Raw genomic sequence first — 144179 nt, 5'->3', positions numbered from 1 at the left:
TGCTCAAGGCCCTCCACATGTACAGATATAATGGCTTGACTCAACCATAACAGGATTTTCTCTCCTGACCCTGAGTAACTCTAAGCCCTAAACCTAAACGAGGAGTTGATTGATTGCCGAGTATTTATATAGGTTTCACGCTCCTGTTGTTCAAAAAGCTCCATGGTGAAAGATACAACAATTACAGAAAGCTGCATTTTCTCAGTTAAAACATTTCAAAGGGGCAGATGGTGAATGCTGATATGATAAACAAGCAGTTTTGGCTGAAAACCTCACTCATGCTGGGTGAGTGGCCTTCACTCTTCACATTAGTAGTAATGAGTACCTCTAAAGAGGCTAAAATACTCTTCTTTACAGAGTAGGCCTACCTACATAATTGTGTGAATTGTAATATTTTCATGCAAGTTTGAAAAATGAATGATCTTCCGATTGTACTAACATGTTAGCACATTGTGCGATTCAAGCTAACAAACACCAGCACTCTGGCCTTCCTAACCTACCTGATAAACACACAGCAGTCAGGGTGAGGCACTAGGACATAATGGCACTGTAGGGCTTTCATAAGTGTTATGTCACAGCTGACAGCAGAGGCCTGTGGTTGCGCAATCTGCTTGCAGAGTCAGGCTTAACAGAGAAAGTGAGCTCTTGGGATAATTTTTATTAACAGGCCTTTGCACATAGAAAATTCCTCATCACATTACTGTAAATGTGTTTTAATCTTCCTTCCTTCAAGTAAGGAAACAGCCTGAGATGAGACAGCATTTATGCCGTATTGCAGGCTGTGTGCACTCAACCGGACAACATCCGGAGCATTTCTACAGAGAACACACACATTCATTAAAAATCAATGGCACTTACCCACGCACTCCTGGCTGGCCCTGAAGTGTTTCCCTATATAGATTGCTGGGCCAAGGCCTCCCACAGCAGATCCCCATAAGGGCTCCGCCCGCACTGATAATGCATGATGAGACTGGCCTACTTCAGAACAGCCTGGAATTTAAAGTTGCCCTCTCCTCGCCAATGGATTTTTTATATCTAAATGTCCACAGACAGGGAAAAGAAAATGCATCCTGTTCCTCTTGCGGTTCGTCCACTTTGTCCTTCCCTGCCTCTACCATGTCCCCTGGGCAGCGGGCGTCACTCTCAGCAGGGACCTGTGGATCTTAGCCGGAGGGAGGATCGAAAGGGATTTTGAGGTAATCTTTAGCGCACCGGTTTATCCACAGATCATCCTGGAGTTGGTGTGTCTCTCTGCAAACACGACAAAGTTGTCTGCCGTTATACTTCAGTGAATAAATCTGCACTATCGTTCTGCTGCACTAATCAGGATCTCATTTTAATAGTCTAAAAGCTGCTGCTTCTATGCCCTGATGAGGTGCTCGCTAAGGGTTGTTTCACTAAATATTTTGCAAGATAACTGCAATATGAAAATGTAAGATATGAAAATCTGTCTGTAAAGCAAATAAAAACATATTGTTAATCTGATATGAGGCAGTCTGTGTAACATACATAAACCACAGGTTCATGAACAGTGAAATAAAGTAAGTACATACTTTATAAGAACACACATATGAATTCCATTGGCAGTACTAATCATGGATTCTTCAAGAGTGTACACCTTTAATTAAAAAAAAAACAAAAAAAAAAAAACACTCCAAATAAAATCACTTTAAACCCTTGCTTGAGCATGGCCTGTAGTAGTGTTTTGTATTTTTTATTAAAAAAGGGTGTTTAGAGTTTGGTGGGATTTGAATACCCCTTACCCGCCATATCATGTGTTAATCCCCTGTAATCCTCCATTAAAGGAATTATACATTAAACTGCTTATTAAAAATATCATGGGATAATGTGGATTCCATATCGAACTAAGTGGCCCTTAGACAGCCTCGGGACTTCAGTCATTCAACAGAAAAGCAGCTTACAAACCGCTGTGTTAGAACTTAATTCCTGTTCCCCACCGCTCCGCCACTACAGTACCAGGCTTGATTAAAACAGACAGAGAAGACTGTAAAAAGAAAAATGCACATCAAAGATCTATTTGTTCTTCCATGTGTTGAAGAGGAGGTGGGGATAGACAACACTTTAAGGTCTTATCTATCAAAAGCAACTCCCAGCTGAGATATTACTAATATTATTTCTATTTAAAATGGATTTCTATGCAAAATAAGATCCAAAACAGCTTGTAAAAAAAGCTTGTTAGAAAAAATAAAAGAAACCTTGCAGCGAGTAGCCTTACTTATCACATTAATTTATTACATTTATTACATTACACGTTACAATTCACTCACTCCACAACATGGCATTGTGAATTATATTTGTTGCATTGGCTTGAATGAATACAAAATAACATGTATGGTGTATTCTATCATTGAGGTTTCTGTGGATAGACTGAGGGGTATTGGTATCATACAAGACTTTATACCAGTGTGGCCTGGTTACTTAGGCTGATGTAGCTGTAATAATAATATTGTACTGTAGTTCCCTCTAGTGGTCACTAGTATACACTGCTGAAATTCATAACCAGGACAGAAACCTAGGTCTCAGACTTTCAAAAAAAAAATAAATAAAAAAAACAAATTTACCAATTTATCAGTCCTCAGTGAATGAGGGGAGAAAAATTTGTAAAAAATGGCTCTTTGGAATGTAGGAAAAAATACAGCACAAGAGACCTGACTTAAGCTGTGTATACACAGCAAGGAAAAGTCAGGCTTTTAGGATTAGTTAATTCCTTGTGACATTATAATGAAGTAGTATTCATTCTTTGTATAGACCTACTACAATGCAAATGCAGAAATAAGATGAATCCAGGCTGAAGTAGAAAATGAATTTTAATAAAATGCTTGACTGACGCTCATATTTAGCCCTCAGGGGTGCTGACTTCCTCAGTAGCCATTGCTCCAGTCTGCACCGCAGGGTGCTGCTGGTACTTGCTCTGCCTTGGCCACATAAAAGGGTAGCCTGGTTTCTTCTGGTCCATCAAGACCAGTGTGGGTGCTTTCGGAGCAGGCTGGATCTCCTTCTGATCTTGGAGCTCCGCACGTGGAGACCGCAGCTGGGGCTGGCTGTCTGTCAGCATCTGTCTCTGGAAGTCCTGCTCACCTCGTAGCCTGCAGTGAACATGATTCTGTATGAATATTCAACCAAGAAGGAAGTAAAAATGTCCTAAACTACTGTGATTGTGACACCAGCACCACGGGCAACTTAATACTACGTTGGAACAAAATACACTATGTTGGATAAACTTAGCATTGCGAATTGAGATGAATTATCATATCATTAAGGTTACACAGGGCTTACCTTTTTATCTCAGTTTGGTTCTGGGAAAAGAAGTATTTCAGGCGCCTGTTCTCTTCCACAGTGCTGCTGTAGAGGGCCTGTAGACGGCTGTTCTCCTCCCGTAGTGCAATGTAGTTCCCACTCAGCTCCTTAAACGCAGACAGGAGACACAGATGACAGCCAAGCCATTTTATGAGTCATAGAAAAAAAACGACAATGTGAGCTAAACTCCAAAGCTAATCGAGCAGCTTCTTTTACTTCGATGAGCTCGTCTTTGGTGCGGATGGAGGCCCGGAGATCCTCCACAGCGGATTGGTTGTTAGACATCAGTATGGACTTGTATTCATGAGCCTCAGCTAGCATGTCCTCCATCTCCTGGCCTCGCATTTTCTGCTCCTGCAGCTCACGGGCAAAGGCACGGTTCTGCTGCACCAGATACTCTATCATCCCCTAAAAAGTAACAGCACAAATATGACCATTGCACATGGTAGGTTTATGAAATCTGAGGACCGACTGAACTCCTTCCATTATTAACACTACCCCTGGCAGACTGTGAGCCTGTGAGCCCAAACTCTGATCCGGGATTAACCGACCTGAACTAACCCCTGTCCTGTGCCCTGTTACTTTGTACGGAACCATGCAAACTAATCCAAGGTCTAACAATCCTACAAGGTCATGTCTGGTTGATTCACCACCATAGTTCTATTTATTTATTTATTTTTTGACTGAAACAAGAGGAGTCAGTGGCCTTAGAAAAAACAATACCATACTAACTATGTGGAAATGGAATTCACATGTTTACATATGTACACTTGCATTCCAGCAAAATCCACCCCAGCTCACCCTGTTCACTGAGTCTGCCTCTTGTCGAACTTGAAAGCAATCTTGGACGTACTGGTCCATCTCTTTGGTCAGGATCTGCGCCTCAGAGAGATGGCTCTGGAGGGCGCTGTATTCCTTACTCGGGTTCAGGAGACGGGCAGAGTTTTTCTCAGGCGATGGCTGGCCGTCACTGAAGATTGTGCCCTCCGAGTAGAGAGGGTAGCTGAAAGTTTGGGGGGGCAGAGACCCTTCTAGGCGGTCAGGTCCGCTGGGCAGCTTCCCCGGTTTGTGTTGCAGCGTGTCATCAGCGCGGTGTTGCTTGCCTTGCTGTCGTCTGGGAAACGGAAGGTCAGACTCCTTTGGGTTCACCATGACCCAGTTGGAAGCTTCTGGAGCAGGCTGGTTCTCAGGATCTCTGAGATCTTGACGCTGGGGCTGCAGCTGAGGGTGGCTGCCTACGCGTATCTGTCTGCCGAGGCCTAGCTGACCCTGCAGCCTGCAATGAAAAGCAGCCCGCATTAATATTTACCCGGGAAGCCATTAAAGCTGTTCTTTACTATGATCATAGCACTGGGACTATGGTCAACTTCATACCACCTTCAATAAGAAGACACTAGTGTGGATGAAGTCGTGTTTGTTGAGATGACTTTATAACTGAGTTATGTTAAATATGGCACACCTGTTTATCTCAGTCTGAATCTGTGTAAATGAGTCTTTCAGGAAAGCGTTGTCATCCACAGTGCTGGTGTAGAGGGTCAGCAGACGACTGTTTTCCTCCTTTAGCATCCTTAACTCGTTTCTCAGGGATTCCACCTCTGCATTTTTCCTCTGCTCATCTGTCCATAACAGCATGAATTAGAACCAGATGTTGATCCTTAGACACTATGCATATTATTTGGAATTTCAGAGAGAAAAGTAACCCAGAAATGAGTATCACCTCAAAGTAACCCATTTAACACATGATCGAAAAAGTTGAATGCAGATTACAATTAAGAAACTCTTAAGCCTAAGAGTTTTGTTTTATGCAACCGGATTAAAACATTGTGAGTCCAAATTCGCTCATTTAACGCTAAACCATCTCGACGACTCAGTGATTGGCCTCTGTGGGTAGGGCATTAGCCTGTAGAGTACAGGACGAAGCCCAGCCAACAGAGACGGAGGACACCTACCGCCCTTAACCTCAAGCTGCTTCAATGACTCCTGCAGAGTTTGTTTGAGCTCCTCCACCTGAGAGCGGAGAGCCAGCAGGCCTCTGAACTTCTCCTGCGCGCTCGCCTCAAATTTCTGAATAAAAGAAGATTTAACAATCTGTGATGAGGCATGCTGATTAGATCTAGATTGGAATGAAAGATGGAATGGAAATGTGTTTGCATTACATCACATTATTGGCATTTAGCAGATGCTCTTATCCAGAGCAACTTACATAGGTTACAATTTTTTACATTATCCATTTATACAGCTGGATATATACTGATGCTCTTTACCACTATTCTGTTCTGGTTGCTTGCATTTTTATTGTTATTTTTGACTAATTAAGGAAGCTTAGCCTTGGCAAAACGATTACACACGTAAGACTATTCTGATGGCGCATAGCTGGAACATGATCACCTGTACCAATAACAGTGTTGTAAAACCTGGAGAAGAAGGAGGACTTTCAGATACATTTGGACCCGTTCTGTCTAGGTATCAGTAGATGCTGACTCTGCAGTACCCTATCAAACGCACGTCATAAATATCAGCAGCCAAAGGTCTGAAAGCTCACTATTTAGCTAGCCAGCTAACACAAGATAGCTGGCTGAAAGAAAAATCCTTGATGTAAAATTGTTGGAACAACAACCTGAAAGCAGAACAGTGCAAAACACCAAAAAAACAATAGACACTTGCTGTAGCTGAATGATTTTCTGCTGACATAGGGACTTTATTCTGTTTATATAGCTAGACTAGCTTCTTTGTGATGTTCAAATGATTGTAACTGCAAGGTTTCAAACGCTGATGCCTATTTGCTGTAGAGATAATGAATGCAGTAATAATACAGATTTGTTTTACATATGCTATATCACTTTAGTGTCTGTACATCAGAAACATTGCTGTGGGAAAATTGGTAGTAGGTAATTGGATTTGGCCTTTACAACTCACCAAGCCATTCCAATATTGGTGATACACTCTGTCCTTTCATGCCTTTTTGCTACAGTACATCAGATCTGTGCATAGCCCTAGCCCTATCTGCACTGGTAAAAACGTTTCTTGGCAAAACAGCCCTGGGATTTCTCAACTGGGCGATGAAGGGAGAAGCTCACATTGAAAACCATTGCCATCTGTTGTTCTGTCATTTGAAGGGTATCCTCTTTCTCGCAGAGCTGCTCCTTCAGGTCCCTGATCTTCCGGGCTTGTTCAGCCATGTCTTCACGAGCCTTAGCCAGCATCTCCTCCATCACCTGGCTTCGAGTGATTTGATCCTCCAGCTCTTGGGCAAAAGTCCGATTCTGCTGCATTACACTATCTATCATATCCTAGAATGGGACAGTATTAGTATCACCATACAACTGACTTTTACATTCATTTAGCAGATGCTCTTACCCAGAACGACTTCCAGTACAAGACAACGTAAGTCTATCTATATACTGATCCAAACTGGATTCATCCCTCAAGCCAAACCCAGAAGCAACTCTATGTCATTTCTGGTTTTCTGCTGGTATGTATATCGAACAGTGCTTTGGATTCTAAGAAATATGTTATTCCTTTCTTGAGACAGATAATGGAAATGAATAATCTTATTGAGGACTCTACAACAGAGCAAATTATTCAAAACATGAAGCTGGTCTGTATGCAACTAGTTTTCAATCATGGATTTTATTTCTTAATTATATTTAACACTTGATTTCAACACAACTGGAGGATTTAAAAAAGTGCCACCTCCTCCTGGTCACATGTAAACATGCTTGGAGCTGCATTATTAGTCCAAACACTGTTTCGAAAATCTGCAGTTTCTTACCATTTCATCATCTGACCTCATTAACATGTGGCCTTGCAAACAGCAGAAACACAAAAATCTCTCACAATTTTACCAGTAGAAGTAACATAGACTGCAGGGGGAAAGGAACGTTGAAAAAAGTCCAAAGTTCTATGAGGTCATAAAGGTATTTGTGATGTTCCTTTTCCATGCCACATAATGCCTTATCGATTGTTGCTAACTGGAACCAAACAAGGCTTCTATGATGTCAGCACCTGAGCAAATGAAGTGTGTTGTTTGCTGTGGGCCCTAACATTATGTTTCAACTGAATACAATTCCATTATTTTCGGTGCTCTTGAAGAGGGGCTTACTCTGAGCCCGCAGTTAGTCTTACAAATATGCTGCAAATGTGTCATCACTCAAAAAATACATGAGTACAGACACCCATAGCGTTTCACTCTCAGCAAACTACTGAGCCATCCCCCATAGCTTCCTCACATAATTAAATGTCAACATAAATAGAAACACCTGAAGGTGCCTACGCATAATAACATGCGAACTCAAAAGTCCAGCAAACACATCTACATTAGCCATCTCTCTCTCTCATGCACTCGCACACAAACACAAAAGAGCCATTGAAGAAGGGATTTGGAATATCGTTTATATATACAAACTTCATGTTTCGGTACATCACAGTTTTGAGAAGGCAGCACAGAAAAAATGTCGTCTGTAAGGTTTGTGCTTCAGAGGCAGATTTTGACCAGGCAAACTGTCATCTCCAGATGCCCCCGTCCAATGCCCAGCGAGCATACAAGTCTAACAGGTTAACTACAATAAGCATCAGCTTTGGCAGAACTACGTTTTTGCTCTGAAGTAACAGAGACAGACATAACTTGCTTCAGGATACTCTTAGAAAATTAAATTACTTACTACATTTTGAAAAAAATATATATATAAAATAAAATGACCTGATAAGAGTTGTACCTTTGCACTAACTCCCTGTTTGAAGGCTGAAACCAAGTAGAACCCACAAAGATGCAGAACTTCACAAGTTCAGATAACAAGGATGGCAACAGAAGTTGAGGATATGTCTTCGCTCAGGAGAAACATATAATTTTAGCAACCTCTTCTTTCAGAACTACTTCAGCTCATTTAATATTTTTGAATAAGATTTCAGAATTTTATAATACTTTGTTTTTGTTTGCTTTCAAATCAACATACTTGCGTATTGTCGAAGGTCCACAGGTTGCACGTTATTATTTCCTCTCCAATCGTGATAGAGTTTTTTGTTTTGACGAATTTGAATATTGAGATGTTAGTACATCTTGTATTTTCAGGACTAAAAGGCAACATATATATTTCCAGGATCGTACATGGACAGAAGGCGTACCGATTTGAGAGGCTGGGTGGAGTTTCCCTCAGTGCTACATGATCCTGCTGCCATCAGGGCCCCACCCCGACACCTGCAACTGTGTCTTTGGCCTCCCCAGGTTTGCAAAGTCTGCACAGCTGGCTGCGCTCCTGACACCGCTGCAGCCCTGGCCCGTTCATTCGGGGCTCAGTCCGCTCTGCGCAGACCCCCCTGTCTGCAGCAGTCTGTGACTCTCCGTTGATGCGTTGAAGGGGCCATCCTGCCTTTGAGGGTGGGGGTCTGCCTCAGCTGCTATATTAACCTCCTCACCCTCACTTTTCCCCACCGTTACAGGTTTAGGAGCTTTCCCCACAGGAAGCCTGTCCTGGCCCACTTCCCATGGGTCAGCCCCATTTTCCCACGCGTCGTACCCGTCCATACAGGTGGGCGTGTCCTCATTGCCCATCACATTGCTGTCTGCAGGAGGTTTCCTCCGTCTCAACTCTGAACGAATCCGCTCTTCGTCTAACTCCGTTTCTCCGCAGACGCCGTCTTCTTTGGCTCCGGGATCCGGCGTGGTGCAAGGCGTGCCGTGTTTGCTGTGTAGACCTGAGCCGTTCCTGCCTTCCAGGTGCTCCTCCTCCAGGGCCCTCACCAGCTGCTCCACTCCCAGCCCCTCGGGGCTGCAGAGCGGCACAGGGCTGGCCAGGCCCACAAAGTCCCCGCTAGCATTGAATCGGAGGCCCTGTACAGGCGTCCTGTTGAGGCCGCGGGGCGTGTCCGCGTTACCTGAGCCGTTAGCGGCTTCCGTCATTACCACCCCATCCACCTGCTGCTGGCCTGAAGCGCTCTGTGGTGTCTGTTCTGAATTTGGGCCGGAGCCTGGACCTTGATTTTCCGTCTCCCCAGCTGGGGAGGCCCCGTTCTCCCTTTCAGCTGGGGTGGCCTGGTCCTCCCCACCAGCCTGGAACTGGGGAGGTGCAGTGGGCTTGACTGGCTGGTGACACATGGGGCAGGTCTCCTGAACGTACAGCCATTTGCGCAGGCAGTTCCCATGGAAGAAGTGGCCACAGTGGGTCACCACAGCAGAGTTCATCTCCTGTAGAAAAGAGAGGCACAGTGCGTCATTAACATAAAAGAATCTTCATCTGAGCTTTCACGGCCTTGGGTGTAGCAGATGTACCACAAAGGTCATACGGTGCCAGTCAAATTATCTGGATAAAGCCCGCCGTTAACCAGTATTACTCTGGATTAATTTCCTCTTTAATTCTGAATCCTTAATTTCCTCTTTAATTCCTCCTTAAAACTTCCAAGACCTGCTGGACAGAGAACGCTAAGCTGAAGTCATTCTGGAAAGGTAAACATGGAGCTACTTCAACGCTGGCTGAAAACCCACGGGTCCCCGTGACCCCCAGCTGACCTGGAAGCAGATGGCGCAGACGTCGTTGTGCTGCTGCAGCTGCTCGGCTGTGGCGCGGAGCAGGGAGTTGATCTTCTTGGCTGCCTCCTGCCGCAGCAGGAAGCTCCTCCAGCCGGACTGGGCGCGCAGCCAGACGTTGAAGTAGGAGTGGATGATGATGACGGAAGCGCCCATCCAGCTCCACTCGCCGAAGAGTGACTCCCAGGTGCCGTACGCCACTACGCACAGTGCCACCAGGAACTCCAGCACGCGGCTCACCGCGTTCACGTAGTAGATGATCTCGTCCAGGCTCTCGATGGGGTCCCGCCTCACCAGCTCCACCATGAACAGCGAGTAGATCAGCAGGGTACCCGTCACCTGGGCAACCACAGGACAAAACGTTTTTTCTTTTACTTGCCAAATTTTGCACTGGTGCACCTCTGCACTGAATCATTGTCAGCTAAAGCTGTTTTTGCAAAAGAAACAATGCTATGCAGGTCAATCTGAAATGAACAAATATGTATGGCAGCTCACACTTGATCTCAGATTTACATACACCGAGCAAACGAGAGACACCCTGCTAAAAATCATTAAAAGACATGCTGATGACTCTTCGATTAATATGTCCAAGATTTAATCTACCTTATGAAATCCATTCATGGTGGAAGTTATTCTTCAATAAAGCACCTATTTTACCACCTGTGAGAGCATATTGTGAAATGGTACACATATTGTGAAACAGGCGGCAGTGTGGAGTAGCGGTGAGTAGCAGCGCTTGTAACTGAAAGGTGACCGGTTTAATTCCTTGCTCGGCCACTGCTGCTGTACCCTTTGGCAAGGTACTTAACCCACAACTGCCTCAGTAAATATCCAGCTGTATACATGGGTAAAGTTGTAACCTATGTAAGTCACTCTGGATAAGGGTGTCTGCTAAATGACAATAATGTAATGTAATGTAATAAAGTACAAATCTCCTAGAGCAGGGGGACGCAGGAGGCATTTAGTCAGCTCCTGACCAACTCATTAGGAAGGTTAATGGAGGCCAGTGGGGAATGCAGTGTTCTAAAGTACCATGACTGTTCCAACCCGTGTTTCAGAGGACTCCTGACCTCTTACCTGCAGTGAGGTGAGCATGCAGCTGGACACCAGGATGAGCAGCCAGAAGTCCATGTGGAAGAACTGGGAGATCTTATACGCCATGAACCCCGGGAAGATCAGAAGGAGCAGGCACATGCTGAGTCCCCGGCAGTGCCTCCACAGGCTCCTGAGGACAGGCCCCAGATCAGGTACCAGCTCTTAAGCTGCCCCCCCACGCCTCCGCTGTCTAAGGCTTACACAGGGACAAGTCCCATACGAGTTCCCCCAGCTCCCACACCTCTGCCTCTCTATGCCGTGCGTAGGGACTGGTCCCAGATCAGTTCCCCGGCCCACACTTCCACTCTCTATGCAGTGCACTGCAGTGTAGGCTGCTCTGGGACTACTGCAGGAAGTGTGCGCCTGCGCTAAGCGGCAGAGAACACGGCCACCGACACACAGAAACGCGTTTAGAGAGGAAACACACCCCGCGCGAAAGATAAGAACATGAAAAGCATTCGCTGCTAAATCAACCCTGCATCTACCAAAAAGTTTTTTTTTTTATCATGAGAAAACATAAGCCTTTATCTGAGTTATTCGCACATGTTGTTAATAAATGTTTCAGTTAAATTCTTGTGTGCTGGACCATGACCTATTATACATTGTGCTGTACTGTACCACACTTGTGTTGCACTCTGCCTCACTTGTAAGTTGTAAGTTACAGTATACTGTAAAATTCTGTCTGCTCTGTGAGCGAGCCGCGCCCTCCGACTGGCTTACCTGTTGCGGGAGGCTCCCAGAGCGAGGATGATGGGGTCGGTGATCTCGATCATGGACTGCAGGGTGGAGGTGACCACGATGAAGAGGATGATGCTGAGGAGGAAGGTGCGCTGCAGCACCTGCATGTCCAGCAGGCCGGTCTGCAGGGCCAGCAGCAGCAGGGTCACGCCCTCCGTCACCCCTCTGAGCGCAGGGGAAGGGACAAAGAGGGTCAGCGGGTGCAATCTGCACGCACATGTGCATGCACGCACACATGCACACAAGCTTGCATGCGCACACAGACACAGACACGCAGACGAATGCAGGAATTAAACACACACCAACTTCACACCGCAGTGAGAAACATGCACACACAAATACACCTTTGCCACCCCATAAAACAAGCACACTAGCAAAAACTAAACAGAGACAGATTAGGGGTGCAAAAATCCACAAACCAAAGGCTGCCAGACTGCAAGTGGGGAAACTTCTGCTGGTAAACCGAAACTAACTGAATTAATATCAAACTGTGTCAATGGACCATACTGTGTTTACAAAATATACACAATGAAACTACCCCTGGATAGGAATGTCTGCTAAGCAAACAAATAACAGGCATGGCAATCACACCTAAAAACCACACACAGACACACGCAGGCACACACACCGCAGGAACAGAACCTACGGTAGTATCCTTACCTGTGCATGACATTCTCGTTCTGCACAGCGGCATAGCCACCCAGGTAGAACTTGCAGAGATTGAGCAGCCCCAGGGCCAGGTAAGACACCACAAAGGTCAGGCCCAGCAGGGAGTAGGGCGTGGCACAGCACTCTGAGACACTACACGGAAACACACACAGGCAGTGAGATGCCGAGTACACCGCCCCACAGACATGCTCAGTGTACCTTTTCCCGTAAACTGGTTGAACCTGAAATAGCCATTACATTCATTTGGAGCATCCTCGCTGGTGAAATGTGAAAGAGCTTTACTGCGCTGGTATTGAAACCAAACAAATTCTTCCAAGTCCAAGCTTCATTACAGGGCAGTATTCACTGAGAACATTTTCAAACGTGGCACACTACACAGGGAGAATCCACCTGGTACTTAAACAGTTCAAAGGGAGTGAGCGGCAAGCTTACCTGGTCAGGAACACAAAGAGCACCCCCTGGTGGTTGACGAAGTTACTGCTGGCTGTGGCATGAGAGTAAATTTGTACCATGAACAGCACAAACCAAAAGACACTGAAGAGGACAGGGACAGCAAATTGATTCCACAGAGAGACCCCCAACGCAAGCAATCTGTACAGTTCCATCACCTGGGAGACACACAGGGAAAAACAGACAGATTCACAAATGGAGCACGAGATTACAGCAGAGATTACTCAGTCTTTATAAAATTAGTATACTTCAAACATACACACAATATAAAATCCAAGCCTTCTCTCTGGACAGCAGTATAGATTTACCTTTATCACGTATTATCTCAAGGAACACAATTTTTGATTAAACACCATTTAAATACCTAGCCCTGTCTGAGATGCAATGCACAACGTAATTGTCCAGTCAGATCCAGGAGGTCATTGCCACCTTTTCCTGCTTGGCTACACCTGTTGGTTGTAAATTCCTAGTGGTGTGCTCCAACAGCTTCCCTGCCCAGAGAAACGTCCTCACCTCCACCTGCAGGACCTCCCTGTACGCCGCCCTGGCCAGCTGGTAGGGCACAAAGAGGTTGTAGAGCAGGAAGAGGGCCACCTCGATACCCGTGAGCACCATGGCGAAGGAGCTCACGGTGACCAGCATGGCGTGGGAGACAGCGCAGAGGCGAGCCAGCAGGGGGAGCAGGTGAGCCGAGAAGAGCCACACCTGCCTGGTCTTCATGAGGAAGGCACACAGTGTGCTGAGGATGATCTGACCTGTAGTGTACACACATGCAAGCGCAAAGGGAAGCACAGGGAAGAACCAACAGACTGAAACGTTTACACAGACATGCAAAAGGAATATATTCAAAACAGACGCAAGACGTTAACTGAATTAAAGCCATACAAAAGTTGACCTGGTTTGCCTTTACACATTTTTTAATCACTGAGAATGATTCACTGAGGAAAAAGCAAAGTGCTTCATATCGAATGTGCAAAGAAGCAGAACAGAATGTAATTTAAAAAGGTGTTTTCCTGACAAGGGGAATGCTTGGACAATGTTATTAAGAAGAGCCAGCCAGAATCTTGTAACACACTCCAGGAAGCATCCTGTCAAGGCAATGTACACCAGAAGATGATTTACAAAATACTAATTGCAGGCATGTGCATAGTGAACCTTGTGTTTTCTGGCTTAAAATATTAGTGATCAATATGCCTTTCTTATGCAAAATACTATTCAAATTAGTGTTTACCAGAATGGCCAACCTCTTACAGCATGCTTTTGGTATTTAGTCAGGGGGTTACTTAAAAATATGGACGGTACCATACGTGTAGAAACTTAAATAACAGGAAGACAAGATGAAAGAGACAGGCAAAAGAAGCAAAGATAGGATCAGCAGTCATTTGCTTCCTTGAACAAGTAGAATAAGAAATACATGTGTGAAGTGGGAGGTGTCATGTGTGTTATAACTACCTACTTACTTGTCAGTGCAGCAACAAAACGGCTGAAAGCCAATGAATCCAGATATACAGCTCCCTCATACCCATAATGCACCTCTCCACGCACATAGTCTCTGTGAAAGATTGAAATAGGCTCACATGCAGATAGACCGTCAGCGTACATTACAGGTTTCAGACCAGATCAAGTTCAACTGAACAAGGCAAAACACATTCATTACGGTTTAGAGAAGGACTGAACAGAATGATGACATGTATATAAACTGTGGTCACAACAGCCTCTGGCTTGAGGCCTACGGCCATAGCTCCAGCTGCAGGCTTCAACTCTGCCCTGCAGCCAGATCCTTCAGGCTAAGGCAGTGTTATAGAGCTGTTTAGTGACACTGCAGCAATCAGCTCTCAGAGCAAACTCATGGGAGGCTTTCACCAGTAATCACAGAGGTGTACCTAGATGTTGAACAATCGGGAGACTGCATGTCCAATTCAAAACTTCATTCTTGTCTTCTGTAATACAGTGTACATTACTGTAGGTGTAGCCATTCTAAGTCGATATTTATCATAGAAACCATAGGAGATTGGATACACATAAACTAAACCACTCTAAATTACATTAAATTACATTATATTCACTTAGCAGATGCTCTCATCCAGTGTGAATTCCAGCACAAAAGAACAGAAGTATACTCATTCAAGTTAAATGACCAACAGTGTCAGACCAGGCTATCAACACTCCCTGACCAGTGAGTGCGAGCATAACACTATTCAAGCCCTATCACAAGTTAAATAAGATTAACCACAAGATACAGATAACTTTTGCTATGTTTCCAGGCAAGCTGGCTAAGTAGCTCTCACAACACTCCTCTTTATTTTCTACCAAGGCTTATCTCTCGGCTAGGATGAATTGCATGATTACCACAGTCCACACGCTGCAACAGATAACAGACAGCTTGTCAGCCAGGTTTGGACAGGCCTGGCATATCATGGCATGGCACAGCTCAAAATGGTTCCCATGGTGGAAAAGATGCATCTGTGTGGCTGGGAGTGGCACCTGCACACACCTGGAGACTTGGTGTCCCACATAGAGAAGCAGCGCTGTCAGGACATAGAGGTACAGCTTCACTATGTGTCTCAGTGGCAGGACCAGCACCACCACACTGACCAGGTGACCTGAAAGAGACACAGCAGCTCCAGTCCTTAGAGGCAATAACCAACATTTACCACATCATGCCGATTTTTTAAAATGTGCTTCTATTCAATCATTAATGTCTCAGCTCTGCAAGATCCTCAGAATGTTTCACTCGATGTTGTACTGAAGAAAAAAGGTATGTTGTGTAAATTATATACAATACTGTCACAACTCTAAAAGACATTTAACACAGATGAATCTCCCTTTCTCAATTATGAATTAACCTACATCTGTAACCCTATGTTGATTGCTCTAACGTAGTAGCAAGATAACAACAAAAACGGTGTATTTTGTGGCCAGGCATGACTGAGATGACGCTGTGTTGATACTGATTGTTGGCTAGCAAGCAATGACTCATCTGACGATGGGTATCGTCAGCCTTTTTTCTCGCATAGCTCGGGTACTTACCAACATAATATAGGTTCCAAATAACATATTTGTATTTGAAAAGCATGTCTTCATTTTTTGCCTTCAGGTGCTCCGTGAAGCTATCGATGTCACACTTGTATAACAAGTCCAACATGAGTATGCTAGGCACTCTCAGAGCGATATTTGCGATTTCGTCCAAACGAGGCATTTTTAATCGCAAATCTATCGTTAGCTAACTTTGCGAGTCTGTAAATATTCTCTCTCCTACGTGATCAGTCCCATACAATCATGTTGTCCGTCAGTACCGGCATTAAAATCAAGATGGGCGTTCCCCAGCTCCACATTCAGTATTTTTTGCGATTTCTCTTGCCCATTTTTCAGCTCGACGCCGTGCTAGTTTTTCACCTGTTGCTAAAACGACCGGGGATTCCCGACTGTCAGAGGACGAGGCACTGGGTCTTTCGTTTGCTGGGGATGGCATAATACATTAGCTACAGTCTTTCGTGCGCCCACACACAAAAGCAAAAAGGAACGAAACCACTTGACGAGATCCAGGTTCTCTTTCCTTGGACATTCCACACCTCCATGTTGTCGCCCGTGTTAGCAATCCGTGTATGGACACGTAGACAACTGCAGCAACTCGACGTTGACTAAAACGCGAGAGAGCTGCGGGGATGGCCGACTTGCCTCTTCCTTAAATATGCAAAAGGTTAAATGTTCAGCGTTGCAACGGCAGCTGTTAAATACTCATGTATTCCTCGGTGGGCGACCCACACACTCTTCCTTAAGATGAACAGCCATTATTGTGAACTTTGACCTCACGGTTTCGTCACTGCGGCGACGAGTCTGAGATCTTTCTGCCTGTTACATGGTGCAGTTCAAAGCGGTCTGCACGAATGCACCTGCCTTCTGCCTGCTCAGTGTAGATGGGCAGATAGTGCATGCAGATGATGAAACTAACAAACATATTTAGATCAGTGGATCTGCGCCATCTGTGCCCTACATTGGGGTTTGTGAACAGAGCCGGGGTAAACAGAGGAACTTTCTATCATCTGGACGGCTCGTCGCTTTCTTCCAGCATGCTGAACTACACGATCCACACTATATACGGATCCATGGATCGAGAAAGACGCTACATATATACGTTACAGCAGCAGTGTAAAAAAATATATAATATCATCTTATGAGTCCTCATTTACTCTTTTTCCTACATCTGGGTGGGTTTTTGTTTGAAGAAAGCCAAATGATCCCTTCAAAACACACTACCTGTTCCCAACTGTTAAGCATGGTGGTGATCTGTTATGGTATGAGAAACCATAGTTGTTAGAGTCGTTGCGTCCGATTATTACTCTGCCTAGAAGTACAGCCAAGGAATATGAAGCCTGGTGACCAGGTGTGCCCTAAAATTGTTTACTCAAAATGTCACCATATTCCAAAAATAATAATGCCCCCATACAATTTTTACATCTAGCTTTTACCTCTGCACATTATATCCAATAATTAAACCCTTGGACTTATTCTGCTTCATTCTGAAATTGAGACATCCAACTTTTAATGTACGCCAGAAATTCAACAAAGAAATGAACAGTAATTCACACTTAATTAGTTCATTAATTAATTAATTCATTTAGTGGATGCTTTCATACAGAGTGACTGGTAAGGCTAGTAAGGCATCACACTTTAAATGCATATCACAGCAGCAACAACAGCAACAAAAACACAGGTACAGAGTAGTACATGACTGAGGCAGAAAACAGCACCAAAATTAAAACACAACAAAACAGTGCCCTACTTGTTCTTAATAGCAACATAATTATTTACTAAAGTGACCACAGAGACTATCAAAGATCTTCTAAATAATGCAGGAGTCCAGGGTTTGGTTTCCAGGTCTGGCCTTTAAACTCTTCCCCTCCTTGAAAATCCCCGCTCACCACTCACAGGCCAATGGCTTTACAATCCACTACCAGGGGGATTTCTTTCGGAGATATAAGCTTTGTTTGCTTGGCTCCAGCTAGCAACAATCACCAAGGCAAAATGTCATAGCTGCAATTATTTTATGACGTAATAGATGTTTAGAATTCTAAATCCTTCCAAAGATCCTTTGCCTGCACATGCTTCACATAATTCCTGCTTGCTGTAATCAAGTGTTTTTTTTGTGATTGAATTCAACACCACCCCCCCAGGACAGAACATGCCTGTAATCTCAGAAATCAAAATGGTAAGAAGCTGTAGACGCAGAACAGACTGTGTATTTGTGGACTAAAAATGCTACTTTAAACATGTTTACGTACTGTCAGTGACAGATGGCACTGATTTCAGTCCCTCAAGTGTGATAGCGGGTGGCTCCACTTGATTCAGCTAGCGGCCATATTAGATTGAAGCGAGGCTGGAACTGCAACAGTTTACACTGACATTAAGGATAAGTGGTTGGAGCAGACACATACAGAGTGTTCCCCCTCCAAAGCAAGGCATAACTGATTATTTGGCAGAAAATATTGAGAGGGTACTGAAATGGATCTCAGATGTGTGTCAATAAAAGCATTATTTTTGCCAAAAATATCAAACAACAGCCATTTGGCTAGGTAGGTAGGAAGCGCTAGCAGTGTCTCACTTTCTGTCAGATATAGCTATGAAAATGACTCTAAAAGACATCTTAATTTCATGAGTAACCTTATACTTTATCTTACATTACGCCCACTTTTCCTCTCTCCCATTGTTCAGTTACTATGTCTTCAAAAGTGCCACACTGCCTGAATTCCATTCACTTCAGTGGCTGCCATCAGTGTATGGAGTTTAGCATAGGCTATAGCCAGTGTGTATAAAGTGACCTTTCTGTGTTTAATACATACAAATACAATCCTTGAGACAAAAAAAAAAAAAAATACTTTCATAAAATTTAGTTTTACAGATTCTATTGAACACAGCTTTCAAAGAATAGTTTGCTATCCTTTGTTTAATATACAGTTTTGTAACATTGAATTTCAAAGCTGCAGTGTGGAAGGATTCTCTTTTTTAGATTGATTATCTTATGACAGGAGAAAATCAATTTCTTACAGATGTACATACTGAGTACTGTGTAACACATGCCATAGCTCAACCAAAAGCAACAGGCACATAAGGTGGTGAAACATTCAGTTTCACTTGGTCAGTTTCCATTGTTCTGTGGGAAATGACAGGAAGTCTTTGTATGCCTCGTCCTGTGTCTGATCCTGCTGTCTGCCTGAAGCAATGCTTGTGGGGCAGAGATTTCAACAAGTTTTTAGATTTCAAAACTGTTTTTTTTTCTTTGTTTTTTTTTTTTGTTGTCATTTTTCAGGAGATCATGGATTCTCTGCATCAGAATTGGGCTCTGGCCTGTGAGCTGAAGATATGAATGCTGCAAGATGGTATGCAAGAACACCTGCTTGCTGAGCCTTATGAACACAGTGTGGCTCTGCTATCTGACAGCCAGACCATCATACAGGAAATTCAAGATCTCGTCAACGCCAAGCTGCTCAAAGTAAATGGAGCTATTCCCTGTTCTGGGGAGTAGTTTACATTATCTTTCTTTTCCCTTGATGTAAAAAAAAATCCCTTGTTGGCATTTGTGTCTTCTTCATGCATTGAAGGACTGATCTGAGATCTTTGACCACGCTGTGTCTACGCATGCTCTGGAAATCCATGAGCTGAAGCAACAGTTGCTTGAGAAAGAGGAGGCTCTCCAGCATTCAGAAAAGGGGATTTTTGATGTGGTGAGAGTGAGTTTATTCCATGTTCTATTTATAAGAAGCGTAAGGGGTCTCGTATCACAGAGGCTAAATGGAGGTGTTTCTCTTGCCAAAAAAGACTTTAGCTTCAAATCATTGGAAATATTTGGGGATACACTGTGGCAAACAGTTTACTTTAATAGTGCCAGAGGTCTGGTACCAATTGCCAAAAGTCTACATGTTAGCTACTACTGACACAAAGTGTTTTCCACCAATGACAAAGTATGAGCTATATCTGACAAATTATTTTCCGCTAGTGATAAACTTCCAATTAATCACTCGACACCAGTGCCAATGTTACAAGTATTTGCTGGGCATGTGAAAAAGCGTTCTGGTATATGTCTTAATAATAGTGACTCTGGTGTTTGCCAGAGATGCTGGTGACATGTATATTACATATATAAACAGGAATGTATAAAAGTATAAATTTTGGGGGGTAAATCTAACATTATAATGTGCCACAGTTCTTAATTCCTGTTACATCAAAGCATTCACTTTATTGTAAATCTATCACCGACTTAATTAAATGTTAAAAATCTTCAATGTTGTTTCATTGACTTTAATGTTAAATGAGTATATGAAAAAATGTCAAAATTATCTTGCCAAATGCCAGAACCATATGGATAATAAATATCATACTACATATGGAAGTATTACCATCCTAATAAGTTATTTTTCTACTTTCTCTGCTATATGGTAATTTTAGGCATGTTTATGAGCAGAGGTACATTCCATGTTTAAATACTGTAGGGGGTAAACAAGCACCAGAAAAAAAAGCATTCCTTTTTCATTGACACATAATTTTATAATAATATGATGGTAGTAATAATATAATTTGATCAAGAACATCAAACTTATGATTTAAAATGTTAGCTGCCATGCTCACAACGTGTTGCCTTTTCTAGCAGGATGACAGAAATTAGGTGAGGCTGGGCTTGATTAGCACTTAGATGGGATACCTGACTGCTGCTGGAAGTGGTGTTGGCAGGGCAGTAGAGGATGCTCTTTCATCTGAGCCAAGCAGAAATCCAATACCTCAGTGCAATGACAGCGACACTGTGTTGTAGGGGTTGGTGCCTTTCAGAGGTTAATTTCTGATCTTAATGCTGGTGAGTTGGCAACAACATTACCATTACACTAAATTATTGTTATTTAGCAAAGGCTCTTAACCAGAGCAACATACACAGGTTACCGTTTTTACATGTTACGCATTTATAAAGCTGGATGTTTACTGAGGCAATTCCGGGTTAACCACCTTGCCCAAGGCAACAACAGTGCCCCAGTAAGGAATTGAACCAGCAACCTTTTGGTTACGAGCCCTGCTCCTTACCATTATGCTACATTGCTGCCCTTTGTGTCCAGAGGTTTGTTGACACTGTTTAGCTGTGGTTTGTTACAATGTTGCCACAACTGTCAAGACTCTTCAACAAGTTTGCCTCCAGTATTAATATGATTTGTTTCCACAGCAACTGCACAAGTTTTTCCACTTTTGTTTGCCATGATGTCACCACAACTGTTTGCCAGATGTTAGTTTGCATATGAAATTGTTAAACTGTGACAAGACTATAGCCCTAATCGCCACAGGATTATGATAGGTTTTCAGCTCTGCCAGAAAAGTTTGCATTATGGTATGAGTTATCAATAATGTACTGTGTTTCATTTGTATTGCTTTAGAAACTGGAAGAAAGTGAGAGTTCTCAGGTTGAAGACCTTGGACAAACTGTGCTGTAATCACTACAGCGCCTAAAGTTCAAGGATGGTAGGTGTTTTCTGTCAGCGTTGGCTGGGTTTCATGTGTGGTGTACAGGCTAATACCCTATCAACAGGGACCAAGGTGTCACTGATGTGGTTGATGTTAAGTGACATAATGTGAAATTGTCAAAACCATCGACCTTAGGATAATTTATGCGAATTTACTTGTAGGTCTTTTGATGATTTTATTAAAAATATAGTTTGAACGTAATTGTGTCAGACATTGCTTCTAGGATATATCTCAGCTAACTGGAGCAGAAACTACTGAGGAAGCCAGCACACCTGAGGGCTGGATACATGTGTAAAACCTTTAAAGTAAAACTGCTCCATCATTGCTGATTATCTGCTAAGCTTAAACATGTTATTAAAGGTCTGGCTTAATTTTTAAACTAATTTTTAAATCTGTTTTGAGACTCAATAGTCTTCTTGTTTAATAATGTTATGGGTTTTTTTTCTTTCCAAACCCATATGTTTTGTTTCACTCTTTATAACACAGTTGGGATTGGTAGTTATTGGCTGCATATGCAATTAGACATGACCATCTCTCAGTGTGAGGTTAGTATAAAATCAATTAACCCCACTTCAGTTGGATTTCATAAAGATCAACCTCATCATAACCAACTTTATTTGTCCGAGAAGGAAAATCTGGGTCCTTTTTACCAAATCCACGAATTACCATGAATATCCAGCAGATGGCACTGTGGGCCATGCAGTGAAAATCGGCTTCACTTAAGGTAACACAAGAAGATGCCAAATCTTATCAGTAAATGTATGTGTCTCAGCGCTTTGAATATGAATTTCTTGCTTAGACCTGTTATTTCAAATACCGTTAATGTTTTGGATATTTAAATAATCTACTGGGGCTGAGCAACATAAAGGTGTAACCATCAATAGACATTCTTCTGACTAATACTCAAGCTGCTGTGTGTAGTATTTACCTACCTACGTACCTATTTTTTTCCTAACAATTACAATTCAAGCAATTTTTAATTACAACGGCATTCAAAATGACTTTTTGTACATATTTATTTTCCAAATTTATCTTTGATGATACTCATAAAAATAGCCAACATAATACTGGACTGATAGCTATCACTTGGCAGCAACATTTAATGGTTTCACATAGTATACTCCACAAAAAACACACTGACAGTCTGACATTATATGTGTATATTATTAACAAACAAAAAACACAGGAGATTAAATAGTGACAAGTCCATCATTGTTTAAAACCTGTATATAAACAAGCCCATTCTGATCCATGGACTGAAATGTACATTTTTCAAAGCCATCTTTCAGCCTAAGGCCTTGGTCTGTGGGCCAGGACTTTTGTGATCTCTCAGATCATTTTGCATTCACCTTTATACTGCAGCCAGTAATATTATGCCATGCTAGTCTGTGGTATGTTCCTTTTATGAATGTGAAGCCAGTTTAGTGTGTGGTGCTCCCCAATACTCAGAAGGCTGTCCTTGAGGATACTGTTGTGAGATGCTGTTGTGAAATTCAAAGTTTGAATGCAAGAGGGAAAACAAAGATCTCAACACTTTATTTTCCAGACCTGATTATTCCTGTAAATTCATGTCATTGTTTCAGAATCAATAAAACAGCACAGCTAATGTATATTAGCTTTGTTTCAGTTGATGATTGTGACTGTTTTAACAATTACTGATTTTATTCTCCTTAATTTGATGTGCTATCTGTACTATAAAGGACAGGCATGAATGTCCAAAATGTCATTACTAAAGATAGCACATATGATTGAGTGAAAGATTAATTTAACAGAGCTTCCATAAGTATACATTAAGGACACAACTCTGGGGACTTTGTCAGGAGGTTGGCAAATCACACATATCTGTTGTGTGATTTTCTGTGTTGGCAGTATCTGATTACTGTGGTCTCTGGTTAACAGTTCAAAACATATTACAGCTTCAAAATAGATGCTGACTGAAAGCAGACCAGTCAGAGTGGCTGATAACCTAGGATTGAGGAAGAAGGAAATCTGTTCCAACGGACAGCGGGGTCCATCAGATCCAATGGAAAAATGTATCAGTGCAGTGGAGACCTTCACCTCAAGCACCTAGAACACCCATGAGGGCACATTGGAGTCGCCTAATCCAGCTCACGCGTTTGTCCCAGCCAGAGGGTTTGAAAGAGCCCCATGAGTCATTACATTAGAGAAGCGGTTATTTAGCCTCCTTACATTAGTTACCTCCCAGTCCCGAGACCCGAAAAATGCCCATTGAAAGCGAAATTCTGGAACTCTGCCCAACAGCATCCGCGCAGTGTTAGTTTGCAGGGAAGCCTAGCGAGCGCACAGTGGCAGGACTTGCTGAGACCTTCCACCTGAAGGGGATGGGGCTGAGATTAGCGCACCAACATTATGCTGCTCATCGAAACGTATGCACCTCAGGGTGATTTCTGTGGTCTGGCGTGAAATGCTCTCTTGTCTGTACTATTGCAGTGCAAGTCAACAATCTACATGTGGTGCCTTTGTGTGGCTCAGTTAGTGCTCAGTTGTTGCATTAGCAGATATATCCGTTGAAGGGCTATTTGGCATGTGTGGTCGTGCCAGTGTAAATCCAGCTAAATTTCTCAAGTCAGTCACATGCAGATAGAGATCGGCAGATTAATTAGATACTGCACTGGTGGCCGCCGGGAGCACTTGGGTGCACTCATTCTGTAACAAAAAGCGGCAAAGAACTGGACAGTCCAGTTAATTTAAAGTGACTTTCAATGCCGGGGGTATAATAATAACAATAATAGCAATAATAATAATAACAATAATAATAATGAACGGCATAAGTGATTTGTTCCCCGACTGACTATAAATGCACTCACACACACACACGGGTTACACAAAAGATGAAGCAAATAATAATAAATACATACGGAATAAATACATCATGTGTTAACAGAGTAAAGTTAAGGTTTGGTGTCAGAGAGAGGAGAAATATGCAAGTATTGCTTACAGATGAACCGTATGTCTACTGAGATCACGGAAGGTAATAAGAGGTAAAAGAGATTATGTTCTTTTAGATGAGGACCTCAGCAGAAGAGAGGGAATAGAGGAGATTACTATTGATCGAAGTTAAAGAGGAGCACAGCGGTTAACACAGTTGTAAGCAAGAACAAGGGTTTTGAGGCCAATATAGGCAGCAACAGGACGCCAATGAATGGAGGCTTGGGCGAGACGTCGCGTGCACAGCATTTCGACGTACTAAAATGGGTGAAAATAATTTCAACACCCTCATAAACAAGAAGTGCGTGCAATGGAAAACATTAATACAATGTGACAAAGTGGACTTCATCGTGCCCTTCTACGTTTGGCGGAAGGGATCCAAGAAGAGAGCTGTTGTCTCAAAGAGTTATTTGCTTGCAAAACTATTGGTGAAACCTCTATGGTTATTAATGAGTAGGACTCTCGGCTTTAGTTAGGATTATTTTACACCAATGTCTGAGGTCGTTGGTTGTATCGAAGAAGCAATCAGTATTGTGTACAAAATTGACATTTTTACACCCACTACTCTTGCAAACTCCTATCTTTGTGTACTGGAAATATAAGTCCTAACTGAGAACGAATTGTCTTAGTGACAATTCATTGACCATATTTCGTTTTGCCAGTGGCAATTTAGTTTATGCAGTAGGCATAAAGATCATTTTTTTGATTTAGGCATTTTTACGCAATGAGATGTAACAAATCTGTGCGCTTGGTATAATATTAAACCGTTTTCTCCGGTAGGTTTTCACTGTAACCCCAAGGGACCGTAGCCTACGAACCGATTTAGCGTGCGAAGCGTGTAGTATTTTCACTAGTATGTTATTTACGGTTATCTTTCTTAGATAATAATAGAACAAAATTTTGTTGTTAATTTGAAACATCCGTGAAATGAACTATTATTTCCCTCGAATAGTATTTTTGGAACTCACATTACCTCGAACTGTATTTACAAATTTTAAAATTACTTTACTGTAAAAACGACAGACTGCTTTGTCTGTTACTTGATTGAGGAGAAAATTATCGGCTTGTCAGACTTTTTTTTTCCAAACCTTCGTCTGTTGCGAATAAATTGATGCTATCTATGTATATCAACAATAGAAATGGTGCAGTTACTACAACAGTTGTAGGAAATGTAATTGTAATCGCGGAGACAGCATTATTTTTCAGTGGAAATAAAGCTCCCTTTAACTGGACAATTAGGTTAAAAATGCGATTGACTGCAGGTATAATAGGCTATTATGACACACCATTCCTGTTGATTTTGTAGGACCTGTTGCCTAATTGCCAAGGGTAAAATGAGACCTCACAGTTTTATCATTTAATCCACATGACAGAGTCCACAGTCTACCGCCTATCTAATTGAGGATGTGTACAGATGAGAACACCTCACAATTAAATTCAGTCAGTTTAAAATAAGAGAACACCACAGGCATTTGTACATCTGTACATTTTGTACACAGATTGTACAGTTCCTACTAAAGCATTCCTCAATAAACAGAGTGAAACCTATACGGACGAGCGCAATAGAGGTGAGCATTACAAGCACTAATATATATATATATATATATATATATATATATATATATATATATATATATATATATATATATATATATATATATATCTCCACCTTGTGCGCCCCCGCCACGTGTAATCAAGGATCAAATTAAATGATATTGACAAAAAAGCAAAAAATTAGAATTCGAGCCTGACGCGGCTGCAAGTCAGGTCGTAATACTATTTAGACTTCTCTGTGTGCATAAATTATCGAGCATTATTTCTGCCTGTTATGAATATTTTGTCTTTATTTTATAGCACAATCTAATATTACAATATGTAATGTATAGTCGGGGTAAATCAAAAAATATATAGTAATTGTGTGCCCTAAATTCAACACGTGTTTTTTCAACGTGTGTTTCCATAGCTGAAACTATGCCTTACAATGACGAAACGAATGTAACAACCTTTAGTCCACGCTGTAGCGAAACATGGATGTGTTTCCATGCACACGCGAGGAACGCTATTTCTTTCTCTGACGTTTCCCTCTAGGAGTCTATGTGAATTTAGTGCGGTGAATTTTAAAAATGACGCACTGCGTGACTCGCTCCAATAGGAAACGAGAGGCGCCATTAATATCTAAAATGTTTATCCCTTTTAAGGACGAATCTCCGCCCTTGCCAAGTCCAAGCGTGTCTCCCCCGAGAGCCGAGAGCTCGAGAACCCGAGAGAAGGTGCGCTCCACGGGGACTGAGGAGGCATAAAGAGACGGGGAGGAGGGGATGAGATTTCTTGCTACCCAATCCCCCTTTCCCCCAGGGAGAACTAGCCTTCCCTGGTCCATCCCTGCCTCTTGTTTGGTAATCATTTCATTTTACTCCTTTTTGAAGCGGTCGCTTGTTTTACCCCACTTTTCATTTCTCAATCCCGTGCGCGTATGTTCGCTCTCTTCTTCTGAACCAGTTCAGTCACTCCCTTTTTCCCTGAACCGAAAAGGTGTCCAAGATCCTGGCTGATCAGCCTCCTCTGAGATGCTTTACGGTTCTAACGCTCGCCTTTCACTCCCCCTCTTTTAACTTGAGACCATTTAATCTTGAGAGCACTGAACTTGGTTTTGGATCTAACTTAAGGGGAAAACTCAAAGGGATACAGAGCCCGTCTTTGGATAAGAACCTCTTTCGCTTCCCTTGCTGTGTTTTGGAAGGAGATTTTCCCCCCGTTTCAGCTGGTTTTGCTCGTTAATCCAGGTGCCCTTGTTTTGTGCGCGAAGGAGGATTATTTTAGATTGAACTGGTGTTAAGGAAAAGACACAAAAGGCTATTTTCATGTTCTCCATTCAAGACAGTCTCCCGCGGGGAGCTTTGACCATGAAAGAAGAGCCGCTCACCAGTGGCATGACACCGGTCCGTTCGTGGATGCAGAGCGCGGGGATTCTGGATGCGAACACCGCAGCGCAAAGGTAATAACGAACTTGCGAACCGCGGCGCGTCGTAGTGTTCTGAAATGTTTCGCTAATGGCTCGGAATATGTAGCAACTGTGTTGTACTTAACATACAAACTATGGTGCACGTGGATTTCTGTGGGAAAAAAATGTTAGCTATCCATTACGAGACAGCGTTAAAACAAACTGGCAATTCCAACTAGCGCAATGTTGATGAAAATACCAACACGCCGTGCACTTTCGAATGTGATCGGTCGAAATCGTCCGTCTGAGTTTGTAGCAGTTTGGTTGCTGTACTTTAGGCAGAGCTATGGGGAGCATTTGCGGTTGGGATTTGCATTGATGCTTTCTGCCTTTATTGCTCAGAGATCGCACAGTATGCACGAGCCAATAGTGCCCTTCCTAGTTGGGAGGTTACCCTCCTTTAGACGGCAGATGTCAATTGCACCGTTGCGCATTGGTTATTGACAGAAAGGGAAGTTGCACTGCTCGTAGATTGCAGTACATTTTGTTTGACGGACGAAATGTCCGGCTGTACTCAAGAGTGTGGTCGTGGTATAACATGACAATATTATCAATGATTTGGGGAACATCGTAAACCGGACAAGACAACCTTGCATTTATGAAGGAGAGATAATTAGGAAGAATTCAAACATTGCTTTCCACGTCAAATTAGTTTCGGGCTTTTTAACCTTGGATTAAAATTGCTTTAAAAATAATTTGAGGGGAAGGAGCATTTATAACTGACCATATTTAAAAGATATCTAGGTGATACTGTCATGCATTGGTGTACTATGTGCGCACATATTAAAGTAACACGTCGACACGATTGATGATTTATACGAAAGAATCTCAGTATTCAGATTCAGTAAACTTGACACATAATAGATCAGTTTTCAATGAAGAGCAAAATATGTACATTGATTGTATTCAACACTAGAAAGCAGCAGCTTTCTGCTGTAAATTACTTTTTTTTTTTTTTTTTTTTTTTATATAGGCGGATATCATAGTCAGAATCTAACTTGCCCATCCTCAGAAGCCCATCACACGTTTGCGAATACAAAGTTTGCAAAGCATCGAATAAGATTTTTTAATTTAATCGGATAGTCTAAAAGCACGTTCATTTAATTCCAGTTTCTTGTGGAATTAGTTTTATCAAGTACAGTGTCTTTGATCCATTGCTGGCAGCGTTTATTGAAGAGATCATATGGGCAAAAATTACGAAAACATCAAAACATCTGCTCATAGAAGCCTGTTTTTTGTGTGTTTACGTGTTATCTTTTGTAATTTATCTTTTTAAATGTTATTAAATTACTGTGTGATACCTTTGTATACATATACATATGTATGTATATTTTCGTGATCCTGTTTTTTAAAAAAGAAGTGGGCCTATTAGGCTATATACACAACCAAATATTACTCTAACATATTTTTAAACAAGATAAAATACAAAATTAACATTTTAAATTAAAATGAACAACTAAACAAAACTGTTCTAAAATAACTAAGCACCATTTAACGTTATATTACGACTAAGTACTAGGACCGTTTTGTATAAGTTAAGGAAGGATTTATCGTGATGAGCTCATGGAAGCGGCATGCTGTTGTTGTGATAAGTGGCATGTATTTCACAAAAAAGGTGTCATGAAATGTGCCTAAAAATAACACTCACACAAAGGGGATGTCACTTTTCAATCTAGTTTCTTGGCAGCGAGAGTCCTTGAAGCACACTTAGACATTTGAGTACTTTGAGAGAACCACTCACTTAATTTTCATTAATCTTTGACAGACTTGTCTTTTCAAGTTGATCAAACGGTCGTAGAAGTTTAGACGCAGCCTCTAGTTAGTGCTTTCGGGCGCGCAGCTTGCCGTACGCACGCCGAAGTTATAGAAAGAGGATCTCATTTCGCCTCTAGTAATCAGATAAAGTTCGTAAGAAATAATTCGTGTCATGAATGTCATAGTCCCGAATAAAGCGATTTTTTAAATATGTAGTTTTAGAAATAGCGTTCAGACGGTGCGAAACATGAATGAAAGGTATCTCACCATTTGCCAGCAGTATGGCTATTGGAAGGGCTTAGGGTTGGCATATTTGTAAATGATAACGACGAGTCAGTGTCTTAATGTCTTGTGACATGTTTGCCTTGCCTGAGTGTTCAGAGTGGAATATAGTAGTGAAATTCCTTCTGCCTTGTTTCTGTATTGTTAACTCAACACCTTAAAAGCTATCGACCTGGGACTATTAGGTGGCTGATGTCGGGCTGTAAGCACGATCCGGCAGAGGTGTGACGTTCAATAGCTAGGATCTTCAAATACACCGTATCAGTAATCTGCACTTAACTGCTTTGCCAGATAACCGTTTTCTGAATTCAGAAATGTTTTCTGAGGACTGAATTCAAATGGTTATAATTAAGGGAACAATTACATAATAATTGTTCATTTAAAACTCATTGACTTGTGTTACAAATGGTTTCTTTTTCTGTTCCCATGTGAAGGAAGGGCTCTCTTGTACTGCTGTATTTGTTGTGATTTTTTTTGTCATGCTTTTTAAACTTGTCACACCACATACTGATTAGTTAATGATAATAATAAATAATAATAATAATAAAAAAAAAACAGTGGCCACTTTAATAAATTATTACTTAAGTTTGCTTTCTTAATTATGTTACAGATAACGGTAGCCTGCACATTGTGGAGTTTTTGAAAGCGTAGATCACAGCTGTAACATACTGACTTTTGCTCTTTCAGAACAAGCTTGTTTGATTATGTCTCAAATGTGCAGTGTGTCTGTGAACGCGCGACTGGACCATCTGGTGCGTCACTTGCGCAGTCGGTTTATCCATATTTGTGGCTTTGTAGAAATATGTGTGTAAACAAGAGGACTATAATTCAAGTTCAGTAATTCAGATGAAGCGGATTTCATTTTTCTTGCTCTTGAAGCACTTATCAGTGGGGGTGTTTATTTATATTATTCCCCTTGTGGCAGGTGTATTCTGATTAGATTCTGTTGGCATGCTGCAAAGAAAACTATGTACACCTCACCTGATTCATAGAATTTTGCAAACAATGAAACTGATAGGGTCAATGAATCACTTTTCTGTGGCGTGCCTTTAATTTACATCGAGTTGTAACATGTGAAGGTTCCACTTGAAACCTCTGATGTTAAACATAATAGTGCCACATTCAAAGTTTTAATACACATCGATCAAATTTGTACACTGTTACTGTGACATTCCTGCAACATAATAATATGCCTTAGATCACAGCAAGATTTTTAGAATTTTTACTTTGTGGTACCAGAAGCCTCTAAAAAAAGCCCATGCCCTCAGCACCAAGACTGTGTTGCCTCTGCTGTGGAGAGAGTGTACATTTCTTCTCATCCAAAAATTTCATGGAAAATAAAACAGACACTGCAAATGTCAAATCAATAAGTTCGTGTTTAAAGCAGCCCCTGCTCTAAAACACACCTTTCAGAGCAAGTGCATCGTGGGAAATCTTAAATGTGTGTCCTGGAAAGCTCAACAGGCTGCTGAAAGCTCTTTGATGCTTTGAGATGCAGTATGCCATCGTCTCTGTGTATCACATGCCTGGTGTGTCTTAGCAATGTAACCGTGTGGGAAATGTGGAGGCAGGGGATATGTGGATATTTCTTCATTAGACGCCCAACTAACATGAAACAGGGATGCAGTAACCTGCTGTATGGTGCAACATTTGTAGCCTTTTTTCAGTCCTTGCCTGCAGTGGTTTGGCCTTACCTTCGAATGGGGGCTTTAAGGCAGTGTTCTTTTATCATTGTGGCTTTGTCACTACAATCTGAAGCCGGGTCTCTTTGGAGGGAATTATTCCAGAGACTGTCCATGCGTTGTGTTGTGGTGTAAATATCACAGTGCTCAGCTCATGCCGTCAGCTTTACCACTTTGTAGTCGTGATCTGCCCACCAACACTGCGCTCTGTTTGCTGAGCTCCTGTCAAACTCATATTCAGTGAGGTACACAGTTAGTGTGGAGGTGTCATGTGCGCCCTGCTATTGTGACAGTGTAAACCTGGTAGCGGTAGAGGTGGTGGTGTGTGTTTGTGTGGGCAGGATAGGGTGCTGATGCAGATGAATTATGTCACCGTTGTTTATGTCAGTGAAATTATTCTGACCAGCAGACCCCCAAAGTTTAGAAGGGGTTCATGTGGTATTTCAGGGTTGCAAAAAGCTCATATGAATTTTTTTTTTCCTTGAGCGACAGAAGGTCCTCACAGGTACACGCCCACTGGCCATTGATGATTGACAATCAATCTTGCAGCTTGCATCTGCTTCTTGTGGGTTACAGGGAGTGAATTCCCTCCTGTAAAAACAAAATATTTTTCACTAATACAGGGCAAAAGGCATACCTAACCAGCAAATGACATTGACATAATCTTATTGTGATGCATTTTTTTTTCCTCAAAAGTATTACTGTTGTTCTTCTTGACAGTGTCCAAATGCCACACATATTACATTTGCCAAGAGAGATTTTCAGATAAGCTCCCCCTTAAAAGTGTTCAATGTTCAATAAAAACAAGAGTCGGGAGGGGTTACAAAATTACAGCACGTCCAAAAAAAATCCTTTGATCAAGTAAATTTGGCTGCATTCACAGTCAAGCCAGGGAATTATGATGAGATTATGATTTAAGTACCAAGTCACTAAATACTATTTTTCATTTACTCATTTAGCTCTCAGTGTTTTCATGCTGTTTGGTAGAATAGGAGCTTTTATAGACACAGGCTCTGATATTACAATTTTCATAATGTAACCAAAAATATAACAGACTATGTTCTGTCATGGTTTATGACACAGAAAGTCCAGTAATCTCAGGCATAGCCATTACACTGGCAGGAAATAGTCAAAGTGGTTGCGACAAAAACAAGTGCATTTAAACACCACAGCAGGTGATTTCCATAGCAGCAGAGTTAGCTTAGTGAAAACACACAGGAACATGTGATGCTGGGGTGTTGCAGCTGACAAAACAGGCGCACAATTCGACAGCGCAATCTGCAGGGCCCTGCCGTCTGTAACCCCATTAGAAGCGTACAGGTGAGCGGGTAATGGTTTCAGCTGCTGGCTACTAATTATGCCTCTAAATGTTTGCATGGTCGTGGGTCAGGTTTGGCACTCTTGAGCAGCAGTTGGAGAGAAGCGGGCAGGAAGTGGCAGAGTTACGCCGCTGCCAGCAAATGGCACTGATCACCGAACACCACATAAACAATGGCAAGAGCGTATGTGATGTGGCACACGCATCGAGCAATCATTAAATGACCCACATCTGTTTGTCGGCAGCCTTTCGTTTGCTTTCCATATAATTACATAGAATATCAACATCTTGCCCTTAAGAGGAAAGAGCTTTAAACTAGGGGAAAGGGGGCTGTTGATGATGATGTTGATGATGTCCTTCACTTTGGAAGAAGAATTTAAGCAAGTGGTACATTTTCTAAAAGTATTTCTACCCAGTATTTTTTTTAGCTAATTTTAGTGAATGTAAAATAAGCAATGGATATAGAATTGTATGCTTGCTTAAATTCTTTCCTCACAGTTAGGGGAGAAGTGAGTAGTTCGTAGCATCTCCTCCCATTACATATTAACTGCAGCTGGTTATTATCATTTCTTTGCTATATATTTCTTGTGGGTCTCTGTACTCATCTCAGGCTCCTTAAAGGAGAATAGGTTGATCCTAATTGTTTAGTGAATTCCGGTTGCAATCAGTTTCTACAGTAAAGCTAACTTTAGTTAGAAAAATATTATTAGATAATCTCATGGAATGTCTTTGCAAAAGTTTCTATCACGCGAGATACACACCTGCATGTGCAAACAAGAGCAGCTGAGAAAAGAGCTTCACAATTTTCCCTGCCACCTGCTTTTCATTTCTGCTTGTCAATAGCGCCAAATAAATACGCACTATACACTGTAGTTTGCTCAACAGTAATTTGCTCAACAAGCTGGGGGACATACATTTGAACTGCTGAAATTGGATTACATGTCTCAATGAAATTATTAAGAAATTAGACTTTAGCTGGAAGCATTTAACTAGAGTTCATAATGACCTTTCATGATGTAAGCAGCAGGGTGATTCTGAAAAAGCTAAAAGGTGCCTCCGTTGTAATCTGTTGTGTGCGTGTCTGTGTGTGCTTGTGAATATGACTCTGCCTTTGCCCCTGTGGTAGCACTGTAATTTGTCTTTGCATGTATTCTTTGCTTGCAGTGTTGCAGTTTTCTAAATGTAATAGGTGAACTAGAGAAGGAACTGGCAGCCGACTTTTAGAATACTACTTATACTGCAAACTACTTACATTTTTTCAGTTTCAGTGGCATTTTTGCAGACAGAGGCTGAGGAATGACTTAGTGCTGGCGTTTGCTGGCCTTTTGTAAAATATAAAAAAGTACTGAGAGACACAGCAGTCCTCTCTCATGCTTTCCTACTGCTGTGCATTGATCGCTTTCACCGAATAATCGAATAAAGGCGTTTCTGTGGCTAAATTTACTCTCTCCTTTACCTTTAGAGGAGTACAATTCTGCACTTTCACGTTGCAAGCTGAGTCTGGCCATTTTTGGTGCACTGGTGTTATTTTTTAAATTTTTAACATTTTTAAAAGTTTTTAACTTTTCTTACTAGAATTAACAAGTGGCGCTCCGAGTAACTGACATATTGATTGCTCAAATGCAAGAGGATGTAAAACATGGGAATACAGTTACCCTCGCTCAAATGTTCTTAAGGATTCCTTAATGGAGTTAGTTTAGTCAGTTGAAATGCACATTGATAAGACTTTAAGAAAAATCCTGGGACCCTTCAACTACCTGTTGTGCTATGCAAATCAACTTCATATGTTTGTCCAACTGATTAATGCTGTTGATAGGTTAGTTTGAACTTGTAACTAATCGCAGTGACAGTATTTTAACACTAGAGGGAGAAAAGCAGTCACAGCCCTTGGACAGTGCCTGTGCTGCTCCTTTTGCTTCTCATGTGATGTCATAAGTTTAACTATTTGAATGAACAAAAATGTATTCTTTCGAGAACAAAAGAGAAAAACAACACTCACTTAAATTCCTCACCAAAAAGAACATTCCATTTGGAATGACTCTGGGCCTTAGAGCATGGCTCTCTGTGGCTTTGGAATTTCTCAAAGCAGTCAGTATACATGCATGTATCCATGCATTGAGGAATAAGAAGAAAAAGAGCAAACATACAATAAAGCTTTCAGGCGCAGTGACTGGATTGATAGCGACTCTCACGGGACTGTTCTTTTTCCTCATTTCTGCTGTCTTTAGCAGGAGTCTTGTGTTAATCTGTTGAGGTCAGGGAAAAGTACGTCACCGCCATCCTCTATTCTGGCACTCCTACATACATTACTCCAAGCTGTTAAGTGGTTCAGTGCTAAAGAATAATATAAATGACTGTTTAGTGCTGGCAGAAAAAAAAAGAAATACAGAAATAAGATGGTTTTCTAAGAGCAACCAGCTTTATGGGGATGAAGCCTGGAGCACTGGGCTTCTCTCAGTGATGCAGGAAGGCAGAGAAATCATAGGCTGCACTGGAACCAGAATCTGGATCGCAATCAGAATGCCTGCGATAACAGTATGACTACACAACTCTTTACTGTGAGCCAAAGGGCTGGTGTGTTATCTTATGTAAACATTTACTGGAACTTTATCTGGACCAAAGTAAAAACCTTAAATAGTGTATGAAATAATATATTTTGTTCTCGCTGACATGTCCTTAATGAATTCCTTTTGAGCGTTTTGGATTTGAACTTACATCCTGTGCATTGCAGATCCACTACAAAACTTCTCCAGACTATTTTAGACGCCAGCCTTCACTCAACAATAGCTTGGCTAGAGTATGAATGGGCTCTGACTCTTAATATCTAACTCTTGACTGCATAGTGAGGCAAATTTGTTATCATCACACAACCTTTCTAGACAGTTTCCAGTTCCTCGGACAGTCTCCAGACAGAGGTGTGCATTTCCAGGTTGACACTGAAAATAATGAACTCAAGATTTTTTAAATGTTTTTTTTTTTTTTTTTTTGTATTTGTGTGTGTGTGTGTGTGTGTGTGTGTTTGTATGTGTTTTGTTGTGGAGTGTAGATGATTTTTCCTTCCTGATGGAAAGCAGGTGGCTGAATTATAAGTAAGTAAATAAAATAAATAAAGCCTAGATCTAAAAAAGTCCTAGACATTGCTATTAATTATTAGCAATTTCTCTTGTGGAAAATCCACAGCTTGACTTGGATTCACCCTAATTACTGTCACTTAGAAAAAGTGTTTCCAGGTTCATTGAAACTGCATGCCTGTTTTTTACTTCATGACATATTCAGCACTTCAGCTGTGTTTTGTACAATGTACACTTGTGCTATGAAAATTAACCAATCACTGCATAGGACTCGGCAGTCCTGTTACCCAAACTGACAGGCCTCCTATGTTTGCATAGAAAAAGGTTGCCCCGTGTAATATAATGTTTGTGTAAATTTTTCTGTTGTGGGGCACATTAAGCTTTGAGCATCTGAGATATAGATAGTGATCTCAGTCCTTCTCTGGAGCACCTCATCTCCACTGACATTTCAGCGAGCTAAGAGGTCTCTGCAGTTCCCACGAAACTTGTGTTTCAAAACAGACGCACCATGTCCTTCTCCTCATGCTTGATGTCGTCCTAGCTGTGTTTATTAAGTACAAACATGAACCCATGCAGGATTCTTGGTTCCAAGCCATTAGCTCTTATTACGCCCCTAATACTAACTCAATGCTCAGAGAGAGGTTAGAGCTACCAAGGAAAGAAAAAGATCTGCTGTTGGAATGGAAGCTCCCAGAGTAAATTACCCGCCACCATGTACACTCACAATATGTCTGAACAATAGGCCCACGGTTTGGTTGTTTACATGGGCTATTAGTGAAACTAAACCCTACTTAAGAGGCATATCTTTGTAGAGCCGGTACCTCCTCTAGTCAACCTGGTGTGAGGTGGACTGCTCTGTTCGAGTGTGTGTTCTGCGTGTTAGGTGGGGGGGGGCATTCGACGGTAGCAGGGGAGAGAGAGAGCAGAGCTAAGATTTAGTGCTGTTTATTTGATTAATACGGTGGCCGACGGCCAGCCAGCGGATGATTTTTAAGTGTCGCATTTGTATAAACAAGGCGCTGGTGTTTGGCTCATTAATTGTGACGGGCAATTCATTCTTTTGAAACAAGCGGGCCGGAGTCGTTAAAGACTTCCCGGTCACACTCCATCAGCCCCGTGATTAATGCCCCGGCGGTCGGTCCCGCGCCGCAGAGGGGACCGGTCTCCGCTCCGGGGGATCTATGGGCACGTTACCCCCCCCCCCCACACACACACCACCCCACCCCGGGCTGGGCTGCGTGGGTTAACGAACCACACGCGAAGCTTAAGCCTTAACGGCGTTAGTTTGTCATACGGGCCGGTTAATTTAGCGAGAGGTGTCAGCCCTTAATCGCGATTTCGGAGCGAGGAGTTAAGAGCTGCCAGGCGCGATTGCGTCAGCGCTGGCTTACTGTTGCACCCGGTGCTTTGTCACCTCTGTGCTGTCACCGGCGTGCTAAATATTGCAGGTGGAATCAGGTTAAAGGCTCGCTTCGTTTATGCGACGGAATCCGCTCGGCACATGATCCAACCTGAAAAGAAAGAATGGAAGACGCAGCGTCACGGCGAAATCACACGTCCCGTACACTACTGTTACTGCTGCCGATTATTATAACAACTGTTATTATAACAATATTAACACCCGATAGGTGTCTTCCGAGGTAGAAACGCGGTCTGTCGAGGGGGCTCTCCGAATTCTCCTCTGTGTTCGTAAATGATGAATTTTCTGTTTCCCTGAGGCCTGCAAGCCCTCCAGCAGGAAGGGCCGTAGCCTCAGGCCAGCTTTTTCATTTATCATAATCACTATTTACAGGACTGAATTAAGCCGGAGCAGACTCAAAGCGGGGCTCGAAGACGGGCCGGCACGGGTTTCCTGATTTGAATTCCGTCACACGCGTGTTATTTAACATCATTTCTTCGTGTGCAGTAACGATCAATATTTAAATGCACATGTCATAATATGACATGATCTCATATTATGAGTATGAAATACGCCCGTACATTGCACAATTCTTAAGAGCGAAATGAATTCATACTGAGAACATATTGTAAAGAGGATCATTAAACATGTTTTTTTTTTCAGCTGTTTGCTGTGGGAACCTGCCATATCCCATCCACGGCAGCGTTGACAGAAACAGCTGTTTAATTTATTTGTTGTTTGGCTGTCTCTGTTGCTGATTTACTGATGTGATCTGTAAGAAAATGTGGGAACATCAATATTTTTTTGATTATATTGAGTGCAGCGTTTGCCAATGTATAAATGGTTGCAGCTGCAATTAGCATAATTAAAATCATAATGCTAACAAGCTTTCTGTGTTGACAGTTTACTCTGGGAAAAATCTTAATGTGCACAGATGGACTTCGGTGTACTTGTTTTCATTCTTCTTTCATCTCTTCTTCTATATTGTATTGCATTAAAATACATTTCATTAATTGATTGGATACATTATTATACATTATTAAATACATTATATGATTGATACATTAAGTTAAAAGTGTGCCTTTACTATGTGGGCATTTGTGCAATTGTTGAGACATCTCTGCCTAAAACGATAATTATCAGAGAATCACTTCTAGGATACCCTATTATTGTAGGATAATTTTTTAAGAAATATTGGACTATGTTGGTTGTATGGGGCATACCCTATAGTTTCAAATAAATGGCTGAGGGACAAATATAATATTTGATAATGTAAAACTACTATAATATTCAGATATGATATTCAAAATAAATGTATCCAGTACGCAATTAATTGAGAGCAAGTCTCCCTTACCTCTTATCAATGTCTGACTTCATTCAGGATGAAAAAGTCCACCCTAAATGTTAGGGCTCATTTGAAACATGAGGATATTTAGAATGGAGTCGGTGGCTGTTCTGGAGTTTTTTTCACATGTTGTTTTCTGTGTTTACCCTGTTTGCGGTCTTTGTACCCATTGTAATGAAGTAAGTAGAGTAGTCGACTTGAAACTAATAACCACGTGGACCCAGCTTTAAATCCTGGGTGGGAACTGTATATGTAAATAATAGCAAACGTGGGCTATATACATCACCCTCGATACACGTGTCTGCTACCTGCAAAGATCGTTTAAAAACAGTGTTAGGGAAATGTATTCATTTGGAGCCCATGGTCTCAGGACTCTTTCACCTTAATGGGTTGTTTGTGACATATTGAGCATAAGCAATGGTATCAGTTATGGCTGGAGTTGCATATGACTGTGTTAGTGAGGTGACCCTGGAATATATCCATGAACACATAACAGAGAAAAAGTACAAAAATACTAATGGAGTATAAAAAACATAAACCTAACATTTGATTTACGTTTTTTTCTGAAGTAGTCCGATACTGTGTTTGATTTGACAAAAGGCTTCAATCTGAAATAAATCACAGATGACTTTCTGAAGATAAAAAACACACCTTCCCTTGAATGCTTGTCTTATCTGCCTGATGTGATGCAGTAAAATTTACACTGAGGAGCTTTGAGTCATCGCTATTAATGTGTGCTTGAAGTGATTTCAAAATTAAGTATCTTGTAGTCAATAAACATTTTGGCATTTAGAATGAAGGAATATGTTTCTTGTGCTAGAAAATACCCAGGAGAGTCGTAACAGCAAGGAAAGCGGCTATTCCTGCCTCTTTATGGTTTAGGCTGAAAAGTCTCGTCCACTTCTGTATATATTCATCTATAGGAATCTGCTCATTAAATGCTGCTGTTAAATAGTTCTCAGTATTATTGTTTTTTATTGGCAATTGTCAAATGGTGTTGTCGGGCTTGTGCTGGCATACACAGTCAGTGATGTCACTAACTACATTTGCACAGCTCTCTTTTCATTCTGAATGTTCTGCACTTTCTGTCCCAGCTGAATGATTACAGCTAAACTCATAAAAAGTATTCTGAATTAATTTACTTTGGGAATCACCTGTAAACAGAGTTAGTTTTGCAACTTCCTTTTTGACTTACAAGCTCTACATGATAAATAACAAAAAAGCCTAAGTCAAAAGGGTACTTTTTCCATTTTCTTTTTTACCATTTCACCATTGCTATAAATTTAGCTTTCTACTGGTTTTTGTGAGAATTAGCCCACCCGGTGCTGTCCACTTATCTTGGTTTAAGGAGCAATCGGAAGAGTCGCACCATTAGAGCCTCACTATAAAAGGACAACTGTCATTGCTTCCTCACTGCATTAAAGGAGCTTCTGCTCCTCATTTCACTGCTTTCTGTAGATACTGTGATGGGCACAGCATCAGCATGATGTCATTGGAATTGCTGAGAGCTCTGGACCCCTTTGCCATTTGGTCATTCCGCTGTGTGGCGGCACGGTAGATGGCTGTATGAGTCCCGACTCCGACAGATCAGCTCTCTGCGTCCCCCTAACCTAACCTCCACCTCTCAGTCTCTGGAGAGATGCCGGTTGCTTTTCTGACTCCCCTCTCTCTCTGTGTTGCTATCGAAGAGATCGCAGAACAGCAGGCAATTAACACGGTTTTCTCACTTCCTCAGCTGTCAGAGTAACTGCGGCGGCTTACGTGACGGAGCGTCCTCACAGTTCACACGAAACAACGAGGATCATGGTTACTTACTGAGCTTAACAACCAACGCTCACAACCAAGGGAACCAAACTTACTCTGGCCCTGCCTTGGTAGCGTGACATCAACATCTGTAACAGACTTGTGCTTCTTTGCACTCTGTCGCATTAGCTTAGCGTGGTGTCAGGAATGGAGAGCCACAGGTTACACGGGATTGCAAAAAAAAGAGCTCTTCAGCTTAGCCTCACCCTGGCCTCTGCTATTTTGTCATCTCAGAACAGCAGCAAGGAATCTTGCAGTCTCCAGTTCTGTCAGTTCTATCTGGCTATAACCATGTAACAGAAATTATCAAAACATATTTTCCACCTCTGTCTGTTCTTGTCACAGCCTCTACACAAGTTAGCAGCACATCACTGTTTACTGTTGACCCACGGTCATATTGAAACAAGCTAGTATCACCAGTATTAAAATTATAAAGCTCAAAGTTTTAAAATGTTACTACACTCAGTATGGGTCTAACTATACTAAATGGGATGGTCTGAAGGGGCTGAAGGGGGTGGGGATTTTGACGGGTTGTTGGCACCTGTCCTGTAGTTGGATATGGCCCCTCTGTCTCCATCTCTGTCAGCCTGAATCCCCGCTCTGGCACTAAATCGATGGTAAAAAGGTAGAGGATCTTTAGAGGTGTTTTCCAGCTTCCCAGAGGAGGGTGAGCGAGCAGATGTGGATTTGACAGACAGGTCAGGGGGAAACTGAGGAGCCGACAGAGTGAGGTTTTGGTCAGCAGCCTTTGTGATTTAGCTCCATGCCCCGTGTTATAGGCACAAACAAACATTTGAATCCCTCTAATGCTGTCCCCCCTCCCCTCTCTTTCTCTGTCCTGCTGCAGTGGAGTGGGGCTGGCCCGGGCCCACTACGAGAAGCAGCCGCCTTCCAACCTTCGCAAGTCCAACTTCTTCCACTTCGTGCTGGCGCTGTACGACCGGCAGGGCCAGCCCGTGGAGATCGAGAGGACCTCCTACGTGGACTTTGTGGAGAAGGACAAAGTAAGCACAGCGATGGCACTTGATATATTTCTTTGTCCCACGCAAATGTTCTCATCCAGCAGGATGCACACCGCGTCCACTTCTTACAGTCTGTGACCCACTCATACTGCTGGAGCGGTCAAGGTAAAAGCCCTTGCTAGAGGGCACAAAGACATTGCCCCCAATAGGATTCAAACTCACAACCCTCAGGTCTGGAGCTTGGTGTTCTTACCACTACACCATCTGCTGCCTAAATGCTGTGAGTATTCAAACAGGGAGGGTGGAGGTGAATATGCACTGGCAGCATTTCATCTTGCTGTTACAGGGCCTTTTATTCATTTATTTATTTTTTTTTTTAACAAATACTTCTGCCTGCCCTCGTTGAGCAGGAGTTAACTGAATCTGAAAGAGAAGTCCTTTCACAATTGATTACTATTGCATGTTTCTCAGCCACAAGATTGTCTGCTATTTTTTTTCAGCCGTGATGCAGTTATTCAGTGTGAGTATCCAAACCTCATATGAAGTAGAAAAGAACGGCTGCTTTTCAGTCCTGAGCCTCCATTGTAGTTCAGCTATAACCTAATTAGAAACCATTAAAAAGAAAGCTATTTCTTCCATTTACCATTTGATATTTACTTTTTATATGATTGTGCTGGTGTGCATGGGAAGGTGTTATATCATTTTAACATGGTATAAAACAGTCACACTTTCATATTTCATACATTACAAATGGATGCAATAACATTTCGGATTCAAACAAATGAGGCGTCTTTTAATCTAATCACATGCTACAATATAAATCAATACCTCTCCAACTGCAGCAAATAAAACTGTGAAAAAGCTCAAGTACGTAGGACAATGAGCATACATGCTCCTTGTTAAAATGTTCAGCTGTCGGAGTGTTTCACATACATAAAAAACACCTTATTGAGTTACAGTGTCACAGTTCATTACCTTTCGGTTAAGACATGAGCAAAATGTGTACACCCCTTGAAAGCATTGTGTGCCTAAATTCTGTCATAGAGATATGATGGAGACTCAAACACTGAAATAATTGTGGCCAGAACAGCAAGGAAAAGAGTCTGCAGTGCATTTGTGGGTAAAAAGGAAAGGAATGACTGCTGTTAACAATTAAAATCAAAATGATTTTCATGGTGATTACCTGTTACATATTTTGCCAGCTACCCATTACTGATACTACAGTTTGATTTTAAGGTGCAAAAACTTAGGTTTTGTTTGCACTGTATAAATAGAGTATACTTTTTTCACTGACCCCACAAACCATGTTTTTGTTTTTTTTGGTTCCAATTGTGTTTTTTTTCAGCTTTCAGTTGCAGTTGTTTGCACTTACATTTTAGCCTTGGTTTCAGCTGGGTCCATGTATTTGACTTCATATGAAGAGTCACACAGCTTTCACATACCCTAGTTTCTTCTCTTTTCATGTGTTTGTGTCGAAATGGGTGCAAAAATTCCTGGCTTTTAGGTGTAATTACCCAGGCTAACCCTAGGGGGCAGTACAAATCTGAATGCTACCGAGTGCCAAAGAATCAGAAACTTCTTCAATTGGCTTATTAATTTGCTTTAAATTTGTAGGTGGCATTTTCTGAGGATGGTAGAACTAAGCTGAAGTTGTCTTGTGTTGCCAAAGAGTTGGAAACAACAGTTTATCTCTCATGGTGAAAAAATGAGCATGAACAAAAGAACCCAGTCTGCAGTTTTCCTGGTGCAGAGGTCTGCATTCTTTCTCATGCAGTCATCCTTTTACTACTACTTATTCAAAACTGTAACAAGTATACAGAATTAGACTTGGTCATGATTTATGTGTCAGGAATATGTGTCAGCATATGTGATAAGTTAACTTTTGCTACCTCATTATAAATGTTCAAGAGCATGATTTTGCTGTTCATGAAAGGTTTGTGAATTAGCTGACATTTCAGTGCTAACATAATTGTGGAATGTAGGTTAACTGAATCATTATTAGGTTGGCTTCCAAATACAACAAGCACAGAAGGTGTGGTGTATATAGTGTATACAGATCTGTAGAAAGGATTGGGTGTTTCAACAGCCCAGCAGCTGACATTTCACAATATTACTATGGTTCCAAAAAGTTGCAACTGATTGATTCAGTTCTGAGTATGGTAATATCTGAATAGCCCTCAGAGCATCGGTACGATTTGCACTTTTATGCTTTGCCTCCAGGAACACTCAGCGAACGTCCATCAGCGGCCGTACGGGCTTGTAACCAGTGCTGTTGACTTTACTGTGTGTGTGTTTGACTCTGAAATGGGCTGGGGCACTTTTGTATGTCTGTCCTTTTATTGTGTGTTTTTATTCCAGTTTCCATCATGTCACATCTCTGTAATAGTACAGATATAAAAAAAATAAGTTTTACGTCTTTCCAGATTTTTTTTTAATTTCTGTCCTGATCTGTTATTTATTAAGGACTTTAAATTCAAACCTACTTTTCTGATGACTTGTTCCAGCAAAGGAGTTTTTTTTTTTTTTGGGAGAGGTCAGGGTAGCGATGGGCATGGCTGGGCCCGCAGCCAGCTGGCAGAGACCGAGTACCCATTCTGCCCTGCCAGCTCACCTCTGTCTGCACCTCCGCGACCCCTCCCAGTCCACCCTGGGCCTCTGCCAAGGCAGAATGGCAAACAGAGCATGGTGCTCCACAGGGGCCGAACGGGAGAACAGGAGAGTGTTCTGGTACCCGTCGAGGGGCGAAACGGGACCGCTAGGCCTGTTTTATCTGAGAGTTGGAAGGGCACGTTACTTTCCTTTTTTTGTGAAAAAGCAAATCAAAGTTTTTTTTTTTTTTTTTTTTTTAGTCTTTCTGCTCTTGAGAGGGTTTTTGTCAGTTTTTGCTTGATTTATGTTAACGCTTTGCCTGTTTGTAATCACTGCAAATTGGGAAATGTTGGGCAATGATATCAAACAGCTGATTATCTGAAGAGAAAGAAAAATAAATAGAATTTTGTAGTACAGCTCAGCAGTGGGTCTGGAGGATTTGAATGGGCATAAACAAACAAGGTTCAACCACTTCTGTGGTAGGATTTACTGAAGGCTTTCAAAAGGTCCTTTGAGATTACGTAAAAAGCAAAACTTTTAAAGGTTTAAGACAGGTCCTGGCAAAGGCCTTTAATGACTATCTCGAATTGACTTATCTAAATGATTTTTCAACTTCTAAAATGATGTGTAACGGTGCACTAATACTGTGAGGTCAAATGAAGAAGCCAGGAATTAGTTCTTCAAATTCAAACACCACAGCTTTACACCTGCAACTTATTCTCAATTTTTTCAGTGTTATAACTCATTTGTAACATTATTATAGCAAAACATATTGTTTCCTCTGTTTGTTGTGTTACAACACCCTGTTTCATGGAAGTGAGAATATGAATGCTGTAATGTGGGCAAAATAAGTCAAAACCATCACCAGAGATGCTGTTGTTTTTGTTATTCTCAGAAATAATAATGTGAACCAAGGATGTGCTGTCAGGAGATTTACCTCTGCATACACTACCCTCTAACACAATGTTATTTTTGACTCTGTGAGTCCCAGTCACCCCCCTTTGCACTGCATACAGGCAAAATAACTAATGCCCAAATAACTTCAGTAATGTATCTAACAGGCACTTAATGATGACGTCATTGTGGAAGGTGGGCAGCTATCTGTGAAGTCTGGAGCTTTGATGGGTGTCTGTCTTTGTCCTTCCTAGGAGTACAATGGGGAGAAGACCAACAACGGCATCCACTACCGGCTACAGTTGCTCTACAGCAATGGTAAGTTTGAGTCCACACATGAATTGCTACTGACGGATTTAAGTAAATTGAGTAAAAACAGCACTGAGAGAAACTGAGGGAAAACTCATGACATATTACTCAGCAGTAATAATCCTCTCATCTGCATTAGGATTTATGACAAACAACAACTACTGTTTTTTATTTCCCACAAGTAAGGTATGTAGCATTGTTGTGTCACTGTGGTAAAACAAAGAACTGTAAAAAAAAAAAAAGCTTTACACCTGCTGCGTCTTTCTTTTATGACACAGAATGAGAGAAAGAAACAGCAAAAAGTATTGGCACTTCATTAGTTTTTACTTTGTTCAGTTTTTATCATCTTGAGGGAAGAGGCAGACGGGAGAGCAGAGGAACAAGCAGCTTTAGTGTGCCGTGAGTGATAAAACACCCACAGTCAAGAAAGTAGATTAGAAACGATGAGTGTTAAAAATGTAGCAAACAAACAATCGTGTGGGCACTGAAAAAAGCTCACAATTAATTGCTTATATATGCAAAAATAATCTAGATATAACTCCTTTTCCATCTGCTGTGAGAATCAAATTTACATTTTCAGAGGATTTCTTGCATTATCTGATTTTTCCAAAATGTGACTCTGCCAATATGCCCCTCCAAAGAAACAGGATAGCAGTCCAAAACAGCTGTTATTAATCACTATTTTACATTCATTTTAACATTGGAGAAAACATCTAAACATTCAGTCCGCTGAGAGTGTCTATCATTTATAATGCGGAAATTAATTCAAGGAATAAAAATATTGGGCCTCACAGAAAATCCTGTCGAAAATGTTTTCCCCATTAGACGAAAGATTTATTTGGGTTCTCAGTGTGGTTTCCCAAATGCTCGTCTGGAAGGAAAAAAAGGAATGTGACGATAGACTGGAGCGCATTTTAGCTGGTCTCCGTTTACACCCTGCACTGTGCTGGAATGCTGTAGGGTGCCTCGCAGGCGGTATCCAGCCCTGTGTGTTTCCTCTCTCCACAGGAATCAGGACGGAGCAGGACCTGTACGTACGGCTGATCGACTCTATGACCAAACAGGTAAAAACAGCACGGCTTCTGGAAGCACCTTTAAATAGAAGCGGCTAGTGTAAACGTTGTAATAAAAGTTGAAAATTGTATAGGGTATAGAGAAAAATAGTTCTCGTGATAATCAACCAAATGAAAAGAGGGGATGAATTATTAGGTTGCGTAAATACACTCCAGGTACATCTCAGCATGGGCTGTTGGCTCACTTTCTAATATGTTGCTGAATGTGTCCGAGAGGAAGTAGGCTTGCTAATTTGTGACTGTGCTTAATGGAAATTAGGATGCCTTCGTTTACACGTGCCTTTCAGAAATAAACCACTAAAAACAGCGACCTGGTTGTAATCAATAAAGGCAAAACAAACATGCTCTTCAGGCATCTCATTGTCTCGGTCATCATCACCCTTCACAAAAGCATACAGATGAATGGCAGCACAATCAATTCATCTACTTCAGTATCTGTGGTTCATTGGTTTTCAAGCTAGCTTCCACTCTGGAAGCTTTACATAGTAATGATGCACTGAGAGAAAGGTTGCAAACATTTGTACATCATTCTTTATTGACAGCTGGGATACACTGTAGGAGCACAGTGGGGGTCAGCTGACCCCTGAGATTGTTGGAATGGGTCAAGTATACTTGAGAGAATGCAATGAAACTATTGAATAGCCCTGAGCTGGCATGGTATGCTTCACTGACTGAGGCCAAGGCTTTATAAATGAGGGATCATCATGAGAGCTCCACAGCTAACCTTGAGACCCGAGTCTCCTGATAGCCAGCAGGGGGGTGGGTGGGGGGTGAGGGGGGAGGGGAGGGTGGTGCCCCCAAGAGGACGTCCTTTCTTAGCCCTCACGGTGCCTGACCTACAGAGTCAGCAGTGCCTCGGTCAGTCGTGAGGCCTGGCCAGGGTATGAGGACACCTAGCCTGGCTCCGTCAGGCATTTCTAGGTGGGGCGTCTTGGCTGCAGGTACCAGAAGGACACAGAGTGAGAAAGTCAAGGCAAGCGTTCGCTGCTTCAACTCCCCAAGCAGCCTGGGTATGTTTTCTTCTCTAGAGTCCACGTGTATGAAGAGAACGGGAGCCTGTAAGTGAGGTGGCCCAAGCCTTTCATTTCATCCAATATCTTCATCTGCTCTTCACTCTTTAATATTTGGGCTTAAGTGACACACTAAAACCAGACCCTTAGTTAAGAGTTAACCAGATTACAGTTCACACCATCTACATAGCATTGGTGCACTTGAACAGTGTCTCACTCACACTGATGCAACCAATTACCAAAGACACCAAACCCTTGGGAGATTATGGCATATGCTTCCAGTTATCTTTTTTCATTTTTTTTTTTTCATTCTGAACTGTACCTGAACTTCTCTTTTACTGTGGAGCTTTTCATCTGTGGCTGCTGTTATGATGTAATTCCAGCCTTTGTCTTATTTTCTCTCTGACTTTAACTGGCTTATCACAAACCAAGTATCGCATGTAGGGTCCCTTATAATAATGAGAAGTGTTATTTATAAGAGGGAAGTGCTGGAATCACTCTTACTTCATGGAAATATGGAAAGTATCAACACAAACCTTTTTAGAGCCAAAACACTTTCAGTCTCAGTCAATTTTATGAGTTTTTAATTATTTTAGCAGACACTCTTATCCAGAGCAACTTACGTATGTTACAATTTTTCTGTGTTATCCATTTATACAGCTAGAGGTAATTCTATGTTAATTACTTTGCTCAAGGGTACAGCAGTAGTGCCCCAATGGAGAATCGAACCAGCAAAATTTTGGTTACAAGCCCTGCTCCTTACCACTGTGCTACACTGCCGCCCTAAGAAAATGGCACATTTGCATTTTATATTATTTTCAGGAAAGCTTCAAGGTGCTGTACACTTACAACAAGAGCCACGTGTGCCAAATGATTCAGGTTGTCTGGCTACATTTCTGCGGTTGCAGTCTGTATCCGATTCGGATGGCTGGGGCGACAATGGCGTGGTTGTAATCTCACACTGCTCTTTCCTGGCCTGTTACCCAGCAGTCAGCCAGCCCGTGGGGCACCGGGGCATCCCTGCGGTCCCACAGTCACCTCTCCCTCAGCCCCGCCTCCCCCCCGTCCTGTCACCCCCCTGGCGCGGCCCGGGCTGCTCCGTGTCAGTCTGTCAACAGTCGATACAGCACCCCGCCGCTCGACAAAGCGTCTGCCCCAGAGACTAATCAATACCCCTTAATGTAACTGCAGCCGCCGCCCACTGGAGATGATAATACCGGCTACTACAGTGGCACCTCTCAAATTCCTCCCCTCCCTCCTACTGACAGACAAGCCGACTCTGCATATGCACAGAGCAGCTGACATAATGCGCTCGCAGGAAGGGTTGTGTATTGATTGGGGATGCACCGTGTGCTTTTCACCCCTCATTAACCGGAGGGGATTTCGGCAGGGCCTAAGTCTCCTCTGTGCCTCTCCGCCGCGGGCTCGGACACTTCAGAGGGGGTATGCACAGTTGAAATCATGAATATCCTGTGTATTCCTGTATATCCTGAAATACCAGGCCACAACACATTAAATACACATAGGCATTAAATACACATTTCATAGAGTGAAAACAAATTCTGTGTCAGCTTGTTTCAAGTAAACTACTTCTCTGTTTTTCTTCATTATCTGATTGGTAGTTAGTTTTTACCCGGAAACATTTCTCAGGCGTATCCTTTCTACAGCATATCTAAACAGATTGATGCACACCAGATGCACAGAAGTGAGGTAACTTGTTTAGACACGCCACATCAGTGTTACTCTCATGTCAGCAGCTAGTACCCTGTCCAAAATACTGCTGATACCATACATAAACATGCAGGACAAGCACCAAAGGGGCAGACAGCATTATATTAACCCTGTAGGTATATATCATGTATCTTTTGTAACAATGGAGTCTTTTGAGGGTGGACGTGCACACTCACTGATGTTGCTCACACTGTGTAGCACTCTGTGATGGAGCTCTGTTAGCCTGTGAGCATGTTCTCCGGGATACTTGAGCTGAGAGGGAAACAGGTGCGTGAGTGGGCCCTGATTACCTCAGGAAAGGAAGAAGCTCTCGATGCCTTCGCATTACACGGAGATAGGCTGCTCCTCTTGCCAGCGATGCTTCAGAGTCATGGCCACAGCAGTGTAAACACTTTGAAGATTTTTAAAAGAGACAGTCCAACCAGAGCCGTTTCTGCTGGTGAGGGTGATGCCACTTTCCAGTTCAGTGTTCAGACCACAATCATCCACTGTTTTTAGACACAACTGGGCCATGAGGCTGAGCTATTGGGGGTAGTCAGAGAGAGGAAAGGAAGTTAGCAGGAACTGCAGAAACTAGCACATATATGGGGTTGGCTCATTGAATTTATGACATTCTCGCAACATTGCCGAAATGATGTAGCAACCTGTTAGCATTGTTACAGAATTCAGAGAATCATTTTTAGCACATTGGGCCTGAGCTGAGAGGCTGAATCTGTCATGCTGTTGTCAGAAACTCTGAGAGGAATGTGCTTAGTCATAGCTATGGCACTAAAACAAAGGAAATGTGTTTTCATCATCATAATCATTTTCACAGAGGTGGTTACACATTTTAGGGAAGGTTTGTTGAATGTAATAGTGTATAAGCAAAATGATGAATTGTTCAATATCATGGAGGTTTAATTATGTCTTGCAGCAGTGGTACATTTTAGAATATTTTAACATGGTATTCACTGAACACACTAAACCTAAGCAAGTAAACTAAGTTAAAAGCTAACAGTAGACAATGGATCCGCAGACAATACATATTTATCCGTTTTTAGTAGTGAATCCCCATTAAAATCAAAGGACAAATGTTTTACTTTAGAATTTTGTCAGTATTTGTGTAATTACTAGTGAAGGTAATGAACGTAATCTGGGTGCATGTCCTTTGTCTTTTTTCCCTCTGTAACAAAAGAGCGGTCAGTCAACCAACAGGTGCTTGTCATTTATGGACATGGTGAAGCCATGCAGGTACAAGCTCAGACTCATGTAAACAGTGCCATCCATAAGGTGCAGGTTTCATGAGAGGGGTCAGCCATCAGACCGTTCCTTCACGCTGGGACTTTCATCTCTGACAGATACAGCCGTTACATATGAATATTATCGACCCCTGCTACCCCCACCGTTTCCAATCCCCCTGGAGAAATTGGAAGTTGTTAATAAGGAAGAGAGGCCTTCATGGCTTGGGGATCAATAATGCAAAAGCAGTCGTTATCAGAAAAATATCGTTCCCAGGGGAATCTGGTTCAGCTACGTGTGACTAACTAGAGAGTGGACGCGCGGGGGTGGGGTGGCGGGGGGGGGCTGCCTGTTTGACTCCAAATACCCACCTCCCTTGGGGCCCTGGAGGGGTGAAGAGGGGGGAGAAAATACATTTCTTCTACCTGATAATATGTAGTTTCCATTTTTCTTTCTATCCTAGCAAGATTGCTATATGACAAATGCCTACGAAGAGGCCTCTGTGGGGTAACTGGAATTGATGGGAATCTATTCATTTTGGGCAATCTTTTTCACATGTTTTTGGTTGGAATCCTTGTACATAAGTCTAACTGAAAAAGAAACATTTGAATCTTCAGTTTGCATCTCCATCTGTAAAAAGACACCAAGGGTGTTTTTTGAGAAAATAAAACTCAGGGAAAGTGTTTGTTTGCATGTATGTTGTATTTATATGTCAGCCTTGTAAGGGCCATTGACTTTATGTATATCCATTTATATCCAAATAAACTAAAATTTCCCTAGAGTTACTCTTTAATTATGTTTTTTCCTGATATCATGCATTCATGTTCAAGGCACTATTACGTGCATGTGTGAATTGCTAAGCATAAGGTAAATCACTGATATCTTCTGATATCTAGCAGGATATCTTTCTGTCTGTATCTGTCTCACTCTACAGCAGGCGTACAGACGAGTGTATTAGAGAAAAACCCCAGCAGGCACTGTTGAGCAATATGGGTGGTAGTAAAACTGACCTCTGTGCCACTCTGTGCTTCAGATTGTGTGACACACACCTGTTTCACCTCTGTTTACAGGCAATCATATACGAGGGGCAGGACAAAAACCCCGAGATGTGCCGTGTGCTCCTCACCCATGAGATCATGTGCAGGTGAGTCTCTCTCTCCCCCTGTACCTGTCTGGCCACTGAATCACAGCTTGCATGTTAACAATTTATAACCTGCTCTCTGTGGCTTTGTGTGAGTGGTTGTCTAGCCTTGGCTGTGATAATGTACAAGGCGTACAATGCACCAATGGTAGCATTTCTGTTGATGTTATAACAGCTATAACAGTACTTTGATTCAGGGGAATCCACCCAATATAAAATATCTACAGATTTAACTATAGTACATTATGCAGACCTTCATGAGCGTGGTGTCTCTTCTTTATAAAACATAAAACATTCATGAACAACTATGCTGCTTTGTGACAGCTCATATAGTAATACAGTGAATGTTATGTAAGAGATTTAAACCTACACTTGAAAATACATAGCGTATCTCATTGTTAACCAACATCAACCACAACTTTTGCTTATAACTGCTTTATAATGTGGTAAATTCAATTTTAGTAGAATTTTCCGCTCACAAGTTTTATATGTGGCGTATAACAGAGTAATATAGATTTGATTGATATCTCAAATCAATGATATAAATTAGGTTAATATCTCACTTGTATTATGCTATTGTTCCAGTAACACAGTGAGAGCTAAATTACTCATTACAGTATATAACTTATTGTTGTGTAACTTATTGTTGTATAACTTGTTGCCATTGGTGGCCTTGCACTATTTCTTCATCGATGTCTATAGATATATATTATAACACTTAGGTGTCTTGTTTTATTACTTAAGTAAGAAAATACACAGATACTGTCCAAAAATATAGCAGCTAGATATAGTTATAGATATAGATATTAGTTATCAGAGCAAGTCATACGAAACAATGGCTTCCTCCTTCAGGAGGTTTCACTGTAGTGGGGAGACACAGCAATAGTGTGGAATGGTTTTAACACACTCCTTAAAATGCTCAATTTACTTTTGTTTACCCTAAAACCTATAGTTCAAAAACAATTAAAAATGACAAAAATTACACTTACTACTATTACTATATTTATACCAACACAACTGTTCCTTTTTAACTTGCCTTAACCTAATCATTTTCTAATATCACCAGAGATTATTCTGCAGTGGGCAAATTGTACCACTGAAAATAAATGTAATGTGTTGGTAAATGTGGAAATATACAAAGACAGCAATTGTCAGAAAATAAGCCTTTTTTTGGAAAGAACTTTTTCATAGCCCAAAAGGGTCTCTGTCCATGGGGACATGGACACAGCTGCACTGCAAGGTAGTGGTGTTTTGCATTTAACAATTTTGGCATTTTTCCTTTAAATTATAGTGATACTCTTAATTGTGTCTTTTTCCAGGATAATTCAGAACCATATTACCAATCATTGATTTTAAAATCTCGACAGCCGGTTTTAAGCTAAAATGGACACAATTTTGTGGAGACCCAGTAGGTGTGTAATTGTCTTATCTTTTGGGGCCTTGCTGACAAATTTGTAAAATTGTAAAAAAAAAAAAAAATATATATATATATATATATGAGAGAAGCTGCAGTTTCGCAAGTGGCACCAAGAGAAAGGGAGGGACAGAGTGACAGAGGGAGAGAGGGAAAGGTAAGCAAACATGGAGGAAGAGGGTGCCATGGTTTGTGGAGGCTAGCTGCCAGTCTGGCAGTCAGTGTAGCTGAGAGAGGTTGCCATTGCCCAGTGCTTCCAGCCAGCCCAGATTGCTGCATATCATTAGTTTTGGCTCCGGCCCTTGGCTTTGCTTGTGGTAATTACAGCAGTGGCTCTCTGAAAACAAACCCTCTGTTGAAATATATCTCCATTTCTTATCAGAGTCTGTGAACTTTGGGCACCTTTCAGTACTTTACTGGTCACTTGGCAACAATTTCTAAGTGGAGAGGAATAGATGGTCTTTGACTGATCCTTTTTTACTTTTCTGAAAGGAAAAGATGAAATTGTTGATAGAAAGCTGCACAGAGAGTAGGAATTACATGAAAGTGGCCAGGTTGTGTGACCAGAAAGCAAGCTCCCAACCCACACTTAATTCAAAAGTGGCATTTATTTTCCTGACTGTTTTTTGGAAAGATATGAAAGAAAAGCTGTCGTGGACTTTTTTTTTTTTTTAATTTTGCTTGGCTCATCTCTTTATTGTACCATTGGTGTCTGGATCCGAAAACCGCCCCGGGCTTCGGAATCGTGCCCGCAAATGTCCACATGTTGTTCGAGACCCCACTTGAAGGTCCTCTCTGGAGATTTGTGTGTATCCAAGGATTAGCCTGGTAGGGCATTAGCTCAGCGGGGCACGGGGAAATGCCATTAAGGAGGCATTACGGACGCGTTGCCAAGGGTTGTTTTCGTGTCTGAGGGGTCCTGGCCCCTAGGGGGAGCTGCGTGCTCCTGGGGTCCTGTTTGTTTATAACACCTCTCCAGCAGTTTGAGGAGGCTGTCACCACAGCCTCACTGTTGGGTTTCCAATACTAATTGGTCTCCTGGAACCTTTGCTAATGGTCCACGCTGCTGGGGGAATAAATTATGGTGGCACGATCTATGGCAACAGTCACACACACACACAAAAAGAAGGGTAAAAAACAACACCGGGTCTAGTTTATATTCTTTCCACTTGCAAATGAAACAAATGTTTTAAATGATTTATAAAGTCTGCTCACTTTGCATGTTTGAGCTTCCGCTTCACTGCTGTCCGTTAGCATTGATTGCAGCAGGGGTGAAGAGCATTGCATATAAGAGGATAATTAGTCTATTCAGGTCATGCAATATGATTCTTTTTTAGAATCTGAATAGAAGAATACTGTTACCTTGAGGTCAATTTAAAATAGGACTTTAATATAGAGCTCCATTTAACCTGTTACCTGTTTTTTTTTCCTTTGCTTTACTTAGGTACATTTATATATTCAGTTCAATTAGTAGGTAAAGGAATTTATATATATATAAAAAAAGAGGCCAATAAGACAACGAACAGAAACTTTCCTTTCAGAAAAGGTTTTTAATTTTAGTGAAGTTCATAAGTTTTTATAGCTTTACATGTAACACTGCTTGAAATGTTCAAGGTTCTGTTGACCTCCTCGTACCACACTTTCAAACATCTGTTCTTTTTCAGAAGAGAAGCAAATTTCTCAAAAGATACAGAAAAGCATTGCGTGTGAACATGTGTTCTCAAGGTCTGTTTGATGTTGGGTGTCAATCGGTGTTAAGTGAGAGCGTGCAGTTTGTGACTTGCAGTGCTTACTGTAGAACAGCGCCCCTGTCTTATCTCTTGATGTCGAGTGGTGACTCTTATCTCTTGTTGCTTAATGGGTGATTCTTTCTCATTACTTGCTATCAAACAGTGACTCTGTCTTATCACTTTTTCAGTGGTGACTCTTTCTTATCTCTTGCTGTCAAGTGGTGACTTGTTCTCATTGCTTGTTGTCCAATGATGACTTGTTCTCATTGCTCGTTGTGCAATGGTGACTGGGTCGTGTTTTCAGCAAGGGCGTATGCTGGACATCACGTGCCACTATGTGGTCGGGGGCGATGGCATTTGGCAGGATGGGGGCAGAAGGGCTCCATGCCAGGGCACCTCTCAGTGCTGTCCAAACTGTCACGAGCTCGCTGGGTGACCTTGACTGGACCTCAGTCCAGCTGGACTGATGAGAGTGGGGAGTGAGAGGACTCAGTGCTCTGCTGTGCTTTGAACACTGCCACCAATAAAAAAAAAAAACACCAAACATGTCCATTCATCTGAAAATGGGTTCTTCTGAACACAGCCATTGATTTTTGCTCTCTAGAACAAGTGCAACCAAAAAGAACCGTTGGCTCACTGCTAACTTAGCTCTGTGGTAGCTAGGTCTGTGGGTAACTTTGCGGCTAAGCTCTACATTCAGAGCTGTGGAGTAGAAATTGGGGCTCCTTATCTTTGCAATTATATGTAATTCATTCAATTGTTAATAGGTGCCATTTATCTGAATAGGATTAATATAGAAATTAATATAGGAATTAGTGTCACAGTTAATGTTTTAATGCGTTCTCTTTCCATTCCTAACTTGTACTATATACCTTTTGGGCTCCTGTCTAAAATGTGATTATATATGCATCCACCCCATAATAATAATAAGTGTCCCATATCCATTTGAATGAGCTGTCTATCCCTTGCCTTGCAGTCGCTGTTGTGACAAGAAAAGCTGTGGGAACCGGAACGAGACCCCATCTGACCCGGTCATCATCGACAGGTAAGAATGTGGGCTTCCCTGTTCTCTTTGGTCAATTCCTAAAAGAACAGAAACTTGGTTCATGGCCACTGTTACTTTTTTTGTCCCCCATTAAAAAAAAAAAAAAAGATCTTCAGAGCAATTTAGGAGCAATCCGCTTCTTTCCTCTGTGGTTTAGCTAACTGTCTAAGTCTAGCAGTGGGGTCTGCAGGAGGTGGACCTTTCCTGTGTCCTCTAGAGCCACAATCCGCTTGAGATTTGCTCTGCCAAATCACTTGTTCTCATTGCTGCTAATTACTGTCCAACCTTTCTGAGATGAAATTAAGGACCTCTCACCAGTCAACTCCTCCAAACCCCAAAAAAAATGTACCGACAAGCTCATGACTCTCCCAAGACGTGTTGCCTTGCAGTCGCAGATCCACGTGTGAGAATTGCTAAGGTGGGACGTGTTCAACTGTTTGGCACTAGAGTTCCGCTATCGGGACTCTTCAGTCTGTGACAGTCTGAGGGGAAGAATGCTAGGGCACACACCGAGGACCTTTCAGCTGGTCTTCTGTCAAAGAACTTGACAAAAGCAAGATAATTATTCCCTCCCGCATATCCCGTTACATCATCCCAGAAATCAGGCCGCGTAGCGTTTGCATATTCATTTGCAGTGTTCATGTTTAAGATGATCTTTCCTCTATAAATGCTGAGTTTGATTGCAGCCCTGGGAATACGCTTACAGCCTGGCTCTGCTTGGCCCTCTGACCCCGACACGGTTAATGTGGAAAATTAAACATCTTCGATCAATACTTTGAAAACTTTTCTGGATGAGGTGAATGTGATCAGACTCACTCTAAGTTGTTACACTCATTTCTCCTGAGGTGTTTACTTTTAATGATGCCAGAGAGTGCATACCGCAAAACCACAAGGAAACAACTCAGTTGACCACCCATTTTCACATGTGCTTCCACAACTAAGCAGCAGCATTAGCCCGACTCTGCAATGACGCTGAAACGTTTTGAGCATGTTTCTTGTCAACTGGGTAAGGAGCAGGGTAGATTTCTCCAGTTTTGGGGAGTGACTTGTGAAATGCATGGGTCATATTTACGGTCACTCAGCTCTCCCTTATCCAAGCTTTGGAGGAAGAGGCTGGCTACATGCTTGATTGCATTTTGGCATTCTCTAATCAGCCCCTCAGTTGAAAATAATTTAGAGGGACAACAATAAAATATACATTACAATTTAACTACCACTGGGAATTTCCTAAGGTCAGTTTTCTCGGGGGGAAAATGGCAATATTTTATCGACTAATTTCACACATAAGAGGTATCAGTAACATGGGCATAGGCATTGGATAGATTCCAGTTACATGGAGACCACAGGCATCTATGGAGCACAGCAATCAATACCTGCAGTGAAGTATTCGTCCTATCCTCGACTTGGTGAAGAAATGAGGATCCATGTTTGATTATGGCTGGGTACGGTGGATACTAAGAGCCAAGATACTGTGTGTCAGTGGGACAGATTTATGTGCCGCATAGCCACACCCCTGGGGAGCAAAGCATGCTGGGATTTTCTTGGCATGACTGATGCCGCAGATCAGACAGTGGAAGGTCTGTATTCCTCAGTCTGCCCAATCCATGCTTCTCCCCTGGCTCTGGTATTGCTGTCAGTTCTGCCTGGACAGCATGTCCTCTTCCAAAAAAAAAAAAAAAAAAAAAAAGAAATGGCCTCAGCTTCCATGAGCAAGGGGTCATCACTAAGTCAGCGTTGGCTGGCCGGGCCCTGGAGAGGGTCCAGAGCGAGGGGGAGAGGCGCTGGGTTGAGCAAGCCTCTCTGCACGCTTGCGGTGACCGCGCCGCCCCTGCCCCCTCCCGAACGTCCTCTCACCTCTCTGTGCCTTGGCGGGTGCCTGATTGTTCTGCACCAGGAGCCCGTGGAGATCAGGTCACCTCTGAGCATTTTGTTATGCACAGAGAAACGGCCTCTCGCCCCAAACACATGGCACAGCACCTGCTATTCTCCACTCGGTGGCTCAAATCGCCAGTGACTGACTGAATGTGGGTAGGACCAGAGAGTGTTGTTGATGCTTGTACCTTTAGCCAGGGCTTTACAAACTGACAGAACAGTATGATTCCATCTTAAATGTTAAAGAATGTGTGCCATCTCTTTGGCTTTATCTGAATTGAGTTCAGGCTGGAACTAGAGGGAAGCTCAGGCAGGAAGACAGATCAGCTAGGCAGTAGTGTTTCTGTCATTTCAACCTCCAATAACCGGATCCAGGTACTATTTTTACCCAGTGGTCACTTCAGAAGGTGTATGTGAACTCACCCTGTTACTAGCATTGCCCTCGCCTCTTTACGCGAAGCTGCAACTCTTCACTCCAGCCCCCATGCAGGCACTGGTTTCACCTAAAGTGGAAGAGGTGGAGCTGGCAGCCATGCACATAACACTGCATTTCTGCCAGGCTGCCTCTAAGGGTGAGACAAGTCTAAATGATTATTGCACTTTATTGAGTAAATATAGTACGCTTCTTGCTCAAATTCACCCTAATTCCACCTCACTCTCTCCTGATTCTGCTAAGAGAGCTCTGTTTGATAAAGATCCTTCTCTACGACTCTCCACGGCCCTTAGTGGTCTGCGTTTGCCGCCGGCAGTGTCCTCACGGCTGGCCCACCAGGGGGTTCGTCCGGTCGGGAACGTGTTGTGGTGTAATTGCCTTCTGACGGTGGGGACCACATCCCGCCTGCTCATTATCCCCCTCAAAAATAATTCTTATATGTTTATGGGTGACAACAAAGGGCCCTGATTTAGGGTTGGCCCATCCATTCGCCTGCATTTTACCTCCCTATTAAGAGATACCAGATATATGAGCATGCGAGCCTCCGCTCCTTAAACCAACAAATAAATCACGCTAGCGCTGGCCCGATGCAAATTATGACCGTCGATTGTCTCCGTAAAGCGGCTAATGACAGGAATTCATGGCCCTGTTTGGCGGCGTTGTTTGAAATGAGGCACCGTGTTGTAAATCATCAGTGCGGGCCTTGCCTTCTCTCCCCTCTCCACATCCTCTCAGTGCTGTGCAGATATTCTTTTTATTTCTCGCCCTTCCTTGGGTTTGAGCCCCACTGCCTCTTTCTCTCAGCTTGCGTAACTGTGGTGCTCCTTCTTCCATGATGCCTGCCTCTGTAATCATCAGGATTTATCTTCATACAAATCGCACTGGGAACCTGCACTGCTGGTTATTAGTCATATATTCACCATTCTGTTTGTTCTAAGATAGCATACAGTACCAGTCCAAAGTTTGGACATGCCTGATTAAGAGAATGGGAAACATGTATTCAAAGACATTTTGATAAAAAGACCTATGCTCAAACGCTTGACATTTGTTTGTTAGACAAATATAAATAGTGAAGTTGATCACTATGTATGAATTTCTGTCCAAAAAAAGATAATTTTAAAAAACTACATTTTTGGCTATTTTGAAGAATCTAAAATATAAGATAATTTTGAGTTAACACTTTTTTTTATTTGTTTAACACTTTTTTGGTCACTGCATAATTCCATTTGTGTTAATTCATGGTTTTGATGTCTTATTGATGTCTATTATTTTAAAATGTGGACAAGAGTAAAAATCAAGAAGTAAAATAAAAAATAAAGAAAAATCCCTTCTATGGGTAGGTGTGTCCAAGCTTTTGACTGGTGCTGTACCTGGAGTGCAGCTATAAATGTCATAAAGATCTGAAATAATATGTCCATGAATGAAATCAGCTCCTATGGACGTGTTCCCACTAGCATGTGCACTGCTAGCTGTGACCAGTGTGGAAATAGCAAGCTCCCAATATATGTGGGACGAGGAAGGATCTCTGAAGTGCCTGACATTTCTAAGAGGGGGTGGGACACGGAGAAACGCCAATCGAACCGAAAGTGCCCAGACTCCCCGCGTAAAGTGGCAAGCCGCTCCTTTTTACCGCTGTCCCATTTAGGCAGAAATGCTGCCGATGCAAGCAGAAAACGACAATGGCCTCCGTGAAATATTGGTAGCCGGGGCTTAAAACAGGTGTTATTACAAGCTAATACAGCAATTAGATCGCCCTGTGAGCTCCCCCGATGGACTCATAAATTCCGCAGGACTGCCAGGGCTTAACGGGGGCCCTTGTCTAATTGCCTGATATGGAGCACCCCCCCTCCCCTTCGCTTTAATGTGCCACAGGATGGGGACCTTTTCCCAGCAACCTTTGCTGCTCTGAGTCATTTGCAGGGAGCAGAGCAGGGGTGATGGTGACAGCTCCGTTATGCCCCCTCCCCTTCCCCCCCACCACCACCACTCCTTCTCCTGTGCCTCTCCGGTATCTAATGGCCCGGGTTACTCATTTGGGCCGGCCCTCGGGTCGTCCATCACTGATGCGGGTCCTGCCCGAGGCCCGCACTGTGAGCAGGAAGGGGGGAGGCAGTCTCCAGGGCACCAAGAGACAGCTGCGAACGCCCCCCTCTTTCATCACCTGCCCGGCTCTAACGAAGGGGCAAGCGGGAGAGGGACGCTACGAAAGATCGATTTCCTCAAACTCTCATCATACGATAACTCTATTCATCCTTCCGCGAGAATGTGCTGGATTGACTTTCATAGGTGTTTTCTTATGATAAGGCAAATGTCCTCAGCACTCCCATTTTTTATGAACACAAGTTTTTTTTTCTGTCTGAGGTAAGAAAAAAAATGCATACGAGAAGAGATGGAAGCCACACGTGAAAACACAGCATCATTTTAAAACGAGAAAGCAATTTTCCCATGTAATTACTCATAAATGTTGTTTAACTGTGGTTTAATGACAACTCTTTACCCATTTTCTAATGTGGGACACAGGGATGTGGCTTATGTAATTACACAAGTCATCTCAATAGCACCAGCTTTTTCCCTAATTGCCACTCTGACCCTAACCCCTGCTTGAACCCACACCTCAGTATCTAGTAGCATATGGATGAATCTATGGTGTCTTTCTGCTGGAATGACTTACCATCATATTATTAACAAGCGATTTGTGAAAAACATGTATATATCCCTGGTCTTGTTAGGAGTTGAACGAAGAAATGAGTTCTGATCTCGGTAATCCGTAGACCTGCCTTTGTAAGTGCCGTACCAGCAGCACAATGCCTGTGTAACCACAGTGGAGTGGACAATGCCCTGAGAATGAGAGGTGCACCATCCCCTACAGCAGTGTTGCCATTATGAGAGTGCACAGGAGTATGTTTCACGTTATTTATAATCATTTTCATATCATGTTATTTCAGATTAATAATGAACCAATTATGCTGAAATTGTACAATCAGTAACACATGGCATATTTATATGTGACAGATAATCATTGCTCTCTGCTCTCCACCTGCTTACGGCCACACATGGCCAGGAGGCAGTTGTAAACAGCAAGAGTGGAGCACTGTCCTCTTATAAGCTACACATTATTCGCATACAAACTGGCAATAGCAGAATTTTGGTTAAAGTCTCTGATGTTTAAACAGCTGGTAAACCTCATGGCACTGTATTGGCACTACAATGAAGTGAAGACATAGCATAATTGCATTGCAATTACACTGTGCCAAACAACTTGTATATTTACGTGACTGGCTGGGAGCAGTGATCACACACAGCAGTTGTTGTGTGTGTGTGTGTGTGTATATGTATATCATTATTTTCATTTGTTCGCCTCTTTTTAGAAATGATCAGCATTAGCTGTTGTATTTGTATGTTATCATATTACTTATGCTCTGTGTTAATGTTGTATATATTGTGGCAACACCAATCACCAATGAAGCAAAGTGAACTGACTTGAAAAATTGAGACAGGGGGTGAGAGAGAGAGAGGGATGAGAGGATGATTGAGGTGGCCCCCGGCTGGTAGGGGTTAAACTCGGTGGGGGGTGCGCGGGTGAGGGCTGCAGTCCCTGTGGACCCTTCCCTGTAATCGCTGCCTATTGATCGGTGAGCGAGCACATCGGAGCTGGCGAGATTAAGAGTATAGATTTGCAATAAAAGGGGGACATTACTCGGGTGCCTGAGTAAAATTGAAAAAAATGAGGAGGTTCTGGGAGTAGAGGAAGGGTTATGGTGTGTGTGTGGGGCTGATCTGAGAGTACAGGAATTGACTACTGCATCGGGGGTGCATTATAGTTATAGGTAAAACGTTATAGGGTGAATACACCGAAATGGGTTAAATTAGGGAGCAGTTTGGGGTGGTGTGGTGGTGATGGGCCATGGTCAGTATAACAGCTGCGAGTGTACTTGCAGTGAAGCACTGAGGTATGCCTTGCAGGCGCTAGCTAAGAGGAAGCAGCAGCTAGCTGTTACAGGACCCTGGGAATACAGCAGACTTGTGTCTCCCGATCGTGTAAAATGTGAGCGGGGATTGCGGGATTCTCCTCCACAGTTGGCCGGCCAGCTCAATTATGGCCGCGCTCTTCTAGGGCAGTGCGGTTCCAGTCTACTTCACAACTTACTGCGGGCTTCCTCGCCACCTCCGGGAGCCGCGTTTATATAAAAAGGGGGAGAAATAAGACGGAAAAAGTTCTCGGGAGCGGCGCAGTCTTATTTTAAGGCCGCGCTGGTGGGGCATGAGAGCGGTGGCTGTGCGGAGCCAAAAATAGAGGCGGGAGCGTCGGAAACGGGGCCATCCGCGACTGCACCTGGAGCTACCTTGCAGTGCTTTCAGGGCGGAAAACCTCATTAGCCCCCGTACCACCGAGAGATGCTGTAGCAATGCTGTCTCAACGCTCCGGCAACGCTTCTCTGGGCACACTGGAACTCTGAGAAATCGGCTTTGATGCACAGCCCTATATATCTCTATCAGAGATCAGCACTAGTGAGAACACGCTCAGCAAGACATTTATAACTGAAACATCATTGGACATGTTGTTCATACTTCACCTTTACATATTTAACTCACTTGTAGTGTAGCATAGTGGTAAGGAGCAGGGCTCATAACCAAAAGGTTGCTGGTTCAAATCCCTGTTAGGACACCCTTGGGCAAGGTACTTATTCCAGAATTGCCTCAGTAAATATCCAGCTGTATAAATGGATAAAACTGTGACCTATGTAAGTCACTCTGGACCAGAGCATCTGCCAAATGCCAATACTGTAATGTAGCATCTATTTGACTTGATAAGCTGCCTATACCAAGAACAAGCAGATAGACTGCACAGGGATGGCTTATAAATCAAAGTCTTCCCCTGGGTTCATTTTTGTCAGAGGACAACGGTGGGCGCCCAATGAATAAAGGATCAGTACAAATTGAAATGTCACGGACAGTGTGAGTTCATTCTTGTTTTTACTGTTGCTTTACTTCCCTTCATGATCTTGGTCAGGCAGAATCTGTCTCCGCGAGGCAGTGGATATATGTAAGTATGTGATTACTGTCCGCTTTTGTCAGCCTCTGTCTTAGGTCAGCCAGGTCGCTGGCGCGGCTCTTTGTGTAAACACTGAAGGGGAAAACTGTGTTAAAGAGGAACTCTGGATAAAGCATAAATCCTGTAAGCCTAGAACCTGATCCTCCTCCTCCAGTCCGTGATTCACTGCTCAGAGCTTCCCAGCGAACGGCGAAACGCAAAACCCCGGTGGAAAAAAAACTACTTTTCCACACCTCTCTGCTCGATTAACAATACTAAGAGTCGGGTAGAAAAAAAGTCTTGTAATCTGTTGGCACGCTGTATTTGCACTTTCATTTAAAATAAGATTAGAGATGACACTCAAAAATCGTGTCGGAAAACATTCGGTGGAGGGTTACTGTAAATCTAGAGGACCTTTCAGAGTGCACAATTATATATGCACAATTAATCATGAAAGCCCTGCAATCATTGATATAATAAACATCAAAAGTATTTTTTTGACTGAAGTTCTTTAATGTCTGATAAATACTTTGCCCATGACAGCTTGTCATTTCAGTACATTTCACAGTGCACTACTTCATTCTCAGGAAATAGTGGCAGTTATTTGGTAGAAAATGCAGTGTCTTGCTTTGCTGCTATTTCATGGGTGATTTCTGAGTTCCAGCAGTCGATTTACATAGTGCTACTGTGTTTCACTGTTATATTCTCCATTGGCATTCTGAGACCTTGTCATGTCATAGACCTCACTTTGATGGGGAGGCCCCAGATTACCTGGACTACCAATCGATTGTGGATGATATAGTGAAATTCCCAATAGTATAGGTCTTATGTGCAGTCCACTGTGGTGTCAATATACTGTCTGTCTCTCTCACTCATACACACAAAAACAGGCATATCCTGTTGCAAGTCCGCACACTCTCAAGCCTGTATACACACCCTTCTGCATACATGTATGTGTGTGGTCATGTAACTACAGTACACAAAATGCCAGTTTAACATTGAGTAGTCACACTAAATAACCCTTTGCCCAGCAATGGAGTTCCTTTTTCCTTGTTTTTTTTCACATTGAGGAGCCCTTGAGGAAGGCTGTGTATGGTGTGTGTGTGTGTGTGTGTGTGTGTGTGTGTGTGTGAGCATGTGTGTAAAGTTCTGTCATAGGTTTCCTATTATATAAAATGGCAGGCTTGACCATTACTATTTCAAAATATGGCACGACATACAGGATATTTATACCTTTTGTGGTGTTGGATTGGTTTGTGTATATACTACATATGTGTGTGTTTATACATATATGCATATGTGTGGATATATGTTTGTGTCTACATATGTGGATATGCATACGTGTATGTATGTGTATGTGTATGTGTGTGTGTGTTATGAGGAAATGACCTTCAGGAACATCACACTCTAGAGTGAGAGAGGTATCATGGATATCACTGTGTGGTTTCACCCTCTGTTGGTTTAGAGCTGTATCCACTTACAGGTTAAAACCCGACGATCCAACAGCATCACACCACCAAAAGTGAACTCTGCATAACCACAGCCTCACTGCTCCCATATCCGGTGATCACCATTGGGGACAGCGATGTATGTACACCTCAGCTCTCATTGATAGAAACAGTCTTGTCCTGAAGGTTGTTGAAGTTACAGGACCTGTAAGTACATCGGACTGTCTATAGTCCTTAGTGTGCATACACAAATACATTGAGTAACTTTGTTAAATAATAAGTTAAGTGTATGTGGTTTGCGGTATGACTTTAGGTGCCTTGTTATAAGGCATGTATAAAACCCACATAACATCTGCATACCACCCCTTTTTTGTTATTTCAGAGATACATGCTTAGTGTGCTATTTGACAAGACAGGAAAGGAAAGTATTTTAATCTTTCCTGTAACACATTATAACACCCCATGCCATGCATGGGACTGCTCTTATGTTACCTTTCATGTGTGTTTAAAATTATACTGAGGCAGTGGTGATGCACTTTGGCTCCTCATGTTGAGTAATTTTCCCATAACTCCTCAGTGAGTTCCTCGGGTCAAAGTCTGTAAGAAGAAAATCCCATAAGAGATGGAACTTTTTTTACCGCCACAAGGTGACAATACTGTAGATTCTCGCAAAAGGGTGAGGGGGACTAAACTGGAAACCAGGCTTTGAACATTTGCATTATAAAAATAAGCTAACAATGGATATTAAATAATGCTGGAAGTTGATTGAACAAGACCTCTTCAGGCAGTTACATTGTGGTTTTTAACATCTGTCTTAGTTCTCTCTCACTCTCAGCTCATAGACAGTGTAGGTGGGAGGCTTGTGGCCTACTGAATATATTCTGTAGTATTCTGCACATAGTCTATACTAAGTCATTGTGCAGAAGCCTGGGCCTTGAGTTCGCCCTTGGGGCTGAACAGAAGTAATGCATACTAAGATACTGTTGTCACTTACTTTTTCTTGGTGGTAACTAGCTGAAAAAAGGTCCTGGTATCAACTACAGTTGATCTCATTTAACTAAGCACTAAGATTAGGATTCATATAGCTCTTTCTGTCTGTCCCCAGCACGTTGCTCTCTTGGAGACTTTCAAACCCCACAGAACACACTCAGAATCTGTCCTCAGGAAACACGGATAATGTAAGTGTGTACCGCAGGCACCTGTATCTCAGAGCAATGTTGCTCCGGCGTCTTCTGTGCGCGGAGCGCAATCGATCCTTTTCATGGATCCTGCTGTTGAGATACTGCCATCCTCCATCATATTCAAAGAGCAAATAAGGGAAAGGATGTAAGCTGCTGCTGCTAACTCACACAGAGAGGGGCGGTGTAGCTGAGCAAGAGATGAACTGAGCTCTGGTGATTCTGCCTTCTCTTTCCTCCTGTGACCTGAGGAACACCCCACCACACACATACACACACACACACACACACACGTACGCACACATGCACACACACACACACACACACACACACACACACACACAGACACACACACACACACACACACACACACACATATACACACACACACACGCACACACGCATACACACACGCACGCACACACACACACGCACACCACCCCCCTCACCCCCGTTTCTTTGGAGACTGTACCCACGGCGTTCTTCAGCCTGGCATCCCCTATCTCTGATTCCAGCTCCCTCCTCGCTCACTCCACTCAATCACTCGAGTGCTGCATGAATTAAAGTCTGGGAGATAATTTCCCCCAGCCTTAATCACTCGCGAGTGCGGCGGGCCTAATTAAGGACGCCCATCGCCGCGCCTGATCCCGCTTGACAGACGCGCAAGGTGAGGGGTAGAGATTTTGCCCGCGATAACGCGTGCGGTTCCGCAGAAGAACTTGTTTTTCCCTCTTGATGATCCTCGGGAAAGTTGAAGGTCAGGGTGTTTGAGGTGAATTTGGCAGGCGTGCTCTTCTTTTGATTTGTTTCTGTTTGCTGCCCTAAAAAACTCTCTTGAAAAATTTGTTCGTCTTCAGAGGATGGATTTCCATCCATTTGTGTGTGTGTGTGTGTGTGTGTGTGCCTTTTTTAAGATCTGTTCTTGGATTCTTTGTTTCTTTGTAAACCAAAACTTTGTCTGGGGAGTGTCATTCACACCTATTCCCTGTCCTTGTCCCCTCTGTTCAGTGCTGTATTGTTACATCATGTGATCACAGGGATCTGACTGAATAAAGAGTGGTTACTGCTTACTTAGTTGACAGTTGCCCTTATCTGAAATCACTTGCAAGGCTATCATAGCACAATACACGTTTCTAAGAGTTGCCCCCCTATTTGTGATGCTGGTATGCACACATAATGTTAATTAATCGTGCCCATCATAAAGTAATTGTTGATTAGGGGAACCTTGTGGAATGTACCATGGTAAGACAGAATGCTCTTGCTATTTTAACCCATTGCAACAATTTGAGACAATGTGGAAGCAATATTAATTGAGGATTTGTCTGTGACCTGGGTGGACACTGACTGCAACCACAATACATTATTTAGTGGAGTGGTGGCAGGTGGGGTGTGTGTGTGTGTGTGTTGGGGGGGGGGCTGTGAAGGGCTACAACAAGTAAAAGCAGACAGGAAAACATGAATGTGCCCATACAACAAATAGCAACCCCGACCTCATTAAACCTCCTGTTCTGCAGTTCATGTCGTCTGCCTTGTCTTGAAAGTACAGTGCAGGGAAAGAGTGAGAGGAGAAAAGCAAGACAAGGGCTGGTATTTCAATAACCCATCGAAAAATAGTCTCCCTGTCTGTGTCTGCTGAGATTGTTATCTCCACTCTACACACACACACGCACACACACACGCACACACGCACGCACACACACACACACACACACACACAAATCAATAGCAATTTATAATTCAGGATAGCTGGAGTTTGGGTTTTAGGGCAGGCTTGCTTCCAGCCTTCATAAATATTACAGTGTTATTGACGGGATACGAATGAATTGGATATTTTTTTTTTCTCTCTCCGTCTTTTCTGGATTCAAATGCGACCCCTCCAATGGAGAAAAATACATACCTGCTGATGGAGGAAGGCTTCTTGAACTCTTCAGATAGAAGTCCTGTGTGCATAAATGCTGGCGTAAGCACGGCTGACTGTTGGCATTGTAGCTCCACCCTCTGTTCAGGCACTCAGTACACACCTGTAAAAATCGAATTGTGGAACTTAGTGGATATAGTATGCAATTGGTGTGATCATGGCTTGATATGTTTACTTAATCCACACTTTTGAGTGAGTGAATGCATTGTTCTCAATGTAATTATAATTTCAATATTCAGCAGTGATGTTGCGTGGTCCTAAGTGGATTTCAACAAACAACAATATTTCATTCATTCCTCTTTCAGTTTGGCTAGAACTATTATTCGGTACACATACCGTAATTATAATTTAAGACAAAAAATGTTTTGATAATAATATGTTTTACTTTTTAAAAAGTAGGTAAGGCATTATGTCTCTTTGTTTTTAACTCCTATCATTGAACTTCTTACTTGCTTTTTTCCAATGGATTTTCCCTCAGTGTTTTCTTCTAAAATCACTCTTTTCCCCAGATCACATTCAAAACACAGCAGCTGTGGGTGCAAGAGTAGAGGGTAAGGAATGGCCAGCAGGGACATTTAGCAACATAGTCACTAAACTACACACACACACACACACACACACACACACACACACACACACACACACACACACACACACACACACACACACACACACGCGCGCGCACACACACACACAGACACACACACACAGACACCCAAACACACTGGTGCACATGGACCCTCCGCACACAAACACCCCTACCTCCCCTCCACACTCCCTTTACTTACCAACCCCCCCCCCTCCCCCAGGGGACTGTGCGTTGACAGAAAATCAATCTTGCTATAAACCAAGCAGTCAAAAATAAATAAATAAATAAATAAAATGGCTCAGAACCTCAGCACGTGAAGATGCAGGGCCTCCCTTAAAGGAGCAGTACCCATTAAGGCCCTTTTGTAGGCAGCAGACAAACATTTTGACTAAAGCAGTAACATTTATTTTGCTATGGTTTTCCACCTTTTGTATTTTTTTCCTTTCTACATACTAATGCAGTTAGCAGTAATGTGAGACTGGTTTCTGAAGAGCTGAGAAGGACTCAGTCTCTTAATGTTGAGAAGACTTGAGATAAGCGTCTGATGCTTGCCGGGGCATCCTTGGTATGGCTAAGGACTACCCACCCTGTGGGGAAGTGTGGAGGTGGAGGCTTAGAGAATTGTGAAGTACTCTAATGATAGGTGATTCGCGCTTTGTGAACTTCATGCATGCATAGAGCCACCATGTGTGCTCAATGGAAGTGTTTTGATTGGGTCAGACTGACTGCCCAACCACTCTGAAGGGTCCTCGCTGTCTCGTTGCTGATTGGTGTTCTCTGAAGGCCTCTGTGAATTGCAGACATGCTACAGGGTGGTGCCCATGAGACTGGAGCCGAACTGCTCAGACTACATTAGCTATACTGCACGATACCTTAACAATGCAGATTCCCACTAATGCAGTTCTTTATATTACCAGAAGACTTGTATTGCTTACATTTGACATACAGCCGGATACCTTACTGAAGCTATTGGAGTAAAGTACCTTGTCCAGTTCCTTTACCACGACAGTACACCAGCATCCCATTAATATATCAATACTATGTCAATACATCACAATATATTTTATTCACTGTACCACAGCACTCTGTATGGTGCTCATATGAGCATGCGGCCCAAGCCTCCATCCAAAATTTTATTTATACCATATGGGTCCTCTGCCAGGACTGTACCGACAGACAGGGAGACGTCATATTGTTTGTGAAATGCTGGTATGACACCCTTGGGTATGTGTGTTCGTGGGGATGTTGCAGGCGTAATGTCATTAACATTACTTTATTACCCTAATGTTAAAATGTGTGGCCATAGACCACTTAGGAAGACTGCTCCTAAAGTGGCCTCATCCTGCCGCACTAGATGGGAAGGGACATCAGTGTTTACAATATATTTATTCACTGTGTTGTTTCACATAAATATACACGCTCTCTGTCACACACACTCAAAATTTCATATTAGGCAACTGGTCAGATTGTCCTTTTTTGTTTTTTATTATTAGTAGTATTTTTTTAAATTAGCATTCTCCTGTACATTTATGTGATAGATACATACAATAGATAAATACTGTAAGAAATGTTTCAATCATTCTCTTCCACAAATGTTCTTGTGAAACTTTCATTTTTTAATAACAATATCTCCTCTTGAATGCCCGTGGCATGATCCCTTTGGCTTCTTAGGAGCGATATACTGGGCTTTTAAGAGCTGTATTTGTTCTGTGAATAAAGGCAAGGTTTCGGATATGTTAGGCTGCTTTCGCCGTTGATAGTAAGCCGCAGGGAACGGTCCGGCACTGGGGGCGGAGCGTGATGTGCGGTCCGGCCCCCGTGGCGGAACCAGCCAGGAGCGGAGGGGCCCCGTGCGACTCGGCGCTTTTTAACGGCGGCGCACCCCTCTCGACGGGTAGCGCCATCTGGCCGGCCCCTTGCGGGGGGTGCTCCAACCTTCGGGTCGCTGTGCTTTGCTGCCCGCGTCTGCTGTCAGCAGATGGCACTGCCAGCGCCACTGGAACCGAAAGGGACAGGCGTGGCGCCGGGCAGGGAGGAGAGCGTGGCATGGCAGAGCTGCGGGTAGTTCCTGCAGGGACCTCTCAGTTCAGCTCTGTACAGACACCGTGGCAAACAAGCAAATACTACTGAGTGCTGCTGCTGCCAGTACTGCAACTACTGTCTCCACCATTACTGCAACCACTACAACTAGTACTGTTATTGCTATTTCTACTAATAATTTAACAATAATTCTGCTTGTTTTATGAAATTATATGATGGAACTGATTGTTAAATATATTTTTCATACCACATTGCATTCATTTACATTACATTCATTTAGCAGGTGCTCTTATCCAGAGCAACTTCCAGCACACGTGTACTGTAATGTAAGGTAATGTACCACAAAAAACTGCTGCTGCTACCTGAACTGAATGAGAAAAAATGCGAATGACAATCAAAACTGCCACCTCCGCAACCTATTATTTAGTTTGACTGTATGACGTGGTCGGAGTTCAGCCTCCTGACATGTTTACAGAGGTGCAGTTTGGCGCTGACGTCCTGGAGAGGGGCCAGACTGCATTGCAGGAGTTGTGCGGACCCCCCGGGGCGGCCTGTCTGGCCCGCACTTTTGAGGGAGCGTTTTCCTGTGGTGGCAGCTGGCAGAATGAATAGCCATTTTAAGAGCAGTAAGGAAGGAGCAGCCACACCAAGCCGAGGATTTTTTAATAAGGGCGCAGACGGCCCTGAAAGCAGGGAAATGAATGACTGATGAAAGAAGGGGGGGGGTGGGGGGGGGGGGGGGTACTGGGGGAGTTGTTTTATGATGTGCCGCTGACGCGCTCCCCCAGCCTCCATCTTCATCCTCCCCTCCGCTGACAGGCTGCGGCTCCCTGGTGTCCGTGCTGCCTCCAGCTAAAGATGAGATTGAAAATTAATTTTGGGGGGTTTCATTAAATTCGCTTTTTGGCCCATTTCCCTGAGTGGTCCCCGAGCAGGCCGCCCTGGCACCGCTCGCGCCCGCACTTGCCTCCACCCGCCACAGCCGGAACCATCGGGGAGCACGGTGGGAGGGGGGGGGGGGGGGGGGGGGGGGGTGTTGAGGAGAGGGAAGCAGGGGTTGTGGAATCTCAAGAAAAAAAAAATACTTTTACTCTGGTGTAAATTTGAGAATGAAGATGTCTAAGCAGTATATACTGCTGTATCCCATACACATTTAAACCTGAGTTTCATCGGAGTCTCTCATGTCACCATTGTCGGATTTGCTTGCGTTCATGCTAGAATAATATTTCAACATGGCATACTCATGGCACATCTTCACACAGTACGCTGTCTGGCTTAAACAGTATGATTATCCACTGTTCAGTGTGTTTTCCTTGTAATTCTAGCTCTGGAGCAGTTGCATGGTTTGAAATTAATGCCAAAATTCCACAAGCGTAGTGGAGCGGATGCTCACAGGCATGTAGTGCTGATTGGAAATACAGAGTTACAAATTGGAAGTGGAGAATTGAAACGTGATAGCATAGTTCAGAACTCACAAATATTAATTCCGATTTAGAAGTACAAATTCCAGATAAGTGTGATGCATGTTAACACAAAGAATTCGCTACTCTCTCTGGGTCCCTCTTACCCCCCGTCTTCTGCTTTCAGCATACTTCTGTCTACGTGTGTGCTGAAATTGCCTTATTAAGTTTGAAAACTTTATATTAGTATCTGTGCCCCCTTGCTAAGTCTGAGCAAGGTTCCTGATTACCCAGCATGCACTGCTTAGGGGAGTTATTGGTTGCCCCGCTGCATGAAGTTCAGTCTGTCAGATAAAGGGAGAGAATGGGCACATTTTCAGGCTGGTTGTGAGTTCAGCCTAGAATCAGTTGAAAACAGGACGTATTTTTAAATGAAGATACATTGTGTAAATAAGTCTGGACTGTAGTAAGGCTGGTATTCAAGGCTGGTATTCTGTCCTAATGTGCTGATGCAAGGTGATTCAGACCTGTTGTAACTGGTCTCTGTATCTTTACTGATGCTGATGCTACCTTCTCTGCTGCTGCGCCTTGCTCATGGAACTCCTTACCTGGGGCACTGAGACTCAGTAAACACCTTTAAATCCTAATTGAAGACACACTTTTTAAATGAGCTTTTAATCTTGTGATCTTTTTACATTTACAATTTTAGCAGATCTTTTTATATCGCTACTCTTATATTGCTACGCCTGCTTTCTTTTTGTTTTGCTTTGAAGCAAGTGTTTTTTTTTTTTATCTGTTTGAATCTTTTTAGTCCCATAGTGCTCATTTTAAGTTTACTTGCTTATTTGCACTACCTGGCTGGATGTGCACTGAAAAGTGCTGTACAAATACAGTATATACTACAATAACAGTAATCATGATAATGAATATTATTATATGCAGCTGTGTACTGATCTGATGCAACTTAATGTACATAAGAACAAACACTATTTTTGGATGAACACTTTTGCAGCTTTTCTATTCATCCTTCAATCCTAACCAGTCACAAGAGTTTACCTGATGAAAAGAACATACATAATTTTTTTTCCTCCACACTTGTTTTTTTAACTTCATCTTTTTTGAAAAGTCTTGTTTTTTCCTCAGACAGGAGGCTCAGGTAAATTGACTTTTCAAGGTGAACATCCCATTACGCAGAAAGGTTGACAAATTAATTTGGTGGGCGCCTTGTTGCAATGTGGGTAACGATAGGGACCAGGCTGTCAATTTGAGAAATGAGGTCTGGCTCCTGGAGCCAGATGGGAGAGAAATTGAACAGCACATTAGCTAATTACTTATGCAAATCACCCCCGTCCCGTACCTTAACGTAAGCACAGCGGATGATACTCAGGATGCGGAAGAGTTCTAGATAATGCTAATCTGCCTCGTACGCGCGCGCACACACACATATACACACACACACACGCACACATACACACACACACGCACACACACACACACACACACAAGCGCACACACCCCCCACCCTCACACACACACGAATACCTTCAAAATATGAACTTGCAGTAAAAGAAACAAACAGTTTAATGTGGGTGGGTTTGGTTTCAGTGAGCCCATGTTTTGGGGAAGGTTCATAGGTAGAGTTGGGGTTGGTTTACGGATAGGACTTTAATGAGGGGGTAATAGTGTGTAAATTACATCACATAAAGCAAGAAAGTTGTGGTCCACATTAGTAACTGCGTAACAAGAGTTGCTTATATGGCAGTGACACAGTAGTTACACATTATTTACTGTTTAATTATATATGTAATTACCTGTGAACTGTCTACCATGTTTGTTGGCCACTTAATTGACATTAGTATTTCAGTACTTATCATAATATCCTTCTAGCTTGCAACTGAGCACAGTATTGGGTGGGGTTTATATCATGGGTTTTCTCCAAAGGATTTTCTCCAAAACCCTAACCCCTCTTAAAGTGATTCTTTATTGGAAGGCAGCAATAGCATCATTACAGGGAAACCCTGCTGGTCTTTATGCAGCAAAGTGGATTGTGCGTGTAACTTCACCTTCTCATCCCTGGTGCCAGTCGTCTTTGTTATTCCCGAAGCAAGCGCTCGCTCAACAGCCAATCAGCGGGTGGCTTTACGGCGCTGACAGCGGCTTTGATTCCATTGCATGCAGGGCAGCACTCTCCCTGCTTTGGCCTTGGCTTACAGGGGCTTAGCCATGTCGACACAGTCTCTCTCCTAATAGCGCGGCGCTAATCTCACCTGTCAAAACACCCCGCCACACAAATCAAAGATCCACTTTAATTAGCGGATCTGCCCTAGATCCGTGTTGGGAAAACATGCCAAAAAATCAAGGCTGTGTGTTTCTGCGCTTCTGAGGTGGGTATCGGAATACCAAGCACGTTAGGCTGTCCAGTGGCCACCTGCTTCGGGGGAGATGACAGACCCGGGATTATGCGCACGCATTGACTCGCTGATGTGCGGGTCTGAGATTGCGAGTGAGAGCTCAGACTCGATTTTCCAATGCGCATCAGTGAGTCTCTAATTAAAAGGTGCCAAAGAAGTGTGCATGTGTGGATGTGTGCCTTGTGTAATGCGTAACGAGCCCGCTTGAGTGAGAGCACTCGCGCTGTAGCGGACTGGCAAACGCTTTGGCAAAACTGCTCTTTGTAACTGTCAAACGAAAAAGGCGCTTTTGTGTGAGTCTTGAGTTTTGGATCATTCTGAGCTTGAAGAAGGGATTCGGTTAGATATCTGGCTGCCTGGCAGAAAGCAAAATTTAAACTTCAAGAACAGTTGCTCTTTGTGTAAAAGCCGTGCTCTAGAATGTTTCGGCATTCATATATTAGCTTTAAAATTTTTCTGCTTTGTGTTTTTACTGTTTAGTGAAGAGAAACACTCTTAATCCATCCTAAAGTTCCCATATTGAGGTGGAGATGAAAACAGCATGCTGAGGAGAGGAAAGAATGGTTACCAAAGGCACTAATAGTAGCAAACCAAACTACTGCCAGTGACCACTGTCAATGTTAGAGCTTATTGCATGGGGCTGGGATATTGTCTAAGTTACTGAACAAAACTGAGAGCCAGGCCTTTTCTTGCTTGCTTTGCCCACGCATTACTTAGTCTCAAGGCCACTTCCTTTGTTGATCCTGTGAAATATTAACTTCGGAGAAATGCCTCTGTCATGTCCCCTTTGGAGGAGGAGACCCTGAGCCGGAGCAGAAGGGATGCTGTGGGAACCCGATGCACCCTGGCGCATAAACACGTCGTCCCCTGTGAGGGCTGAGCGCGGGGCGGGGCGGGACGGGACGGGACGGGGACTCCTTCTGGAAACGTGGATGCTGGTCAGGGGACCGGGGTCTGGGATTCCGTCCAAACCTTGACCCGGCTATTCATGAACCTGACCATAATTATAGCTGTCTTTTTTTCCTTTTTTGAGTGTTCCCGGACACTAGGGTTTGCCATTTTCTTCAGAGTTTGTCAGTTGAGATTAGCATTAACTGTAGTGCTGATCCTAGATAGTTGAACACAAGGGTTGGGGCCATGATTGGAGTTAAGGCAACTGATCCACTCTGGCAGTGGGCTCTTCACCCTGAACCAGTCTACTCAGTACAGCTTGTGAGATGTTTTACAGCACCTACAAACTGAATAGATAAAAAGACAATGCTGTTAAAGGAAGCTCAATTTTAAATTAATCTTATGGATGCTGGACGTGCTTGGGAACAAACATATAAAGAACCTATAGCCAGACCCAGATGGACCATGCTGGGGTTTGATTCCCACCTCTGAAACGCAGTAAAGTTATTACTTGTATGACACATATTGAGTCACACTTTGGGAAGGATGACACAAAAAACTGCTCCTTCCTCTGCGAAGTTTAAGAGGGAGGAAGTGGCTGAACTTTCCCTGGGGAAAGCTCCCAGATCCTTGCTGACACTGTGCGGCATCCTGCCCTCCGCTGTTGTGTCCACGGCCTTTACGCGGAACCACAGTTCGCCACAAAACATAAACGGAAACATATTTTTCTGCCCCAGACTGTGAGACACTGCACTTTTAACCCTTTAGCTGGCGGCGCTGGTTGAAGTGGTTGGTGTGATTTATTGGTTCCTGTCCTGACCCTGATGCTGATGGGATGAGAATTTTGAGGATTTTCTAACTGGGAGTGTTCTCTCCTAAAAGCAGGGAAAACGTTTATCTCCATATACTGTGAGACACGCATGTGCACCGCCATAGATAAATACAGCTCTAACAAACATGTGGGTCTGTTGGTAATTTGCAGTGATGAAATTTCTCACTTGAACTCTGAGCTTCATCTTGTCCACAGAAATAAAAGACATTGTTAGCTATATTCACTGTGGAGCTGTCCCCATGCTGATGTCAAAAGCTGACCAAATACCTTGTGTGGTACTACACATTCATTTCAGGCTTTATGTGGAGTCGTTAGCGGACACTGCTGGGCATTGCCCCTGCCTGAAGATTTCGCTTGCTGGCTCTTCCCTTTGGCCGAGCCTTTTTATAGGCAGCATTTTTTTAATGTCATCAATCTCTCCCTCTGTCTTGCACTACACTCTGTTTGGGCCTCTTCTAAACAGCAAACATGTACAAGGGGCATGTAGAATATCCTTCTCAAAGCTTTTAACCAACACAGTCATCTTATTTTTCTCATGGCATTTTGCTTTTTTACTGCTGTATAAACTTGGCTTATAAAAAACAGTGCTTTTATTTTTCTCAAGCCATTTTTTTGGCTGCTGTCCATTGCATTTGTACAAACACAAGCACAAAAAACACTGCCTCATTTTTCAAGGGTACGTCTGTCCACTAATTACAATAATATTATACAAAATATTGTATAGTATTTAAACTTTACTTTGGAAAATGATGTGATCAAGGTTGGAAATGGAAATCATATTTCAACAGTGCAGTAGGAGGAGATCACTAAATTTGATACTTATTTTTGGAATCCTGTACATTTTTCATAAACATTCTGAAATATTATCTACATGCACATTCACATATCTTGTAGAGGTGATCCATTATTTTACTAAGAAAGCTGTTTATTCCCTATATATGTTTGGATTTTTAAAATTCTGAAAAAATACATAGTTTACTCAGATTAAAATGTTAATTAATTAATATAATTTTGTTTCGCAGACACTCTTATCCAGAGCGATTTACACAGATTGCAGTTATTCATTTGGAATGACGTTCTTCTGTATTAATAGAGAAATATGTGGGACATTATCAACTGTTTTTATTTGAACTTTGAATTGACCACTTCCATTAAAATGTTGCCTTTTTTAACAAACTCTAAATGAAGCACACAGTGGTATCAGCACTTGTGCTTCAAGGGGAGAATGAGCACGTTAATGAACGTCAATTAAAAGAAACATTTACCTAGCTTTTGGCAAACTTCTTTTTGACACATTTTTATGGAGAGACCCATTAGGCTTGGTAGGTAGAAAATGATATCCTTAAAGAGAGAAAAGTCTTTGCTGAAGGGGAAGCATGTTCTGGCACAGGGCTAGGTCTCTGTTCAATCTGTGCTATACCTGCAGTGGTTCAGTTTTGTCCTTAACTTTTATAATGAACTCAGGGAAGTTATACTTTATTTTTCGTGCGCCATTACAAGCTCATTGTAAGTTCATAATGAAAAATGAGTATATGTTTCATTACACAGCAAAGTATTGTACAGTATCATAATACTGTATAAATTACCGTATTATTATAGTATTATTATAATAGTATTATAATGTTTATAATGTAATAATAAGTAAAATGTAATGATGTATGAGTTTGATAGTTGAGGACTAAGTGCATTTTTGGTCAGACTGAACTGAGGCCTTAATTCATTTATTTGTTTGAATATTTGATGTGGTTAGGCAGGCAGTTAGGTTAGTTAGCACGGGAGTGATGAGTGACTGATTCGTTTGGTTAATTAGCTTGCTAGCCTGAAGGGCGAGCACCCCTGTTGTGCTGGAGGAGGGGGGGGGGGGGGGGGTGTGGAATAATGAGGGGCTGGGGGTTACGCGCGCAGAGGAACGCCGCGGGTGGAGCACAGGGGGGTAGAGTGGCTGCGCGGGTGAATAATTTTCCCTTCCATCCGGGACGCCCGGCACTGGCACCCTCGCGCTCAGCCATGCCAGCCGTTGATCCGCAGCCCGCCGCTGCTTCCATCACGGTGGACCCGTGCTTACCGCAAACACCCGCGCGTCTCCACCTCAGAGTGGGCGGGCCGAGGAGCAGGTTGGAGGGGGATGGAGAGGGCGTGGGTCTGGGGGCTGATGGGGGTGCAGCAATGACACCCCTGATGGCAGTAAGAACCAGCTGGTCCAGGGAGGACAAATTTTAGGAGTGCTGAACAGTCTTGAAACTCATTTCCTTTTGATATTCTCTGATGAGAACAGACAAGCCACTTTATTTCAGATGGATAGTCTAATAATCTTAGATCTTATGAGTATTCAGTTCTTATGTGCCTAACCATTACACAGTAACCCTTGATGTGTTGATAAAAATGGCTCCAGATAACTACTCCAAAGCAGCAACATAATAAGGATCCTATGTGCCTCATGTATATGGTCTTCCCCCTCCCCTAAAAATTTAATCCTGACCCTACAGTGACAGAAACCAGTTGGTGGTGGGTCATCGCAGACACTAAATTCATGCCAAGAGGCAGAATTGAGCAATCTTATTTCTCCATTCTTTAATATAGCTGGCATTTTGTGTTAAGCTTAATGTGTGTTCAAGTTCATGTCTTGGAAGTGTGCTGTGGGTCAGCAGAACATACCTTTCACTCAAAATCTGGCTACGAGCATTCCTTGTCAAAAATGGATTGTGCAAGGACTCATTGACTTAATATATGTGAACGTTCTCGACCCTTTTGCCATTTCGTTGGAGATCTCATCTTGGGTTCTGGCAACCAGCAGGAATATCTGGCACTCTTTAGCCTCACTGTTATTTCAGTGCGTTGGAATCCTGCGTCCCCGATTATGGATTTCAAAATAGCAAGCAGCAACAGCACAAAACCGTACAGCCGGATGTCGCAACCACGAGACCCCTTTTCTGCACACAAATTAGACCGACGCGTTTTATTGACGGCAATAATACATCACATCATAACGCTAATCCAGCGCTTATCTAACATGGGAAAATAGCGATCGTTAACTGCCTTGAAACAGCCGTTTAAATCACAGGGTCACGTCGCGAACAGAACAGAGAGCTTGCCTGGGAGGAAACTGCTATTGTGTAAATAGTGCAGAGTTAATGGTTCGGAGCATTTCCGTGCAGTGCATGCCTTTTGTATTTACTGCTAGCAGAATGTGAAAGGCCCAATAGAACGGTGCTTAGGCATAACAGAAACTGTGATGATGTTAAAAACAGACAAGCAGGGGGTTAAAAGAGGGCTTTATCTAAAAAAAATCATAGCTTACCTCAGGAATATAATTTATTTGAAATGGCATTAAATGAATCGTTATCCAGGGAATGGCAAGATTTCGGGAAAGATGTCAATGCTTAGAAAATGAACCCTAGGGAAAGTGTTTAGTTGTATGTAGCAGGCATGCACAGAGTCAAAGGCTGATTTGTGAATGCTTGGCGTGTCCAACCAAGGTACGTTTTCAGATTAGCGTGAGTTTGACGTCGTCGAGGGGCTCCCTGATCCCCAGCTCCCCGGAGGGGCGTGTCCCTGGATTGTCCTCCTGGCCTGGGACAGTGGTTACAGTCCTCTCTGGGCATCGGGCCCACCGGATAATGATGCCAGGTTGCACAATTGCCCGAGCACTGCTGGGCATAAGCGAGGCGCAGTCAGGCACACTGGCTCCCCGCTGCCAAATTAGCTCCACTGTCACCCTTGGATTGAGGTGTGAGAGGTGCCCGTCGAGCCATTGGCACGGCAGTCACGATTACTTCATTCTGATGTGTACCAGGGAAAAAAAATAATATGGTTTTGTCATGATGCCTGCGTAGGTTCAGCCATTTTTTAGCCTGTCTTTTTATCTAGATGTCAGAAATGAATAACACTGAAATCATAATGTATAATACGCTTGATGGGATGATGTCACAGGGTTATAGTGTATAACAAATTGTACACTATAATATACACAAATTGTAAATAGGCTTTTTTATGTTACACAACATAATGAGTTTGCCCATAGCTGGTATTGATAAAAATGTTGTGAAAAAAACTAGTACACCTTAATTGTTTACATTACAGTTAAGAACAAAGCACATTGTAGTTAGGTTGATTCTAGGCCTCAATGGTCTCTCTTTGCAGTATGAAACTCAGTGATTGTCAGAGTCACCAGACAAAGCTTAAGAACTGGTGACAGGGTTAACCTCAGTTGTTGAAAGCTGTGTAACTGTGAGGCAGAGATGAGACTGTGAGGACAGCTCTCAGAGTCGGAGCGAGATCACCTGGAAACAGCTGTGATATCACTTCTAGCTAAACAGGAACCTAGTCCTCCTGGCTTTCATTAACTACCTTTAAAACTATGTATACTACTTTTGCATTGTGAACATTTTTTGTCAAGCTTTTGGATAAAATATGCTGACATGGAATGAATTACAAAGGTGTAACTGAAGAATTGGACTATGCAGGTGAAAGAGTGTTGAGCCTGAATGTAATGCAACCCAATTGAGGTCCATCCTCAATCCATGTAACACATTTTTGAAGTCTTTTCATTAATTAAATATCACAAATGTATTGTGCTAAAAGGAGTAAAAAATGTTGTGTAAACATGGAGAATCACAACATTTGCTTTAATTCGACCATCGAAGATAAGAAAGGAGAGCATTGTGGTTGTATTGAATAGACAGACAATATTTCATGTGCTTTCTATACTCAAAGGCTATGCTGCTCCCAGCTATCAAAATAGAACTGGCTGTTAGGAACAATTTGCCAAACATTTGGTTCCCTGTCTATTGTTCATTTTAACCATTCGAAGTTGAAAGGGAATTTGGCTTTGTGTATGAAGTCATGTGAATAACGTCCTCCGCTCAGATACTGCCATTCTCATTTTTACCTTTAAACTCCTACAGAGTGGAAACTGAAAGGAAACTTCAAACAGCATAATGTTATAATTTGAACAGCAGGGCTCACTCCGGATATCCCTTTTAACCCAGTAAGATTTATCTTTTCTGTTTTTTTAAGGGGAGCAGATAGAAACGCTGAAGCTCTCCAGTGCAGCAGTCCACAACTGTTTGTACTAAAGCAACCTCATTGACCACTAAACAGACCTAATGACAGGCATCGTCTACACCCGTTAAATTGCACTCACACGGCTAGTTTGCTGTGCAGTCATCCTTATCCCATGGGACATGCGTAAGTACTTTTGGTCCATGTAGGCATCTGCATTGTCTGGCATTTTGGTGAAGAGCTCTGCTCTGGCAGTAGTGACTCCCTGGACATTGTCAGAAGGAAGCCCACAGTCTCACTGAGGTTGATCCTGTGCGAGTGCCTCAGATCTTTGCCTAAGGGAAGGCCATCACACTTTAAACACCATACATGGCAGAGTACATTGGAGATCAACAATCAGATTACATTGATTTGTAAAGCGCTGCGTGTCAGTGATGACATATGAGGGGGATATCAGAAGGAAGATCATTCTGTAGAAACTTCTTGTAAACATAACTCTCTACACCCTTTTATCTAAACTAATTTGTGTCAGTTGAGTGCAAGTTGGGGACTTTAAACTCAAGATTTTAGACCTGGATCAGCTGTCAAAGCCCACAGGGAAGTGGCCAAAAGTCCATTCTTTTGTAAGCGGCTTCAAATTGTCCTGAAATCTTCAAGCTTTGAAACTGATGGCATCAAATGAAAGTTCCTGTTGTTCTATGAGTGCTGTGGACTGAGGAGAGCAGTACCCTCCTCCCCTGCCAGCTAGAAAGACTGCAAACCAACTGTCAGATATAAAGCTTTCCTTGTCTTTAGACTGGCATAGTACAAGGCCATGAAGTACATTCATAAAGAAGCACATACTCGCAGACTCCTTCTTAGATCTGCAATGGAGTCATTTCTGTTTGCACTGTGACCTGGCAGAGTAGTGGAACCTGAGGCACCGCGATGGCTGCTTGCAGAGGTCAGTCAGGCTGTCTATCAGAGACACGACATGCCCTGTAAGGAATTGAGGCTGGCCCGCAACTGAAGAAGCAGGAGACGGGCGCTAATTTGGGCAGACCTGTCCTGGCTATTCTCAGCACCATTCTCCCGGGCATTTGAATTCTGGGTCATAACCATCGGAGAGATTTCCAGAGTAAATCTTGAGAACGGGAAGCCTGAGTTTCCCAGATTCCGTTGCCCTTTTTGTTGACTGACACGGGAGGGGAAACGGTCTCTACTGCCCCTGACCGACAACCGCCTGCCTCATCTTCAAGGTAACCGTAGCTTTATCCTGGCGTCGGCGAGCAGGTTGAGCCGGCACGTCGCTGCAAAGCTCAGTGGGATTTGTTAAGGTTCCCTCCGTGGGTGGCAAGCAGCACAAACCCGATCCCAGCGTGAACCGAGCAGAGAGAGGAGGGGAAACACAGAGACGCGGGCTTCTTGCGCCCTCACTGGCTGCCCCGGGGCTGTTTGTAGGCGACGACATTGCAGGTGGTAATCAAGCACAAGGCCAGAGAACAGAGATTGACAGGGACCGTACCACATTTGACAAGCTGCCTCGTCGCGTTTGTTCACCGAAATTAAACACTCCGGACTTTTTTCACCTGCTCAGGCGGCAGGAGCGCATATGGCCCACGAGTTAAAAATAAAGACAATGCGCATACATTAGCATACATAATGCACAACGACCCCCATTTAATATGCAAATTCCCTGAAATATTACTGAACACCTTCTGTTAGGAGCGAATGCATTTGAATTTGCAATTAGAATTATCCTGCATAATTAATGAAAAGCGTCAATTTTTGGCTGCTTAGTAATTTGATTAACATGTTGACGGGGCACTTAACAGGCTCTCTGCATAGGGCCCTGCGCTGAGCAGGGGCCAGGGGAATCTGTGGTCTCTCCTCCCAGTCTATGGCCCAGTCTCAGGTGATGGGTCTGACCTGGGCCAAGCTGGGCTGGGCTTGTGGGAGGCAGGTAACCTTTATTAGTGAAGGGGTCCATGACCCAACTGTGTTTTGAAGATAAAAAAAAAACAACCAAAAAGGAAGGCCTCTCAGATTCGCAGAGTGGAATTCCCCAAAACTGGGCCTTCAGGTGATGGCTTGAGTCTGTCACCTTGTTCTCTCCCCCTTGCATCAGCAGAGGGAGATTTCCCATCACCAGTCTGTTCTCTATCTATGCTGGGCTCTCCTCACAGTCTCCACCAAATTCCTCTAGAACTGGGGCACAGATAGAAAGAAGAACAAATAGGTGAAATTGCTATAAACCTCCAAAAATTAGTCATTTGTGCAAGTTAACTTACACATTTACTGATGCCTACTTCATTTAATTCTTCAACACTAACTGTCCCCTCTAGTGTGTGTGTACTGATCAGCAGCTTCAAGCCACAGTAATTTCATTGTTATTTGCTTTTATTGGTTCAGGATTGTTTGATTTCTCTACCTATTTTGTCTTTGTCCAGTTTTTCGTTTTATTTCTCCCCGTGTGGATTGTTTCCTGACGGAATTAACTGTCACATGTCATTTGTACTCTACCCATTAAAAATGAACTAAAATCCTAAATTATCACAGCCTGTTACAACTTTTAAAATGGAAGTCATCTGAAGAGAGTGATGATGATGACGACAATGACAGTGATGATGCTGATGATGACAATGACCGCGATGATTATTTCTGACACACTTTAGAAACATGAATTTCCTTTGGGAACAGAAATAGTATGACATTATCATGCAGCTGAACGCCTCATACATCTGGCATGTGATGTCTTCTCTCCCAAAGGACCCAAGAGAGGAACATCATGTTCTCCAACCTTTAAAGGAGGACCCATGGGAATACTGTCACATCTCAAGATAGGCTTCACAAACAACAGCAAATCATTTTCTCCATTCGGTTTTGGCCATTTGATTGCTAACGCTAGTTTTTCATTCATTCTGTAATCCCCCAGACTGTGGACAGGTATAAATAGGGAATGATGTCTTTAAATAAATCGGGATTAGGTAAGGGTGTCTGCCCTGAACTAGCTTGGCTTGCATTAGCTAGCTATTACTGTTTCAGGCCACCCGTTTAGGACTGGTATTATCATGTTAACTCAGGCTTGCACATGCTTATCACACCTTTAGAGGAACAGTAGATACAAATCACTAACTGAAACAAAGATTAAAAGGAAGGCAAACAGTAGAAGGGGGATATCTCTGGTCTAATGTTACAATACATTTAAATAGAGATACAGGGAACCCATGTGCATTGTGAAGGCAAATAGAGTGGCAGTTGCCGGGCCATATAAAGGAGACTATTGACCTGACATGATAAGATGTAGAGTATGTAGTTGGTACAGTAATTTAGTGTCTTGAGCTGTACAGTGTTGATTTTACATTAGGCAGGTGTTTGTGCAGACTGGGATTTATGAGAGTATCATCACCTCAGAAAGACACTTCTCTAGGGTACAAAATGAGAAAAATATTGTAGATTGTCCTGGCTATTTATTACATGAACCTTGGTTTATTTCGATCAGTATGATCTCTGTATTGGTGTGTTTTGAAGAAGCTGGAATGTGCGATTTAATTGGTTTGGAGCACCCAAAATTATACACAAATATTTGGAAAATATGGGTGATGAACTCATTAATTCCAGTTTGCAAAATATCCCCCAGGTGTCCTGTTTGCATTTGCACGTGTGTTCCCCATCGTGTTAGCCTCTGTGGGACCGATCAGGAACTGTTAGCGTTCTATAACTGGATTTCCACAGTGTCTCGTCCCTCTGCAGCTCCACACAGTAGTGCTCACTGCATTAATCTCTCCATAATACACTTGGCCTTCACTCTGATCCTCTGATTAAACACTCCACACTGTACAGAAAAACAAAACACATGCACACACGCATGATTGAAGTGTGTGTGTGTACATACACACACACACACAGACACACACACACACACATCCCTTGTGGTGCATGTACGTGTGTTTGTATGTGTGTGTGTGTGTGTGTGTATATATATAGTCTTTTATGCATTATATATATATATATATGCATAAAAGACTGCAGTTTGGTGGTTTGCTGGTCCAGAGGGTTAGGAGTGGTAGGCTAGGATACACCCATGCCACAGCTGTCTCACATTACAAAAGATACCATCAGTCCACTCAAAGAGGGGTGTTTACAGGAAATTGTATCTTGTTTTGTTTGTTTGATTAAAATACTTATTGGTGGCCTTGAGGACTTGCTTTTTCCAGTTGTTTAGGTAACCAATTATAGCAGGATCAGTTCCTTATCATCGCAGCTTATAGCTGATGGTGATGTAATTGTTTCTTTGGCTCTGCATGTGTGTGTGTGTGTGTGTGTGTGTGTGTCCTTAATTGCATTTGTGTGTGCTTCTGAACATGCGTGATTATATGATCTTGGCTCTTTGCATAGGATGATACTACTTCTATCTTGTGCATATTGTTGGACTTGTGTGTGCCTTTGTGATATTGTATGTGGTCATGTGTCTCTTTGAGTAAACCCGTGAGTGGCTGGGTGCAAAATGACCTACGTGTGAGCAGAACTGCGCTGTATGAACTCTTTTCTTTGGCACACAGTCATGCAGGAATAGCTGTCTCATTTCAATTATACCTCCCTCACTCATGAATGTGAATTTTAACGTCTTTGTACCATAGTGAATGATGCTTCAAAAATGTACATTCTGTCAAGGTGTGTGAGGGGTGGTTTTTCACCCTTTCATATTGTTAGACTGCTTACCTCACATACTCTTTCTATCAGTCTGTCCAGTGGTTGCAGATCTGCTGTCAAAACAGTGTTTTAGGGTGTTTTCAAATCAAATAAGCCATACGGGCCCGTGAACTGACGTTTGTGAACGCAAATTAAACTCTCCAACTCTGTCTACTTTTTTACAGTGTGATGGGATTAATATGGGGGAGGCAGTAGCAAGATAAAGCAATAATGGCTAAGGGAAAATATGAATTTGCCATGACAATCTCTGCTCCATCAATTGAGGTGGCCAGCCCTTCCTCAATGTCTCCAGTTGTAAAGATTTTATGATCTCACATAAAAGTCAAATAACGTGAAGACTTACCACTGTAATTGCAGAAGCCACATTACTACACTAGAGAAGACATCTTGAGGAATTAGTTGACAATATTATAGATATCATTCTTTAGCTATGCATTTTTTTACAGTTTAATTTCTTTTCCCCCGGTCAAGTTTCTTTTTTTTTTTTTGTTTTTGTACAGCTATATCTCTAAATAATTGGTGGTGGCCCTCCCCGAAAAGAGGTGCAGAGAAGCATTTATGTATTGAACGTCCTTGCAGCGTTTTTAAGTGAGATACTGTTTATAGCTGAAGTTCCCACATCTGGAAGATATCAACATGAGCAAGCCGATGAGTAATGCACTTAAAATGAATCACTATAAGAAAGGAATGCTAAAATCCAGCCTACATTTTCAACATACTAAAGTAAATCTACACCCCGTTATCATGCTTATTCCAAAGTACCAATGCAAGGTGTCAAAACATTTCAAAGCAGTTGTTGTGCAAGTATTGCCTACCTTCTGTCAGCACTTAAGTGATCTTACTGTTTGTTAATACTTGATTCAACAACCACAAAGATGTCCTATCATGTACTGAAGAAATCCTGATTACAGCTGGTAATGGATCGACATCCTGCATATGTTGAATATCAGAAACTATGGAAGTAAGAGATTTCTTGGAGTGACTACACACTTTCTAATGTTTCATGGATGGAGACAAGCAAATATAGCAAGCATAAAGAAAATAGCTGAAATAATGGATCGTGGACAATTGTACACATAGTAGGTCTTAGACACTTAAAGCAATGCCTTGTTCATTTTACCACCATTTCAGTCAGTTTCAGAACTTTTTAGAAACTTTGGAAATCAGATCCTTACACTTCTATATAATTGTGTGCCTCGTTCATACAAACATACATACATTTATTAATAAAACTTCAATATCTCTTAGTCTAAGTTAATCTCCATCATCATATTATCACTATAAATATATTCCTCTTCTTGCTTTGGAAGGAAGGGAGACTTGCATAATGGCACCGATGTGCCCAATGAAATTATGAAAAGTCAGGCATGCTGCGCGAAGGAGAGTGTTCCATCCTCCATGCTGCCCTACAGTAGCAGTGCTAGCAATTCCAGCCATTCTCAATGACTGAGTGGGAGGTGCAGGATCTGAGTAATGCCGTGTGAAGCGGGGTCAATCTCTCGGCCCCAGATGGTTGAGAAGACTGAGAACGTGGGAATCCCTCATTGTCTTCAGAGGGGAGTGAGTCATGCCACACATGCTCCACTCTGTAAACCTATAGGATGCCGACACATTCCTAACACACTGATGTAAGAAATAAGCCTAATTTATCCGACTGTACTGGTGCAGCGCTTATATATGTATAAATGACATTTTCAGGTCAAGTTATCGTGGAGCTCATCTTAATGTTACCTACTTAGTGGTAAAATGAGGAAGTGGTTCACAAGCCTGAAGCTTTCCCCAGAAGCGTCCAGACACACTGGCAGCCAGATGGCTTGGTCTGGTTCACAGAGTCCCTGACCCACTTGTCATGCAGATGAGTACAGGTGTACGGTTGGATGGATAAATTCAGTCCGTTCAGTGAGAAATCTGCACCTGGGAACTGTGATGGGGAAAGAAAAAAAACAATGGTCTTTACTCAAGCCCCCGCTGCTGGCTCTTTTCTTGGTTTGTTTATGTAATGTCAACTCCCAGCTAAAGTTTGGCCAGCCATCGTGTTGAATTAAACATAGCACTGCGTGCGCTCCAAAATAGTCTGATTCTCCATAACTTCAAAGCCAGCGCAAATTTCATTTGCTTGGAAATGGTTGCATCACTCGCCTGGTGCCGCATCTTTTTTCTCTTTATATCCTCTTCCTCTTCCTCTTTTGCGCAAGTCTTGAGCCAGCCAAACACGCGAACGGGGAGAATGGCCAGAAGGTTGACACCGAATAAACTATGAAATCAAGGGAGCCGACTCTGCACTCCACATTCATAGTTCTGTCCCTGCTTTGTTGAACTGAAAATTCCATCCCCAGAACTCCTTAGTTAAATAGAAAACTAAGAGCTAAGATTTTGCACAGAGCTTTTCAGCTAAGCCAGAAGAGCGCAAAGTATATTTGCCATCTTCGCCATGAGCAGGCTCTGTTGATACTGTGTGCTATCTGTGTGTAACAAGTTAGAGAACAGGTTATAGAATTCTTCTCCAATTGCTGGGTGAACTCTTTCAGTGCAGTGTACTGCATGTTCACGGCACGTGGTGTTGGCAGAGGTTAAAGTGGCAAGCATGTGAACAAAGTGAAATTGCCGCATGGTACCCATAAGGCATTATTCAAATCAGGGAGTTATTTTTTAATTTTGGCCCAAAAGCGCTCGCCCTTCTCTACCCAGATAGTTAATTAAATACTTCAAACACTATATTAGTTTTCTAACACTTAGCTGCTGTTTTGAAATTCTAATAGCCACATGGAGAAACATTTGTCTGACATATAATGTGAGGTATAAATCACAATAGCCCCCAAGAATGAATAATGATAATAAAATACTATGATCCTCTAGCATGAGAGCAATTATATTGGGATAGCTTAAAGGAGAAACTGTCCATTTATGTGGCCATTTACTGAGGTTACTTCCTTTCTCAGTATCTGGTGCTAACAAAAGTACATTTTTGTTTACCGTTTGCACAGTGCAATATTGTATACTTTCCCTTAAACCTTAAATATGTGATCTTAAGAAAGCCAGTTTTATTAGTTAGTATGCCCAGCAAAACAAGCACCTTAGCTGACTTATGTCAGGCATATTATGTTAGATCATGTCATAGTATATAATCCTTGGCTTTGCTCTATGAAGTGATTCTAATGTATATTAGGATCTACAAAAGAGTTGAGTGCAGATTCTTTCTCTTTCTCACACAGTATACTGTAGTTAGAAACTGATGATGATGAAGCAGAATACTCCCTCTATTCTGTTCTATTCTGTTCTGTTCCATTGTGTACTGATATGCTTGTTCACAAAGGAGGTTTGTTTCTGACATAGAAACATCTCTGCTTTCAGATTTTAAAAATGCAATTAGCATTAGCTATTAATTAGATCTATATTTAAGTGACAATACAACACACATTAATGTATATTAGCATGCATACAGTAGTGTAACAATGGACCAGGGATAAGAAGGACTGTCAGGAGTACGTGCTCAGAACTGCAAATCCCAAATCAGGGAATGATTATTATGTTTTTCAGAAAACTCTTTTTTTTCTGTGAAAGTGAGACCTGAAAATGGGGATTGGTCAGTTGGGAAGAAAGTCAGTCATTCAGTCAGTCGGTCAGTCAGTTCGTAATTCAGTCAGTCACAATCAATCACTGAAGCACACTAACATTTTTAGGGCTTCTTTCTGCAGTCATATCCTAAAAGCTAATCAAGCAGTATCACTTAACCTGACATAAAAAGAGCTTTATTGATCGAATCTGAGATTCAAGTATGTCTCACTCCATTACAACATCATGCATTTGTACTCACTCTAATAATAAAGGATACATCACTCCTGAATATGTCCAATTACCTTTTCTTCTGCGTTCCTCATAGCATAGTAGGATACCACAGAAGTAGTTGAATTATGCTAGATTAGTGTTTCATTGACCCGCACCCATTATTTTCATATTCTTATTTAATTTGCTAGGAGACCGGATGAGAATATTCAATTTATTATGAGAAGTGGATTCATTTTACCCTGGAATATTTAATGACCAGGGTAAACAGGGTCCTTCGTACATAACTACACTGCTGTTCAAAGTGAGTTGTCTCCTTGTGCTCCATTTCCCTAACTGTAGCTGAGCTGGTGTCTGCAGTGCACGGCAGGTTTTTAACTCTTAGTCTAGAGGGTCTACAGGGATGGCATCTGCTTGCCTCACTCTCCCTCTGTTTACCAATATGTTCCCAATCTGTCCGTAGGGCCTTAAGTTACAGAACCGTTATTATTTGTAGCATTATCTGTGCCACACATCTCTCCCATCCAAGGCAACGCCAAGGCATTGTCTTTGCCTGTTTTTTTTTTTCAACACATTTTGAGCACACAATGAATCTCCCCCTTTAAGCCCCCGAACTGAGCCTTGGGATTTTTTAAAGGGCTTGTTAAATCTGACCTCTGACCTAAACATTAATCAAGGTTTACAAAACCCGGTGCAGTTGGCTTCCTCGGAAGTAAAACAGCAGCCGTCTGTGGCAGATGTCATTCCTGATCATTTAATCTGAGACCTTATGTCTGCTGAGAAGGGTGTGGTGCGGGCTGATAGGGAGGATTTCTGGTACTAAAGTCTTGCGCTGCGTTATGAATAGATCTAGCTGTCCCTTCTACTCCAGAAGGGGTTAGTGTGTATTGGCGGAAAGACCCGCTTTGCTTCATAAAGCCAGCAGGACTCTGCGTGAAAAATGGGGCCATTTGGACATGTTTGTAAGTCTTGTCAAGAAGCAGCACCTCTGGTCTGCTGGTTAACAAATTGACTGTTTAATCTGGTGACATTCCTATCTGGGCCAAGGGCTAATGTATGCATCCAAGAATAACCGGGCAGCGGGCGTGATAGATGGTGGGCTATTATAGGTGGTATTTAAATCTGAGAGGACAATTCCTTCACTGCCGTGGCAAGTGACAGCTTGATTTCAGCGGCAGTCCTGGATGGAGCTGTCATTCACGGGAGGGAGCGGTTATTCAGTTCTGCAGAGAGGGGGCTTGCCAGGGTTTGGTGCTCTTTACATGTACAGTAAAATGTGAATAGTCCTGACAGGACTTCACAGTACATTTTTGTAGTCTTAAGAGAAAAAAAAAACTTCTATGGCTAACTACCACACCTGGGAGAAAAACCACCTCCAAAGCAAGCATTGGCCAGGTGCATGCAATTGTCTGCAAGATCCTCAAGATAGTGTATAAAGAAATCTTTTGGGAGGATAGTTTAAGGTCATATGCTCTGTGCTCCGCATTATAGGTCAATGGGTCAGATTAGTTTTAGAAAGGAAACAAGTGGAGTCATGTAGTGGGTAGGTTTGCTTTCAAAGAAGAGCTAGTATTTGATGTCAAATTACACATATATGAAGTATTTGCATGTGTTCCAAACCGTGTCCTATGAAATGTAAAGCTGTGTCCATGAGTGGGTGATACTACCCAACATTACTATCAGTCAGGATTGAGGACACATAAAACCCTGTGGAAAGAAACTCTCTGATCACTTAAAGACACCAAGAATCATGTATAAATACTTATAAGCATATCAAGGTGCAGTTAGTCCAGATTTATTATTTCACCATTTAGAAAGAATGAAAGCCCAGCAATAGAACTGTACAGTAAGCGGTGCACAAAATGTACACTGATGATGCAAAGACAGCCTCCTTTATTGATGAAAAGTGCGACTGGTTTTCTACACTTTGACAAGCAGTAAATTGCTTTGCTCTGGACACCCGGGAGGATATCGCAGCATGGTGTTATTGCTCATTCATTCCTCACACATTAGGTCAGTTATTTAATTCTCTTGTTGGTGCCTCGTGTTATGGAATAATTTCAATTGGTGGGACTAATATACAGTTTGCTATGGCAACTGGGACAAAATACAGCCGAGGAGATACCCGGGGAATGCTGTGCACAGCAGAAAAGGGGAATTTTCTTGATTTTAAAGTCATTGTTAAATATGAAAAAGAGCGGCTACACAGGAACACTGGTTTACAATGGGAAATAATTCTGATTTCAGATTTTTTTGTTTCTCAAAGAATGGATGATGTGTCTTGCTAAATGGGAAGTTCTGATGTGTTTCTACTTGTTTGTTTTTGATTTTCGTACTTATTGTTCTTTAAAGAAGCCATAATATGAGCCATTTATATAGTCCATTATGTAGAGGCTTCAGCTCATATGTGTGACATCTTGAACTGCTGGTCTGTTTGAGAAGTTTATATGCAAGCATCATCAGTGCAGCTGCAGATATTGCCAAAAACTGATTGATGTAAGTTTTGGCCCATAGGCTTGGATGAAACTTGAAGAGGTATGTGGTGTTTGTTGTATGTTCATGAGTAATCTGCTTTCATAGTATCAGCTGCGTTGTAGTTCTGCCTAAAGATAATATTTCATAATATATTTCATAATATTTCATTTCAGCACTTTCCTCATTGTCTGCGTAGTATGTATAAGAATTTATCTCTGTGCTTTTGAAAACTGATACTGAAATCTGAAAAACGCAGCACATGGACAGCCTTGTCAAAGTTAATGTCCTTGTTCACTTTTGATGCAGAATTGAATTGCCAATTTAAACACAGAATGCATAGCCTATTATCACTGACCTAAACTAGCTGTAGGTTAGGCACTGTACAGCCGAAATAAACTTGGATTCTACAGCATCTGACACAAGGAAACAAATTTTTATCAAACACAAACACCATAGTAGGTTCCCCAAGGCAAGTGCAGTAAGTGTACACAGGTTCATTCTGTGTAAACACGCTATAACCAGGGTGTGTCTTTTTAATGGTTACTCCCAGCCAGGTGGCATGAACTTGTTCCCATGCCATTGATTAGGGCATACCATTTTACGTTCTGAGCTCAGTTTGAATATGGTCAGCATCATTGACCACTGTCAGTGGACACCAAGGGTGATGTTAACTGTGCAACAGAACAATGCAAATGCTTGATCAAGTGACCAAATGTACGCCTGGACCATACAGCATTGTAGGAAATTGTCCACTGTAACACCATAATATAAATAGGTGATATGGCATGGTTTCAGGTTTGATGAGGTGAGTTTTTTGGGGGGGGTGCAACGAGGGTGACCAGGCGTGTGCACTCTCACAGAAGGCGACGCCCCGTGCCCACCCCGTGGAACCCGGAGTTCAGCCTCCCTCTTAGTGAGAAATGAATTTGGGAACGTGGAGCCGGCCCCCGCTGTGCCGGGCCTGGCTCCTTGGCTCACTCCCAGAGACGTGATCAGTGGGGACCGGGATGGATCAGCTGGTAATTATGGGAATGATTGCCGCGGCCCGGAAGTGTGGCACGCTGGGAGAGGGCCGGGGCGTCCTGCGACTACTGCAGCCCCCCCCTCCAATGCCCCGGCTGTCGATCACGGCTGCGGGCCCACGGTGGGCAGCGGGGAAACAGATGGCTAGACAATGACTGATTCGGGAAGGTAGCACAGGCCAAAGTCTTTTACTGACACTGACTTTAGTTCAGTCCACAGCCACTGACTTTCGCACTGCAAGGACACTTTTGCAAATAGAGTACCTTGTTTTATCCACTTATCTGCTTGTTTACGTGCTAGACTTCTCCAGTTGGTGTCTGATGATGCTATTCTGTCCTGACAGTGAAAAACATGCTTGAAACATGTAGCTATCAATAACCCCTACAGATACTTGCCAAATAGAGAAATAACTTCAAGGGCATAGAGGGCAAATGAAAATGAATAACATTAAAAGGATATTAGGTGTAAATTTTTGTATATGCTGCAATGATATACACAGCTAATACTTTTTGTTTGTAATCTATACAATTAATCCATACCCTTCACTATTTAAACCTACCATAATTGGAAGTCTGTTGTCTTGTTGAGTATCTGTCTTCATGGTATTTGCCCTGATTGTGTTTTTGCCTTTCATGGCATTTTGTCATGGTTTTAACTCATTCACAGCTTGTCAACAATACATTTTATGAGCTACCAATCCAAACACTCAACAGCATTTTAAATTTTTATGTAAACAAATCATGAATGTTTTAATTTCCGAGTAAACGCTAGCTTTGCATTGAACAGCTATGCGAACCGTTCTAACCTTCTGTATTAGTCATTTCTGTTGTTGCCTGCATATTTTAAAAGTGGAAATGAATTGTACAAAAGGTTTTTAGCTTTGCAAACTGCATTTGCGCTCCAAGCAAAGTTATGGGAATAAGAGACCAGAGTCATAATGTTGTTGAGAGCTAGAAAGTGAGGAAAAGTAGAAGAGAGAGAGAGAAAGAGAGAGAAAAGGAGACAGAGAGAGAAAGAGATAAGGGGGGAAAATACAAAAGATGCGTTCCAGGGACTGCTTTAGTGCCTCATCAAATATTTAGTTTGATTGTACATGGTCCTGTAATTGCCATCCTGGCTGGTGAATTATTGATGCCTTGTAGCAGAGCCGAGCAGGACCCTAGTCTCTGAGCGCGGGCGAGGGGAGTCACACACAGACACACTCGTGACAGGTCTGGAGGCCCCAGGGGAAGCACGCGTTGTCCCCTCCTCTCCCCACCTCTGTCCCTGCGGCCCCAGCCTGCAGGGGATCTGATATGAGGTCAGTCTGGGTCCACTGACACCAGTCCTGGACCTGAATGACTTTGACCCACTCCTTAATCACATGTAATAAATGTGGTACCGCCACTAGCGAATTCTGCCAGCTTGGAGTCAATACCCACATCCAAGAAAAACAGACAGTGCAGAAGTGACATGAACTCTAAGGCTGTGTATAGTACTGAAATACTGGCGCTGACTAAAGAGCAGCAATGAGGAGCTGCAGGATTCATACCAGACTGGAAGGCTGCAGGTTTGAATCCAGTGTGGAACTTGGGGGTTTAACCTGAGTTGCTTCAGTAAATATGTAGATGTATAAATGCGTAGTTAGTAAATTGTAAGCTTGCCGCTCTGGGTAAGAGTGTCCGCCAAGCGTATAAATAATGCAATAACTTCACCACAAACTAAAATGATTCCCCTAAAGAAAGTTTCTGCCTGTTTGTGTGTGTATGTGTGTGTGTGTGTGTGTGTGTGTGTGTGTGTGTGTGCCCATATGCGTGTGTAAGCGGTATGTGTATACGTGCATTTTTGCGCATGTCCACATGTGTGTGTACATGAGAGCTGAGCTCTTCCCATGGGGCATCTTGTTTGTTTTAATGCATTGAGGATATACAAAGGAAGTTATGGCTGGTTGACATGGTGACAAGTGTGCGAAGAAGGCAGGGTAAATACTGTCAGTTCGCAGTCAACGACTGTTGCAAGCCACCCTCGTGATGCTCCTGGCATTCTCTCCTGCACTGAGTGCTGTCTTTTTGACTGAATCATCCCTATGAAATAAGACAGAGCAATTTGATTAGACTGAAGCCATAGACGCAGCCTCAAATGGACAACCTCTTACATCAAGCCATCATTGTCGCCCTTCGACAGACTCAGGTGGGGGTCGGTGCAAAATGCGGACCCAGGCGGTAACACAATGCAGTCGGATGGCAGGGGTAGAATGGCTTGAAGAATCAAAGCGGGCAGGCTACAGTAATTTATAGGTCCCTTCATCCCGGGGAAGGGGGGGCGTCTGGCCAGTAAATCCCTACACCCATGTCTGCCGCGCATTAGGGCCTGACAGGGCCACACGTCCGCGTGGAAATTGATGGCAGGGCAGTGTAATGAGGTGATGGCTTACAACACAGAGGCGGGCTCCCTCATTATCTGCAGCTACTTTGCTTTAAGAGCGGGGGTTAAAAAAAAAAAAAAAACCTGAAATGAATAATTGCGCCGTGGCTCAAGACGGCATTAATTATTTATGGTGTTTTAATATGTTTTTGATGGGGAGGGATGGGCCGCTGTACATAAAGTTACTGCCGCTCGCTCTCTCTCTCCCTCTCTCTCTCTCTCTCTTCCTCGTGCCTTTTTTCCTCCCGTCTCTCAGGAGGGCCCCCTTCCTGATGGGGAGACAGCTTTGGAACTGGTTACTAATCACCAAAGCCAGAATTTTCTGGGGTCAGGTGCTCGTGTTTTGGGTTGTTGTTTAGACCTAGAGATACAAAGGATATTGTGTTGTGCTTTAAATGTTGTGTATCATTTCAAAATGCTAGTTAAAACAATAATGCCAATAATAATAAGGATTGATTTGTTATTATCACTTTAATAGAAAAAAGGGGAGTAATTCAACTGAAATACCTTAATAATTCAGAATTTTAAACAATAATTTTACTAACAGACACTGCTGTGAAGACTTGAAATTTTTAACTCCATTTCAGATTTTCGGTACTATATATAAGCTGTCTTCTAGCGGAATAACATTTCCTCAGAATCTCAAAGCATTGTCAAAATGTAGCCAGTTTTAATGGTAAAATTTTGTTTTTCATTGAAGTTACAATATATTTCAAAATTCAAGTTCACACCAAGTCAGCCCGAGAAACTTAAGCGCAAGTTTCACTTTTTGAAAATGACAGTGTGCTCAGAGAGCTAGTGGCTTCTGGTTTCTAACTCTGTCCCCAAATTATTTGCACTTCGCTGCCTCTGTGCGAGTTCTGTCTTTTTTCCTCCACAGGGTAAATATCCTTTTTGGTTTTCTCAAGTGCATTTTGTCGGTGAATATTGAGTTTGTGCTGAGTTGTGGAGTGGCGGAGAGAGGGACACCTTAGCTCTTGACACCTCGGTCTCTCTCCTGATGTGATAATTGTGTCTGAGCCATGCGTCTCAGCGCTGCTCTGCCTGTAATTATAATACAGTGCCAATCTGGAAAGAAAAACAAAAGAGCGTCCCCAAACGCATCACACCGGCGGTCCCTCGTGGACGGCCTCAAATGATGGTGGACTTTCCGGCCCCTGAGGTGTGTGCTTCAGGCTTCCCTTATCTGGGTTTCACTCTCCCCAAAACTAACGGCGAGTAACAATTGGACAAGTGTATACATGTCTTACCAACCTATAACAAACCTAGTGTGGTGATTAAACAAATATCAGTGTTTTAGTTTAATGAACCATGAAGGGTAGCTGCAAATTCGTTCCTGACTTACAGCCACAACCTGGGGAAATAAACTGGGGATTTGGGGTGTAGTGTGTTGCTTGTCGACTGTAACAGATGAGGTGGCAGCCAAACTGAGCCAAAGTTTGGGTGTGGATTGTCCACCTTAATACTGGGTAATCCTGCATAAATGTAAAGCTGGGAAATAAAAGTTAAGTCTGAAATACATTTGGATTGCATATGGTCAGTGAAAGGTACTTTACACCAATTTCCATGATCATGACAGCACATGAAACAATGCATTTATGCAAGAGAACTACTTTATGTGTTGATGATAATATAAATAAAATCATTAGGAGAGTTTTAAATAAAAATGATCAGGAGAGTGTTAGCTGCCTAAGCTTTGGTTTTCTGTGACTGGTGGGCAGGAGTAATGTTAAGACTTTTAGAATTTTAAATGTGTTGTTAAGCGCATTGCACGTTTGGTACGGAATTACCTTGCCCACAGTAGAACGCTGGTGCTCGGAGTTTGCCCCATCCCTGCAGTCAAATCATCGATCCCCACCCTGTGAATTAAACCCTAACTGAAGTGTTTGGATGGAAACGATCGTTACGACAGGGTCATGTTTCCCCACCATAATCTGTTCTCAATATTACTCTGCTGTGAGGAACTGGTGAAAGGTATACTGTACATCAGATGGAAATAGGCTATTGATTCATCGGGAACTTGTCAGGGGAGACAAACAATTCGTTGTTATTTCAGTGGCAGGGGACACCAGGATGAAAAATACACCTTGAATCGAGTAAACCTACACTGACCAATGCTAACAAGCGTAATCCCTGCTCCACTCTTTTGTGATTGGAGTGTATCTTTTGGAGTTTATAGGGACAAGGTGTCACCTCTGGATACTTTAAGCACCCCATAAGACCTTCTGTGACTGTTAGCGAAGGAGAGGTGATTTTGGATAGGCAGAGATAAAAAAAAAAAGGAATCAGTTCAGCAGTTCAGTGCCCAGTTCTGCCCTCATGACACCCCCACCCCATCCTACTTGAAAGTCAGGAACATGGCAGCAACACATATCCAAACGCAATGGCCTTTGATCTGTTCTGGTTTCCCGGGAACAGGCCTGGGATCTCACATTCCCTGTCAACTCACGCCCACTGACAGATGGTGCCCGGCCCAATGAGGTACCAGGCCACACGTTCATTCTCCATGGACCTCGCCCACTGCGCGGCATGGCGTGTTTCTCACATCGAGAGAGACTTTTAGTGAAAGCTGTCTAAGCCGGTCAACCAGTAGGTACAGTATGTCCCAAAGATGTCTTTTTTTCCTGCTGGTGTCTAAAGCCCCAGTTCAATTTAATTCTCAATAAACACAGCATTACTCTAATATCAGCGTACGGGTCCAGTTACCAGCCCCCTGTCTCCTGCTGTGTTTTAATCCAATCCCTATTGATCCATATCTCTGCTCCCAAGGACTCCAATATCATGTGAATGGAGCTCCGCGATGGGCTCTCCATATTATTGTATTCTATGGCCATAAAGCACATTAACAGCCTCTGCTGCACCCCGTATCAAGTAGCAATCGATACTAGCTAAATAGAGCGGCCCATTTTTTTTCTTTCTGCTGTGATTACGAAATGTTCATATTTTTAAAGCTACGGGGGCCGGCCTTTCATTTTTATTTCTAGGTTTGTTTATTACAGTAACCCAGAAGCGTCGGAATCGGCTTTCGATCGCATATGAACCTTTTTTTTTGTAAAGAAGGGGTCGCAATTTGTCCTGTGTGTTTTCAAAGATGGCTCTGGTGTCTAATTAGATTGAAACGGATGTGGGCTGCCGATGGGCCAGTTAATATCCCTTTGCTTCAAGTGCCCAGCGTGAAGACTGCCCTCTTCCTTAAAAAAAGAAAGAAGAACCAGTTCATCTCAGAGGCTCCACCCACTGTAGCAGAGGTTACCTTGTGGTTAATGTGACATTCCTGTCTGTGACCTTGTAAGCAGTTAAATGCTGGGATTAGTATTGTGGTAATGTGACAGGGAAATTACGTGGAAAAACGTTCTATCAATAACAGGGTGGATTGGTCCTAAAGATGAATGTCAGTGGTAAAGTCAGTTGGGACAATTCATGAGGACTGCATTCATTTTACTGTTGTGCCTCCAAGTGGTCCTCCAGGTCCTTGGTTCATTATGTCTTGTCATTAAATGATAACGTTGACCCATTTGCCTATTATAAGAAACAAATTTGCTTGTGTATTTCTGTCTCATTTTACGAGGCAAACATGTTGAAAACTATTGTCTCACGGATATGCATTGATTTTTGCTTTATTTATTTCATGTGACCCCATGAGAGGACAATTTACTTGCATATGCTATTGTTTAAAGGTCACTTTTTGGTGTTTAGATAATATTCATGAGGCACTCTCATGGGCAGTTGCTAAAGGCAGCCATGCTACCCCACCCTTCTTGTCTGTGGACCTACTTATAGTATCTGCAGCAGTTAACTGAGCGGATGGGACTGCTCTGTGCTCAACTCTGATCCCATTTTCCAAAACAATCAGTCCAAATAATGAAACATTAAGATGATAAATATGAATCAGAAGTCATAATTGGAATATTTATGTGTGATTATTGTTTTTAAAACTGGGGTACCTGTGAATATTTTTATAGTTTATAATAGTTTTTTGTCAGATGTTAGAAATATCAGAGGATTTACCAGCATTGCCTTTTTTTACGTAATTTTTTTAATGTAAAAACACAATGTTTCCTTTTTTCCTCAGATTCTTCCTGAAGTTCTTCCTCAAGTGCAATCAGAATTGTTTGAAAAATGCTGGGAACCCAAGAGACATGCGGAGGTTTCAGGTAGGACACAGCACATAGTTACTAATTTAGCACAGTGTCAGACTCAATTGTAATGAAGTAAATACAATTATTATCTGTTATATTATGGAATATTCTTACAACGGTATACAATCAGCTTACTACTGTTAAATGTATTTTTCATTTAACAGACATAACATCCCAAAATATTTTCATATGATAGTATATGCACCCAATATATTCCATCCCAATAATACTCATATATTACCATCTTACAAAACTTTTGTATTCTATAATCCATTGTATTTTACTATCACTAGCAGCCACTCAATCGGTAGATCTTATGCAGAGGCAGCAGCGCTGGCATACACTACTGCCTCTGTCCATTACCATTGGTACGCTGTCCTCCTATGCTGTCCCTGTCCCTTCTGTCTCTTAGGTGGTGGTGTCCACAACGCTCAATGTGGACGGCCACGTTCTCGCGGTCTCCGACAACATGTTTGTCCACAACAACTCCAAACACGGCAGGAGGGCCAGGCGTCTGGACCCCTCTGAAGGTAGGAAGCTCCCCTGGGACAGGTCATGTGGTTTCGGTGTCCCAAAATCGTGACCCTTGTGAGCCTGTAGTATCTGCCGGTTTCTTCCCACCTATGGCCTGTACCACCCAAATCAGCTCAGTACTGTTTTATGAGAACCAGCTCAAACGTTATTTTCTAAGCTTTTCTTTTCAGAATGCCACCGATTTAAATGAGGACCTTGAAGGATTAGAGCACCAATAAAAAAGCTATCTCCTAGAGACAGATTTGAGCTGTTGTACATAAAACAGACATGGAATTTAATTGAACTGGGAATCTTCCACACACACACTGAATATTTGAGCTGGTTTCCCCTTCACATGCTATTACCTGCAGTTAGCAGGTAGACATGATAGCCACGACCAAAATGTGTGATCAATGTTAAGATTCTTCCCAAGGCCTGCACAACGATCTGGTCACTGTCTCCCCTCCCTGTTATTTGACTGGCTGGTCAGAGGTTACTCTTCCAGACAAGACTAATCAATCTGAAAGGAAATGTGCATTGGGGCCCAGTCTGCCTGTCTGTCTCTGTAGTGTGGGGTGTTTACTGGAAGGTAGAGAGCGGACCTCTAATATTGAGCTGGGATTCAAACGCCAGCATTGATTCTCAGACAAATGGAAATGCACTGCACTGGTGGCTATTAAGATTGCAATTACTGTGACTGTGATTATGATTGCATTTATAACTGAGTGTTCTTAATGTGCGTAGCAGACATCCTTTATCCAAGATGACTCGGTAATGACACAGAGAAGGAGAGAATGTGCAAAAACAACTCGAGCTCTTCAAAGGAAATGACAAACAAGTCACAAAGGGTCAGCTGCTCATGATACAACGCATGACGCACTAACACAATTTGCTGTTTAGTGCTTGCACATATTAGGGTTCGTCTGAGCCCTGGAATGGCAATCGGTGCCTCACGGTTTGTGCTAATCTGAAATCTCTTGTTACAGACAGCCTAGTTGCTATGCGCCAGTCAAAGTTCTCACTCGCTGCCATCTGTGTCTCCAAAGCAGCCACGCCCTGCATCAAAGCCATCAGTCCGAGCGAGGGCTGGACGACCGGGGGCGCCACCGTCATCATCATCGGGGACAACTTCTTTGACGGGCTGCAAGTGGTCTTCGGCACCATGCTGGTGTGGAGCGAGGTGAGTATCGCCGAAGGGCAGGCCGCAGGATCAAGGACATAGCTGGTACAGACCGTCCACTGCAGTGTTTGAATAGGTCTGGAACATCCTAAGACTATCCTAACTACACTGCCATTGCCTATATTCAGTGGGGGTGGGCTCCAGCATCTAAGTCCCAGGTTACTGTCTGTTGACTTTTGTTAGCCCTTATGGCTATAGGGAGTAAAAATGGCACTGATCTCTAATCTGTTCACGTGTTGCAAAAGTAAAAGTACCATCTCCTTTCATTCATTGTGAAGTGTCTTTAAAGCATCATTTTTTGACATGCTGTAGCAGCTGGCTCAGAGAAATGGGTACTCAACACCGAAGATCTCAGTCATGACAGCTAACCAAAGAAGATCCATTCCTCTGGTGCTCCTCACTCAGCCCAGAGCACTTTTTCAGAACCCCTCCCCTGGCATTCTCATCCCTCCCCATGGTGGACAGCAACCCCTCTGCTCTGAGAGATCAATCTTTTTTCGCCTTTCAATTCAGGATAGAATACAGTAGCATGAACCCCCAAGGTAGCAGATGTATAAAATATGAGGATACAGCCAGTGCTGCCAAGCGTTGCTGTCCCTGGCCTCTCTCTGCTGCTGCATCCCTCTGCTTGGTGACCGGTCTGTCTGTAGGGCAGAGCTAGAACTCTGGCCAAAGAGCATGTACCTGACAGCCTTATGTAAAGTCTGAAGAAAGACAGACTGATGCAAGCTCCAAAGAATTTCTAAGTTGTTACCAGGACTGGTGCACCTGTAAAAGTTGGTTGTGCTGGCCACAATAATAGAATTTCGATCTGCCTGTTCCATCTTCTCTCGATGGCTCATAGTATTTTGCATTTTGTTCCAGCTCATCACCCCCCACGCCATTCGGGTCCAGACTCCGCCGCGACACATCCCGGGTGTGGTGGAGGTGACGCTCTCCTACAAGTCCAAGCAGTTCTGCAAAGGCGCACCGGGGCGCTTCATCTACACAGGTGGGTCAGCTGAGGGGGCATCATAATTGAGGTTTTTTTCCATACAGCACCCTGTGGTCTAGTACTGGTTCAGTTATTATTAAGTATAGCGTTGGTATTGTTACCCTCTCATTCTCTTCCTCCTCTTATTTCTGTGGCCTCCATGATGTCAGTCATTGAACAGGTTTGCCTTATTAACATAGATGAGAGATGTTTGGATACTTTTGCAAATGTGTTTAGTATATCAGCAGGTCTGGGACACTTGATTCTATTAGATATCCAAATTTTTGTTATGTCTTACACGCGTGCGCGCACACACACACACACACACACGCAAAGACATGGAAATACACAGAAACCATTGCCAGAGACTTTGATATCGTTTGGTTAAATCGGTCTTTTCTCTATTCGATTATCCTCTTGAATAATCCAGACACCATTCAAAGTAGTTGAAAGGTCAGCAGGACTGTTTAGCATGATAACAGAATGTCACTGCGTTCAGCATAAAATAGGTGACTTTGTTACAGCTGTCTGTTAAACATAAGGTTTATCTCTGCTTTTTTTTTTTTTCCTCTTAAGACGTCTTAGTACATTGGCATGCATGTGCATGGGGCATGGAGACAACCTCACAATGGAATGACCATCCCGCCTCGCCTCTGTCGATTCTTCTGCAATGCTAATGGCAGATCAGGCTGGGTGATATGAATGACAGCTGTACAGAGTATCAGATTTATTTTCTTTGGTCAAAAGGATAATGTAAAAGTATGCTATGAATACTCACCTTTTATGCTTGGAACATTCGAAAGGCCGTTAACATTTCTTTGGAACAGAAGGTGTTTTTCAGATAAAAAAAAAAAAAAAAAACGTTTGGCGCAATAGCATTATATTTGCAGGACAATGTTGTGCGTGAATGCGGCTCCCATATTTATTTGGGCATGTCTGTGATGTCACAACACCAGCGTCCCACTTGCGTATTGAAAGCAGTGTGCATTATTTTCAAATACTGTTAAGGAGAAAAAAACGGGTATAGGGACTTATACAAACAGTGATCGCACAAAAGCAACGCTTTTCCAGTGTTGTGGTGTGGGTTTTTATATTGGCACACAAAACTAGTTTGCTTTCCTGTTGATAATTTTAAAAGGAGTGTGTCCATCTCAGCCAGTTAGCTATACAGAGTGAACTTATCTCTGATCTCACATTCTTGTTAGTCTGTGAATGTTAGCTAACACTTAATCTGTGTTACAGTTATTGTCTTATTACCTTTTTTGGCAGTGAACTGCCAATGCATGTAGTGATACTGATATGACGCTAGTCTAGCTAGCAGGTACCTGCTTCATTTTCGGGTAAAAAGGAGGCTCACTTTTGCGAGGCACTAATGATGCATTTATTTATGAGCTATTTTATGCCAAATTTGAAATTAAGGACATCTCATTGACACCTTCATTGCTGCCTCACTTGAATGCCACTCTGTTTGTATAATCCATGCAGAACCATAATTTATCACGTGAACAAAAATTCATTCTTTTTTATCAAGCCAGACAGTCGTAATTTGCTCTTGTCATTCTGACTCTTCCTGTTCCTAACAGATAGGCATTCGGATGCAAATGCACACCGTCTCATGCATTTCTCACAGGTCTCTTTGTCCCCTGTGCTTAAAACATTTGTACATGCTGAGATATGTTTTATACATAATGTATGAGGATGGAACCTGCGTGGTCCGGGTGGGCATTGGACCTGCAAACTCCAAAAACCGCACGGCACAGCTCCCAACAAGATACACAATTAGCTCATTGCACTAAAGACCCAGGTCCCGAGCGCAGGGAGCGATCAGTCTCATGTCAGGCCTCCAGGGGATGACATCACCACCCACAGCAGACTAATGTACACACTGATCCACTGTAGGCTTCCATTTCTGAATGTACATATATTTGTATTGGTAAGGAATGTCCCCTACCTGCCTGGCTTTTAAGTGGTGGAGATAAAAACACAGGCTGTGTATTATTAAACAGGAATGACAACATCCCCCCTCCAATGATGCTGTTTACATCAGGGACCCTGCAGATGCTCCACTTAGCACAAATTTAACCGTCTTCCTCATTTAGAATTGCATGTCATATCAAACTGTGGAGTTGTGTTTGAGGCCTTCAAATGAAAGTTTCAATATTGTAGGAAGCGTGGTGGGATGTGGAAGAAAACAGCACAAAATGGAAAGCATATAATCGTCTTTATTGCTTCATTGGATTATTGCTCTTAAGATTGGCTTGTCTCATGCTGATGATGTAATTGCAAGCTATGTAAGTAGCTCTGGACAAGAGTATCTGCTGAATGACAATAATTTAATGTCATGTTATGATGTCTCAGTGCAATACAGGAAGTTGTTGTCATAGTATTTTAGGCCCTTGTGGATCAATAGTTGAACACAGCGTTACAGGCTAATAGCACAGTCAAAGATTCCAAGCCATTGGTCACATTTTTGACCATATCCTATCCACTGTGGTCATTACTATTCACCATGGCTGTAACAGGTGCTTCATCTGCAGGGGGAGGGCATCGTCTTTGAGTCCTACTTTAGGGCCCGTCTGAATACGGGGAAAATTATGCTGTGACGAGCTGTGATTTGCATTACATTACATTTAGACACTTACCAGATGCGCTTATCCAGGGTGACTTACAAGGCCAGGGTACAAAAGTGCATCTGATAAGGTCACATGAACAACAGTACGTGCGGAAAACAACAGGCGGCTTCTGAACATCCATTTACCTATTGGAGCTGGCCTGCCCTCCGGGAATCACACGAGTAGCTGAACCCCTCCCTTCCATTTATGCTGTTAAAAAACAGCCACTAAATACATTGCTACTTCTTAATTAATTATGGCTTATTTTTTAAGTAATTGGAAAAGCAGGTAGCAAAAGGGTAATTACCTTCCTATTTTAGAATGTAAAATTCCTTTGAAAGCACTTTTTTCAAAAATACACAATGCATATGTTCAGATGTATCGTTTGATTTGTAGTATGAAACTATAGGCCTACGTTTGATTATTTATGGTTAAATTAGTTACTTCTTGAAGGTGTTATAAAAATGACCAAAGTTCAAATCCTCCTACCAGTTTATTACCTGATTAGTATAAAAGGTTTATCTGTGATAATTAATAAATAGGAGTAAGTAGAGGGTGGCAGTGCAGCATAGTGGTAAGGAGCAGAGCTTGGAACTGAAAGGTTGGTGATTCAATTCCCTGCTGGGACACTGCTGCTGTACCCTTGGGCAAGGTACATAACCCAGAATTGCTTCAGTAAATTTCCAGGGGTATGAATGGATAACATGTAAAAACTTTGTAGGCTATGCAAGGCACCCTAGGTAAGAGCATCTGTTGACAAGGACAATAACGTAAAGTAGTAACACATTTATGAAATGTTTTTAAATTGTATAAACAGGCAATCTTTGTTGTTTTCTGTCCCACAGACATGTTCCATATTGCTGTACATCTCCACACTGAATGCAGTCTGTGCAGACTGGCTGGTTGGGTGTACAATGACCAAGACCATATTTGCGTTAATTTTGCAATGAACACCTCAAAGGGATGGTGCCATGGCCCTAACATTCTAGTAGATCATTTACAAATTAGTTTAAAGAGATCATTTACAGATGTAATTATACAGTTAAATACATATGCACAGTGTCTTGTTGGGCACTGCACTTTAATATTAACCCTCTGTGACAGGTGGCTTAAAATGTCACGTGGCTCACCAGATCACTGTGACCCCCTTGTCTCCAGATGCCCTGTTACACCTTCTCACTCCCCACCATAATCTGACCCACCCTACCCCTATATTCCTTTCCTCACATCCGCTCACTTCACCGTCTCTCTCTTTCTCCCTCCACCTGCTCCTCCACCCTCGGTCTTGTGGCTCCTGCTCCTCCTCCTTGCCCAGGTTGTCTCCACCGCTGTGGCGGCAGAAATTTATAGGCAAATTAAGGACAGGAGCCGGGAGGTATTGACTGTCCTGGGAAAACACAGCTCTCTGAAAATCAGTGGCAGAGTGCTGCAATAACTCAGCACCCATCGATCCTTCCCTCTCCGGCCTCATTGATCTGCACTTTACAAACCTAGAGCTGAACTGAAAGGAGCAGATTCCTCTTCTCCAAATTCCCACCCAGTAATAATACTACCCATGATGATGATGGGATGGTAACTGTAAGGTGAGGGGATAATATAGTTAGTAATAATAATAATAATAATAATAACTATTATTATTATTATTATTTAATTTTTTTTTCCTTTGTCATTGATCTCAGATCAGTTGGAAATGGAAATACTGGTTGGGTTTGCTGGCCTTTTGTTGAACATTATGTTCTTGTGAATACTGCCTCAGGAGAATATTTTCAAGCACTCTTATCTATACATTACCACTTATAGTTTGATTTAACACTAGGGAGAATGGGAGGAAATGCAGCTGGTTAATGCAGACAGTTCTAATGATGAATTATAATGTTATTTTTTGCAACAGTTCATGGATAGGGACAAACTGCTGTATTATTCCTGTTTTTTTTTGTTGTTGTTTTGATGTATGGGACTGTGGTGCATAGAAGGTAAAATCTGGTAGATCTCTAGCGCAAGCCTTTTGGCTTTATTTTATGTATGATTAAACAGAGATGGGACAGGTTGTAGCAGATGTTTTGGACGAGTTCTGGACAGGGTCCACATCCGCAGATGATTTGGAGTGGGGGATGGGGGTGCAGATCCTGACTTGGGGGGGGGGGGGGGGGGGGAGGCGACGGACGTGTGATGGCAGGCAGCTGGGACTGTTTTTATTGACCCAGCTGTTTTCACCTGCACAAAATTAAGACAAACAGGCAGAACGTCAGTAATTAGCACCTGCCTCCTGGTAACCCAGCTTGTTTACCTGGGAGCCAGCTCAGCCAAATATGAACAATATCTAGCCTGCTGTATTCTCAGAAGGAGCACAGCACTGTTGCAAAGGCCTTGTGACATCACTGCTGTCTGTCCTATGTAATTAGAATGACAGTCATTGTGACATCACTGCGCTCTGTCCTATGTATTTAGAATGACAGTCATTGTGACATCACTGCGCTCTGTCCCCATGTATTTAGAATGACAGTCATTGTGACATCACTGCGCTCTGTCCTATGTATTTAGAATGACAGTCATTGTATCATCGCTTTTGTCTTTCCCTTGTATGTAGGATGACAGGCCATGTGACATCACTGCTGTCTTTCCTTTGTATGCAGGATGATAGGCTCTGTGACATCACTGCTGTCTGTCATTTACATTTACCTACATTTTGTTTTTTAGCAGATGCTCTTATCCAAATCAACTTCCAATGTGCAACAAACTCTTCCTGTGTATATACTATATATTGTACTGAAAGAAAGAGTAACAGTCTGATAAGTGATTGAAGGTTTGGATTATCAAAGACAAAAGTAAAATGAAATCGAAAATGCTGTCTTTCATTTCCTTTCATTGCAGCCATTTCCTGACTGCAATATTTGTGTTTTTTGAAGTATTAGTCATTTTGTTCTATGTATGCCTAGTTAGCCAGTCATTCTAAAACATCACCTGCACAAGGTGCTGTTACAAAGTGAATCATAAAAAATTATGTCTATGAGGCTTGCAAGAGAGCAGCTGTGGCAGTTGGCAGTGGGGACTTCAGTAATAATCTCATACGTGACACAGCAGGAGAGGTTGAGGTAAACAAGCACAGTGTACTGGAGTAGTTTGATTTAGGGGACACTTATCTGCGCAAGGGATTGTGGGAGTTTATGGAAGGCACTACAAAGCTGTGTAAAGGGGAAGGCTGACTCTCCAAATTCGTTTCAGATCTGGACACAGTTACGTCATTGGAAAAACAGAGGGTGGCTGCTGGCAAACCTGGATCCAGAGCTGACGGAAGGGCTGGGTTGCTATGTTCTGTGTTCTTACATTTGGCAGAAATTCTGGCACTCTAAAGCACACTTTAAATTATTCTTCCAGCTTTATGGATTTCAGAACCTCTACTAATCATTGTTTAAATGGTATTCTCATGAACTTGATTTCGGCAAACTCAGGTTTGCCTGCACTACACTGCTGTGTGAAAACATTCATGTGCTTTTTCACTTTTTGCGCTGCAAATGGAACTAATCACTGTAATAGTAATGTGCGGCAAAGAAGACAGCGGAGTATAATTTGTTAAATGATTTCAGACTTTGCGTCATTTTACAATATTCTGTCTTGCTGCACAGATACACATTACAGTTATGGATCTGTTCTGTCACCCACATCAGTTAAATTGAAATTAATTACTCAGAAACATGGATTACTGTTGCTACCATTGACCTCATGTCCAAAAAAGTATATAATTTCAATTCTGGTGACCAATTTTTTGGCTAATGATGGCAAAAATGACTTACACAGTTACAATTATGTATTCTTCAAAACAGACAAAATGTGTTGTGACCTGAAGTGACGTGCTTCAACATAATATGAAGGTGAAAGGCTAGATTACTAAGCACATCCCAGACTTTGTAAAAGGAAGAATCACTTAACTGGTGACTTTTTTGGCAAATGGGCAATGACACAAAACAACATGACACAATATAAAATTTGCCAAATAGAGCAAGCAAAAAGATCACTGAACTTGACTGCGTGTGTAATAAGGGGATGTATTTTGTTATAGAAGGCTGTGATGTGATGCCACTGCATTGCTGAACCGGGCTGAGCCTCTATACCTCGTTGAGAATATGAGTTTACAATTTAATGCCCTACAATAACAAACTTAGTGCCCTTGTGTTAAGCGCCAAGCTACAGACACAGAGTATGCGCTATATGTTTAACGTATCTCCATATCAGCAGCATTTTTGGAATTGCTTTTTGATGAAAACACAAACGGAATGTCTGTATTAATGCACATTGCAGATTTAGACAGAATTTAGGACAAAATGAATGGAAATTTCATTTAATAACAGCGCCTGAGATTTGGTTATTTGCCATGCATCGCCCTACTGCACTGTTACAAGTGCTGTGTCCATCGCGTGAGTATTCATTCTGTGCAGGGATCTCCCTGACTCAGTGATGCGAAGTAACACGCAGTCCCTGTGGTTCCGTTTACCTGTCATAGCTGAGACAAGAGGTGACACACTGCTGTGATTAGAAGCCTCATCACCCTTGCTATGAAGTGCAGTGCACTCTCCCATGTTACTGAGCGTGTAATTGTGTCAGATGCACCTTGAGTGAGGTAGGTGACCCCGCAGTGGGAGTCCCTGTGGAAACCCCGCTCGGCTAACATCAGTTCCACATGCCGTCCAAATCTAAATAGGTTTTCTGTGCCAGCAACGTGGGAAGACCGCAAATGCAAACACGTTCACTTGACACTACCTCTGAAGTCTTCAAAGGAATTAAATGTTTCTTGTGTGCCTCTCAGAATAGCCTGTAATTATAGCTAATGAAAGGAAAGATGAAATAGAATAAATGTTTCCTGTGGGAACCTGCAATACAGACCTGATACAGTTATGCTGATGGGGAAATGTGGTCATATGTGAACATAACAAGTCTGAGAAAGGAAACACAACACTGTGCTGACTGCCTTATTTTTGTAAATAACCCGGAGAGTTCCACATTATGGCACATGGTGGGGCTCAGCCAGTCAAATTGCAGCTACAGTATTGAAGTGCCATCTCTTAATTGAGAGTGTCTGGTGTGTAGGGTGTCTGTGATCGAGTCTGTGGTGGGGCTTCTTCATCTCCCCCGGTGGGCTCCCTCTTTAAAGAACTCCCCCCACCCCCCACCCCCCCCACCCATCCCTTCCCTCCCTGCCTCGGCTGGAGCTGCCTGTCAATCACAGTTTAAAGTTCATGAAATTTCTATGAGCATCGATTGGAGGGTTGGGGGGGTGTTGGGCTGGGCTGCAGTGACAGGCCCCGGTGATTGATCGAGCTTTTCTCGCTTTGAATTTCTCCTTTTATTCCCTTAGCGGGATTGTGTTGTGTGTGTGTGTGTGTGTGTGTGTGTGTGTGTGTATGTGCGTGTTGTGCGTGTGTGTGTGCGTGCCCCGCTTGTGTAAATTGGTTTTGCATGTGGATGTCAGCTTGTCTGTTTCTAGCGTGTCCAAGTGTGTCTTGGAGTCTGTTTGTGTGTGATTGTGTGCATGCTTGGGTGTTCTTGGCTTACAATCTATGCCTGTGTGACTCTGCGCCTTGTCATGTTAGTATGAATGAGGGAGAGATGCGCTTATTCCTCTCGGTTCACAAACGTTAGCCATTGTGGTTCGGTACCTCTGGACTTAATTACAGCCTGGAGAGTAGCATGACCTTCTTTCTGATGAATAACATAGATTGTCAATCAATCATTGCAATTGTATTGAATATATTGAATATAACCCGTGAAAATAGAATTGACACATGCCAGATGGTGAGGCAAAGAGGAGTTTCAAAAACTACACATATTTACAAATATGAAAACAAATATTTCTCCACAGGCATATGAACCGTACATTTGTTGGAGACAGGGGACTTTTTCGAGAATTGCAAAACGCGTTGGAATATGAAATTTGCGGTGGGATCGAGGAGTGCGAATTGATCTCACTCACTCCCTCTCACACGTCCCCCCTTACGGACATGCCTTGATCATGTACTTTGTCCGGGCTGTCAGCTGAGTTTGACGGGGGTATCGGCGCAGTAAGGGACGTCCCTGGGAGCAGCTGGGTCCGAGAGGGAAGCGGAGACGGGCTAATGTGATGATGTAGCCGCTCTCGAATACATAGACGCAGGGCCGTGCTTTCAATCAGGCCATCACAGCGGTGAGGAGTCTGCCATCAGCCTAGCCCAGCGGTGGGCAGGGTGGTGTGATCTCTGTCCCCTTTGGGTAAACATATAACAGGCAGGAATGATAAATATGAGCTGCTGGCAGCAAGTAAAGAGAATAAAGCACATGCAATTGTTGGGAGTGGAGCGAACACGCATCCACAGAGGCATGCAAGGTTGTCTTAAAGAAGAGAGTACAGCACCATCAATAATCACCTCTACTGATGATGTCAGGCATATGGGATAGAATGAAGAAGAAGAGATATGTGCAATGGTACAGCAGTTTTTTGTAATTTTTCCACTTTGGCGAGCTATAGATATAGATGTAGGTTTGTTTGGAAATGTTTTTCTGCTGTCCTCCATATTGCTATAGTAACAGAAAAAAAAAAACGTAAGATGTATGCAGTATCAGGACATGTTGAATTGGCTTCAAATTAGAGACACGAGTCATCTCCTCTCTTTATCAAGGTATCTTCTAAGGTTTGCTTCTCACACGGTTCAGTGCTATTGCTTTTTTTTTCCCTTGAGTAGCTGTGTTTCAAATGAGAGGGGTTTAAAGTGATGTGCAATTGAAGAATTGATTTGAGGGCCAGACACAGTCACTGATTAAACTCTAGTAGAAAAAGATCTTGGATTTATGAAGACACGCAGAGGTTAGGTACTAAGGTTAAGAGCAGCATTTTGTCCAAATGGGCTGTCTTGTTTCTTACCATAGTTCATTAGATAAGAAATGGCTGAGAAAAGCTGAATTTGCATTAATATCTGTTGCTGGTTCAGCTCTGGTTCATTGCAAAATGTTTTTTTCAAATGATCGTATACCTACAGTAAGTCATTGGTTGTTATTGTGAAAGTGGTTTGTAAAACCCGCTGGAAGTAAAAAAAGGTGACAGACTATGGAGGCCAGCTGCAATGTAACTTTATATCATGTCCCATCATCGATTGTGTCACTTTTTTCTAAAACTTTTCCTCTTCTTTTGCAGCTTTGCTCCAAACACACCCACCATGTCTCTCTGAGCACACTCTCTATCTCCCATTTCCTCTCTTTCATTACAATGATGTTCTTTGAAAGCAATTTTTAGTTTGTCAGTAGAAATATTATGTGCAACCCCACCTTTTTTGCTTTGTTGTGCAAACACTGTGGTTGCAAAAGTGAAAGAAAATGATAAAGATTCAGTCAGCCATTTTCTCTATTCTTACGTATACTCTCACTGTGGAATACTGTGGAATCAACCTCCTGTTACCCCCCACTATGGCAAAAATCTATACAAATTACAGTTGAGAAAGTGACACCTATATGGCTGGAAATAGAGCATATGTTTAAAATAAATCAGGTGATCAATCTTCATACTGGGTGCATAATGCATAGAGAAGGGGTGAGGGTTCATGCTGTGTGCTGCTGCTCTTCAGTTACCCCTTGTTTTTAGGAGGAGATGGTATATTGATGGGCTCTGAGGTAAGGCTGGAGGCAGCCAATGCTCAGCTCATAAGTGAATAAGTCTTCACCTCATGCTATCCCACAGTGCACTGCTTTGGGTGCTGTGGGCTCCCAAGGCCCTCCAGCCCTCACCTCTATCACCTGAGGGCCCTATTCCTCTCCTCTGAGCCAATCAACTCAGTAAATTGCGATTCAGAAGCCTGTAGGTCTTGTCCCAAGGAAAAGGGAAACAAATATTGTTATAAAGGTAACAACATCTATTTTCCCCCGTTTGACAATCGCAGCAGCGCTTTGCTGGTACGCCCCTTATTCTTATTCATGAAAGCACCAGTTATGCATATTGGTGGAAACTAGCTGTTCCATTCTCCAGCATTTGGAGTGCCAATCATCCTTATAAAATACAAGAGGCTCTAGTGACAAAACTGAGAGGGCTACAAGGCTGACAAATTGTCCCCAAAGTCAAATTTGACAGCACTTTATGATAAATGGGTTTGATTATGGAGAAATTTCTTTAACTCGTTTAAGGTATTTTTTTTTTCTTCTTTTTTTTTTCGAATGAGAAGAGGAGAAATCAGAATCCCTGCTTTTCATTTGTTCGTGAGAATGAAATACAAACAGAGGGAGGGGATGGGGGAAAGCAGATTATATTATCCCAAAACACCCTTTTGATGGTGATGGCAGAGGACAGCCGGGTTTCGTGGTTTCGCCAAACAATTCACATATTGGTGTGTGTCAACGAGTGCGAGTCGAGGGTAGAGAGAGAAGGTGCAGGCACATAGGCGGTGGATTGTTTCTCTGAAGATGCTGTGAAGCCAGAATGGTGAAGGGGCCTTGGCAGATTTATGAATGCACAAGTCCATACATTATGGTAGAACACTGTGGCTTGCACAGCATGGTAATCATGGAGTAAAGGGTTCCAACGCTCAAAAGTGAGGCCCAGTACCCACAAAGGAAGGGAGAGAGGTGTTTGTTTTAAAAAAAAATCTGGATGTCCCAGTGTAAATTTTCAATACATGACTGTTTTGATGTATTCTTTAGAATGTGTGAGGATGTTGGGGCCTTGTCTACCCTCGTTTCCCTCAGTGGAAGATGTTTGTACCTTTTGATTTTTCCTTTATAAGTCTTATTAGTTTGCAAAGGTTTTGACCTCTGGTTTTCTTTTCTCCCCAGCCTTGAATGAGCCTACCATTGACTATGGCTTCCAGAGACTACAGAAAGTCATCCCTAGACATCCGGGGGATCCTGAAAGGTTACCCAAGGTAGGCACAACCAGCAGAGGGTGGGAACATTTACTGGCCCTAGGTTAAGATACACATGCCTACTATCTATAACTTGTACATTGTGTCAGCATTCACAATTTGCAGGTAAGCTCAGCGGCTAACTTTCTTAGAAATTCAATTAACTCAACTATGCTATGTCTGGTCTTTCATGGTCATTGCCTTCAGGGTGTGTAGTCAGCTCTGCAGAGATCTGACCATGCCACATATGTCTACTCTTTCCTTGAAGTTTAATCAGTTACACTCTGTTGGTTTGACAGTAAACATTCATAAAAGATATTGTACCACATACCCACAAATCACACATTGCTAATGAAGTTCCTCCCAGCTCAAGGGCCTCAGTTATGGTCATGTCAAACTTTTGAAAAACATTACATGTTTATTACATGGTACACATTCATAATCTACCCTGGCGGGTAAAACACTTCACATGAAATACTTTTTTTTTCTGCTGGTTTCATGGTCAGCAGGTTTTATTGGTGTGATCTAAACTGAATACTAGGTGGCTGCAACAAAGAATTGAACAGTGGAAATATGAGAGAGAAAAATATACCATAGTCACAAGAGACTGTGGGCTCTTTTCCTCTCTCTCACACACACACTCACATAGATCCACACACACACACACACACACTTGCTTACAAACATGCACTATGGGGCTACAACCAAGTCTCCCTCCATTTGCCCTGGGCATTTTGCTGCCTACTTAGAATGAAAAGATTATTTTCCCCTAAAAAGCGCAGCGGCTAAGTGAGTGAGATTCCTCTGGGCAGGGTACTGCTGTAGGAGGGGATACAATCAGATGGGGACTGACAGTTTAAAACAGCTGCCAAATTGAACCCATTTATCAAATTCTGACATCTAAGATCCAGTCACCAAAAGCAGTTTATTTGTAAATTGATACTAATAGTGAACACCATAGTCTTGCCCCCTTTGATGTTTGAGTGGTGACAGTGCAGAGCATTTTTATCTTTTTTCATTCAAAAGAAAACTGATTTTTTTCAAAGCTTTCAAATGTTAACGTTGATACATATGTAAATGAATCAGACATACTTCAGCAGATGTCATCATGCATTGTCTTTGATGTACACATATGTTAAAAAACATTGTGTCACGTAATTGTTTGGGTGTTGAGGTGTGCAGAGACTTTAATAATTTTTTCCTTTGGAACTGTAGCATTAAAGAGAGAATCTGGTGATTCTCCTTCTACTCATAAAAAGACAGGAATATAACGGAAGCCCACAACCAAGAAAAATGCTACCCTGTTTAAGGCAACAGCAAGCTATTGAATGAGGAATGAACGGCTTTAGGGAGCATGATTCTCTCACAGCCAACAAGATATTGATAGGTCTCATTTTAGAGCTTGCTGTACTTGCCACTGACCTTTATTGGTCTGGACTGTATCATATTTGCCTTTAATTTCATTTCCAGTCTTCCTCAGCTATACAGAAAAAGTGAAGCTATGCATATTGAAAACATGAAAACTCTTTTTAGCCCCCCTGTCAGTGTGCCATGCTTGGCGTGCTGTGTACAGAGCCTTGCATTAAGCCCCCCCCCCAGGGATTGTACCTTCAAAAGCAATAGCAATTACATAAACTCACTGTTAGTATGCACTCAGATTTAGTCATACATTTGAAAGCAAACTGAAAGGAAATTTAAACCAGAATTGGAAATTGTGTGTATGAGAGAGAGAGGCTGTATAATTTTCCAAATGAACCAAATGATAGTCCTTTCAAAAATAATGAATCTCTTTTGACTCTATGATACATATACACATGGGCTGATCAATGCAATAATGCACACACCCATTAATGTACCCTGGTGCACATATACTGACAAACACACACACAGACACACGCACACACACACACACACATACACACACACGCACACACACACATTATTAAATGCATACACATACTCCACAAATAGAATGAACCTTGGAAAAGTGAAAATAGAATCATCCAGCATATTTTTTTGAAAGCACTTACATTTAGTCACATTAGAGAGCAGTAAATCCTTCCAAAATGATTTATAAGAGTGACTCAAATGAGCTTCTGAAGAGCATTTCAAACATTTAAGGACATCAAGCATAGTCAAGAACTCTCGAGTGTTTCTCGCACGTTTCTACTAAGACTGCAGTTGACTGCACCAGTCTTCATTTTTAAGGGGAAAATATGACATTCACCACAGTCTCTGTTCCAAGCGGGCAAAGGCCAGAGGTGAACCCGCCCGGCTTATAATGGCCATTCATCATTATAATATGGGCTGGGCCCTTTACGGAATATATTCAGCCGTTCTCTTCACCAGAACATGAACAATAAGTAACAGCTTATTAGATCTGACCCTGCTGCCCTCTTGCTGAGTTGGGACTGGAGATGACTCTTTCGTCTGAGGGCTCAGAAGAGGAGGGGTTGGCACACCGGGCCGCCGGGATGATTGTAACGTAACCTACGGTGCGGCTGACAGGGTTCCTCCTCCTCCTTCCCCATGCAGCGGGGGGAGGAATGTGGCGTCTGGGAGGCTGATTGCATTTGGGGTGCGCCGAGAGCCGGTGATTCATCATTGTTAAGGGACATGTCGCCGGGTCCCGTCTCCCAGGTCAGCTGATCTGGTCTCTGAGAGCGGTGGCACGGGGTGAGGGGGGTGGGGGGAGTGAGGGGGGTGTTGGCTGGGGGTGCTGTATCCCCCTCCCCTAATTGGGCCACTGGAAAGGAAGGGAGAGAGGAGCAAAACAAAGGCACATGGGAGTCTGAGGTTTCTCCAGCACCTAGTGGGTGACTTGAGCACACACTGACAAGTAGGTATGGTGCCCCCTTTTGGTAGTCCTCCTGCTCCAGAACATCCACGGCTAACTACTGGCATCAGTCAATATTTGTCTTAACTTATCTTCAAGCATAATTTGTTCAACAATCAGCAAAATCACTGAAAAGCAGGTTTGTGCTGAAAAAACCAACACACATGTACATGTAGGACATGTAGGAGCCTGCCGACATCAATGTGTGATTAGTGAAGGACCTTGTGAACAGGAGTGATGTTACCCTACTTGCCTATAGAGTTCGGGTTTTGTTTAACTTCATAGTTTGCAGATTACACGGCCTCTTTAATAAGTCCATGCAATCGCAGCTGAGGGAAAATGGGGAGGGGAGAAACACCAGATGTTCTTTGTAGCATCCAATAAAGATCCTGGCTGGGGAGGTGGGGCTTTTCCCTCTAGAGGCGTGGAAGCCGTGGCAACCCAGAAGTCTATTCATTTTCACAATGCATAAAAAAGTCATAAAAAAGTCATTTTCTGATTAACAAACGGATCATAGAAACAGCCCTGGAATCAGTTTTTTTTTTTAACTGTATGTGCAGTATCTCAGCAAATAATCTCAATCTATCATGCATTTATTACTGTTTAGCTCTTCACATTTGAAACCATGTTGGAGTATTTAGGGGAGCTGGTTTGGGTTCACAGTCCTCTGGCTGACCTGGTAGGTGTACATTGTGGTATGAAAAAATGAATTGAATAAGGGTCACTGAGTAAGAGCAATCACAAAATGACATAAATGAAGAAATGAATGATATAGATCTTTTGCTGTTTGATAACATGACCCCTTTTCATATAAGCAAGAAAGCCCCAGGGTGCAACTGACACATTGTCCTATCAATGGTAGGCATGATTTAGCTGGATTGTAGAGAGTATGTACATCTTTTTGTTTTAGAGGCTGAAAGTCAGATGAACAATCTAAAAACACCCTGTGTGTGTAATAGGAGTTTCAGGGCAAATTTGCTAACGCTACAATACTTTGTCAAGACGCCGGCAGAAAGCACTGCGAGGCTCGTCCTTATTCTGCATTATTCATTGTTTTTCATTATATCCCTGGGGTTTTAATAAGCAGTTTTATGAGAGGAGATCTCATCAGCAAAAAAATTACTGAGGACTTCTGAGAGATAAATGTCATCATAGCTTTATGGAGCTGAGATGTAGCTTTTCTTTTAAACTGGAATTACGCTCCCGTTGACTGTCCTGCTTTTATTGCCTGAAGCAGCACTTTTTAGAATGAATAAATGTTATATATTCGGTCTTAAGTTAAAGATCTAGTATTATGAATGCTTCCACGTTAGAGGAATTGACTAAACATGCTCGTGTGATCTGAGATATATGGATTTTCTGCTTAGCCTTCTCTGTAAGCACGGCGTACTTCACTCAAGTGACAAGTTTCTGTGCTCAACAGAAATCATGGCTTAGAAAGCAGGCATCAATATTTATCATCTCAAGGCATTTTTTCTTTAGTCCGTGGCTCGCCGCCATTCTGTGCACGTTTCGCTGAAAGCACATCATCAGACACTCACCTAACACAGATACCCTTTTAGGCCACGGATAAGGGCGTTAGCTTGCAGGATGGAGATATGGGTCCCTGAGCATTACCTTTGCTTAATTCGTTCTCACTCAGACGACAAGCCATGAGCTGACCTGAGCAGGTCCTTCAGTTAACATCTTTACTGAGGACTCCAGAATTCCAGAATCACTTGGCCACTTGAAAATGCATAAGATCCCGGTTAGTCTTGGCTTTAATAGAGCCCAGGATTATGGCGCTTTGGACACACTTCCAACCATCTGGTGGTAAATGAACGCAGTGACCGGGGTTTAACCCTGTTCTCGCCCCTCTCTCTCTTCTCCCCACCACATCCAGGTGTAGGGCGGTGATAAGAATTTATGATGATAACTGGGAGTCGCTGTATCACAGTATTGATTCGGTGCTGTTAAAGTGCCGGGGCTCTGATTGCTGACACTTAGCCTGACAGGAATCCGATGGCACTGTCCCTCAGCACACAGGTAGTCAGGGATGGGAGGCTGACCTCGTTGCCCCCTTACGGTGGAGGCCATATCTCATTCAGTTACATTTCCTTCAGCAGAATATTCCAGGCCGTGCAGGGCTCTAAACCCAGGACTAATGACAAAGCCTGAAATGAATAAGATGTGCCATTTGTTTCATTACACAGGGAGTCAGTGCATCAATATGCTTCAGGACAGCTCAGCATCCTGCACTCATTTAGTGAAAGCTTAGGGTAAAATGGCCTGTCCTGTAGCTGAGTCTCAATCAGTGTGGCATGGCTACAATGAATAAATGAATAAATGTAATGTAAATGTACAATGCTTCCTGGACTATGTTTTTATGTTAATATTTTTCACTGGGATACAACTCTTATCTCATTTTTCTCTGACACATTTACACACCTCTCCACTGGATAATGGAGGGAAAGGTCGAACTAATTTGGTGCATTATGTCCTTGTGGTTAGAGAATCCCCCCTCCACACACACACAACGTATACACATACTACACACACATACTCACCAAGTGATCTGGGTGTGTGTGTGTAATTGGGGTGGGGGGCTGGGTGTTGGTGACCCAGCATGAAGGTTGGAGCTGCTGTTACTTTATGTCCTCACCCACATCTTTGTCTAATGGAGGTGAGGTGAGAGGCAGTCCCTCACGCTAACACAAACATGCCTTCGGTGGCTCGAGCTGAGGAGCGGGGGCCTGAGGCAGGGTGCTGCAGCCGCCAAGCGCTGAGACATTAACTAACTTCTGTTTTATAATGGAGATTAATGAACTCCGCGCCGGCATGGGGGAGGGTGGCGCGTCGCACCGAGCGCCCTCCGCGAAGGCCCGGCGTTGGCAGGGGCGGCCCATGACAGATTGCCTGCCCGGCGCGGACGGCAGGACGCACTGTAACGTACGTGGGGACACGCCTCCCGCCCCGCCCCCACCCCAGTCCCAGCAGTGCCAGCCTGGAGACGGTGGGCACGGGGCTGGCCTGGCAGGGGCGGGATGGGCGTGGAGCAGGGGGTGATGGGGCCAGCAGAGGGGCTCATGAAATACAGAGTGGAGAGAATGGAGGCGTGTCACGCTGCCAGAACACCAGCCTGAGAACCGAGAGGCACAGCGTGAGGCTGGCACGCCGTCGCACACGCACGCCAGACGCGCTGAAAACAGCATTAGCATGGAGCTTTGCTCCTTTTTACATGGCCGTGTTTATAAATAAAGCAAAAACATCAATAGACAATTCTTCATTACGTATACTGGAAACCTCACAGGGGTCCACGTTGCTTCTCGTCCACTTCTCCTTCGAGTCCACATTTATTATTTTGTGTGTCTTGGGCATCTAACAAAAACATTATAAGACAAAAAGAGGTCTTTTTAAAATGTTCAAGGTTTGACATTTGGTATATGTATAATAGGGTAAAATATAAAGACACATTGCGTATCGCATACACATTATTTTATTTCATTTTTAAAAATTTCTCAGAGACGTTTAATTATTCATATTAATCATTAACTAGAAGTTGGCTGATTTGAGCATGTTGTATTCATTTCATGTAAATTCTGAAATCTTTCACACTTCTATGTCCTAACTAAATCAAACACTTGCACTACCTTCCGGTCCAAAATGATACTCCAGCCTGTTCTGGTGGTGTAGCTTTTGCCACCTAGCTTTTCCTCTCCCTCATTGCCTGTCATGATGGTCACACTGAGTTATTGATTGCTGCATGTGTTCTGGACCTATATTCTAACTGCATGGAAATATTTTTGTTGAGGACAGAATGTGCACTTTGATCATCAAGACATTCAAATGCAGAGATAAGAAACCTAAAGAAGTTAGGAGCATAGCTGAATAAGCTTAGCCTAAAAAAGCCCTGTGTTTGGAGTACTGTTTTTCCTGTAGCGTGCCATAGTGTACCCAGGGACATTGAAAGTGGTTGGGAATAGTGAGAATCCTCTTTATTAGTTTCCACCATATGACAAGAGACCTGAAAGAATCACTGCTTCCCAAAATGACGACCTAGAAACGTATGCCTAGCATGATTCACCAGAACACCAGCCACATACTACAGATTGAACAATACAACTTGAAAGGCTTGCAGAAAAGGCACTGCTTGTACTGGACAACAGTGCAAGGATTGCCTTAGTGTTGCATGAGGAACTGCAAAAAAAGTCTGCTGTAAGCTTCATTTCACCTCACAGCAAGTAAACGTCAGCTGTTGTGGAGCAGGAAGGAACCGTTTTAGGAGGAAAGGACATGAACCCTCCTTCTCAAACTGCAGTATACACTGTGATTTTTCTGGAAAAGGGTGAAGTGTAGAGTAACTATAGCACGTGTCTGCTGATTGTGTTTGAGGGAGTATGCTCTTTGCCATCACCACCCACGATCTCCCAGTGATATACGTCATGGGGCCTGGCAATGTCACCCGCTAGTTGAGATGCTAATAAACCGGGACCTGTTTCTGAGTTCCACGTTGCAGCACACCGGTGGAAAGGTGAAAAAGGTGTAAGGAAAACCTGGGTCAGGTGGTGTCTGAGAGCGGAATAGAGAGTGACGCCTTTGTCACGGCGCCCGTTCTGTGGGAGGGGACGGCGGTCTGCGGGGACCTGCGCCGCTGACACTCAGAACACACAGCGCACACCTCCTGACAAAGCCTACATATTCCTCGACGTGATCCAAAATGCTTCATTAAGGGGCACACAAAGCACCTCCTGCTCATTGGCTGACAGTGAATCATTTGGGGCTCGGCGGTCGGTGGTGGGGGGGGGGGTGTTGGGAGCGTAGCGCTGTTTGTATTTTGTGTGTTCTCCCTCATCAGATATTATGATCATTTATCAGCCTGAAAAGGCCCATTTGTTTGAAGGCTGCCCTGTCCTGCCCTTTGCTTGCCTTGAGGCGATCGCAGGGAACCACTTGGGCTTCACTTGTGGTAAAGGGGTCATTTGTCTCTCTGCACTGCGCCCTGCAATAACGCAGACCAGCATACTAATTTGTGCAGGCATTGTGACTGACTGGGACATATGGGAGGATCATTATTCATGAAGGCCTGGTTTTCGTTGTGGGAAATCAGAGACGGAGCGCCACAGTTTTGACACCTCTCTGATGAGCGTGTTATGAATGGGTCGGGGAGGGAGCGGCGGAGAACTAAGCGGACAAACGCCCGGCTTATGCAAAATGTTCTCGCAGCGTTGCCGCAACGTCGTTACAACGTCGTCACGTCGGGTTTGTCCGCGGAGCCGTGACAGACGGTGCGGTGTGTGGTTTGCCAGCCCCGACTGATTTGGGCCAATGTGAGCCATGATCAGAGGCTTCTTTTTACCGCGAGAGTCGCGCTTGGGGAAGCCTGTAATTTCTACAATGCGATAATGATGGGGTAGCAGTCCTCCAGCTGCTCCTGATCCTGCTGGAGAGTCGTCGTCCCCCCCCCCCCCCCACCCTGCCCCCCTGCTTTTCTTCTTTTACCTCACTGCCCTCTAACTTTCAATTTCCTCCCTCTTTTCTCATTCTTTCACTCTTCCTCTCTCATCATCATTCACTGCCTCTCTCTTTCCATCCTCTGTCCCCACCTTCCTTTGCCTTTTCACAAATATTCCCCTCTCTATCTGTCCCTTTCTGTCTTGCTCGCCCTCTTTCACCTCCTTGTCCCTCTTTCTCTCATCTCTCTGTTCCTCTCTCTGTGTCTCTTTCACTGTGTCATCCCTCTCTCTCTTTCTCCATCTCATCCCTCTCTATCTCTATCTATCTCTCGAACTCATCCCTCTGTCTCCCTCTCTGTCCCCCCCCTCTCTGTGCGGTGTCTCGGTGTCTCCTCTCAGAGCCGGCTGGCATCCCCAGTCAGACTGCAATACCCCAGAGAGCTCCAGCAGAGGCTCCCACAGTCTCGGCTCTGGCACCGCGGCCCGTGGAAGCACAGGCTCCTCCTCGCGCGCATGCAAATCCGCCTCCTTCGAGGAGCGGAGGGCCCGGCGTTTCTTCACCCGCCGACATCCTCGACGCCGGTGCGGAGAAGTGTTGTTTACGCAAGCCTGTTTGTTGTCGTTGTTGTTAAGGAGAGGGGTCGTGGAGACCTGCTGGGCCCGGCTGAAGCCGATTGGCCGCTTCCTGTTCTGTCTGGTGAGAAAACAGCCCGGGGCGATGAACCGCTTTGCCGAGGGGAGGGGGGGGGGGGATAAATTAGATGGGGGAAAAAAATTCAATAAACAGATGCAGCGCGTCTATAATAAGCAAGTCGCCTGGAGAGCCCAGTTGGAACCGCCGAAGCCGGTCAGAAATCGTAAGAGAGTTCCCACAGCTCAGACCCGTTCAATCGGACGCAGGCAGAATGCAGGAACTGAGTGGCCTGCATATTCACAGCGTCTGCGCAGACTCCATGCAGGTGTGGGGGACCAGCTGCAGACGCTAAACAGCTGTGCTCTTTGTTGTTTGTCTTAGCGGAGGTAGGCCTTCCCATTTGTGATGCTCCACCTACGCTAATTAAACCTGTTATGTTTCAGCCTCTGTGCTATAAATACCTGCTTGACAACTTCATGAGCGCCCAGTACGTTTTTAATCTGAACCTGTGCTATGTGTTTCTGAAGTTTATAGTATACCTAAAGTACTGCTCACTCTGTTAAACCATGCTTACAACTGTGCCTTGGGTTAATGTTATCTTAATTTACCATAAGTTATGGATTATGGTAAATTAAGATGTGCATTTTGAAGTGTGCAGAATGGAATATTCAGAAACCTTGTATGCTGAGAGGGCAACTAATGGCAATCAGTGGCTTCTAGTGGCTATTGTTCTGTACCCTGATAGGAATAACACAGTGAAGAATAATAGACTGATTACATATCATCAGCATAAGAATTTTAAGTATCATTTCATACATTTTCATTGCTTGAAACTGAATGACGTACATCTGTAACGTTTTTAGGTCAAATGCTATATATATTATTTGGCATTTCATTGAACAAAATACACAGTACTGTGGTGCAGCTTCATGCAGTGGTTGCTGTCTTTGACAGATCAAATTAAAGAAAACAATGCACTCATTGGTATAGTGCTCATTCCCCTTTTCTTTGTAGTCTCACACTTTGTATCATTTTTAATATCTACATATCTGTTTCTAAACATCTGTGCATATTTTTAAAAATTAGTCTAGGACACTCAGGCTGTGGATGAGTGGATGTACGTGTAGTAGGTCAGATACTGTCGTTCCTGTGTGAATACCCGTGTGCGTGGCAGTGGCGACAGTGTAGCATAACCAAAAGGTTGCTGGTTTGATTTCCCGCTGGGGCACTGCTGCTGTATCCTTGGGAAAGGTACTTAACCCACAATTACCCTTAGTAAATATCCAGCAGTATAAATGGATAACATGTAAAATTGTAACATATGTAAGTTGCTCTGGATAAGACTGTCTGCTAAATGACAATAATGTAATGTAATGTGTACATATGCCCTGTTACCGATGGTGTGCTTTGTGGGTGTGTTTTCAGGAGGTGCTTCTGAAGCGGGCGGCAGATTTAGTGGAAGCCCTGTACGGAATGCCCCACAACAACCAGGTGCGTGCGATATGGGAGACACAACTGCTGCCCTGCTTCAAATGAGCCATGGAATATCTCCGAGCTTCTTTGCTCAACCTCTCCACCTCCCTCCCTCCATTCTCTCAGGAGATCATCTTGAAGCGGGCGGCCGATCTGACGGAGGCCCTCTACAGCGCCCCCCGCAGTCACAACCAGCTCCCCTCCCTCACAGGCTCCGCCCACTCGGCCATGATGGGGGTCAACTCCTTTGGCAGCCAGCTGGCTGTGAACATCTCTGAGGCTTCGCAGGGTGCAGACCAGGGTAAGCGGGCGCATGTCTCTCCGATTCACCTGAACGGCGGGCCTTCATGTCACTGGCTGTGTAGCAGGCTGGCAGTTGGAGCCACCCACCAAAAAAGAGATGTAACACCGGGTGGTCTAATCCCAGCTATACTGCAACACTAAATGTATAAGAAGTATGAAGGAACAAAGGGACAAACAGCAAGAAGCATTTTGTCTAAGGCAGAAGTATAACTCTTAAAGTAACTCTACCTGCTAATGAAAGGGCACATTCTGGTTTCCTCAGAGGGTTGTGTGTTCTCACCAGGCTTCCCAGGCAACTGTTGGCTCTTGGCTTTTGTGATTAGTGAGGATGTCAGCATTTTCTTCTGACATTGAATATTCATTGCTGCGTGCATCAATTCTTTATCTGTGCATGACAGCACTGAAATCTCAGAGGCTTGTGTCTTTGTACTCAAAGTTCAGTCATTATCTGATATAATGTGAGGCAGCAGTATGGAATGGTAATCAGGGCTTTGGATTCTTAACCTCAAGGTTGTGGGTTCAAATCCCAGAGAGACCTGCTGTTGTATCATCAAACCATGTGTAAATACCATCCGCACGTGTAGGAATGGGTTCAGCGATGTGTGCACAAATGGGTCAGGCATCTGCCAATTATTTTTATATGCTCATAAAAATGAGAGTGAATGAATGAAGTGTGCCGTCCAGTCATGATGGCAGTCAAAGATGCCTGTCTCTCAGTCTGATGGCAGCTGTGCTACACCAGTGTCAATTTCAGCTCCTGCATGAGCAGCTGCTCATTAGATACATTAGATGATGTAGAATCAACTGCAAAAATATTCATACAAATGTGGAGAAGGGTGTCAGTGACACCAGCCCCTTGATAATCTGTATTAACAGTAGACAGGGGGAGATTAGCCACTGGTGAGCTCTGAGCACTGAGTGCCTTGCTCACGACGAAGACACAGCACAGTCTCTGAGCTTCACAGCCTGCTGTAAAATTAATGAGGAACATACACACTGGTTGGGCAGACTCAAGTTTTGCTCATTGTTCGTTTTCTGATGTTGTAGGAGCTGTTAGACTCAGGAACTGCCTTGTCCCTTCCAGCTCCCTATTCTTTCTTCTCTCCTCTGTCTGTGTTTTACATTAAACGGCCAGGGGAAAAACACCTACACGGATCTATGAGATCATGGGAAATCACAGAAGCCATGGCCGCCTACTGTGAGACGCAGCCATCATAAAAAAGTCACACTTTCTCGCTATTGTACATCTGCAGCTTTGGGAATGCTGAAAGAAGGTCACCTATCTGGGAAACGCTGGGATCCCATCACTGCATTCATTTGCTTCTCTGCCACATTATTCACTTCTTCCACCTTGAATTTGTTTCCTTTTCAGACAATGTCCTGTGTTATTCCCACGGACTTGGTCTATAGCCATTCGGTGCTTTTCCCTGTGAATTCATCAATCATAGAGGCCCCTGGCTTAATCTATTCACAGTGTGCCTTGGCATTCACTTTTAATAACTAACTTAAGCATTTTTTGTGTGTTTATGTTGTTGTTTCCCACACAATTTTTGTTAAATTCTTTAAATGTTGCTTTAATAATGTTAGAAACAGAAACATAACATTAATGAAAACTGAGGCCTGCATGCATTACTGTTACAATGAATGGGTCATGGTTGCCAAGGGTCCAGGCTCTATCCCTCATCCGTTTCCTCCCACTCAGTTCTGGTCTCACTGTCCCGGTAGAGTAGCGCTGCCCCCTCGTCCAATCACAGAGAGAGGTGCGGCGCAGAGCGCACACCCCCTTTCTCGGCCGTTTCCTGGTAGAGGGTGTAAAGGCCCTAACAGGAAGGTTCAGTGATGGACTGCAGGGCCACGACCAGGGAGGGGGCAGGCAATGGGAAACATATGCGCCAGCGGGAGAGGGGACGTCCGATGGATTGCTCTCCCAAGAAACCTGCATTCCACATTACTTACACAGAACAGAAGCTCGTTTGAGTTGGTTAAAGTGGTTGTTTCTGAAGCAACGGTTAGGGAAGAGGAGTCATGACTGGTGGGTTGTTGGTTTGTCTTATGAGGAGAACACTATTGCTGAATCTTTGTGCCTGACACCTGCAGGAGTCTGAGCGAAATAAAGAAATATCTTAAGTGTTGCTGTATAAATAGGTGTTAGATAAATGTGTTAAATCACTTAAACAAGGTCATCTAGTAAGGAAATGATGCAGCACAATTTTATGTCACTCCCACATGGAAAATTCCGTCCTGGTCATGTCAGGCTGTCAGTCACCGACGGGTGTTGTCCCTCCTGCTGCTTCCTGCAGGCTATTCCCGCAACTCCAACAGTGTGTCACCCCGCGGCTACGTCCCCAGCTCCACGCCCCAGCAGTCCAACTACAACACCATCACCTCCACCATGAACGGCTACGGGGCTGCCGGAATGACCAACCTGGGGGTGCCTGGGTCCCCCAGCTTCCTTAACGGGTCAGCTGCCAACTCCCCCTACGCAAGTAAGTCAAAACCAAGGGCTTCCTGGTCAGAGTTTTTTGAGAAGCATCTGTCCTTAGATGGTGGTCCAAGAAGAGTCTGCACGGCAATGGCCATATTGTTGAGAATCATGGCCTGGGAGTGTCATGGTGTGTGTTGGTTTACATTGCTCTAGGAAGCTTTTTTTTCCTTTGGAAGAACATTCCTCAGTGCTCTCTCCAGTTTTGTGGCAGTTCACTTTGAGAGAGATGGAAAAAATACCGGGTCCCTCCGGAACTTAATATTACTACACAAAGTAATAGCAGTGTGTTGTTAGAAGAAATGTTTTTGTCTTCCAGTTCAAGAATCTGGGTGGGTCTGCTGTTTATGTGTTCATTTTAATCTGGCATGCGGCTTCCAGTGTCTTTGTGTTGACTGTGAAACATGCACAGAGCTTGACAGCGAAGATTGTACATGTGTCAGGGAGATGATCAGAAAAAGAGTTGGCTTTTGTCTGTATGTCTTGGTGCCATTCATTGTGAAATTTCTGATCAGCCTTGATTACAGCTTATCCATTTCCCCCCATTCTTTTCCATCCCTCTCACTAACTTATTAACATCTTCATTGCAATTTATAGTCATGGGCAAAGTCCAATTCCCATTCAATTTCACCAATAACAGACTGTAATGAAGTATATTAACTAAGACTGTGGTCATAAAGAATGGAAAATCAAGATACAAAGATTAAAATACTTCATTTTCATTGGTATCTACAGCATGGATAATGATTGCTATATGATCAGTTAAGATGGTGATGTGCCAGCTGTGTCACTTCGATTCTTCCCCTTTTATTTATTTATTTTTTTGGATTAATTTCATTTTTATTACATTTTTATGTACCTACATTTATAAGAGACCTTTTAATAGTTTTTAGTGTCATGAGATTTCACTTACACAACAAGAAAACCTGTTGAACTGTTGATAATATGGAAAATTAATTTTGCTTTATAAAATATTTGGATATCATCTGATAGTTCCATACTGACTTCATCCCATATATGAGGTTGTTGAAAACCTTTTCAGAAGTAGCAACTAGTGACATTGTAATGGAAATTTGTTATGAACAAGGATTATATTAGAGGTTGCCAGCTCAAGGAAAGACAGCTCTTAATTCAGCTCCCAATGCCAGTTTAAAACTTTGGGTTTTTCAAGCAAGCAAGCAAGTCCTACATTAGAGTTTTTTTTTTTCTTGACAGTCAGAAGACACAAAAACACCACTGAGTGGTCCAAAGAGACCTTGATGAAATCTGACCTTTTGTATCAGACTTAAGGACAGACTTCCATTCTAAACAGCGATGGGGGTTTGCTGTGTAAAGTGTGCTTTATTGAAAGCAACGGTGACTGATTCGGCTCTTGAGGAGGTTATGGATCAACTTTGGGCTGATTCTGACATCAGCGTGCCAACTGTCGCCCCTGTTCGGCCCCACGTCCTTTTAACTCCAGTCTACCACAGCCCATGCCTGTACTGTGTGTGCCCATCTCACGCCTGGCGACTTACACACCTGTCTCTCTGTCTGTCTGTCTGTTTCAGTCATTCCCTCCAGCCCTCCGTTGGGGGCGTCCACCATCACTCTGTCCTCCAGCGCTAACTCTTCCTCCTCCTCCGCCATCCCCACTGGCATGTTCTCATTCTCTCCTGTAAATATGATCTCTGCAGTCAAACAGAAGAGCGCCTTCGCCCCCGTTGTGCGGCCACAGACCTCCCCACCCCCTACCTGCACCAGCACCAATGGGAGCAGCCTCCAGGGTGAGCACCCCGCCCCTTGCCTGCCTCTCGGCCCCTCCCACCATCATTGGGTGTTGGTAGATGAAGGCAGTTAAAAAAAATCCCACCTGAGGTATTTGGGTAGGGCAACAGAGTTGTGTTCTTTCTCTCACTTCTCTGATATCATTGCTCATGTTATGGACGGATGGCTTTGGTTGCATTATTTTGACGTTGGACTATATCACTCCCCTGCTGGTACTGTGAGCAATTAAAAGTACATCCAGCCATCTCCCGTAATACACATATTTGCAGAGCCCTCGTAAATGACTCTTGGTCTGTGAATGGAATGGTTTGCAGTCAAAGTTGATCCATAACCATCACTTCAGATTCAGTCTGTAGGTGAAATCATATTATTTCTAAGATGTCAGACATGGATTTCCATGATTCCCTCTTGGGGATATTCACCATAATGGGGCCAAGTGTATGATGATACCTGCTTATTTACCGTTTGCTCCTGTTTTCATGTTCATAAAGTTCAAGTTTATGCAAAGTGTTAGCAATATACTAATGAAAAGCTTTGAGTCTGCCCATTGTGAAGATGTATTCAATTGTCAGATGGAATGGTAACAAGTCAAAACCCTGTACACATTACATTATTGCCATTTAGCAGATGCTCCTATCAAGAGCAATTTATACAAGTTACATTATCCATTTATCCATTTATACAGCTGTATATTTAGTGAGGTTAAGTATCTTGCCCAAGGATATAACAGCAGTACCCCAGCGGGGATTCAAACTAGCAACCTTTCGGTTACAAGTCCTGCTCCTTACACCACACTGCTGCCCGTATGTTCACCATACACATACACTATAAATGTATGGAATTTTGAAAATTAGGTCAGATAGTCCTGCAAGCTATCTACATGTAAATAATTACTGTGTGTATCAATGTGTGCTGCTTGTCCACAGGTTTTGTAGCAGAGGCTATTGCTTTATTGGCTCATTCTGTCAGCAGGATAGAAGGCATCCAGATAATATTGATTACAGTCCTAGAATTTTTTTATAACACATGTAGTACTCCTTGCTGCCCTCCTGCATCTGTGTCAATGGTAACTCCATCATGGTGATGTCAGTTTTTTTTTCCAGACCCATTCTGGAAATATACATTCTGGAATATTTGTTTTGATTGGTCAGGATGATATGAATGTATGCATACCATCAGGCTAGCCTTGACATCAGCCTGCTATAGCTAATAACATGATACGTAGTCTCACTAGGTTTAAGCTTGATGTTATGAGTTTTCCAAAATACTTAAGAAAGTAACCTGAGTAACTCATTAATTCAGCACGGTGAAATAACCCTTAGGAGATATACAGTATATGATGCACTCAGAGGGTAATAGTATCATACCTGTATGTGTTCTTTCATTTGAGAGGAGAATTATACCTGATCACACCGTATATATAGCATACTGGAGGAAGGAGGAAACCTCAAGTTCTGAAGAAAAAAATATATACAACATTGTTTTGCTTGTTCTGTGACCTACATCATGACACATGAAATAACAGAGAAGGAAAAAGTTTCTTTCAAGTCATGACTAGCTAGCGCAAATCACTTTTTAGCTTCACTTTTCATCATTTTGAATGGTATAAGGACCTGCCACATAAAACTACTTTACTTTAGAGATTTTGTTAAGAGGAAAAGCCAAAATTTTACCAAATAAATACCCCTCCCCCCTATAATTTATCATCCTTCATCATATGGTAGGTCATAGAAAACATATGGTTACTGTATCTTTATTTCACATACAGTAGTACTGTTACCTACTGGACTTTGATCAGGACTGGTGAGGTTATAGCTGTGTTATGTCTTTATTTGTTTTAAATATTACTGTGGAGTATGTATGAACATACATCTTCCATGATTGTGATGAATATGTCTTTGAGAGTACAGAATAAACATCCTCTCATCTGGCCCTGCCTTGTACAAGAAGGGGGAAAATATGTATGAGGGTGTTTTATAAAAATTTATATCAAGTACAAGATTTACAGTTATAGTGTGAATGTTCCAAAAAGAAAATAAAATCATAAAATCATCATCAAAAAAGGTCACTAAATAATATTGTCATATAGTAGCTTAATATTGGCATAATTGTCTTTTTCTCATAGACTAAAACAGAAATCTCAGAATTTATGTAGGATCAGTATTATGAAGCACTGAACTCACAAATGAGTAATTAGAGTGCAGAACTCATCAAATGGGGATTTTAAAGTAGCATGCTATAACTATGGTCCAACTAAAAGTGTATTTCAGACTGAAATAAAAACTAATTTGGGCATCAAATAAAATCATGAAATCATGGGCCAAGCAGCACAGGTCCCTTTCTCTGAAACATGCATCTTGTGAATCTCCTCTGTATTTATATTATTCATTTGGATGGTTTCCTTCATCCTCGCATTCCAAATGCACTCCATTACAACAATTAGTCTATGTGAACTTGGTAGGGGTGTGTGTTATAAAATAAGTGGATGTGAATTGAGAATCGTCTAAAGAAAACATTAACAAAAATGACAACACTCACAACGTTTAAGATAATATTGTACAAAAACATGTTACTTACATTTACAAAATTAATTTCAAAAGTCAGGCATCACATCCAACAGTTCAAAGCTTTTCTGTTGGCAGGTAAACCATAGCAATTTACAATTTTTGCAGCATTTTGCAGACGCATTTACATTTATTCATTTAGCAGACGCTTTTATCCAAAGCGACTTACATAGGTTACAGTTCTTTACAATGTTATCCATTTATACAGCTGGATATTTACTGAGGCAATTGTGGGTTAAGTACTTTGCCCAAGGGTACAGCAGCAGTGTCCCAGCAGGGATCGAACCGGCAACCTTTCGGTTACGAGTCCTGCTCCTTAACCACTACGCTACACTGCCGCCGCATTTAAACCAAAGCGACTCACAATTAGTTGCAAGTCCTTTTCACAACCATGTAGGACAATCACCTGCTAACTGCTGAATGCTCTTCATTTCTAAAACACTGATCTTTCGGTCAGATCTATAATTCTCCATACGTTCAGCTGTTTAATGTCTGAGCATTTAAAATGAATTTATGATACCAGAGTGCTGAGTTCCTCCTTGTTGTTACTGTTTTGTCTTTGAAAAAATACTGTTAATAAATTAATAAACTTAAAGAGATGAAGTATTTGCATGATGAAAATATCTGATCTGTAGTATGGACCCATGCTGATAAAAATGTTTTTTTTTTTTTTTTATGTCAAGCAGATAGCAAACCACTCTTTTGCAAATAAAACATGGACACTTTTTACTTCAAGTCAAATGATACAGTTCCAACTGCAAAGTCATTTACAAAAAGCAGAGATCTGTTGAGTTTACTTGCTGCTGATTCACTTTTGGCGGTAGACATTCTGCCATTTTTTCTGTTGTTTTAAACTTGACCTGAGTGGTTTCTGGACGTTTCTGGCTCATTGGCTTACATTTCCCCAGCTGGCACGCATGCCCGTGAGCAGCAACTGCAGATGGAGCTGAAAAACTGCAATTTGTCATCTGTATGTGTTTTAAACAATGTTACCCAAAAGCTGTCTGCTCATTACTTGGCTCACAGTCCTCTATTTGGGGAGAACTAGGGGATTTGCCCGCAAGAATATCATCACCAGCTTCTCTGTGTAAACCATCCATACCGTCTTCCTTTCACCTCTGTTATGCAATAGTGATTGATCAGTCACTTTGCTTCCAATGCAGACAGAAACAATATTGTGCACAATTAACAAACCAGTACATTCCACAGGCACTGAGGATATTGAGGATATTGTGTCCCGCTTCTATATTCAATCAAGTTATTTCCAATTTATTGAGCCCCTCTGAGAAATGAGGATTCCAAACAAAGGGATTGTGTTAAAAATGTATACCTCACTTTTTTTTGTTCTGCTATTCAGTTTGGTCTTTTTCGTGTCTTTCAGCCATGGCTGGTCTCATAGTTCCCCCAATGTGAGTGATGACTCTCCCCACGTTCTCCCAGAAGATGGGCATCAGCTCCAGTGGCCCTCAAGCCCTCAGACAGTAACTTCAAAGGTCCCTCATTCTGTGGAAGAACGTCGTTCCCCCGGAATGTAAAAGAGTGAAACCCCATACGTATACACACTCATGTGCTGTACACACACATCCATGTCGGTGTTGTTTGCATTCTTCCCCCATATATTGCTGTTGGATCTGGTGCAAGTCAAACTTGATGTCCTGTGTCGCTAGGCCACACCACCCCATAAAAGAAGCAGAGACATTTGCGTATAATTATCTTGGATGGAATTCTGGGAAATTTACTGAATTTAGTGAAATCAGTGGAGCAGCCCATTTGGAAATTACTGTGTCCTGTATACTCAAAAGGAACAGGATTGGCTCTTCCTAAAGTTAGTGGTAAAAACTTTTTACAAGCTTTTTTTTTAAATACAAGCCATTCAATGTTTCCATTGTGTGATTCAACGTGACTTGTCTTTTTTTTTTCTTTCACAAAAAGCAATCACAGACTGGGGCAAGATGTTAAAACTGCAGTACTGAAAAGGAAAAGTGTGAATTCTCCAGTGTTTTTTGCATAAAACATGACAGTGGCTAATATGGTTGATATGGATTCTGTCTGTCCTGTATGCTTGGTTATTTAGTAAAGGTCAGTGACCAAGCCATTAACTCACGAAGAGGTACTAGACAGGCCTCAGAGAACTGTTGGATGTACCATTCTTCCTTCCCGCTTCCCCACCTTTCATTCACAATTCACTGGCAGACATACCTCTTAGGCTCGTTCGTTCGTTTCCTCAGGCTCAGACTCCAATTCCCTGTTGTCAGAAAGGGAGAGTCCACTGTCATGAGATCAGCTCCTAGACTCAGAATCACTTTATGTTCAGAAACACATAGTTCTCTTCTCAATTTTAAAATGAAAGTGATTTGAGCCCATCCAAAGCTTTGGAGAATTCAGTACTTTAGGTAACCTCTTCTGAAAAAGTAATGTGAACATGTGTTGAAGCATTTGAAAAAAGACAAGGAACAATGATTTCAAACTTGTCAGAGTCCATATGAGATGTTGAAAATATACAACTTTTTGACACTTTTGTGTAATGTGATTACATGCATATATTGCAGCATGCATTGTAAAATTACAAAACAATATTTGCGTACATCACATACATCAAAGTGGCAGTGAATTATATATTTTCACCATATGGTGTGTTGATGTATACATAAAGGTACTTGTCATTGTTTTATTTTCTATTTTAACATATTTATCCATACTTTTTCTTAGAGGATTAGAAGATAATAAACACATAATAAATCACATGCCTGCATTGAAGGCTCCAGTTCTTAAAAAACATGTCAAAAACTTTGCCTGTGTTGGGCCAATAGATTAGAGAGACAAAACATTTTCAACACAGTTTTCATACATGTACTCCCATGTTTGTTCATCTGTAGGCTTAAAACAAGAAATGCTTGTTGCTGTTTGAACCACGTTTAGGTACCAGATTTAATGTTCAACCTCTTAATGTACTTTTGTTTGTATTTTGTAAATATTATAATTTTTTTTTCTTTTTCTTTTTTGTGTGATTTAGACTTGGGTAATAGTGAGGAAAAAATATATAAACATATTTGATGTCTTCATACTTTTTAGATACTGTATAAAAAGTAAAAAGACCTATGTGAAAAAAAACACTTTTGTAAAAGAAAAACAAAAAAGTAGAATTGGTAAAATCACCCTGTTTTTCAAAGCAGGAAGCATTTCGTCCACTTTTGTATAAAATGCGATTCAATACTGTATCTTTTTTGTATACAGCAGTTTCTCCCTCTTTCTCCCTTGTCCTCTGTGTATAATTGTGAAGGGTGTATAATCATAGTTATTTGTTAATGCACTATATTCGTTGGAACACCTATGAGAGCATTGCATCTTAGCAAGCAAAAAAAGAAAAGAAAATATGTCTTGTATAGTTACAGTATGAAAGTACTTTGCCTTTCACCTGTGAGTTTTTCTACATTTCTAAAAATGAACATTTCATTCCTTTTTCATCAAGGTTATTTTACGCGCAACCATGTCCATTATTTCAATATTGTGTGTCAGTTGGTGAATTCATGTTGTATTTTTATCATAAGCCGTGCTCAAATCTCTACCTTTTGTTAATTGAAAAGAAACATAATACACATGCGTATAGCAAATGTAGTTTCAATGTGATTGGTTGAAACTCAATCCCACTAAACCAGAAACTCATGGGAAATGTAGTGTCTTTAAACGCAAGCAAAATACCCATCAATGTTGTTGCTGTTGTTTTCACTGTCAATGCACACAGTTCTCTATGGTTTATTTATGCAATCTGTATTACTGTAATGCAATTAATGTTCACTCTGCACACTTTGTGGAATAGTTGTAAAATAAGAACAAAATGTATATAAATTGATGCCTTACAATACATCATGTACACACACTGCATTTCTATGATTCTCAGACATTCATAAGAACATTAGACACAGTGAAAACAGTTACTGTTGAAATTTAACACAACAGATGGTCCTCTTTAATGAATAAATGTTCATTTTTACAGTTTTGAGCAGTCCATTTCGATTCCATTGTAAAAGTGCAGTAGCATTTTTTTTTGGGGGGGGCAGAAGCATCAAACATTTGATTTTCAAAGCAGACAGAAATGTATTTTAAGTTCATGTGTCAGTCAAAAGGATATGCATGATTTTAGTACTTTTATCTCTCAGTATGTTACAATACTTACTGAAGTCTGCAGCAGGCTGTGCTTCACTTCATCTCTGACATCGCAGTCAATGATACTCTTGAGTGGCTCAGTGATATCAGAATTAGCACCAAAGTCTTGTGAGACTCCCAATGCCACCATCGCATAGAACACATAGGCACTGAAGCACTGAGAGTAATGTTTCCGAATGAAAATGAGCAGCCTCCGTGCACTCAACGCATTAGTATGACAGATGTATCAAAGGAAAAATCTCCTCGATTCGGGCCAAGACCTGAAAAATGAAGCTTAGAAGTACACTTCCGTGAACACCCACAAGAGCAAGGCTTCCTGTTGAGTCATAACTCTTTATGAAAGTATATTTTCCTATGCCAGTTTCAGTTCTACCAAATGTCGTCTCATTTATCCTTCGATACAATACTTCATCCCTCTGACCTGTTAGGCTGGATTCACTGATGGAAGATACAGTTGTGCTGTTAAGCTGCCTATTGTGCTAAGCGTGTAGGTTATTGTCAGAGTTGGAAGTGAGCACTACACTATAAAAAGCAAAGCCTTCAGACAACGGGGAGCCCATTCGTCATTGCCAATTTAAGTATACATTAATTTAGTTTATGCAAATTAAAATGTGTAAGTTGGTGCCATATTATTATATAAGATAAACAGAAATTCACCAACAATATGTTTTTAAACCCAGGCATAGCCAGACCACACCTGCTAGGTGATCTTACAGATCTTATAGTGGCCACCCAGCTATATCACCTTTTACTTTAATGCCAGTTTTCTTCCCTGAATAATGTACAATATCTTACAGTAAGTTGATCTTTGATTTATTTTTAAGTCAGTTTCTCCATTCTCTCAAATTATACCTGAACCATGCTCATGGAACACTTTTTTAATTTACAAAGGAAATAACATCTTATCGTATATTATTTTGGCAGGCATGTCTCAGACTTTCTGGCAACTATGCACACTTATGCTGATTGACTGTATTTATTTTTGAAATGCACAGTTGTAACATTGCTTCCTGTCTTTCACATGGGCGATATTTAATTATGACAACAGAATGACGGAACTTGCATAAACTATAATAATGTATTCTTAATTGGAAGAGGGGTGTCAGCCAGAAGGGCTTTGTATAAAAAGAGTAGTTATTGAAAGATATGTGTAAGTGTGTATGTATGTGCACGTGTGTGTGTGTGTGTGTGTGTGTGTTTGTGTGTTTGTGTGTGTACTTAATAATTATCTTAGAGAATATTACATTCAGATGCTTTTAATGATATCTGCATGTAATATGTATCATACTGGGCCATTATATGTTAACAGAAAGGAAAGTGTAAATGTCCGGATGTATATAGTATGTCATATTTGAATATGAATCTGTCAGGGCAGCCTACTACATGTTTACCTCTTGAAAAGAGAAGCAATGGAATCAAAATGACAAATACAGTACATGGACTTACATTTCTGGTAATGAAAAGTAGTATAGATCATAATAATTGTAATTAATCTCATAACTATTCTAGTACAATACATAGCATCACATGCTATGGAATGGTGTTCATGTAAATCTGAGAAGTTTCAGTACATTTATACATATAAAAGAACCATTTGGGAGGTGAGGCTTCAATTTTATGTAAGACTGACTTAGGAAGTGCACAATGTACTAAAATAGTCTTGTAAAATATTTCACTCCAGAAGATTTGTCTTCCACTGACTCTGACAGCCTAGGAAAGAAACAAAAGTCAAATGTTGGTGAATTCATTTGAAAGTGAACATGTGAATATTTAATGAACTCAGGTGGTACTGCTGTGATTTTAAACCAAGATTTCCTTGACATTGGATTTAAAAAATGGTGTTTAAAGAAATTAAAGGAACTATTAATTTCTGAGTTTGTTCAAATTATCAGAAAGAAATAATCAAAGAAATAATAGAAAGTTAAACCTGAAAATGGAGATCCATGCATAGTTTAAATTTCATACATAAAAGAGGGTAGAAACTTACAAAATGCCTGAATGCTGTCATTTTGTAAATGCCTTGTGTAATGTACATAAACACAGTGACTTTTGAAAAACTATAAGACGGAGAATTGCTTTACGTGTGACAGGGAATAAACTGTATCTAGAGTCCGTTATTTTGTTTCTGCTTCCCATACAAAACTTTTCTTCCCACAAAAACTAGCTGTATTCACTGTCATTGTCGTCAGAACCCATTCACAATAAACTTTTTTTTTTTCTTGGCTGCCTTCTCCATATCCCAATTCATCTATACACACCAAATCCATTCCAAATGCATTACTTATGTGCTTTCAGATTTCTGGATTTTTTTTTTTTTTTTTTATGATTGTAAAAAGTTGGCGATGCAGCCATCACTTTTGGGGGTTTTGGAACTACAGAATGTATTTTTTCCCAATGTCTTTGAGATGTTACCGAAATGTACACATGTGTGAAAGGGAGGACTGCATATTTATAAAAATATAGAATATTGTATCATGGAAGTATATCAAAGCACAATGTTTAATTCACTTCTTTAACAAATGTGGAGGAGGAGGGATAATGTATGTTGCTTTTCTTTTTCAGTCTATGACCATGCTGTAAATAGATGCATGCTTCCCTGTGATCCAGTGCTTTTTGTACAGAAACAGACTAATAAAGATGACATTTGGCTTGAATTTCTCCTCATAAATTTTTTGTTCTGAGCTCCGTTTTGGTGTTACCTTGCTTTGCAGAGGTTAATATTGAAATGGTAATTTACACAGATGAAATATGAATGTGGCTGTTCTTTCTCAGCTCATGATAAGTGCTGTGAGTGCTTTGACCCGTACTATTGGATTGTTTTCCTCCAGTTTTTGGCCAGGATATAATATTACAGTCTCTCTGTGTCTCTGTTTACCTCTTGTGTGTCTCCGTTTCTGTGTGTGTTTGTGTTTGGCTGTCCTTAGTTATAATCTGTATGATCTTCCGTTTGCTCTGGTAAAGTATAGACTTCAAGTAAGGTTTTATGTACTTCACGGAAAACTCATGTTGCTTCTGTTGGTAGGGCTTTCCCATCATTAGAACAGTTCATATACCTACAATGATAAGACACAGTAATGCCAATGGTACAGTGCAAAATGGTGATAGTTTATTTTTATTGAACTCTTCAGCTGTAATTTAAATGTATGTAACAAATATCTGGTCAAGCCAGTATCGCAATGTGAGCTGGCTCACAGAAATCGTCTGCAGCAAGTGTGGCCATCTATCAGTATGGTTTAAAATGCATAATACTTTTTACAGTAACATTCATTTAGCTGGTTCATTTCTGGTGAAACAAGCAAGTAGCCAGAAAGTAAGATTCCAGTAAGATGCCCACATGTTATGTTGCCTGCATTTTCTTCATTCAGCCAATGTCACGTAGAGCACGCAACATTAAAGGAGCAAACTCTTCCTGATGATGGGATTGGACAGAACCTCAACCTCAAGGCAAGTGCATACTGGGAAGTCTATGAAATTCTGAAAAAGAACACACCCTGTCTCTGTTTTGGAATTCCATTTCAAAATGCCTTATTGTCACGGGTTACATTTCTTTAACCCATATTCAGAGTAAAGGACAACATTTTCTGAGTGGACCAATTGAGGCAGCTATCTGTACCTAGCCTCTCTGTAACTTAATACAGAATACAGGGCTGGAACAGGCTAAACCCTTTCAATGGGAGGACAAAACTTCAAATTTCCTTGCCTAATTTTTTACTGTCAGAGAGCAGTGGATTGGATGCCAGAGGAAATCGAGTGTCAGCCGTGGGTCTGCAGCTTACATTAGAGGTGGTGTAATGTTTCTGGTTCATTATACACTCCCTTGGACCCCTCCCTAGAAAGTGCTAGGGCAGTGCATGTCCTGTTTTAGCATTGTTGTTTTTTATCTGTAGTGATACAATGGGAATACTGAGCTGTGTAAGCAGTGCAGGCCAGATGAGCCATTTTTCTGCACAGTGTGTAGTGATCCTTAAAAAGACTGTTTAAGCAGCATCAGTTTTTTCTCGTTTATTACGTTAGCTGATTGAAAAAAGAAAAGCATTTGAAAATGTACAACAAACAATATGCTTCATACAAATTTCAGTTTTTCATCACGTACCACAGTGGTTAAACATTTTGTGATGGACTGATTTGGCCTATACACAGATTGCTCAATTTCTTATTGACTATTTCACATGTACTGTTGTGCTGTTCATAAAAAAAAAAAAAAAAAACACGGTTGCCACATTTCCATATGTCTCACTGGAATTTCTAAAAAAAACTGGACTCCCAGTCAAAAACTCACACAGATGACCCCATGAAGACAGGTCTGAAAAGTGGCATCCGACCAGGGGTGGATTCTGTCCTCTCACCATAGTGGGTTTTCCTTACTTCCAATATTCAAACCAAATGTTGTACTATCAACCATTATAAAATTAAAGAGGCTACACTGAGAGTATTAAATCAACACCTGCCCCAGTTTTACGACAAAGCGATATTTTGAGTCTTTAGTACCACCTCACATGCAACTAAAAGTCTGTGGGACAGCAGTTTGGCTAAAGCAGGAGCTATTGTGACACTGTCTCAAATTTCACTGCCCTGTGCCATTTTCCTTCACTCACCATCTATATTGATATTATATAAATAGATACTTACAGGGTATATGTTCCATTTATCTAATGCATGTGGGACAACCAAAGCTGTTTCTCATATTCAGAAGTGCCAAGTGTTCAGAGGTAACTGAGGATGGTGATTTGTGACTGGCTGACACAGGTGCCTAGTGCCGAATAAGGATGAGCATGCTGTGATATAGACCTGCATGTCATGATGTAGATCTGACCCATGAAGCGCCAGTGTATTCGCCTGCAAAATGTAGCACAGGGTGGGTCAGCAAATAAGTGTGAAGAGGCTTTCAAACTTAGTCAAAATGGGCACCTCTAAAAGTCTAAAAGCCATCTCCCAAAACGGGGGCTGTGTCAGGCTGTGTGCCAGGAAGCAAACCAATCCAGAAGATTTCTCTGAGCTGCCAAGTGGGGTAAAACCACTGTGCAATTGCTCCCATTAAAAGTGGATCTTGTCCATTAACAGCAGATACATCATGTAGGTAAGCCATTAAGAGGGTTGCCACATTTCAACGGGTTTTCAATAATGAATAATTGGGGTTTTCCAAGTCAAAACTGAATTCACACAGAAAACCCCAGGAAAACTGCTCTGAAAAGCAGCTTGTTAAGCATGAAGCTGTTGATACTAAAAGGCCTTGTGGTAACCCTGTGAAAAACAAGGACTGCAATTCTGGATGACATAAGCTCTATGTGTGGAACCCACTAATGCATCTTGAAAAAACCAACAACAACAAAAAAAGCCAGTGCAAAACCCCCTTTCACTTTGAATCTGTCTCTGGCAGCACCCACACACATACAAGCATTATAAAGACGAACACTTCCTGAAAACTGACATTAAAGAGGGTTTTATGCATTCATGTTTTCATGCTTTGTGTATTCTGAAATTTGGATGTCTCACTTAATCTGCAGTTTCTGGCTATCGGAAAGGAGGAGGTGAGCCAATGCAAACAATACAAATTTCTGTTGATATTCTGAGCATTAGCCAGATGTCTTTACGGCATGTCATTTAATCGGTACGTCCATGGGTTGACATGGAGTGGAATCCAGGCCGTCTCTGCTGTGTTAGTGATGTCACAGCGATGCTCGGCGTTGAGTCAGATGGAAGCGAATGTAACAGTAAGCCCCCTCGCGGGGCTGACGCAGGACTGGAAATCATCTTACACAGGAAGTGGCTGGGCCTCAGCTAGCGGTGACATCAGAGCCCTGGGCCGTCGCTGCTCGGTTCACAGGGAATGCGAGTCCCGGGCGCAAAAAGTTCAGCCGCACTTGCGATGCCGCCGCAGGCACCTAATGCAGAACGAGGCTTGGGGATTGTGTGCAGCACGTTGGATCATCAAAAACATGTTCCACATGGCTTATTGCATCACATTAGGAGCATTGCCTAATGCCTTCTTCCCTTTACAAGCGAAAATAAAAAAAAGCCTTACAACAACATTGATTACAATTCTCTTCACTCATTTTTGAAAGTTGTTGAAAAGGAGTAATTTTGGCAATGCTTACAGCAGCAAAGTGTCCCAAATCTGTACTGTTTCAGCTGACAGGGAATGCTACGTGTATCCCACTTTCTTCTGGGCCTCCTGAGAACCAGCCACTAGGCATTAAGGATGATCAGGATGTATTTCTTACATTGCATTGATTTCTCCAGCTTGCTTGTCTTTGTTGAGGCATTTTTCTGAGACAATCACCGCACAGAACACCTCTTTGAGAAACAGCGCAGAGGTCTTTACACCTGTTTTCTTTTTCTCCCATTCTCTTCATTTCTGTGGGAGGCAGGATGTTTGGCTTGGCTGTAGCCCGGCCCCATGATTTAATCCCTGGGTGCGATCGCTTTTTTTTTCTGGGAAAATAATGAAAAACGAATGCAGCGGTGACCAGGTGTTGAGTTTCAGCCTGCACTTTAACAATGTCATAATGGCCAGCCGTCCTGGCCAAATAATTCACTTATGTTTCCCTTGTAATATTATGCCAAACATGAGATTTTTACTCTGTCGAATCTGGTAAGTATCAAGCCCACTGTATCAATGGGAAAAATGTTTTAATAAGCATTCCCAGAAGAAGGCCCTAGAACACCTCTCTCCTGGAAACTATTAGAGCAGACAGGAAGTGGACGGAGAGAGAGAACCTCCCACTCAATTTCCCAGGGAAACATAAAAATGCAGAGTGATCGTGAAAAGAGGCTAAGAAGAGATATTGTAAGTCAGAACAATACAAGGATAGATGTCAGGTGAATTACAATACACAATTTATCACTGTATAGATATCTTTCTGTTCCCATCTCTCCCTCGGTTCAATTGTTAGCTTCATATGGCTTAATGGCATGAAATATTGGAATAAATTGCAAAAATACTGTCAAATCATTACATATTATACAGAAACTGTACAGCTTATATAAAAGATGCAATAAAATGATCATCACACTTAACAACTATGTAATCAGTGTTTTCATGTTACATATACATGCCAGAATAAAAAAATACTGAATTCTTTCATTAATTAAAATAATATCATTAGTAAGTTACTGGTACCGTACCAGTTTTATCCACTCTCTCTATACGTATATGTATTTGTATATGTATATGTATGTGTGTGTTTAAGCTACTTCTGTCCAAAAGACTTCACTTCATCATTAAGAAGACCATTGTTCAAGGGTTTTGTTGGCTTAAACCTCTAAGCTCTATTCCTTCCCTAAGCTCCACTGACATCCATCTCTCCTTTCCGTTTGCATCAACCTATCTTTGCCCAGCTGAATCATACTCCCACATCAATTAAGCAAATGCTTAAGCAACGGCATGCATATCAAACCTAAGCACCCTCAACATGCTGGGGAGATTAAAGGAAGCGCTCATTGAAATTCAATGAGCATGGATAGCACAATCGTCTCTGAGACCAAAATCAGGGCTTATAAATCAATCACCACCTCCAGTGCTTATTTGCTCCCTCGGTGGTTTGCTAAACAAATGGATTCTGCATGCCCAATGAGATGGCTGGAAAAGACAACGTTACTTCAGATGGACTCAACAGGCGTGGAACGTGGATACCTGCTAGAAGTGCAAATCACTGGCTGTGCCTGCCGCTTAGATCAACACCATCTGTGAATGAGGAAAGCTGAGCATCATGGCAGACTTAAGACAGACTACAAGGCAATTACAGAAACAGCATGTTCACACATATAGCGCATTATAAGACAAGAAAGGACAGAAAACAGAGAGAATGCATTTCAGCAGGAGAATTGCATATTCACAATAGCATGCCATCGTTGAATAAATTGCATAGGACAGCATACCGAAGTGTTAGGATACCAGTTTTACTCCAAAATAAATCAAATACTGATCAAGTCTCTACAACGTATAACCATAATGTCAATTCAAGAAAGATTTCCATTCATAACATAGAAAAACAAACAAAATGGTTCTATTTGCCAGATGCTGGTTCACAATTGCAGATAATTACTCTTTTTTTAGTTATGATGAATGAGTCCATACATTCACTATGTTGTCTGATGTTTACCACTCAGACAACTTATTTTCTTTCCTGTTTTAATTGTTGAATATGTGTGATTTTTTAAGGGTCACCCTGCATTTCAACATTTGACTATCCTTGACATAATTAACATTTTTGCCATCAGTTTCACCTCAATGAGTCTGTGTGCATGAGAATGTTGGTGCATGAGTATGTCTTCTCAGGCATTGGATATTAGGTTAATTGCTTGATTGGCCACACAACCTACCAGGTGGTATAAATGAGAGGAGGAAGTGAAACAAAGGCAGTAGGGTTATACTTGGGGAAGGGTTCTTGTGCTCCTTGGATTTTAAGGGGATTTTATTTTATTTAAAAACCTCAGTTTTTAATGTGTCCTATTCATTTTTCTTTTCTTTTCTTTCTTTTTTTTGTTTGTCTTGTTTTTAAGAAAACCCTTTTATATGGGAAATATTTAGCTAGCCTGCCTTTTACCATTTTGTTTTAGAATATAAGTGGATTTGGGTTTGGCTGTGGAAGTGATATGCATGTAGGAACCTCTAAACATCAGTTCCTGCAAAAAAGGGGGGGGATTTCTTGTTTGAGGCATACATAAATATATGTAGTGAGAATTTTGCAGTGATTACTAGGGGTGTTGGGGAACAAATGCAAGGAATTGCACAGCCACTTAAGTATGGGGGCATAATTAGGTGGCTAGTTTGGAAAATTGACTAGGAAACCAGTTCATATATTTTTATATAGGCTTTTTAGGTATGTATGTATATATATATATATATATATATATATATATATATATATATATATATATATATATATATATATATATATATATATATATATATATATATATATATATATATATATTTAGGAAGTGCTTCACAAGTACAGAAGCACAATTAAAGAGGTAAAAGAAATGTAGGATATGGAAGGTACCAGCTAGCTTGTACCTTGTCTGACCAACAATCAAAACTTGGTCATGCAGCACTTGTACTATTGTGACTCCATGTATGGCTTTCACTTATTTTGTGCTTTGCCTCACTTTTAAGATTAAAGATGCTTTGGATAAAGCGTCTGCCAGATGGAATAATGTAAATATAATATAAATGTAGAAAAAGTCTCAGGAGTATAAAATCACCAATGATAAAATATGACAAAACCACACACTTCGACTTATTCGATATGTGCTATAGAATCATTAATCATCACAGATGTAACTGAATTTCCTCCAAATAATTTCCCCAATATCCTGTTTGATGCTCCTCTGAAAGGAGATGAATCCATAAAATGTAACGCATAAAGGTCACCAGCCTTCATCACTGGCTACAGATTGCATGAGGAAGTGCATGCACATTATGTCTGGCGATTTCATTAATGCATTTATAGCCTTGAACAATGTGAATAATGTTTGAAAGCTTTCAAGAGAAAGAAATGGGGAGACTGTAAGCAGCAGAGAGGTTGTTGGAGTGATTGGGCTGGGACCACTTGTATGGCTTTGGTGAACATTAGAGATATCATTAGTGTTCTTACTTGAGTCTCAAGAGAAAGGTCACAAATTACCTATATGATATGAACAGTCAGTATTGTCCATCAAATTGTCTTGTGGGAGAAGTGAAATAAAAGACATTTAAATAAAGATACAGTAGGGCAAGGTGGCCATTAGTTCAACAGCACACACTCCCCCAGTATTTTTCTCATCTAAAATATAATGATTAGGCAGTAGGCAATTTTGGCTAATCTTGAAGTTATTAGTTT

At 42.3% G+C, this 144179-nt stretch overlaps 2 protein-coding genes across 4 annotated transcripts; one reads left to right on the top strand and one right to left on the bottom strand.

The window, feature by feature from the left end:
- Positions 1-7696: 7696 nt before the first annotated feature.
- On the bottom strand, positions 7697-16581 carry zmp:0000000662 (RING finger protein 145). Its single transcript, XM_036517308.1, has 10 exons — positions 15821-16581; positions 15285-15393; positions 14251-14342; positions 13304-13545; positions 12773-12948; positions 12332-12472; positions 11654-11836; positions 10916-11063; positions 9821-10177; positions 7697-9499 (listed from the first exon to the last, which is right to left on the bottom strand). Exons 1-10 carry the CDS (start codon positions 15987-15989, stop codon positions 8597-8599), a joined length of 2520 nt encoding a protein of 839 aa, XP_036373201.1. The 5' UTR covers positions 15990-16581; the 3' UTR covers positions 7697-8596.
- A 10015-nt stretch (positions 16582-26596) lies between these two features.
- LOC118769459 (transcription factor COE3-like) lies at positions 26597-131950 on the top strand. 3 transcript variants are annotated; one of them, XM_036516565.1, is made up of 16 exons: positions 26597-27233; positions 40742-40898; positions 44594-44657; positions 45657-45712; positions 50751-50824; positions 54942-55010; positions 98504-98585; positions 98983-99100; positions 100133-100263; positions 101128-101254; positions 112633-112721; positions 123028-123093; positions 123202-123376; positions 125679-125864; positions 127537-127626; positions 131573-131950. In XM_036516565.1, the coding sequence occupies exons 1-16, from the start codon at positions 27100-27102 to the stop codon at positions 131602-131604; spliced, it is 1650 nt and encodes a 549-aa protein (XP_036372458.1). In that variant the 5' UTR covers positions 26597-27099; the 3' UTR covers positions 131605-131950. The 3 variants fall into 3 exon arrangements, with proteins under 3 accessions (XP_036372458.1, XP_036372457.1, XP_036372459.1); XM_036516564.1 differs by having other exon boundaries at positions 100130-100263; XM_036516566.1 differs by lacking the exon at positions 127537-127626 and having other exon boundaries at positions 100130-100263.
- The last annotated feature ends 12229 nt before the right edge of the window (positions 131951-144179 follow it).

This window comes from Megalops cyprinoides, chromosome 22 (genome assembly GCF_013368585.1).
Source record: "Megalops cyprinoides isolate fMegCyp1 chromosome 22, fMegCyp1.pri, whole genome shotgun sequence".
NCBI classification, from domain to species: Eukaryota; Metazoa; Chordata; class Actinopteri; order Elopiformes; family Megalopidae; genus Megalops; species Megalops cyprinoides.
Note: the sequence above shows the minus strand (reverse complement) of the source record. Positions and strands in the feature narration are given on the sequence as shown.

Bases quoted from the DNA above. Each gene is read 5' to 3' on its own strand.
- zmp:0000000662 (XM_036517308.1), bottom strand. From the start codon at position 15,989: ATGCCTCGTTTGGACGAAATCGCAAATATCGCTCTGAGAGTGCCTAGC. The intron at 11,064-11,653 runs GTAAGCCAGTCG...GCCTGTCCTCAG, and splicing joins CTGGGAGCCTCCCGCAACAG to GAGCCTGTGGAGGCACTGCC. The intron at 10,178-10,915 runs GTAAGAGGTCAG...GTGGTTGCCCAG, and splicing joins GCATGCTCACCTCACTGCAG to GTGACGGGTACCCTGCTGAT.
- LOC118769459 (XM_036516564.1), top strand. From the start codon at position 27,100: ATGTTCTCCATTCAAGACAGTCTCCCGCGGGGAGCTTTGACCATGAAA. The intron at 98,586-98,982 runs GTAGGACACAGC...TCTGTCTCTTAG, and splicing joins GAGACATGCGGAGGTTTCAG to GTGGTGGTGTCCACAACGCT. The intron at 99,101-100,129 runs GTAGGAAGCTCC...GTGTCTCCAAAG, and splicing joins GCGTCTGGACCCCTCTGAAG to CAGCCACGCCCTGCATCAAA.